Raw genomic sequence first — 144,179 nt, 5'->3', positions numbered from 1 at the left:
GTTGTTACTTTCATCCAGTGCTTTAGAATACAACTTAAAGGATTCTGTTTTGTTTAACTGGCTGCCTCCACCATTCATTCTTTCACAAACCCGCTTTTGTAGAAAGCTTTACATGCCTTGGCTACTTTGAATACCTGCTAAAAACCTTCCAGTTCGACTGGAGTCGCAGTTCTCCTGTAAATTAGCTGTCAACCTCGGAGCAGTCGCCACCTGTTGACAGCTTGCTAGCATAGTTAGCATTCCTCGTGCTAAAGTGACGGCAACCATTTCTTGGCATGTCAGACATGTAGCTACTGTTTGGACTTCAGCGAACAAATTTGCATGCATTTGTGCATAAGGGCTTCATGGGGGGAAAGCAAAGCCGTGAGGCTGGAAAGACACCGTATCGCAACAAACAACGGTCACTGTGTCTGAAGTGCACCATCTGTTGGGGAAACCAGGGCATTGCAGGCAGTGAAGTTGCGGTGTTTTCAAAGTTCTCCACTCTGGAAGCCGTTTTCAGCCTCCTGAAACACGCCGCTGTGTGGACGACAGGCCAGAAAGGCACGGTGACATGATTAGATAAGAATATCCTTTATTCATTTAGCAAATGGGAGAGATTTGCAGTGTTACAGCATCAAAGCAGAAGAAAAACACAGTAACAAATTAAATTAGATAAAAATGTGCACTATCATGCACACAGAGCATATAAGGATGGACGAAGAGGGGAGAGGAAGAGGGAGAGAGAGCTCTCTGACCAGCCCTCCATTCTGGGGCCTGTTCTGTTCTGCAAAGTTCTCCATGAGCAAAAATTGCTAAAAGGACCTTAATCGTATAATATTGCACATTTCAACTGTGGACGTGGTAAAAACAACAAACAGAACAGCACGAACAAATAAAACATCTTGATCCAATTTTGAAAATTGGCTAAAATAGCAAAAAAAATAAAAAATCTTTTAAACTGTTATGAAACATCATAAATACATCAATTGGTTGGAAAAGCAGTTTTTACAGGGATGTCAACAATTAGTAACTTCTCGGTTAATGTGCGTTACTGATAAACTTCAGCAGACTTTCTGCAGAACAGTTCAGGGTCAAAAGTCTCTCAGATCAGCAGTTTGCTTGTTTGAATATCTCAAATGGGGCCTGACAAGAAGGACTTGATTAACTTCTTGTTTTCTGCCCGCAGACTGCCTACATTTACCTGCGGGAGCATCCTCAGGTCCTCGGTAGCAGGATCGCCATGGTGGGACTTTCCTTTGGCACCAGTGTGATCCTCAGAATGGCTGTTTACTCCGAGGTTATAAAGGTAACCGCAGAGGACATCTACTGCCCTCTTCACAGAAAGCAAAATGTTTCCTGTCATTATTGCCACACAACATGTATGTCAGTCACTATCTTAATTGAAACCATGGGCAGATCTACTGGGAAGGCTTCGGCCTGGCACACACTGCAGGATTTTTAAAATCTTCACCGATCAAGAGACCACACACTTGATGATCACGAAAGGCAGATCGCACAAGATCTTCTCCTTCTGCTCTGGTTGTGTGTGGTGTGAACTGCAGAGCTCACTTCTATAAAGCTATATATATATATATATATAGGTCTATGTTCCTCACACTCAATATTCCAAATCTCGTGTAGTCAAATGTGACTTCAGTGTAAAACACGACCTGTAGATGTAAACAAACCTGCTGCTACAAATCAACCTCAGGCCGATATTACGACTCAGGATTTTCTTTTATGGAGGTAACTTCAGGTTTAACCCTGGGATTTCTGTACTGCGAAGCAGATTCACTTCTTACTGGGATAAATCCTCTTGGTAATCTGATGTTTAACTCCGGAGCAGAGATTGAAGGCGCCGCCTACTGACCAATCAGATTTCTTGGAAAATGACCTTCCTATTTTTACAATATCCAGGTTGGTGCGCGGATTGTCCCGCCCACTTGGAGAACTAAAGAGCGACGATTGTCTCTGTTCTCCATGCTCCCTGTTTTAGATTTTGTTCGTTGTAAGAATCTAATGAAACAGATTGTGACCAGGCGTGTGTCACTTGCAGTTAAAATGTGTGTTTCTCCAGCTCAGATGTGCAGTTTGTATCAGTGGGACTCATGTGCAGCCACTGGACCAAGACATTGAAGGCATTCTGAGAGCCATGGACACGTAAGTCAGAGTGTTGATCCTTTTAAGCCCATGTTCTTCTTTTAACCCTCCTGTTATGTTCATTTGAAGCCGATATTCAGATTATTTCACAGTCTCTGGTCATTAAAGTTTACTTGTTGGGGAAGAATAAACAAAGATTTTGACATTTCAAAGGGTTCATATAGTTTTTCTTGTCTTTTGTTAACTGACTTTTTGTAATGTCACCCTACAAAGCATCAGTGCCCATGTCGTGGGACGGAACTGAGGCTCAAGTGCAGACAGCAAAACAGGAGACACAGAATTTGAATTACGGATTTATTTAAACTAAAAGGGCGGGAACAAAAAACCCTACTAAGGCAAAAACTAAAACTAAGAAGAAAACAGAAAACGATCGGGAAACTCCTGACGGAAAAACTACTAGAAAACAAAGTACAAACGATCGCAGCCAAAGAGGACGGGCGGAGGAGTCTGGCACAGGAGTGGGGAGACTCAGCTGCAGAGTGGGAAGGTTAGAGGGGATCGTAGTTCCAGGCAGGCAGGAATCCAGTTACGCATAGGACCAGGCTGAAGTATTTTACGGTTTGGCGTCGGTTCATGTTCAACTGGTGTTTATATAGAGGTGCAGGTGGGGAGGCCACTCCCCGCCGCAGCTGGAAGCAGTTGAGTTTATTGGAGGTGAGGTCATGCCCATGAGGCAGGGAGGCCACCAGATGGTGCCAATGGACCAAATTAGGTTTGAGAAGTGGAGGGCATGACAGCCCATCCTTCTCTAAGCAGAGGTTACAGGCGTGTGATGAGCCCCGTTTTGTCCAACCAGGAAGTTTTTTAAGACCCGGACTGATGAGGAGAACTACACAATCATGCGGGATATGTCATTGCCCATAACCACGGACCCTTTAAACAAGGTGGATGTGAGTATTACCCTCCAGCTGACCCAAACACAAGCATCAACTTCACAATCAGAAACTTACACAAAGGGGCTGTGTCGTCAAACCGAAGGGAAGACTTCAGGGGAGAAAGACTCTCAAGGTCGGGCAGTAGTAATAGAAGAGTACAAATTTTGTTGAGAGCCACATTTGTACTGCTGTAAAGAAACATTTCCTAAAATGGTTCAGCCCCAGCATCAATGTTGTCAATGTCGCTGGAAACAAACGGGCAGGTGAGAGAGCTGCTGGGGTTTTTTTGTCTGCAGGTTGGACGACTGCAGTGTCCTCTGATGCTGATTGTTGGTGAGGACGATCAGAACATACCCGCCCAGGAGTGTGCAAACGATGTAAGTTTGGTGAGAAACACCAACATGCAGGACATAGGCTGGCACAAGTTGACGTAGAATTCACTGATCTGTTCTTTTTTCTTTCTTTTTTTTCTTTCTTTCTTTTTGATTTACATTTTTTTATTATTTTTCCACAAACGATACACAATTATATATACATATCAATGCTTGTATAAAACTCTACAAACACAATCCCCCCCCCCCCCCCCCCCCCACACCCAACAGAAGAAACAGAGGGAGACCACTGACTCATTCTGTTATTGCTTTGGTACAAAAAAAAAAACAGGTTCTGTTTTATAGTTCAATTCAATTCAATTTTATTTGTAAAGCGCTAAATCACATCAACAAACATCTCAAAGCGCTCTTACAATGATAGAGTACAACAGGACCCAACTAAACCCTTCCAAAGCAAGCAGGTGTAACAAGCAACAGTGGCCAGGAAAAACTCCCTCGCATGGAGAGAAGTTCAAGAACTCCCTCTTCAGGAAGAAACCGTGGGGCGGACCCTAGACTCTGGAAGGACGGCCATCCGCCTTGACCGGTTGGGGGGAGAAGTACATGGGATAGGACAGGGAGAGAGAGGAATAGAAGAGGGAGAGAGAGAGTGGCAGACAGGCCAGATAAGTACAAATACTAAGAAAAGTCTATGATGAGCGTTGGTCTGATGATGAGCCAATCTCAGTCTGGAGTTTAAGGGCCGTGCCGTTGCGGTGGGGTCCCGGTGCTGTGGTGGGGTCGGGGAGTAGGACCGTCGTAACTCCACTCTGTGAGTCTTGGGTCTGATCCCCTGGATCCTGCTCCCCTCCTGTCAGGGAGAAAAAAGACGGCGGCAGTATCTGGTGGCTACAGTAATGTTGTTACACAGAGAGAAAGAAAGAAAGACAAGAAACAGAAGCTCCAAATGTAGAGTTCCTCCCTTTAACGGGAGAGAAAAATCCCCTCAGCAGTCTAGGCCTATAGCAGCTCAACTTAGTGGTCCTATTTTATTCCTATTTTATTCCTAAGGATAAGCTTTATCAAATAGGAATGTTTTTAGTCTACTCTTAAATAAACGAATGGTGTCGACCTTTCGGACCGAGGCTGGTAGTTGATTCCAGAGTAAAGGAGCCATATGGCTGAAACTCCTGCCTCCTGTTTTACTTTTATGGACTTTAGGGATTACCAACAGTCCTGCATCCTCAGAGCCAAGGGCTCGTGGAGGGTGATAAACTTCTAGAAGTTTCTCGATATAGGACGGAGCCTTCTGATGAAGAGTTTTATATGTGATCAGAAGGATCTTGAATTCTATTCTAGATTTAATTGGAAGCCAGTGTAAGGATGCTAAGACTGGGGAGATGTGCTCTCTTCTTCCAGTTCTGGTTAGTAAACGTGCAGCAGCGTTCTGCACTAGCTGTAAGGTCCTAACAGAGGAGTTTGGACATCCTGACATTAGGGAGTTACAATAATCTAATCTTGAAGTCACAAAGGCATGAATAATTTTTTCTGCATCTTTGAAGGACAAGAAGTTTCTAATTTTTGCAATATTCCTTAGATGGAAGAAGGCTGTCCTGGAGACATGTTTAACATGGGAAATAAAGGACAGATCCTGATCAAAAATAACACCCAGGTTCCTAATATCACTGTTAGAGGTTAAGGTAATATTATCTAAGGTAATCAGACTATCTGAAAAGTAATCCCTGAGCTTTTTAGGACCTAGGATTAGAACCTCAGTCTTGGATGTGTTGAGCATTAAGAAGTTGATAGACATCCAGGACTTAACGTCCCTGAGGCAGGACTCTAGTTTAACAAGTTGGTCGGCCTGATTGGCTTTAATTGATAAGTATAGCTGAGTATCATCTGCATAACAATGAAAGTTAATGCTGTGTTTCCTAATTATATTTCCGAGTTGTATTTGCTGAAAGCATTCCAGATGACTGTTAGGTTTAACCAGTTCCTCTGTTATGGGGCTAACGGACGGTAGGGTTTGATGGATGTTATCCCTAAGCGTTGTAATTTTATTTTGAAAGAACTTCATGAAGTCCTCACTACATATATTGTTAGGAATGGTGGGCTCAACGCTATTTTGGTTCTTGGTCAGTTTGGCTATAGTACTGAAAAGAAACCGAGGGTTGTTTTTGTTTTCCTCTATTAAGGATGAGTAGTAATTAGTTCTACTTCTACTCAGAGCTTTCTTATAAGTTTTGAAGCTATCCTTCCAGGCTATATAATCTAGCTCTGTTTTTGTTGAACGCCAAGTTCTTTCTAATCTACGGGAGCGTTGTTTAAGCTCGCGGGTTGATGAGTTAAACCATGGGGATGACTTTTCCTGTTTTTTCATTTTCATTTTTTGAGGAGCTATGTCGTCTAGCGTTGTTTTTAGCATATCTGTCAGACTGTTTGTTAGGTATTCAATGTCTGAGCTAGCAACAGTATACGGGTCTATAGCAGAGGGAATTCTTTCCTTGAATTTAGTTACTATGTTATCAGAGAGAGACCTGGTTAACACGGCTTTAGCCGGAGGTTTATAACTATTTAGAACAAAGTCAAAGGTTATTAAGAAGTGATCTGACAGGAAATCATTGTGAGGAGAGATGGTCAGATGCTCTATATTCAAACCATAAGTTAGAATAAGGTCTAAGGTGTGTAGATGTTTATGGGTAGGCCCGTCTACTACCTGAGAGAAACCTAGAGAGTCAAGTGTAGATTTAAAGCTGGCACTGAAACTATCATTTTCTACGTCAACATGAACATTGAAGTCTCCTACCATGATAACCTTATCTTTAGTCAGGGCTAGATCTGACAAAAATTCAGAGAATTCAGTTAGAAAAGTTGAATAAGGTCCAGGAGGACGATAAATGATTACAAATTCTACAGAATTTACTATTTTATTTGACGGGTGTCGCATGGTCATGCTCAGACTCTCAAAAGAACTAAAGTTGGGTTTTGGGTTCATGTTAATTAGTAACTGAGAGTTAAAGATGGCTGCCTCCACCCTCCTCCACCACTTTCACGAGCTATTTGAGTGTTAATATGTCTTGGAGGGGAGGCTTCATTTAGACTAACATACTCATCTTTACGTAGCCAGGTTTCTGTTAATCCAAAGAGATCAATGTTGTGTTCGGTTATCAGATCATTGACTAGAAGAGCTTTGGATGATAAAGATCTAATGTTTAGGAAACCACATTTAATTTTTTTGTCTTGATTTTGTCTAGTTTCACACTTGATACGGATTAAGTTTTTGTAGTCATTAGAAGTTATTTTCCTAGGTTTAGATAGTTTTATACTTGTGGTGGTCCGAGGGATAGACACAGTCTCTATGGGATGTTTAACTAAGTTAGCTATGGTTGGTGACTGCCCAGAGGGAAACTCAGAGAGGCGTGTAGGACTGCGACTCTGTTGCCTGGTCCCCACTCTGGTGCGTCAGGATGGAGGAGCTAAGCTTTTAGCTATGTTTCTAGATAAGAGGTACGCTCCATCCAACGTGGGATGGATGCCGTCCCTCCTGATGAGACCAGGCTTGCCCCAGAAGGACTTCCAATTATTAATGAAGCCTACCGAGTTACTGGGACACCACCCTGACAGCCAGCGGTTAAAAGATGACGTGCGGCTAAACATCTCGTCACTGATGAGGTTTGGGAGGGGGCCAGAGAAAACTACTTCGTCTGAAATGGTCCGCGCGTATGTGCACACTGACTCTACGTTAGCTTTGAGGACCTCAGACTTCTTCAGGCGAACGTCGTTTCCACCGCAGTGGATTACAATCCGTTTAAATCTCCGTTTATTCTTGGCCATTAGCTTTAGCTGGGACTCAATGTCGCCTGCTCTGGCCCCAGGCAGGCAGCTAACTGTGGCCGCTGGTTGTCCTAGGTTAACGTGTCTCACTATTGAGGAGCCAATAACCAGCGTGTCCTTCTCAGCCAGCGTGCTGCTGAGTGGGGCAAACATATTGGAGACACTGACGGAGGCCTGCGGGGTGTAGCGGGGGTGTCCGGTAGACTTCTTGCTGCTACGTTTACCCCTGGCAGTCACCCAACCGCCCTGTTCCCCCGGCTGCTCGGGGGCCACTGAGGGGGGGTTAAAGTTAGCAGCTACCTGCGCTGCTAAGCTAGAACGCTCCCCTCCAGCTAAACCTGGCGGCTGTTTACTAGCTACAGGGCTAGCCCTAAGCTCGACAGAGAGGAGACGTTCCTCAAGCTGACTCAGCCTCGCCTCAAGTGCTACAATAAAGCTACACTTTTCACAGGTCCCTGTGTCAGTAACTGAGGTCGAGGTGTAGCTAAACATCTGACATTTGGAGCAGGAAAAAATAGGAGGAGAGGAGGGGGAAGCCATGGCTAAACAGGTGCTAATAGGAGCTAAAACAGCTAAAACAAAGCAAAGACAGAGAGAAACTGGAAGGCAATCACCTTTTCGGTTTAGGAATCCGGTTCTTTCCGTGCGGTTCTTTTCGTCCAGTAGCTCACCTGCTCTGAGCTCACCTGCTCTGAGCTCACCTGCTCTGAGCTCACCTGCTCTGAGCTCACCTGCTCTGAGCTCACCTGCTCTGAGCTCCTAGTTGTGGACATACCTTCGTCCCTTCCTCATGCGGTCATCATTGCAATGTATCTGCCCCATTTCTGTTTATATTTGTGCACCTTATTTGTGATCCTGTAAGACATGTTTTCATAAGCAGCAACCTTTGACAGTTCCGCAGTCCGTTCATCAAATGGGGGAGTTCCTGAGGATTTCCAGTGTCTGAGCAGAATTTGTTTTCCAATCATGATCACAGTCTGTGTCCAGTCCTTCAGTGCATTAGGCAAGTTCAGCAAAACCTTTGAGTGTCCAAGAACATACAATGATGAACAGAAATCCAAGTGTACACCTGATACATTTTGTAGAAAATTATGTATTCTCATCCAGAACAGTTGAATTTGTGGACAAGACCACAGAACATGTATTAAAGTACCATCACAGTGTTTACATTTCCAACATAATGTTGAATCTAGCAACCCCATTCTAAATAATCTACTTGGTGTCCAATAAAAGCGGTGTAATATTTTAAACTGCATTAGTCTCACTCTTAGGTCTCTGGATAAAGTACCACCATTGGCACATATTTTTGCCCACTCCTGGTCATCAAAAGAAATCCCTAAATCTTTTTCCCATACCCATTTCAGAGAGGCCATGTTTTTATTCTCACTGAGGCTGAACAACAGCTTGTAATATTTTGAAGCCCCCCCCCCCCCCCCCCCCAATATCTTAAAAATTGCATTTACTGGATCTGCAGTCTGTGGGGCCTGATACTGTGAACTAAACACTCCTTTCAAAGCATGACGAATCTGAAAGTACTTCCACATGTGGTTCCTGCCCAGCCCATATTGTTGTGATAGATCCTCGAATGATTTAATTATATTCCCACTGTACAGGTCCCCCATAGTGCCAATCGCTTTCTCCAACCATTCGGTCCATACGAAGGAAACTTTATTAATACAAACTTTTGGATTCAGCCAAATACTCAATGTGCAATTTAAATAAGGGTCAACATCTACAATCTTTAGAATTCTTTTTCCACATCTCCTGAAGATGGGATATAATAGGGTGGAATTTGTCACCCTTCCTAATTTTACTTGACAGACAGTTTATTAGTGGTAAAGGTGCTGCTGCAGATTGCTCTATGGGGTGCCATGGTGGGGCCCTTTCTGGAGGCAATGCCCAATGTGCAAGGTGTCTCAAGCTGTATGCATAGTAATAAAAGAGTAGTCTTGGGAGTCCCAGCCCCCCCCTCTTTCTGTTGAAGTTTCCCAAGATGCATTCGTGGGCGCTTACCATTCCAGAGAAAATCTTTACAAATAATATCAAATTTTTTGAAATAACTTAGAGGGATCTGTAGGGGGAGAGAATGTAGCAGATAGTTGAGTTTGGGTCAAAGTTCACTTTAATAAGATCATCCAGATGAGGAGGAAACGGAATGCCAAGATATTGTAAACCCCGCCTAGGCCAGGAGAAATTACCCTCCTGAAACAATGCTGTGGGACAAAACTTTGTCAATGGCAGGGCGCTGATCTGTTCTGAAGAATAAGTGCGTGAAAGAAGGCAGAGCTGAAGAGGAGGAGGACGGAAGACTTGGTTTTAAAGATACTAGAAAGCATAAAGCTGCACATCCACACTGAAAATCCAGAATGTGACTCATAGACGCCAGTTTGCTTCAGTGTGGGAAAATTCAACAGAGGGAAAATGTGGTGGTAGTGACCCTGTCTGGTAAGATATTAGGTCCTGGTATGATCCCACTGGGAGTATTTTTTTTATTTATTTTTTTCCTCCCAAGAATTCATTCAAACATGTTATTTTTAATGCTGACAAAAATAACACGTTAATTTATTGATTTGAAACGTTTAATTCGTTAAAAAAAAATTAAGGTAATCTTAAAAATGGGAATCTCTATTAAATTTCTTTAATGACTCACTGTTGATCATCATCTTCAGCATCAGAGTCACTTTCAGTCGTGGGGGGGGGGGGTTCTGGTTCTGAATCCTCAGAGGTGGTTTCTTCTCCCTCTGGTGTGGTGTGTTTAAAAGCTGCCACCATATTACTCCCATTGTCTGTTATTACTGTGATGATCTTGTCATGTGATATGCCCCACTCTCGCATACATTCATCCACGCATGCTTTGATTGTTACGTTCGGCCACTTTCACGCCTATATTTAGTTAGGAATCTTGTTCTTTTTGCCATTTCTATATTTAGTTAGGTGAAGGTGAATTACTTTTTTCTGTAACTCATCTTTGTTATCCTCCGTGTGCTGCTGCTCTTTTATTAAGCTGCTGGAACAAAAATTTCCCTGACGGAATCGTCCCAAGGGATAAATAAAGCAAAGTATGGTTTTATTGCAGTGTGTGGATGGGCTAGTTGTCCTAGGGCCAGCAATATGTGTTGTGGTGTTTGGAGTTCAGCATAAAAATAGCCTGAACTTATGGCCAGGAAGGAAGCAGTCGGTCCTTTGTTTGTCCATAGATCAATTCCAATTGATACCTTCCGCACAGCAGCCAAGCTCCTTTTGAACTTTTGTAATTCAGCTTCATAAAGTTTGTCAATCAGATTACTTAATTTTTTTTTTTTTTCTGGAACAGTCAGTTTCTTATCTATTGTCTCCAGTAGGGATGTCCCGATCCGATCGGTAGATATCGGATCGGGGACGATATTGGCAACAGGTAAGAGTACTGATTGAGCTGGAGCCGCCACGCCTCTCCTGGGAAGAGCAGAAAGTAGGAAAAACACAGCAGGCAGACAAACACACAGGCGCCTGCCAGGATCATGACAACTTAGTTTTAATCTCTCCCTCTCCCTCTCTCTCTCTCTCTCTCTCTCTCACCCCTTACTACCTTCACTGACTATTTCCCTGCCAATCAGCAACCTTGTTGATAATACAGATGAAGTGAAGTGGGTGTGGATTATTACAATATTTTGACACGTCTGATATTATATTTTGTTTATTTATTTCAACCATAAATACAGTGAGCAGAAAATATGACAAACAAACCAGCGAGCAGGCTTGCATGCGTGCCTCCACATCTGGAGGGTTGCAGTTCAGCCATGTTTCTGTAAAAACCAGCCCGCCGCAGTCAGTGATGTTGAGCTGAGATCTCATCATCAGTCTGAGCTCACCCAGTTTGTTAGAAAGTGACCGGACAGTCGCCAGGAGAATCGTTGCAAAAGCCTGAAGCAAACAGACTGGGAGCGCCAAGCCTCCATGTTCACGCCGATAATGCCAAAAAACTAATCGGAACAAATGCTGGCATGGTAGGCTATATGAAATGAATTGTCAACCAGAAAATAGAATCCTATTAGAAATTTGATCCCAACGACTGGGATCATGCAACGCAGTGGAGAACATTCCCATGTCCCATCGTCTTTGAAGAGTCGCTTTCAAATGATTTGAACACAGCCGCAACCAAAGGCAGTTTTTTTTTTTTAAGATAAATGTTTTTCCAGTCCTGCTTGATGAATTGATTTCCTGTCTTCCAGGTGAAGGAGATGATGGAGCGAGCGGGGAACAGCCATCTGCTGACCGTCCTGTCGTACCCTGACGCAGGTCACCTGATTGAACCCCCGTACACACCACACGTTCGATTCAGCAACTTCAAGCTGGACAGCAAAGACCACATCAGTAGGTTCTCCTTGAGAATTTTTCTGACTGAGCTGTTGAAAGGCTGATGGTCTTGATTAAAATCTAACACCGTTTCCTCTGTGTGAAGTAATGGTTCTGTGGGGCGGACAGACGGTGGCTCATTCCCGAGCTCAAGAGGACTCCTGGAAGAAGATGCTGGTCTTTCTAAAGGAGATTTTGTATGGTGGACGTACACCTGGTTTAATTCCTTTTTCCAACCTTTAACTGTGATTAAAGTTAATGGTTTGATGAACGTTTGCTGATAATTCTGTGAAAGTGTCATGCCCTCCACTTCTCAACCCTAACTTGGTCCGTTGGCACCATCTGGTGGCCTCCTGTCTCATGGGCATGACCTCGCACTTCCAATAAACTCAACCGCTTCCAGCTGCGGCGGGGAGTGGCCTCACCACCTGCACCTCCTATATAAACACGGCATGACCACGAGCCGACACCAAACTGTAAAGTACTTCAGCCTGGTCCTATGCGTAACTGGATTCCTGTCTGCCTGGAACTACGATCCCCTCTAACCTTCCCGCTCTGCAGCCGAGTCTCCCCACTCCTGTGCCAGACTCCTCCGCCCGTCCTCTTTGGCTGCGATCGTTTGTATTTTGTTTTCTAGTAAGCTTTTCCGTCAGTAGTTTCCCGATCGTTTTCTGTTTTCTTCTTAGTTTTAGTTTTTTGCCTTAGTAGGTTTTTTGTTCTCGCTCTTCCTTTAGTTTAAATAAATCCGCGAATCAAACTCTGTCTCCTGTTTTGCTGTCTGCACTTGAGCCTCAGTTCCGTCCCATGACAGTATGGTTTGGCCATCATGAGCTCAGCAGACCGCAAAACGGAGGCAGGCGCTGCCTCCGCCATTCACCAAGCTGTAGATAGCCACAGGGCAATCTTAGGACAGCATGATGAGCTCCTTAAGGGTCTTGTATCTAGCGTTAATGTACTAATTGGTCAAATGTCACACTTAACTGGTCAGCTGTCCACGTTAGTACCTCCCCTAGCCGCTTCAGGGCTTCAATCGACCGACGCTAACATCCCAGAGACAGCGAGTAGTAGCTCTCCCTCGGTGCACGTTACTGTTGTCCGCGAACCCACGGTTCCGGTTCCAGAGAGCTATGCTGGGGATTTCGGCTCTTGCGAGGCCTTCCTGACGCAGGTTTCACTCGCCTTCGAGTTGCAGCCGACGTCCTACGTGTCTGATAGGGCTAAAATCGCGTACTTGATCAGCCTCCTACGGGGGTCTGCACGGGACTGGGGAGTCGCTGTGTGGAAAAAACAGGGAAGTGTCTGCACCTCCTACTCCCGCTTCACCACAGACATGAGGCGTGTCTTTGATCACCCAGTTCGAGGACGAGATGCTGGGGATCGCCTCACGACCCTGAGCCAGGGGTCCCGCAGTGTCGCCGAATACTCCGTGGAGTTCCAGGCCCTGGCGACTACCAGTGGGTTCAACGATCCGGCCCTCCAGAGGTTATTCTATAGGGGACTGTCCGAGGCTCTGAAGAATGAGCTCGCCACCAAGGAGGAGGGGGGCAGCCTGGAGGCCCTAATCTCTCTCGCCATCCACATTGACAATCGATTGAGAGAGGGACGCAGAGAGCGCTCACTCCAGATGGATCAGGCACGCCCCCACCATCTCGTGTCCACTCCCCAGCCTGCTATGGTCACATCGTCCCCTGAGGCCATGGAGATTGGGAGGATCAGTGGGGCACGGCTTACTCGACAGGAGAGGGAGCAGAGGCGGGCGGCTAATGCCTGTTTCTACTGTGGGGGTTCTGGGCACGTCATTGCTTCCTGTCCCAAGAGACCGGCAAAAGAGAAGGCTCACTCGTGACGGGGAGTCTACGAGTGAGCCGAACTGCGGTTACCTCCCCTCATCTGCTGCAGCTACCAGCGACACTGATCCACCTAACTCACTCACTCTCCGTGCCTGTGCTGGTGGATTCCGGGGCCGAGGAGAACTTTCTGGACTTGGACCTTGCCAGACAGCTCCACATCCCATCTGTTCCACTGTATTCTCCCATGGAGGCCCGCTCGCTTAACGGTCTTCCCCTGGCCACGGTCCGGCGGAGAACAATTCCGGTCGCCCTCCTGTTGGCAGGTAACCACCATGAAACATTAACCTTTCACCTAATTGAAAATTCTCGCCCACAGCTGGTGCTGGGGCACCCCTGGTTGGCAAAACACAATCCTTCCATTGATTGGCGCAGCAGCCAGATTCTGTCCTGGAGTGCAGAGTGCCATGCCAACTGTCTCCGCTCTGCCTCACCCTCTGCTCCGGTAATTCCCAAGCCAGTTCCCCGGCCTCCGGACCCGCTCTGTATCCCTGATGTTTACCGGGACCTAGCTCCGGCCTTCAGCAAGGACGCCTTATCCTTGCCCCCCCACCGACCCTACGACTGTGCCATCGAGCTCCTGCCCGGAGCCACCTTGCCCTCTGGTCGTCTGTACAACCTCACTAAACCCGAGCAGGTCGCGATGGAAGTGTACATTAGGGATGCCCTGGCAGCAGGTATCATTCGGCCCTCCACTGCTCCGGTAGGTGCGGGCTTCTTTTTTGTGGGCAAGAAGGACGGGTCCCTGCGACCCTGTATTGACTTTAGGGGCCTAAATGATATAACTGTGAAGAACAAGTACTCTCTTCCTCTTATAGATTCAGCCTTCACCCTCCTCCATGGGGCCAAGGTATTCTCCAAACTAGACTTGAGGAATGCTTACCACTTAGTGAGAATGAGAGAGGGGGATGAGTGGAAAACAGCCTTTAACACCCACCTAGGACACTTTGAATATTTGGTGATGCCCTTCGGCCTCACAAATGCCCCCGCCGTCTTCCAGAATCTGATTAATGATGTGCTCAGGGATATGATCAACCGCTTTGTGTTTGCGTACATGGACGACATCCTCATCTATTCCAGAAACCAGGAGGAACACGTCCGCCATGTCCGTCTGGTTCTAGAGCGCCTGTTGAAGAACCGCCTGTTTGTTAAAGTGAAGTGTGAGTTTCACGTCACCACTGTGCCATTCTTGGGTTTCGTTATCTCCCCAGGACGAATCAGGATGGATCCGGCCAAGCTCTCGGCTGTCGCGGAGTGGCCCCAGCCAGAGACCCGGAAACAGTTGCAGCGGTTTTTGGGCTTCGCCAACTTTTACCGCCGCTTCATCCGTGATTATAGTAAGGTGGCAGCCCCACTCACAGCCCTGACCTCCACCTCGATCCCATTCCAGTGGACCCCCAAGGCCGAGCAAGCATTCCAGTCCCTCAAGGTACGATTCACCTCTGCTCCAATCCTAGTTCAGCCAGATCCCCACCTTCAGTTCGTGGTCGAGGTGGATGCTTCTGATTCCGGGGCTGTGCTCTCCCAGAGGACCCCAACAGACCAAAAGCTGCACCCATGTGCCTTCTCTCGCCGCCTGACCCCAGCAGAGCAGAATTATGACGTGGGGAACCGAGAGCTGCTGGCGGTCAAGCTTGCCCGAGAGGAGTGGCGTCACTGGTTGGAGGGGGCGGAGCACCCATTCATAGTCTGGACCGATCACAAAAACCTGGAGTACATCCGCTCAGCCAAAAGACTGAACTCTCGGCAGGCCCGCTGGACACTGTTTTTTGGTTGCTTCCAGTTCACCCTCACCTATCGCCCGGGGTCCCGTAACATCAAGCCGGACGCCCTGTCTCGCCAGTTCTCAAGCGATGAGCCCTCCGGTGACCCCGAACCTGTCCTCCCCCCCGCTCGCCTCGTCGCCTCTCTAACCTGGCAAGTGGAGGATCAGGTCCGCCAGGCGCAAATTCAACAGCCAACCCCAGGTAACTGCCCACCTAATGCTCTCTATGTTCCTGAGTCTGTGCGTACCCAGGTGCTCCAGTGGGCCCATGCCTCCCGCTTTGCCTGCCACCCAGGAGGCTTCCGGACCGTGTCCATCCTTCGGCAGAGGTTTTGGTGGCCCTCTCTCGAACGGGACACTCGAGACTTTGTCGCGGCTTGCCCCACCTGTGCCCCGGGCAAGATGCCTTCCCAGCCCAGCTCGGGCCTCCTCCAGCCACTCCCGATGCCCTCTCGGCCGTGGTCCCACATCGCAGTGGATTTCGTCACAGGACTACCCCGCGCTGGAGGTAAAACAGTCATCCTCACCATTGTTGATCGTTTCTCCAAGGCAGCACACTTCGTCGCCCTTCCCAAACTCCCCTCAGCCAAGGAGACAGCATCCCTCTTGATAACTCACGTTTTCCGTTTGCATGGGATACCGACAGACATTGTCTCAGACAGGGGTCCACAGTTTACCTCCGGAGTTTGGAAGGCCTTCTGCACGGCACTAGGGGCCACCCTCAGTCTCACCTCTGGCTTTCACCCCCAGTCTAACGGACAAGCGGAGCGGGCCAATCAGTCCCTGGAGACGTACCTCCGGTGCCTGGTCACCTCCAACCCGACGGCTTGGTGTGAGCATCTGTCCTGGGTGGAGTATGCACACAACTCGCAAATAAACTCTTCGATGGGAATGTCTCCTTTTCAGTGCTCCCTCGGCTACCAGCCGCCGTTGTTCCCCTCCCAGGAACAAGAAATTGCCATTCCCTCCGTGCAAACATTCGTCAGCCGGATCAAGAGGATCTGGGAGAGGGCCAGGTCCACACTCCTACAATCGACCAGGAGGATGGAGCGTCATGCCAACCGTCATCGTCGCCCGGCCCCAACCTACACTGTGGGTCAACAAGTCTGGCTGAGGGCCAAGGACCTCCCTCTAAAGGTTGAATCCAGAAAGCTGGCGCCCCGGTTCATCGGTCCCTTCCCAGTGGAGCGGATCATCAGCCCTACAGCGGTACGTCTCACCCTTCCCCGAACATTGAAAATTCACCCTATGTTCCATGTCTCACAGGTCAGGCCCGCCAGAGACTCCCCCCTAGCTCCCCCAGTTCGCCCCCCCCCAGGATGGTGGATGACTCACCCGCCTACTCGGTTCGGCGCCTACTGGACGTCCGCCGCAGGGGTCGCGGCCTTCAGTTTCTCGTGGACTGGGAGGGATACGGGCCCGAAGAGAGAAGCTGGGTCCCCCGCAGGCAGATCCTCTGCCCTGACCTGATCAGGGACCTCAAACGGCGGCGTCCTGAACGTTTCAGTCGTGCACCTGGAGGCACACGTAGGAGGGGGGGTACTGTCATGCCCTCCACTTCTCAACCCTAACTTGGTCCGTTGGCACCATCTGGTGGCCTCCTGTCTCATGGGCATGACCTCGCACTTCCAATAAACTCAACCGCTTCCAGCTGCGGCGGGGAGTGGCATCACCACCTGCACCTCCTATATAAACACGGCATGACCACGAACCAACGCCAAACCGTAAAGTACTTTAGCCTGGTCCTATGCGTAACTGGATTCCTATCTGCCTCCTGTCTGCCTGGAACTACGATCCCCTCTAACCTTCCCGCTCTGCAGCCGAGTCTCCCCACTCCTGTGCCAGACTCCTCCGCCCGTCCTCTTTGGCTGCGATCGTTTGTACTTTGTTTTCTAGTAAGCTTTTCCGTCAGGAGTTTCCCGATCGTTTTCTGTTTTCGTTTTAGTTTTTTGCCTTAGTAGGTTTTTTGTTCTCGCTCTTCTTTTAGTTTCAATAAATCCGCGAATCAAACTCTGTCTCCTGTTTTGCTGTCTGCACTTGAGCCTCAGTTCCGTCCCATGACAGAAAGCTTGTTCCTCAGTCTCGGACACAAAAATAATGTAGTTGATCATCTCTTGTGTCATCATCTAGAAATCATGAATCCTGTGGCTTGTTCTTCTTGGCCAATAGCTGATAAGCCTAAATTTAATAATGCAATAGATGTGTTTCTGCTGCACCATCTGATTAAAATCACTGCACTTTGAACTGATACCAACCCCCCCAAAAAATTGCAAACGTACTCCTGCAATGTTTCTCAAAGTTTCCCTGGCCTTTATACAGTATGAGGGGTGGTGGTGGTATTGTCTCACAGAAATAGGATGTGGGGACCCTCACAAACCCCCAGATCTCAGCCACACAGCTGGAGTTTGTCCTGGTGGATGACAGTCACTCCTTTGCAGCTTAAGGTGTCTAAAGTGGCTCTGGCTGTTTGTTCTTGAGTATTTGACCTTCTTGGAGCGAGGTCCTGGACAGGGCACCACCAATAAACTCCATAGGCTTATTGGGCAACTTCCACGCAAATGTTGGCACCGACTGGCGGGCCGGGTGGGGGGGTTATTGGGAGGAATGGCCTGCCTGATGTGAACCTTAGCGGTGCCTTTTTATTGGACCTTTGTGCTACTTGTGGACTGTCCATAGCAAACACCATGTTTGAAAACAAGGATGCTCATGAGTGTATGTAGTACCAGAGCTGTCGGGTGGAGGTGGGTACATGGAGTTTGAGTGGATCCTGTTCAAGACTTCCATTATGGAAGTAGATATGGGCAGCTGTGGCCAGAAACGTTTTGGTGCTTGTTATGGCAGTGGCAGCAATCACAGAGCGCACTTCACGTCATGGCCTAACATTTATTAGATTCATGTGTTTCAGTGTGGCTGGCTGTGCTCTCAAAAGATTGTTACAATCTCACAGTGTGTAGGAGCCTTTACAGGAGGCAGGGCTGGAGGCTGATGGGGTGTCTACATCCATTTCCCTGATGAAGGCCAGGCAAGGCCCCAGGAGTGGATGAGATGCGCCTGGAGCTGCTTAAGGCTCTGGATATCTTGATGATACACCTCTACTGTATCACACGGATCTTGGGTGCACTGGCCTCACATTGGCAAACTGGGGTGGTGGTCCCAATTTCCACCAAAGAGTATTTACCAACTCGCGGGTTATCCCCTGGTAGATTTTGTGCTGGGATACTAGAAATTAAACTCCAACCGATAGTTGAACCTCAGATACGGGAGAAACAATGCAGATTCCACCCTGGCCGTGGAACAACGAACCAGCTCTTCACCCTGTCAAAATGAGCTTTTCCACCGGAAAGAACCAGGTTCTAGTTCTGGTCCGGGGCCAGATTTAGCACCAGTTCTTTGTCTTTTCACCACCAAAGCCCCGGCCTATCAGGGGCTAAACGGGCACTTAGCTCGCCCCACATCGTTGCGGGGCTTGACACGTCATCAGCTGGGGGCGGAGTTATTCCTACCTACGAGGCGGAAGACAGGCTGAACCGGGTTTCTGAAAACTACAGCGAACACAGAGCCCCAGAGTGGTTATCATGGCTTTGGCTTCGCGAACGAAGATTCATGAAGGAGGTCCACCCCGTTTTCTCCCACAAGACCTCTCGTGGCTCATAAGTCCAATGCGAGCACGGCAGGCTCGGCTGCAGTGTCGACAGATAAAGGATTGATCATCTGGGTCTGATGGCTGTGCTATCCGGTCTTTCCGTTGTCTCTTTACAGCTAAGTTGCTCCTACGTTCACTCTCAAAGGTTGAGGCGGCTACGTTGATGGTGTGACGCCATCCAACTCGATCCTCTGCTTGTGTTTTCCACTCGCTTGGGTTTAAACCACAGATGTTGAGAGACTTTTTGAAACAGTCCTTATATCGTTTCTACGGAGCACCCCTGTCCCGGTGACCACTCGAAAGCTCGCCGAATATGATGATCTTTGGTAGACGATGATCTTCCATTCTAGCTATATGTCCGGCCCAGCGAAGCTGTGATTTTAGAAGCATGGCTTCGATGCTGCTTACTCCTGCACGTTCCAGGACCTTGGTGTTGGTTACATAGTCCTTCCAGTGGATGTTTAGAATGGTGCGCAGGCATCGCTGATGGAAACGTTCAAGGAGACTGATGTGGCTGCGGTATGGAACCCAGGCTTCTGAACCGTAGAGAAGGGTGGTAAGAACAACTGCTTTGTACACACTGATCTTAGTGTTGGATTTGAGGTGTTTGTTTTTCCAAACTCGGAGTGGTTATGGAGAAACAAATAACGCATGGGAACGATATAAGTTGCTCCCTCGAGTTAATAATACGAGGGAACAAGATCGTTTAATCCGCGATGGCGGAGCCACGGCTCTCGAGAGTGCTGCCGTGCTCCTCCACTGTCAGTCAGCTACGTCAGATGTATAAATTAGAAGCAGTTTTCTGTTGTGGTTTTTTCCCCAGAGTTTTCATGGTGACATCATTGTAACTTACTTCACTTTCAGGTCTTGTATGGCGTTATAACCGCAGGCTGAGGTCTGCAAGAGGCTGCAGGGGGCGCTCCACTACGAGACGCTCCACTATTTTCTACCCACAGAACTTCTTTATAATGAAGCCAGACTTTTGGTTCATCAGTAACTAAAAATCAAACTACATACTACTGTAAATGAAAGCCTAGATTTTTTTTTTGCCTTAAAATTAGCCTTTTAATGGCTTCATGTGAAAGAGAACATTTATCAGCGTGTGTTTACGTAGGTTGCCATGGAAACGGCTCTAGAGCTGCGTTCTATCATTCTACACCTCTATTCCTCCATGTTGAAGCATTTGATTCAGACACACCCAGAAATAAAGTGAAAGGAGCAGAGATTCACAATTTATTGACCAAATGTTGAAAGATAAGCCCCAAACTCATTCATGCGTTGCTTATATTGTTATATTGTTGTAGTAATCCTATATCTTCCTGTGTTCACCTGATAGTAGAGTGAAGCTGCACTGCTGTCGCTCATCACCATCATATCTATTGGAATCTTTACATTTACATTTGCATAATGTGTCTAAAATCAAGAATATATTGATAGAGTGACACTGAACAGCTAATCCATGCAGTTACTTCCAGAGTAACTATTGTAACTCCCTATTATCAGGGGGTCCAAGTCACTGCTTAAAAAGTCTTCAACTAATTCAGAATATCTTAAAGAACTGCTCGTCCCATATCTCCCCAGAAGAACACTTGGTTCTCAGAGTGCTGGCTTACTGGAGGTTCCTAGGTTTTCCTGGACAAACTGCAGAAGACGGGAAGAGGACGACACCACCATCACCTCTAATGGACAACAAGTTCATCGTAAAGCTTAATTATGTGTATGTGTTACACCCAACCACCGAAATTGTGAAAAGAAAAAAAATTAAGAAAACTGTAAAATAAAGGATGAATTTCAGAATCTTAAAAAAAAGAAAGAAAAAAAAAAAAAAAAAGGTTATAGATGAAAAAAGACAATAAGAAAAGACACTCCACCAATGGATTCTCGGTATGAATCCAGCTGCTCTGTGAAAGCCTCCGACTTTACTGGAGGACGTTTGTGAACAAACGGAATCATAAAGACCAAAAACAACACACCAGACAGATCCACATTTTTTTATTATTAAATGAAACATTATCATTATTAAAGATCATTCACGTTGCCCTTTTTCCCCTGCAGTGCCTGCATTTATCGATAGATGGCGCACTTCACACACGAGTAATCCTGATCATGAAGAACAAGGAACCAACGTGTCGGGGAGGAGGCTGTGGAGAAATATTCTGAACGTCACTTCCTGCAGTTCATCGTCCAGAAATGGAAATAGTTCTGGTCAGAGGAGGAGAAAAAAAAAAAAGAGCATTTAGAACTAAATGTAAAAACATTGTGTGCGACTGAAAACTCACACTACTTCATCCCCGCTGTGAAACATGGGAGAGGCAGCATCATGCCGTGGGAGGCTGCTCAGAGTGGATGGAGGGAGACGAACACAGTCTCAGAGGAAAACCTGACGGAGTCGTCTTGTCGATGGTTCCTTCTGGGAATGTGTTGTTTACTTCCTGTGTTTGTTTCTCACACTGTGGTCAGAAAAAGAACGACACACACACACACACACACACACACACACACACACATTCTCTCTCTCTCTCTCTCTCTTTCTCTCACTCTTTTTTTTCAGAGAGAGTTTTTATGATTGCAAGGCTTCTAATTTTAAATGTATTAATAACTTAAAGTTGTTTGAGCCTCACTTTGATTTGAAAGTGAAACAATGAAAATTTGTAGAGGTAAAATAACATTTATAGTTATAAAATTCCTTCCTCGTGTCAATGAAAACGAACCAGATTAGTTTTCTTTCTCGTCGCGGGTGTTAAAGCTTTAAGTGACACTAATCTCCGTTGATAACATCCTGCAAACAAACCTAAACAGTTCATGTTTGAACGCGTTCTGTGTGCTTGAATAAACATATCTGATTTAATTTTAAATGGCCGCGCGTCACCCTGCCTTCTCCCCGCGAACCCACTCACCCTCTGACCTTTGACCCCGGGGAGAATAGGTGGGGGGGGGGGGGGGTGGGGGGGTCCCGACTGAGTGAACAACAACAAAGAAGCGCGGTCTGGCTGTCAGACAGCGGCGCGGCGCCCATCTGTCCCCCGAGGGTCCCGTCGACTGCAGGCTGGCATTCTCCTGCACTGTGGGACTTGCACCTTCACCTCGGTTCACAGCCACTGGCTCAACGGCTGGAAACCGCAGGAAGTGCTGCACAACATGGATGGAAGGATGAATGGACGTGCAGTCAGCGAGTTGGACGTCCTCAGCGAGGTCCTCATGCTCAGTGATCGTACAGCTGCAGGACTTCAGTTGAGAGTGAACATGTAAACGTGTTGTTTGAGGTTTGTGGGTCTGTTTCCAGGACAGTGCTGCTCGGAGACACTGAAAGCGCCACTTTTTGAAAACCCGCTGCCCGTGTTTACACGTCAACGAAAACGAGTGTGACCGCAAAACCTTCCTATGGCATATTGTTGTCTGCACACGTTTGTGTGATTTCATTACAAAAATAAGCAACAGCGCCCTCCCACGGCCCGGCAGACTAACTACATCGTAGTCAGTGTGTCCACTGTCCACACTTTTTCTTTCCTTTTTTTAATGGATTAGGTGTTGTCATACGAAACGCTGTTGTGTAAATGCTGTCTCAGACTGTATCTCCATGGAAACGGAGGAAACACTGTTGCTGGTCATGCGCACCACGGCCATAGCAAATAGTTCTTCTGCACATGCTCAGTAGCTGGACAATCGCAATACTGTTTCCTTCGTGGTGTCATGACTCCCAGTCCAGATTCTCCTGGACTTGGTAGTTTTATTTTGACAGTCGCCGTAATAACAATCCAACTTGGAAGTTTTATTTTGACAGTCACCGTAATAACAATCCAACTTGGTAGTTTTATTTTGACAGTCACCATAATAACAATCCAACTTGGTAGTTTTATTTTGACAGTCACCGTAATATCAATATAACGTGGTAGTTTTATTTTGACAGTCGCCGTAATATCAATATAACGTGGTAGTTTTATTTTGACAGTCACCGTAATAACAATCCAACTTGGTAGTTTTATTTTGACAGTCACCGTAATATCAATATAACGTGGTAGTTTTATTTTGACAGTCACCGTAATAACAATCCAACTTGGAAGTTTTATTTTGACAGTCGCCGTAATAACAATCCAACTTGGAAGTTTTATTTTGACAGTCGCCGTAATAACAATCCAACTTGGAAGTTTTATTTTGACAGTCGCCGTAATAACAATCCAACTTGGAAGTTTTATTTTGACAGTCGCCGTAATAACAATCCAACTTTGTACTCTTATTTTGACAGTCACCGTAATAACAATCCAACTTGGTGTTCTGTCCACTACAATGTTGGTGTTCTCCCAGTGTTCATGTTTAGAGCTCATTGTTCTCTGCTGCATGTGTGTGTGTGTGTGTGTGTGTGTGGCGTCATTACAAAAACAAACAACAGCGCCAACTTGTGGCCCAATATGAAAGCGACATAATTTTGAGCATTTCTGCCACGTCCGTTCAAACGGGCATCGTTTTGAAAACTTTGCTCGTTTGAACGCAAAGGTTTTCTGGAACAAAAACCCAAACAGGATGAGTTTTACACTGGCGGTGTGTGAAGGTGTGACGACTCCGAAGACAAGCAGTCATAAAGGACACTGGCACTTGTCAGCTTAACAAAAGCAGCTCACAACTCTTCTTTAAGTATATATTTTAGCGTCCTCTAGTCTTTTTATTTTGCCATTGTTTTCATTTTATTCATTAAGGTCGTGGGTTCCAATACCACCCAGGGCTTCTCTGTGTGGAGTTTGCACGTTCTCCCCAGGTGTGTGCAGGTTTCCTTAAGGTAAAGGTTTTCTTTGTCGTGACGCAGAGTGGAGATGAAAATGACGACAATTTCAACATGAAGCCAACTTTAATGAAACCTTCTTGAGAAAAAATACAGTGCAATGTTTAAGAAAATATGTTCCTGTGGCTGATGCATTCTGGGTGTTTTTACAAACTCACCCTGACAGCCTGGCTCTCATGGCAGCGTCACCGAGGTCACTGGGGGGGTTGCGTCCGCCGCTCTTAACAAATCTGTCACGGCGTCTTTTGTTGAAGCAGTTTATCCAGTGGCGGCGTGCTGCAGGGATGAAGGCGCCTCGTCTTCCTCCCTGATGATGACGATGATGATGATGATGATTAATGTGCAAACTGCAAACTCCATCAGTACTTCAAAAAACATGGAGAAGAGTTAAGAGGTGAGAGGTCAGCTGTCTTCTGCAGGGTGAAAAATGTAGCTAAGCACACATACACACACACGCGCACGCACACACCCACACACACACACACACACACACACACACACACACACACACACGCTCGTTGTCATGAATCAACTCCAAGGTGCTCCTCAATTCGACTGACTTGATTTTTCAAGCTGAAACGTAAGGAGGAGGTTCCAGAGGAATACTATTAATGGGAAAGATGCTTGTAGGGATGTAGTACTACACACACCTAATAAGTACAACATCTGCCCACTGTTGAGGAGGGCCGACTTTGTCGGCACGACACCTGTGAATGTGAGCGGCGCTGTCTGAGTGAAAGTGAAAAGGCGAAACTTGCGTTGCGTTTTAGGTTTCCACAACGACAACACTCCAAGCCACAGGTAAGACAACTTTTTGAAAATATCCCGACTCCATCGCCATGGAAAGGTGGAAACACTTTTTTGTAAACTCTCTGATTCTATCTTCATGGAAATGCAGGGAAATACAACTTTTCTTAAATGCTGCTACTGGGCATGTGCAAGTAGGTGGCTAATGAAAACCATGTTTCCTCCACCGTGTCATGCCTCCCAGTCCACATTCTCCTGGGACTTGGTGCTTTTATTTTGACACCGTAATAACAATCCATCTTGGTCATCCGCCCACTAGAATGTCGGTGTTCTCCCCACTGTTAATGTTTACAGCGGATTGCTCGCCACACATACGTGTGGTTTCATTACAAAAACAAACAACAGCACCCACTAGTGGTCCGACATGAAAACTACATCATTTCAGATTTCTGTGGAAACAGCAGCGGCGGGCCTCCAGGAAAATGATATACCTTGTTTTCCGACACCTTTCTCTCACCGTCTGCAGCAGGTTGAGCTTCAGTCGCTCCTCTGGTCGACTGTTTTTCATGAATGACTTCTGCTGGACAGAGCAGAGCATCGATATCACAGAGAGAGTTTCCGTCCATAAAGCTTCTAACATGTGCATTTTGGAAGACAAATGTTAGTTTTTCTGTACCTTTACATTCAATGAACTGTTTTCTAAAGAGGAGAGAAACAGTTTCCTCTCCTTCAGTACCCGTTACCGCTCCACTGCCGACTGTAAAATAATGCAGCCAGATGCTCGGGCGTTCACTCCTCCAGCAGTGTAATGGGATCTATGACGGGTACAGATTGTGTGCATATGGGCTGATTTTCACCGATATGGGGAGAGATCGGTGGCTCTGAGAGTGTGGAGGAATCAGCCCGGGGTGATCCAAATGAAATTGTCTCTCTTTGGAGTTCATTTTTATAGTTTCACGCTTCATTTAAATGTCAGTCTGGCTGAGAAAATAAAGAAAGGCTCCAGCCTGATGGTAACAGGTGTCCCCTCCTTTGTGTCGCTGAGTGCTGAATGAGATGAGACACCCCCCTCCCCGACACACACACACACACACACACACACACACACACACACACACACCCCCGACCCTCCCACCAGGAAACAATGAGCTGCCACATCCATGAATATATAATGTCTGCATGTATCTTAAAGCAGCTGAGCTGTTTCCCTTTAACCAGTCCGTATGTGTGTGTGCGTGTGTGTGTGTGCGTGTGTGTGTGTGTGTGTGTGTGTGTGTGTGTGTGTGTGTGTGTGTGTGTGTGTGTGTGTGTGTGTGTGTGTGTGTGTGTGTGTGTGTGTGTGTGTGTGTGTGTAACGACGTAACGTATTCCCGCGGTCCGTTAACCCTCACCATTCACGTTTTAAAACCTTCGTCCTTTCTCCGACCCCAAATCAAACGCGCTTCTACTCTGAAGCGGGTCCTGAATCTTCAGGTCTGCCCTCAAGCAGGGAGGAATCAAAATCTTCTTTTCCTGAATAAAATCCATGCTTCTTCTCATTTTCGTCAGTCAGAAAGGGTCAAATGTATTTTATTTACAGTGGTTGTAATTTATTGTAAGAGTCAACGTGAAGGATAATCGTGAAATATTTGGATCATAAATGGGTTTTAAAACTGTTAAAACATGAGCTCAGTTAACTGAACCATATCAGTTAATTGAAGGAACTGCTATGTACAGATTTTCGCAAGAGCTTTATTTTTTAAATAACATCAGAATAATCTACCGTCACTCTTTAAATCTACGTTAAATACAACTGGGCCCCAGTGAAAACATCATAAATCACACCTGCTGAAACAAAACAAATATCCATTCAGTTTTTTCAGGCAATTAAAGGTAATGTGTGCTTCTATAATATTGTCCCTGAATCTTTAACTGTGTGCTGGTCGTACACAAGCTTCTCAGACTAAAAAGTACAAAGTCATTTTCTGTGGATCTTTTTCACCACAGATGAGCTCACCATTTATGTCACATTGTTTTTGTCATTTTCTTTTCCAAGATATGGAGACTGCAGCTGCTCTGTGGCCACATGTTTTGTTCCCGACCCCTTTCCCCGGGAAAACAAAAGCGTTTCTTGTTTTAGCACATGTGCCCCGGGGGAGAAACGTATTTGCATCCCAATGATATAGAGCACTTGGTGTTGTCGTGCTAGCTTTTGGAAACGAGCAGAAAGACTCATGTGACCTTAATAACTTGAGACGTTTCAAAGCAGCGAGTGAAAGACGACGGCCCGATGTGATCCGGCAAACTTGTGTTGCTTCTGATATGTGTGACGTGAACCCAGAGTCACTAGTCATACTTTCAGTTTCGTACTTTTACTGTTATTCCAAATACATGTTATTTCATGAGCGTCATACTTTGTCATTGATTCACTCTCTTTTTGACCATTTCTGGGCTTTATGCTATGCTAGGCTAAATAGTTGTTTTGTGCTAAGCGAGGCTAACTAGTGGTTTTGTGCTAAGCGAGGTTAACTAGTGGTTTTGTGCTAAGCGAGGCTAACTAGTTGTTTTGTGCTAAGCGAGGCTAAATAGTTGTTTTGTGCTAAGCGAGGCTAACTAGTTGTTTTGCGCTAAGCGAGGTTAACTAGTTGTTTTGTGCTAAGCGAGGCTAACTAGTTGTTTTGTGCTAAGCGAGGCTAACTAGTTGTTTTGCGCTAAGCGAGGTTAACTAGTTGTTTTGTGCTAAGCGAGGTTAACTAGTTGTTTTGTGCTAAGTGAGGCTAAATAGTTGTTTTATGCTCAGCGAGGCTAACTAGTTCTTTTGTGCATAGCAAGGCTAACTAGTTCTTTTGTGCTAAGCAAGGCTAACTAGTTGTTTTGTGCAAAGCGAGGCTAACTAGTTGTTTTGTGCATAGTGAGGCTAACTAGTTGTTTTGAGCTAAGCGAGGCTAACTAGTTGTTTTGAGTCAGAGTTATTAAAACTCTTCCTACTTCGTGCTGATTTGAGCTCACAAAGTCGCCAAGTAACAGTTGGTTTTACAGAAATTAACTCTTAAAGATTTCTGTTGTGTTCAGACAAAACCGGGCTGGTAGTTGATAACGCCCCGTCCTCATGCTAACCTTTGAAGCTTTTTCCGTCTCCCCATTTTTATCAAATAGCTTAAAACAAGTTCAGTTCGAGAGGTTTGATTGATTTTGTTGAGGTTGGAGAGAGTTAGGCTGGCAGTGATATATTTCACATATGTTCAATGTATTCAAGCAAAAAAATGAAAACTTCTGTAGCCTAGACAACAGTAACATAGTAACAGAGTAACGGTACTCTGAGCCACTGAACAGGCAACACTGCTCCAGCTGTAGTAAACAGTTCTTCTACACATGCTCAGTAGATGAACACCAACAATGTTTCCTCCGTGATGTCATGACTCCCAGTCCAGATTCTCCTGGGACTTGGTAGTTTTATGTTGACAGTCACTGTAATACCAATCCAACTTGGTGGTCTGTCCACTAGAATGTGTGTCCTCTCATTGTTGGTGTCAAATCTCCCACTGTAGTCCAATTGTTAAACTAAATAGATAATAATAATAGATTCGATAAATTCATAGAAGAATACAACTTTACTCTCGGGAAGTCAATATGGGTTTAGAACCAACTAGTCGACAACACTAGGGTACGTCCGAATTGTCCCTCCTAATTCCTTAACTATCCACTTTTCCTGAACCCCGGAAGTGTTTAGTGTGGCGGTCATGATAATCACTGTCTGAATTCTCAATAAGCAAAGGAAAGGAGGCTGGTTGCTTCCTTTAGAACCTCCTTTAGTTTAGGAACCACTGATGCTTCCTTTAGAACCTCCTTTAGTTTAGGAACCACTGATGCTTCCTTTAGAACCTCCTTTAGCTTAGGAACCACTGATGCTTCCTTTAGAACCTCCTTTAGTTTAGGAACCACTGATGCTTCCTTTAGAACCTCCTTTAGCTTAGGAACCACTGATGCTTCCTTTATCAAATGAGACCAGCTCATGTTTCCCCACAATTCTTTGCGGCGACAACATTTAAAGGGACCCGCTCATCGGAGCGTTCAGGGAAACTCAGGATGTCAGAAAAACAGAGCAGATCATGTAAGTTACCAAAACAATAATCTGCCTAGAACAACTTTAAAACATCTAAAACCCAAATGTGCTTTTTGTAGTACATTTTCTGAAAGTTGTAGTTATTTTCCCCACCATGGCAGACGTCACTAACTTGCGCCGCCGTCGCATTATTATGACGTCACTAACTGAAAGTGCGGTCTGACTGCCACACCACCGTGATCACCTTTCACTAACTCCTTTAGGAAGCCTCCTAACACCTTTCACTAACTCCTTTAGGAAGCCTCCTAACACCTTTCACGAACTCCTTTAGGAAGCCTCCTAACACCTTTCACTAACTCCTTCAGGAAGCCTCCTAACTCCTTTCACTAACTCCTTTAGGAAGCCTCCTAACACCTTTCACTAACTTCTTCAGGACGCCTCCTAATACCTTTCACTAACTTCTTCAGGAAGCCTCCTAACACCTTTCCTTAACCCCTTTATGAAGCATCCTAACGCCTTTCACTAACTCCTTTAGGAAGCCTCCTAACTCCTTTCCTTAACCCTGCGACATCATAGATGGTGTTAAGATAAAGTCGATCCATAAGGAGTTAGGAGGGACAATTTGGATGTACCCAAGCTCTAACCGAACTCATTGAGGAGATTACAAATTCTATAGACAATAAAAAACTCACAGCTGGAGTTTTCATTGATTTAAAAAAAGCATTTGATACCATAAATCGTGACATATTAATTAATAAACTGGAGAAGTATGGAGTCAGAGGAGCTGTATTGAATTGGGCGAGAAGCTATTTGAAGAACAGGAAACTGTTTGTTAAGAATGGAGACTGTTACTCTGAACATCGGGAAATTGTGTGTGGGGTCCCCCAGGGATCAGTGTTAGGACCAAAACTGTTTATACTGGACATCAACCACATCTGTAAAGTTTCTGAAATGGTGAAATTTGTTATATTTGCTGATGACAGAAGTATTTTAGGAAATGGTGAGGATTTACAGCAACTTTTGGAATTAATCACCTCAGTGTTGAATTTCTTTTTTAATTATGGTTTGATAAAAATAAGTTATCATTAAATCTATGTAAAACGAAAATTATGATTTTTGGAAAATGTAAAATAAAGAATCAGGCTAAAGTACAGAGAGAGGGTGTAGCTATATAAATGGAGTTACTGATTGATGAAACAAATTGCTGGAAACCTCAAATAAAACAAGTTCCAAACAAAATATCCAGAAGCATCTCAGTCCTGGCCAAAGCTAAGTACTTGCTGGACCAGAATTCTCTTTATATTCTGTACAACTCACTGATACTACCTTATCTAACTTACTGTGTGGAAGTATGGGGAAATACTTATGCAAGTTCCTTGAAAAGACTTGTCATACTGCCAAAAAGAGAAATAATATTTGACCCCAATGTTGGCATTCGGGAGCATACTAATCCACTTTCTTCTCAAAAATGTTTACATTTATGGATCTTGTAGAGTTTAAAGTTATTCAAATAATTCATAAAGCAAAGAATTATTTATTCCAAGGAAAAATTCAAAAATTGTTCTGTAAGAGAGAAAACTGTTGTGATTTAAGAGGAGAGTCACAGTTTAAAACTCATAAAGTCCATTTAAGGTTTTTGTGTCGCAAACTGTGGCATAGAATTATGGAATAAACTGTGTGTGGAGACTAAGCGAGTGTCAAATGCGTGCCAATTCAAAAAGAGATGTAAAGAGTTGATCCTGGTGAGGTCCACTGCTTGTTGATGACATGAGGATTGTTTTTTTATACAGTCGTGCTGTTTGAGGGATACGTGTGTCTTAACTGTTGATAGTATAGTATTTTGTAGGATTTAATGCATTGAAAGGGATGAAGACATATTGTAAATTAAGATAACGGCAATGATGTGAAGGGGTAAGATTAAATAGGTACGTCTTCTTCCTACTCTTTTTCGTGCATATGGTGTTTACCCTTTTATATTGCGTATGTAACTGGATGTTCTGGTTTTTGGTTTTGGTTTTTTTACATGTCTGAAATAAAAACTTCAAATCAAATCAAAAATCCAAATCTTAAATTGTTGTTCTATAATCACTGTGTGAAAGGTATAGGCTTCTGAAAATATACAGTTTTTATGTATTATTATTCTCACGGCAGCTAAATATCAATGATATTATATTTCTGGCCGTTTTCTTCCAATCATCATTTTTGCTTTCATGAAAGGAACAATAATGAATGAATGAATGAATGAATGAATGTGTGTGGTTTCATTACAAAAACTAGCAATAGCACCCACTAGTGGTCCCACACACTAACTACATAGTTTTCAGCGTTTCTGCCGTTTCCGTGTCAGCGGACATCGTTTCCTAAATGTTACAATGTAAACGCCAAACTTTTGCAGAAACGATGCGTTTTCACATGAAACGTGTAAAACGGGGCTTCAAATGTGAGTTTTCACAGAGCGAACTCCTGCTGTGCTAAAGTGACAAATCAGTTCTTGTCATGTTTTGTATTTTGTTTTTGTTTAAGGAATCTATATGGAGACAGTAAAAGTTTCACAGTCAGAGCCTGAACTCGGGGTGATGACGAGGACACAACGCTTACATGCACCGACGTCTGTAAAAATCGTGAAACCATGAAATCGTTTTATTTTTTGCTTTACTTGTGTTTGAAAATTGTATTATTTAGATCCGAAAATATAAATTACTTGAAAAAAATTGCGGTTTCTTCTCTTAACATGAGCTAAATATCATGTTTATGGGGGTTCGTTTTGAAGACAGGAGGTATCGTCATATGAAATAATTGAAAAAAAAACTAAGGATTCTTTGCATTTTTCAAAGTAAATAACAATAAACTCCTGTTCTACAGTCTCAGGTTGGGTTCCCGAGGTCTCGGGGTCATGGGGTCAAAGCTGCCGCAGCATCAGTGGCGTTGCCTCCTCAGCCCACCAGCCCCACGCCATGTGCATGTCAGCAAAGGCCGTATTTAGACTGACCTAGTTCCTGCAGCAGCGGCGGTTGGATAACAGCACACACGCATGTGAGCACAGAGATCCGAACGTGCGTCACCTCGATGACCTCAGCCGGCAGCCAAAGCACCATTTTCACTTGTTCTTTATCAGGTCAGCCCAGTGTCATGGAGGGACCACGTCGCCCCAATATGAGCTTCTCTTCACTGGCTTCTTCTTAAATCGAGAATCGAATTTAAAATCCTTCTAACTTATAAAATCCTTACAACCAGGCTCTATTGTATCTTGAAGAACGGTTAATCCCATGTCTCCCCACTTGGTTCTCAGAGTGCTGACCTACTGGAGGTTCCAAGGTTTTCTAAAAATAGAATGGGAGGCAGAGCTTTCAGCTTTCAGCTTTCAGGTTCCTCTCATGTGGAACCGACAGCCAGTATCAGTTCGGGAGGCAGAAACAGTCTGGACTGTTAATGTCAGGCTCAAGACTTTTCTATTCAATACAACTTACAGTTAAGGCTGGTCCAGGACCTTGGACCATTTCTACTGAAGGTGCTGAAGGTTTAGACCTACACTGAGCTGCTCTCCTTTCTCTCTCGCTCTCTCTCTCTCTCTCTCTCTCTCTCTCTCTCTCTCTCTCTTTGTACTTCCATGTAGGATCTCTGACAGTGGATATTGAAGGTTGTGATCCGAGTCTTCAACAAGTCTACAGTGAATGAAGTCGCTGCCTTTTTATGAGAATCTGTTGGTCGTTGCTCTCTGTCTCCATCCATCTTTTTCTCTCTCTATCCTCCTTCTTGCAACCAGAACAGTGGAAAGACTCTACCTCTGAGTCTGGTTCTGCAGGTTTCTTCCTGCTAAAACAGTTTTTCATTTCCTCCACCTCCTGAATTGAATTGAATTGAATCGAATCGAATCGAATCGAATCGAATCGAATCGAATCTCCAGGACTGCTCCTAAAAGTTAACAAAATGCAATAAGATGAAGGAGAAACGATTACTCAGATATTTCCTCACTCAAGAATGTCAAGAATATCAGAGTGTTTGTCAGCCACGAAGCGTATTGAAGCTGTTGTTAGACTGACCCACATGGTGCTGGAAGTTCAGTTTATACCTATCTTTACACATCTTTACTGAGCCGGCAATCAATCAATCCATCCATCCATCCATCCATCCATCCATCCATCCATCCATCAATCCCAGCTAATTATAGGCACAGTCAAGGTACACCAGTTGAAGTTGCCAGTACACCACATATTTATTTGAAATCAAAAATGTAGAAATGCTGCCAATGAACATGAGCATGTATCCCCCCCAATATCAAGGCTCACCACCAAAAATAGTAATACTGATGACTATTTGCAGTACAAGCACGGCGTGTGAGAATAGACTGAGACTAAGTAAAGGCATCATAGTGTAAATACAAGGGTCTGGTCCCACCCCTCTTTCTGAACTTACTACACTATTTCTGCAAAACGGATGCCAGATCTTACCTGCACTTCAACATCAGGGGGCCTCTCACAGGCTTAATGCGAAGACTCTCGGTCAGATCTCAAGCAAAGTCAAAGGTTTTATTATTCTATTGCATTACAAACAAAAATGAATAGCAACACAATGAATACTGAAAGTTGCCATAAACAAGAACTACACATTAAATGTATTGAAACACCAGAGTGTAAAAAATGACATGTCTGAGAGTAAAAACGCGCAAACAACCCAACAAATCTGAAACCAATCAAAGTCAATGTAACATGAGAGCATCCGGGAGTCGGAGCAGAAATGTCCACACAGAGCCACTCCTGGGGAAACCCTTCATCTGTCTCCTGGGCTTCCAGTTCCTCCCATGGACCATGTACTCCAGAGTCATACTCCTGTTCAGCGTAAACACAGAGTCGCCTCTTACCACGGCCGTGAAGAGTGAACCTCTGCTGTTTGCGAAATGTCCCGGCAGAGATGTCCACTGGGCCGTGGTGAGGTTGTAACAGTCCATGAGACATCTCAGGAAGTCATCGGATGGGCCATTTCTCATGATGTACAGGTTGTCCCTGTGCCCGACCAGGCAGTGGCCATAACTCTGGTGTCTGATCAGCGTAGTAACCAGCCGCCACTCGTCGGTTCCAGAAATATACTCGTAAATCTCAGAGGTTTCCATTGGCTTCCATAAACACACAAATATCCTGCTCATGGTTTTGGTGCAGGCTGCTCCTGCCGCCGGCCGGGGCAAGTGAGCGGCAAATGTCCACCTCTCAGATTTTAAATTGTATATTTCCACAGATGACATGACCGTTCGCTCGTACTCTCCTCCGATGGCATAAAGACAACTGTCTACACCCACCAGGCTGAGATTGTAGCGCGGCTGTGTCGGACCGGCACTCCTACGCCAGCTGTTATTTTCAGGGCTGTAGCAGAAACATCCGTCCACCACTTGTTTCTGGACTCCATGAACACCTCCGATGATATAGAGTTTGTTGTCGAGAACGGTCACACCAGCCATGGAGGTGCTGGCCTCCAGAGGGAGATCTGTCAATACTTTCCAGCCTTTGCTGGTTTCGTCCAGGAAGCAGACCGTCCTGGAGGCGGCGTGCACCGTTTCATCCACGCCGCAGGTCACATGTGCCCCTACGGCCACAAATATTTGAGGGGTCAAAGACTCTATGTAAGCAATCAGATCTGACGGTAAGGTATTCCTGACCTCCGCCTCCAGGTCATCGTACATGTCTCGGATGAACAGTGCAGCAGCATGGTGAAGCCGCATCAGGCCGAAGGTTGCCGCAGTGTGGTACATCAGCAAACAGTTATCAGCGTCAATAAAGTCGATAAGATACTTGGTGAGCGGTGTCACCTGCAGAAACGCTGCACATTCAATGGCTTCAACAATGTCGTCCTCATCCAGGATCGGTATCTCACCTCGTAAAACCGCCAAAGCAATGAGGAAGCCTCGAGCGCGCAGACACTTGAGGTGGATCTCTTCCTGCTGACACTCCTTCATTCCTGATCGATACAAAGCTTGGAAGTAGTCACAGCTCTGGACAAGCAGTTTTTTTTCCTCTGAGAAGTGAGTGTTCCCGACCACGATGGTTAATTTGTCTGAGACAGAGAGCGGCAGGAGCCTGTCACTGTCTGCACCGGCACAGCCGCTGCTGTCCTTCGTTTCACCCCCGTGCTCTGACATTACAATTCACTGATCGCCACACTCAGGAACACATTCCCTCTGAAAGCAACACGGGAGGCTGAAGCTTGTCCAAAAAGTCCCGAAGAGGAGTCTGAAGAGAGGAGTGACCAGCTCTTCGGGGAGGATCGGGTCTTTCACAGGTTTGAAAATAGAAGGAGCTAAACATAGGAGAGAACAAATGAACAGAGCTGCATTCATGCTGGAGCCAGGATTGGACCAACTGAATGCAGGGTTAATGCCAGCTCTCAATACAGAGGGGAAGGGTCGGCTCGCCCAATCCCAGAAGCATGGAAAACATTCACATAACATGGTTTACCCTTGAAAAGATTCATTTCAAAGAGACAAATTACTTCAGCTGATTCCAGCTTTTTGTTTACAGCAGCCCTTCCAACTGACTCCTAAGCCTAATTTGTACTCCAAAGGATACTCAAACTCCACAAAGCCTCGGCGTCACCTGAGTCACGAGACACATGGGCGCGACAGAAGGCAAAGAGGCTGCCAGACCACGAGGGCTGTGATTGGTCCAGTCGACCACGTTATTGGAGAAGCTGTTAAATTCCAGAGTGAACAGCTCACACCACCCAGGAGCAAAGCGAAGACATTCTGGTTGCTATGTTGCTGACAACGCTTTAATATGATAATATGAACAACAGCGTGCAGGAAGCCGGCTTGTCTGTGGCTTGAACCCGAAGCTAAACTTCTTCACAGCATCACTTCCAAACTTTGTGCTGAAATGTCTCCTTTGGACCCCCCCCCCAAAAAAACAGTTACATGTAGATTCGTGACCGATCCTTCTACGCCTCATACAAGCTAAACTTCCAGGGGTGAAAGGACTGCACAGACGCTACGCCCTGCCAAATGCATACTGTAGATGCAGTAGTACTGCGTATATTAGCCTGAAGAATCACCATCTCTGTTCCCTGATTTGTCTGAGCATCAGACAGATTGAAGTTCATAGAAAATCACATTTTCACAAAGTCAGAGAGAAGACCTCTCTGTGATCTGTGGTGTCAACCTCAGCAGGTTTTAGGCCGCAGGTCAGGAACTACGATCAACACATCGACACAACACGGGACAAACAAGACGAGTGGCGACGGAGGTGTGTTTATACTGCCGCTAGCATTTCATGTTTTGTCTTTTAGGACCCAAAATTTTAATTAAGATTTAAACTACTGTGACAAAATGTTATTCAGTTTAATAAAAAATGGATGTTGAATTAATAACCAGCAGGAAACTAAATATTTTAGAGTGGACATCCAACCCAACTCCTTTCTTGTGATTAATTATAGTTACATCTTTTAATTACTTCTTTACTGCTGATCACTTAAAACAAACCCATAAATGTGTTCAGACAAAAGTAAAAGACAGAGGTTTAGAATGGGACTTTTTAAATTCATTAATATGGAATTTAAATAAAAATCCGCCATTAACAATACACAGGAAGAAATTACTGGACTCTGAATTTGAAGGTATTGAGTGTGTTGTCAATAGTGTAGCTTGAAAGATTTGGATTATTAAGGTTGAACAAAAACATGAAGAGATATGTGTTTTAAAAAACATGTCAAACCAAACAAAAAGGTTAAAAAATGGTTTCACTGGGTATTAACAACAGCCAACTGGATTTTTATAAAACCATTAAACTATAATATTTGCCGTCAGATTCAAAAGTGGATAATATGATTGTCAGCGTAATTACTAACCTGAAATCTTAAGTTTTATTAAAAACTCATTAATCAAAAATTCATTGAAAAGATGAAGGAAACAAACCAAATCTGTTACCTGCCAGTTTGATTTATTGCAGGTAAGCTAAAGGAACAACCGCACCCACTAGTGGCCCAACATGTTAACTATATCATTTTCAGCATTTCTGCCGTTTACGTGTAAATGGACATTGTTTCCAAAACCCAAAACTTTTCTGGACCAAAAATGCAGAAAGGATGCATTTTCATTTGAAACGTTGTGGTGTAGACGTGGCCTTAGAGGAAACCTGTGTGTTCATCCATTCCTGATTTCAGTACTGAAAAGTTCAAATACTTTCACAGTTTGACTCATTGAGGTCTTTATAACCCTTTTTCACTCAGACAACAATCACATTGAAGCAAGGTCTTCAGTACGGAAGTTTTAGGGCCACCGAAGAAAAAAGAAAATTTGGAGGCTGAAAAAAAACAACCTTCGTGGCCTCAGAAAAAGTCGAAAATCTAAGTCGCGATTTTTTTTTTTCACGGAGAGACGTCTGTCCGTCCCTCATCATTTGCCCGTAGATGTGAATTCACATTAAATCACTTAATTGTGACTATATCGGGTTGCTTACTGCTTATGGACGTGTGATTTTACACAGGATTTCCTTGATTAATAAGAACATTTAAATAAGCAGCCCGGGATCCGTGTCTTTGTCCTTCGTACTCGACCAACTTCCTCGACAGAACCAGGCAGCAGGCTGCTCTGTCTCTTCTGGTCCTGATACTGATGATAACGGCACCGTGTTTATGAGCTAGATTCTGTCCTGAAGCGTCTTTTCATCACTTCATTAAACCGCCTGATACGCATTTTGAGGAAGCAGTCACACCGCTGGCATGTGGATGGACGGACTTTTTTTTTCCACCGTGAAAAAAAAAAATCTCGACTTTGATTTTCGACTTTTTCTGAGGCCACGAAGGTTTTTTCTTTTTTTTTTGCCTCCGAATTTTTTTTTTCTTCAGTGGCCCTAAAACTCTTCCGTACTTCAGGGATCTCTTGAAGTGACAAAACTTGATTTGTGCAGTGTCGTCTCAGACAGTTTGAGCCTTTTTGAAAGTTGCACTGGTTTGAATCCAGCTTCAGTTTTGCTCTCAGATTAGTTGCTTTTTCAAGTGTTCATTCGACAAAGAGATTAAAGGTTAAAGTAGTTTATGTGGTATTTGGCGAAGCAGCTGCCACAGATCACATTTCATGTTAAATTATAGCAAAAAATTGAAGCTCTCTTCATGGATTTTGCTAACCCAGTTTTCTTGCCCCTGCACTTTGACAGCCGAAAGGAAGATAATACAATCACTTCTGTCAATGTCTCTGCGCTTGCGGCTCAGCATTTTCACATTACGACACTCTGATAGTCTTATCCTTCACTATTGATCAGACAGCCACCGTTCTGATCACGTCAGGGACACCATCATGGTGCTGAGTGAGCAGAGTCAGGCCAATGCCTTTTCAATTGGCCAACTGCTGTTGCAGGTCCAATTATTGCCACTGCTTTCTGATTCTGGAGGCTTGTTAACTGAAAGAGGTGTAGTACTAACCTGCTGATCGTTAGCATCAGAATTCTGTGTCAACCATCCTGCTTCCAGGCTGAATTTAATGCAGCGGTTTGACAATGAACACTGTGAAAACCCTGAGATACATGAACTCCTCCACCTGAAGAAGCTCCACCCCCCCCCGCTACCTGGAGAGGGCATGCCATCCTTTTCCCTGAAAGGACCATTGACTCAGATTTGGACTTGCTGATCTGCAACCCAACCGCTTCACACTCAGCTGCAAACTGTTCACTGAACTCTGGAGGACCTCATGTGACGCCGCCAGTAAGACGTCATCCGCAAAGAGCAGAGACGTCAGGGGTGACAAGTCGCGGCCCTGGTGAAGTCCAGCATCCACCATGAACAAGTCCGTCTTAGTGCTGAGTATCCGGACGCGGCCCTCACACCGGGAGTACAAAGACTGGACATCCTACAGCAGGGGTTCCGGTGTTCTTTACTGCCTTAGCTGTAGACCGGACCGGGAAAAGAATGACATAATAATCTTTAAATTTAAACTTTATAGTTTTTCTTTGTTGTGATGCAGAGTATATCTGATTAAAATATCTATATTTTCACAAAACCAAACAATTACTACCAGAAATTACTACAATGTGATTGTGTGCAAATTTTGATGAAACCTTCTGGTGCAAAATCCAGTGAAATGTCTAAAAAAATCTTCTCTCGTTCTGTTCTTGTTCTGTGTTTTTACAAACTCCCCCTGACAGCACGGCTTTGAGGCTAATGCTAGTATGCTAACTTCCATGGTAGCATCACTGATATCTCAGCTCGGGTCTCAGTGTTCAGTTTCCACTCTTAAGAAATTTGTTTGAACATCTATGTTTTCTTTGACATTTTTACAAGCAGTTTGATGGTTTGGCGGCCGGACTGGGTCCGGTTGCGGCCGCTTTTGGCCCAGGGGCTTTATGTTCGACACGCCTGCTCTGAAGTGGAACTACAAGGAGGCTCAAATAAATCTCCAACGTTCTCTTTTTGCTTTGTGAATAGATCTGCCTGAATAAGACTGGTGCGATATGTCTAACATTTTACCATTGATATTAGTGCCAAATATATATAAATATGCAAAGTTTCCAGAGCTTAGCAGCGGGGACGCTAGCTAGTTCAGCTCGCCAAGCATTAGCATTTTGCTTCTTGAGACGTCATTTATCTTTCAAACTGTCATAAAATGTTGTGAAGGTGTTCAGAATAACTTTCTGGAGAGGATATTTAAGCATGATGCAGGATTTTTTTTACCTCAGTTTATTTTATGACTTAAAAAAAAAAAAAAATCTAATTAGCTTGCTTAGTGAGCAGCTACTTTATAGATTATATTTTCTCAAAATGCACATAATTTAACTAAAATGTGTAGTTTGAGAAGTGGCCATGCAGAAAGGCAGTTTTTTTCAGACTTGTTTACAGTCGGCTGGGGTGGAATGTGATGCACGTGGCAAGCACGTGGCACAGGTGTCAATATAATGATTGGATCAATTCTGCCAGCTCAGGTAGACAAAGTCCTATAAAAGAAGCAGAAAGAGCCAGGGGACACTTCTCTCTCCTCACAAAAGCTTTTGGGAGCTATTTTCACTGTTTTCCTTCATGATGGGTAAGTGCATTCTAATGTTTATTGCAGAGTTAAATCATTTTTAGCTTCATCATGTTGGTAAAAAATACACAATTGATGTAATCTGAGTGTTTGCATGATCATGTTTTATGGGATAAACTTGAGAGCAGCTTTCATTGTCGTCTGTGCTGTTTTATTGTTGTCAGGAGGAAACTGATTTAATTATTTTGTTGGTTCATCTTGGCTGAATCAGACCTTCAGAGTTTCGATGAATGGATGATATGTGTGCTATCTGCTGGGTGATATGTAGTGCAGGGCTCTGCAACCTTTATGACAAAAAGAGTCAGGACTTTCCACCAAATATAGTTTTTTTTATCTGAAGGTGCAAAACATGTTAATTGTCTAAAATTACAAAAATAAAAAAGAAATTAAATCTGTAAAAGAAATTAAAAAAAAGAAGGAAAAAGCTATACATCTGAGGTTGCATTCATGAAGTGTCCTGGTACAATTTAGATATATTTGAATAGATTTCTAGCTTTTGTGGCCATATTTAGAGATATTTACTTTTTATCCCATTTACCCTTTTTGTATTTCTCCTTTTTCTTTTCTTCCTTTTTTCTTTCCTGAAGCATTTTTCCTTTTTATCTTATGTTTTCCCTTTTCCTATAACTTTATTTTTCTTTATTTGTTTACTGCAAAAAATAAAGCCATACTAGCAATTTTAATCATTCTCTTAGCAATTTATTAGTATTTTTTTGTATTTTTTCATTTAATTCTTCTGGTTTTTTTTTTTAGCAAATCCATCAATCCTAGATGTTTTAGCTATTTTACCTTATTTAACAGTTTTTATTTTGAAAAAGTGAGACCAGTTTTGAAAATCCCTGTGGAGGCAAATTAAACAAATGTGAAAACAAAATGGTTATTTGCAAATAATATTGTGAAAGCTTCATATGGTGGTGGTGGTGGTGGTGGTGGTGGTGGTGTGAGCTCTTGATGACTTTCACATTTTACCCAATTCGTGTTTTTCTACGTTTTATAGAAGACCTGAGTCATAAATATTCTAAAGTATTCATTTATATACAGTTATATTTACTCAAATTAGAACCTTTCACATTTTTACCCAAACATTATTTTACCCCTTAAATACATAACAGAGGAATATTTTACCGACAGCGTGAGAATTAATATTGCAAATCAGCCACTATTGGAGTTAATCTCTCACATATGACAAATACATAATTCAGTTTTTATCGATCATTTTTGTTTGTTTGATAAATGTGATTGACTTTGAATGCAGAGGATTAGGAGTTATTATATGACCAAGTATTAAAACAATCTGACTGTTAATCATTGACATGTAGGAAAATTGGTAATAAAAGTTGTATGTAGTATATTTGAAAACACTTATATATAAATAAATGTGTTTACATTGAAACGTGGTTAATACAGGGCTGGAAAACTATTATTGGTGTATTTGTTTATCAAGTTGATGACTATGATAATAATAATAATTAGTAGTAGTAGTAGTAGTATTGCCCTGTGAGGCGTCTTGATGAAATCACTGCGCTCGTCATGCCAACAAAGAAACTAGTGCTTGTTTTTGATTGGTCGGGACTCTTTTTTTTTTTTTTTTAGCACCTTAAAGGACCAGTCAGGAAGAATCTCGGACTCTCGAGTTTTGAGTGAGAGAACGCGGTTTTCGTGAGTTGAGCGGAAGGATCGGTTTGATGTGCGGCGCGGCGCGGTGCAGACAGAGCTTGGGTCAGGCGGAGGGATCTGTTTGACGTGCGGGTCAGGATGTTACCGGGACGGGTCACTCCTCTGTCCGCGGTAAAGAGAAAGAAAATAAAGGATTTTAACCCGTGAAAAAGGAAGGATATATATCTTTATATTTATTTTCCTCCGGGGTGTTTTGGTGGTAGAACTGGAGCCATGCTGCTCTCCAAGCTGGGCTCCTTCCCTCACATCTCGCCCGGCGTGGACCTGCCAGCCAAGCTGCAGCAAGGTAACCCCCAGGTGGGGGACCCGGTGTTACGCCTCCTTCCGTGTCCCGGTTCATCTGTCCCCCACAGCTTACCTGTCTCCCGGTGTATCCCGGTCCTCTGACCCGGAATAACCCTGTCCTCTCTCCCTCCCTGTGCCCCGTAGCCAAAGCGGAGAAGCCGCAGTTTGAGACGCTGTACCGGCTCGGTCCGGTGCTTGGCAGGGGAGGATTCGGCACCGTGTACTCGGCGGTTCGCCTGGCCGACGAGCTGCCGGTAAGAACCGAGAGGAGGGGGGAGGGGGGCTTTGTTTTGGTGGGGGGGGCTTTGTTTTGGTGGCGACGGCGGCACGTGGCGGCAACAATACCGGATGGAAACACGTTGAATCTTCTCAGGATGCTAAAATCTCGTCGTTTAAAACACTTTTATGACACAAACTTTACAGATTAATTCACTAAAACTCAATCTGACGAGTTTCTTTGTTTTCCATCGCTTGTTCATACATTTTTTATCCGTTTTAAAGTGGAAAGTCACGCAGTTGTAAGATATATTGGATGTTTTCATGAATCATTTGTTTAAATAACAAATAGATAAAAACTAATGCTTCAAAATAGTTGATTGTAATGAAGCACATATTGTGATAACTTGCAATAATCATGTAATAACTGCTGCCAATATGTAAAAAATAAATCATTGGAAATTAAAAAAATGTCAGGTTTTGTGCAGTTTTTAATTAATAAATAGTGCATTAAATCATACATATATATTGATTGAGGATGCAAACTCTGTAACTGTCTTTAAGATTCAAGATTCACAGTGTTTATTGTCATGTGCACAGTAAAGAAACTGTTTCCCTGGACATTGAGATTCTTACTTTGCTTCCCAGACTGAACGCCACATAATTGAAAAACTATAAAAACTTTAATAATCTTAAGCAATCGAAATATAAACCTATAGATTAAAACTGTGCAAAATACAAGTGATGTATACAAGTGAATATGCACTATACAATTGTGATTGTAAAGATTGTTTCACTATTTTATTTCAATATTGACTTTTATTATTGTTAACTTCAGTTATGTGAAAACAAAAATGTTGAAGAGTCGATGCTTCATCCGTCACTCTCCAGAAGTGTCCTTCAGCAAGACTCTAAAGCAAACATGACCAACAGTGAAAAGGGCTGAAGGAGTGGAATGAAGTGACACTGAGACTAATTCCCTCCATGAAACTGACACTGACACTCCAGAAAACAGTGAGAGAAACACTTTAGTAAAACATGAACTGATCCCAGGAAATGCTTTGGAAGCATTTAATGCAAATCACCTGTAGTGAAGGAATGACTGAGGCGTCTCGGTCCAGCCACCAGTGAAGGTTTAATCAAGGTCTATTTATCCTTTATGTCCTCATTGGTTGTTTCTGTAAACTTCTTTTAGATTTGGTGATAGTTTTATTTTGTTAAATGACCAAACGTCGTAGGAATTGATTACATTTTAAATCCTCGTCTTTAAAACATATCGTTTTATCTTTTTGACTGGGTCAAGTGGGAAACAATGTGTATGAACAAAACAGGGTTATGACTCATTAAATAAATTAAATCAGCCTGCAAGATGAAGTTTTTTCAGCTGTGAGAAATTCTGACGTTTACTGCAATACACCTGTTTGGCCACCAGGGGCGCACTTTAGTCTGTATTATGTGCTGAGTCAGTTTAATAGATCAGGATTCCAACAAAGAAGGATAAATGTGTCTATATTAAAGATTATTTCTAGACTTTGAAGAGTTACCCTCATCATAATATGAACTAGCTGACCATATGTTTGAGATCCAGCTCCATGTGACCAAATATTATCTTCCTTTGAAGATGTAAATAGTGAAATAAAAATCCTCTGTGATCTGTAAATTGTGAAGCAAACGGTGACCTGAGGCGTTGAATTTTCAGTTCTGTTCAAATTTCAGGTTTGTCATGTTTTGTAAAAGGATAGTGAATTAAATATTAACTTCTTAAATGATATTTTAACATTTTGTTGCACTAAAACAAAGACAGAGTTTTAGTTTTCTGATTATATATAGTTTATAATGTAATCATTTACTTGAGCTCACATTGCGCTCTATGTGAAAATAGCTTGACCCTCTTGTTTTAAACAGAGGTGGATCGCATCAACAACAAAATGATTTTTATTTAATCGTTGCAGTTTGTTTGTTTTGCCACGAGAGGGCACCACTGTTAAAAAACTATGAGAAACACAACCTGATGTGTGTCCTTGCCTTTTGGGAAGACTGTTTAAAACTGTATACCAGGTCTGATAAAAGTGATCCCCCTTCAAACTGCTCTAATTTGTGACTGAAGAGCAGTTCCACACGGGGAGCAGTCATCCCTTATTTCATAAAGAAAGCTGATGACTTGTTTGTCTTTTCGCGGCGTTGACTCCATTGTGACTTCAGTTTGCCTTCCACTGACTGGGAGCAGGAAGTTATGTTACATTCAAGGACAAAAAGAGCAAACAAATGGTCTTTAACTCACAAGTCTGCCACCCTTATGCCCCAAAGAAGCATTTGTTTTTTACACTTTTTCCAAAGTATGTTTACGATTTTTTTATCTTTTAAAATAAAGGTAACACTATTTAAAAGCTCATATCGTAGAGAGCTTTTGTGTTTCTCCAAAAACTGTTTTATGAAGTCCAAACCTCCACAAATGACTGTTGATTTACTCTTTTTGATCTTTTTAGCCTTTGAAGCTGTTTCGCTGTCTTAATCGTTTGATTGACGAACTCCTGAAGCATCCTTTTATTCAACGGTCTGACGGGAGACAAAGTGTTGCTTTGATCTCCGGAGCGGCGTGCCGTCGTCTCTGCCGTGTGTTCAATGGTGGCTTGTCCCGCTGAGGCTGTGTGTTTAAAGCTGCTCTGTTTACATGCAGGTGGCGGTGAAGCATGTGAGCAGGGACAGAGTGAATGAGTGGGGCTCTCTGGTGAGACATCCGCCTGTTGTATCGTGAGTCTTCTGTGGAGCCACTGTGGCGTCCAGGTCTGTCCACTGGCTCCGATTTTGTTGTTTCAAATTCTTCTTCTATTACAGACAGACTCCAGATCAGGGGTGTCAAACAAAAGGTCGGTCAGCCAAAAAAATAAAAAAAGAAAGTGATTTAAAGGTTGTTCTGGCTTTATTTCCCGGCCACTCAAATAGAAATTGGGGTGAATGTGGCCTCGGGCCGGGAATCTTCACTCGTCTCAACATTCCATTCCATGATGCATAACTGTGTTGCATCCTCACTTTTCTATATTACTGCTCATGGATAAGTTTTCCCGTTCAGTCACAAACATATGAACTGGCCTTTTACTTCAGAAAATGACAAACATCCAAAATATGACTTGAGTCTGAACACAGCAGACAAGTTTATTTACAACAGCAAATATTAAAATGGCATGGCAAACTTAATTTATACTACACACTCAAACAATATGTAAAGGCTGTGCTTTATCATGAACCACCTCCGTACAGCTTCTGTCGACACTATGCAGACGGACGCTAGGCAGACGGACGCTAGGCAGACAGACGCTATGCAGACGGACGCTATGCAGACGGACGCTATGCAGACGGACGCTATGCAGACGGACGCTATGCAGACAAGCGCTAGGCAGACAGACGCTAGGCAGACAAGCGCTAGGCAGACAGACGCTAGGCAGACAGACGCTATGCAGACAGACGCTAGGCAGACAAGCGCTAGGCAGACAGACGCTATGCAGACAGACGCTAGGCAGACAAGCGCTATGCAGACAGACGCTATGCAGACAGACGCTATGCAGACAGACACTATGCAGACAGACACTATGCAGAGAGACGCTATGCAGAGAGACGCTATGCAGAGAGACGCTATGCAGACAGACACTATGCAGACAAGCGCTATGCAGACAAGCGCTAGGCAGACAGACGCTAGGCAGACGGACACTACACGCTAGCCTGTAGATATTGCAGACTGGAGACTCTGCCGCCACACGATCCAGCCCGCTGTTAATGGGTGTATCAGTCACACTTTAATTATGTTTAGCGTGAAGCATCGCTAATGTGTGAGCCTGAAACTCTTGAGCATGTAGCATGTAGCCCTGAAACTCTTTAGCATGTAGCATGTAGCACGGCTTGGAGTAAAATCGTCCTGATCTACTGAGCAGTTAAACGCGCATCGTTCTCTGCTGGTCCAAATGTCTCTGGTGATGAAGTTGCTGGTGATGAAGTTGCTGGTGTTGTATCAACTATCTTTCTCCTCCTCTTGCTATTTTGTCAGAACATAATTTACAGTTTGTCTTACTTTCGTCATTCTCACTAATATTAAAGAATCCCCAAACCGGGGACGTCGCTCGTCCTCTCGTCTACCTGCCCCTGACGCATGACGCACCATAATGCTCACCTTCCCTTTTTTTTTTCCCAACTTGAGAACTTTATTGTTCCACTACCAGAAAACAACATTTCTACATTATATAAATAATTACGTTTTGTCGATGCAGAATGGTCCACGTCCATAGAAGCGATTCAATTCGTCGCCCGCGGTGTGACGCCTCGGCTGACATGTGATTGACACTCCTGGTCTGGAGTCGCGACGCTGCTGGATGTTCAGCATGAGATGTTTTGCTTTGCAGCCTCACTAAATATCTGGTTGTATTTAAATTCAAGATCAGTCTTTTATCCAGTAACACAGTCAGCGTGATAACAATCCAACTTCGTCGTCTGTCCACTAGAACGACGGTGTTCTCCCATTGTTAATGTTTGCCGTATAAAGGTGGAACTTTTTTCAAAGGAAAACCCAAAAACGATGCGTTTTCACTTGAACCGGCGCCTCATTCCGTCACCACGGTTACTAACACCACAACACAAATACCCTTTGTTACGTAACGATTTAAGTAAGTAGTGAAAATTCTAAGTATTGTTTATTTAAACATGAATTCTTTTGCTTGTTTGCATCAGTGCAGTCCAGCCTGTCGTCTGTTAGTCTAGTTGAGTGGTACAGTCATCAGATGACATGAGAAACAAGGCAGCCGAGGAGGTCGGACGTTTTCACGAGGAACTTTCAAAGTAAAGAAGAAGACATTTTGTCTTTGGGCGTCTGTAGTGGCTCAGTGGTCTCCAGAGGGAATAAGCCTTCTGAAAGCTTCATACTTTGTGAGATTATTGTAGACGTTGATTAAAATGTGTGTTTTGTTTTATTTCTTGAACCTGTCCCTGCAGGGCAGCACCGCGGTTCCCCTGGAAATAGTTCTCTTGAAAAAGGTGAGTGGATCCTTCGGCGGAGTGGTGGCGCTGTTGGACTGGTGGGAGCAGGTGGACGGCTTCCTGCTGGTGCTGGAGCGGCCCGAGCCCGGCCAGGATCTGTTCGACTACATCACCGAGCGGGGCCCGCTGGACGAGGCCGAGGCGCGCGCCTTCTTCCGGCAGGTTCTGGCGGCGGTGCAGCACTGCTACAGCTGCGGAGTGATACACCGCGACATCAAAGACGAAAACCTGCTGGTGGACTTAAAGAGCGGACAGCTCAAACTGATCGACTTCGGATCCGGAGCGCTTCTCAAGGACTCGGCGTACACGGAGTTCGACGGTGAGTCCACTGTGATAACTGTAATAAACACCGTCGTCATAGAGGAAAATAGATCCTTTCATTCAGCCCATTTAACGGCGCCGCCTCACCTGGTGGTTTCTTGTGTGCAGAGTGAAGTTGGAAAAAACTCTAAAACATCTGGAAGAGGCTGAAAAATTGGCTTGAAACACAAAAACAATGAACTTTCACTTGTAACGTGTGAACATGGCCTGAATCTACCCGCCAAGTTAAGTTCATAGTTACTGTGGTTGATGATCGGGACTCTTTGTTTTTCTTATCTGATGAGAAACAATGACTGAGGGACACTTTGGAGTAAAACGTATACAGTTGTTGACTCTGTCGCAGTGCTCTCAAACACATTGTAGTTCAGGGGCCACAAAATGATCTTCTCCTTCAGCTGTTGCATTCTGGGTGTTTTTACAATCTCCCCCTGGCAGCGTGGTTTGTTGTTTTGGTGGTTTGATGTTTTTGATGGTTTGTTGTTTTTGATGGTTTGATGATTTGTTGTTTTTGATGTTTGTTGTTTTTGATGGTTTGTTGTTTTTGATGGTTTGATGATTTGTTGTTTTTGATGGTTTGATGATTTGTTGTTTTTGATGGTTTGTTGTTTTTGATGGTTTGATGATTTGTTGTTTTTGATGGTTTGTTGTTTTTGATGGTTTGTTGTTTTTGATGGTTTGATGATTTTTTGTTTTTGATGTTTGTTGTTTTTGATGTTTGTTGTTTTTGATGTTTGTTGTTTTTGATGGTTTGATGATTTGTTGTTTTTGATGGTTTGTTGTTTTTGATGGTTTGTTGTTTTTGATGGTTTGATGATTTGTTGTTTTTGATGTTTGTTGTTTTTGATGGTTTGTTGTTTTTGATGGTTTGATGATTTGTTGTTTTTGATGGTTTGTTGTTTTTGATGGTTTGATGATTTGTTGTTTTTGATGGTTTGTTGTTTTTGATGGTTTGTTGTTTTTGGTGGTTTGTTGTTTTTGGTGGTTTGGTGGTTTGTTGTTTTTGGTGGTTTGTTGTTTTTGATGGTTTGTTGATTTGGTGGTTTGATGGTTTGGGTTGGAGCCTCTCGCAGGCCTCATGTTTGACTGCCCTGCTTTAAAAGGAAAATCATCCAGAACGGTTAAAAACAGTTCAAACCACTAGCAGCAGTAAGTACGCTGAAAAGTGCAACGTGAATATTCTAATTTAGTAATGGGATTTTTGTGTGAAGCAAAATTCTGAATACAACTCTGAGATCCGTGCGATCTTGATGTTTGCGGTTCTCTGAAGCGTCACTACTTTCTACACGGTGTGTCAGTAGTGTGAGTTGTTGCTCGTTGAGGTTTACTGCAGTGTAACGCCTCTCCCTCCGTCCTGCAGGTACGCGGGTCTACAGCCCTCCGGAGTGGATCCGGTACCACCGGTACTTCGGTCGCTCTGCGACCGTCTGGTCTCTCGGCGTGTTGCTGTACGACATGGTGGCGGGGGACGTGCCTTTCGAACAGGACGAGGACATCCTGAAGGGAAAAGTGAACTTCAGAGGGAAACCTCTCCTCTCCTCGGGTCAGTACCAGCCCCTGAGCCCGTCTGCTGTCATTCAGGATGTTTTCACATGAAAGTACAAAACTTACAACAGCAGTGGTGCTCGGAGCAACTGACAATGCAACTTGTTGAAAACGGCCGTCAAGGTGGAAGTTTCTGAAAATGTTTCGTCTTGACAGAAACGGAGGAAAATGTAACTTTTTAAAAACGCTCCGTCTCTGTCTCCATGGAAATGCCGAAAATACAACTTTTCTGAATTGTTGCTACTACAGTGCCATGTGAAGCACGGCCATAGTGACTAGTTCTTCTGCACATGCTCAGTAGAGCCCAGCAGAACCATGTTTCCTCTGTGGTGTCATGACTCCCAGCACATATCCTCCTGGACTTGGTAGTTCAGGACTTCAGGCTCATCTCCAGAAGTTGTTCTAGGTGCAAAGACATTTTCTGGTGTCTAACAGTATTTTTTCTCTCTTCCTCTTCCTCGGCGACAGACTGCCAGCATCTGATATTGTGGTGTCTATGCCAGAAGCCTTCGAGGCGGCCGAGCCTGGAGCAGATCCTCTGCCACCCCTGGGTGACGTACAACCCCCCCCTGCGCGCCGCCGCCACCGCCGCCGCCGTGGCCCCTCAACCCGGCCAGAAAAATTCAGGAGAAACTATTATTGCATCGCTGTGTTCTTCATCACCATCACCATCGCCATCATCTGTTATCTAATCCTCTCCATCTGGCGCCTCCTGTGATCCAGTCGGGGTCGGGGCTTGTATTCGATTGACACCCGGGCGGAGTCAGCTGCCCGGCCACACCTTCAGTGCCTTAAAACAGCGAGGCGTTACCATGGCGATCAGCATCCCATGTGGTTTGGCTGAGACTCTTGAAACACACACACACACACACACACACACACACACACACACACACACACACACACACACACACACACACACACACTCTCTGGTTGACACTTGACTGAACGAGTGTCTTGCTGCTAGAACAGAGACGGTGGATTCTACGACGACAATGCAAATATTCTTTCACATGTTTTTATTGTGTTTTTTGTGTTTTTATTGTGTCTTCATGTTAAAGCGACATTCCTCCTCTTCTGTGTGTTTACGTTGTCTTCATATCTAAATGTTTTCCCCCTTTTTAACTTGTGGGGCCGAACACACTGGGATTACATCAGATTAGAGTCTTCTTAAAGGATTTGGCTCGTTATTTTTCCACACTTTTTATTACATGTAACATTTTCAATGAAAAATTATTTTGGATTGAAGTTTTTTCATATTAAAACATGTTTGTATGAATCAACAATTTGCTTTAATGTTTTTTTTTTTTTTTTTTCTGGTCTCATTTTTACATCCATTTATATTCAGTTAACCTGACATAATCTGAAACATCCACCAGCAATGAAACACTTAAAGGGTTATAATCCACATTTGATAGTTTTGATCAGGATCACAAATAACTAATCCTATAAATCACAGACAAAGAATACATTAAGTTTTTTTAGTTTCAATGACTTTGGAAATGAGTGTTTTCACAGTCTTCTATTAATGCATGATAAGAAATTTTCATTTCAACTGCAAAATGCACCAAGAGAGACTTAAATCTTTCCCAAGATGCATTTACAAGGAAAATGACACAAATGGAGAAAAACCTGCGGGATGGATCAGGGTTAAATGTGTGTTTGCATTGGACAGCTATGTAATAATCTGTTCTTACTTTCTATAAAGTTAATCCTGTATAGACGTTATCGCTGACGTACATCGCCATCATGTGGCCATTACTGAGAACTTCATCTTTATGTCTTCTACCCTGTTGGTACTAAACTGTTTGCGTCATGTTGATCTAAACACTAAGATCACCCTGAAAATCCAGTTCAGGAGGGCTACCTGATTATCTCCATCATTTATTGATTAATGTTACTTTACAAAACAGAAAGTTTTTATAACAAACTCATACCAACAGGCTGCAGCAGCAGTTTATCCCTAAAATATTCAGAAATAAAACATTAAAAACCTGCAGTTTTTACTAGTTCACTCATACACAGAGCATGCTTGAAGGCTCATAGCTTATTTCCATTTATTTTACATCCGTTTAAAAGTGCTGATCAATCCTAATCCACTATGAATTACTGGGGTTTTTTTTATATTCTTGCTATTGTATCATTTTCTTATTAATTCCCAAGACGTGAATATTGAAACATTCAAACCATAATGATTTATCATTTACTATTCTTTAAACTTCTCCAGATTCACAAAATGCTCATAAACCAATTTTAGTGTTGTCAAATGAAATCCTGAAATTAAAGCTGCAAGCAGCACCGAACGGGTCCTTGCTCATCCACCCGTTGGAACGTGTCACCTGCCGAGGTTTTGTGCCCTGCTGTAAATGAGCTGGTGTCCGATCGCTCAGCGGGGCAGCAGTGTGGGCCTGAGGCTCCCCGCAGGACCTGAGTCTGTCAGACTCCTCAAAGTTCAGAAGGTCGCTGTTGGGTATTAGGGGAAGGTTTTTCCTATTTCTTATTCTTCTACTTCCGTTTGAGACGTGAAGAGGATTGTTTCCTGATTTGGTTTTTTATATATAAAGTAATATTTTTTGCGTGAGGTAAATGTATCTCTATATTCCCTTATTAGTTTTCTTGAGGGGTTATTTCTGTATTTTTGATATTTCTTATTTTGGCGGGCTTCTTTAAAGCCCGCCTCTCCGTGTCTGAGGCGCTGATGGCTTCCCTCTCTCGCTCACTCCAGTTCGGCCAGGCGGCGGCCCTCCTCGACTCTTCAGCCTTCGTCTTGTTTGGGGTTAGGTTAGATCCTTTTCCCCCTGGTGGGACCGGTGGTCCTGTTTTTTGCTTTTTGTTTCTCCCGTCAGAAGTAGTTTGGGGTTTTCTTTTCTTAGATTGGGTGTTGGTACCGGCTCCTACGGCCCTGTACCGGGTTGGCCCGCCACCGCACCTGTTTGTTTTCGTTTTGCCAGCCCACCAGGTACCTTTGTTCTTTTGGTATTTTACTAGTTTAGGACACGGGGTGGTTATGGGTTTTCGTCGGGTTTCAGGTTTTCACTCAACCCGCTTTATTTCCAGGCTCAACAAACTTTTTCTGAATTAAAACCAACGAGCAAATTAAAAGAAAATTCAGTGAATAAAAATGGTACAACTCCAAACCGTTTCCCTGTGTCCTTCATGATATGTTGGGGTGTAACAGTGTAACAGTCGCCATCATACGCCCTTTGACCAAAGGACACCATTTTCAGAGTGAATCATCATCAACATATTTTACACTCACAACACCACATTTAAAGTTAATACTGTCAAGTAGTTAATAATATAACATTAAAACCTGCTGCCAGCCGGTGACACTATATAACGGAAGTGTCCAATTCTTGGACACTTGAATTCATGTAAAAACCTTTTACCTTTTAAAGCAAACATATTCATCTTAATCTTTGTCGGTCTGCTAGAGATGTCGGAATGTTTGCTTTTCGTGTTTTTAGTGCGACTGATATATGTTCTTTTACTTGTTTTTTTAAATCGCACTGTACAGTGACCTTGGGTGCTTTGAAAGGCGCTGAAAGTATAATGAATTTATATCATTGATAGAATATAACATATGGATTGGACCAGGGGAGGTATGGCCCGAATTGTCTCCCAAATGTCTTGGACGTGTTAAACATTTTGCCCGTTACAAATGTGAAAACAATGGAAGGGGCGCTATAAGGAGGCATTTTGTCAGACACATGCCCAATGACCATAAAATTAAAAAAGTTCGCCACTTCTGACGTGTGTGTTATTTTTATTTTTTTTTTACAAAGATTTGAGCGCCGTCAACAATTCAGCATTAAAGTAAAAATAATAATAATAATTCATTGCATGCCAATAAATTCTCATCCGGCTCTGCTCGGGCTTCTGTGGCACGTGTATTTATAATCCAAGATATTGTGACTTTATGATCGAATTCGGCAATGAAAGGGTTAAAAATTACAATATTTTCAATTATCTGTCAGTAATGAGAATCATTAATCTTTAATATATAGAGAGTTGACACAGGAAGATGTAGTGTTTATTCATTTCATTTTTCCGTCGTATTTATTTTTTTTAATTCTCATTTTTCATTCATTTTTAAAATGATGTAAAACATTTTTTAAGACGTTAAACAAAAGTTTAAGATTTTCTTTTATTCAGGAAGTAATTAGGGCAGGCTTTTTCATTTTGAACAGGCGCTGTGGACAGCTCGGGGTCCTCCCATCAACAACACCGGAAAAAAAATAACACGTGAACGTGAGTAAAAATGTTTAAAAAAAATGATATTTTGAATTATTAAAACGAGCTTCTAGACTAATGTGTGTGTGATATACATCCCTCTGATTTTGAGGCAAACAGAAAACTAACTTAACTAACGGGCACTGAAGAGTACGAGTCGCTTTAGCTGAACCAGACTCCGTTTTAAAGACGAATTATTAGATAGAATGGAATAAAAATGCTCTTTGGATTCGGTCTGAATGAGTTTCACTGTAATTTACTTTGCATATCGATGTTGCTCTTTATTTCGGCTCAGGTACAGTAAAGTTAACATTGTTTTGTTCCAGTCGTCACTCATTGTTTTTTTTTTAGAGGGTTAGGGTTAGGGTTAGATGTGATATGACAGGTCTGTTATACCGTGATAACAAAGACTTTCTACTTCTATTTATTCTGCGATCAGAGAAGTAAAGACACATTTCTACGTTAAAAAAAACCCACATCTCGCTATTGCACTGGAGTTTTGAATCCATCCTCACTTTGTTACCTTTGAATGAAGGAAGTTTATATGGGGATGAGTTTTGATGTAGTAATATAGCAATATGGATTGACTGTGTGTGTGTGTGTGTGTGTGTGTGTGTGTGTGTGTGTGTGTGTGTGTGTGTGTGTGTGTGTGTGTGTGTGTGTGTGTGTGTGTGTGTGTGTGTGTGTGTGTGTGTGTGTGTATATCAGAGGTCAGGATGGGTCGATCCTCCAAAGACAAGCGAGATATTTACTACCGTCTGGCCAAAGAGGAGGGCTGGAGGGCGAGGAGCGCCTTCAAGCTGCTGCAGCTGGACCAGGAGTTCAACCTGTTCACAGGTCACACACACACACACACACACACACACACACACACACACACACACACACACACACACACACACACACACACACACACACACACACACACACACACACACACACACACACACACACACACACACACACAACATATTTGATTAAAGTGTTTGTTTTAAGTTGAAAACTGCTTTTAGTATAAAAGAAATGTGATTTTTCATCTCACCGTTAAATTTAGAGTTTCATTTTAGTTTTTATGGTAAAAGTATGTTTAATTTTACAAGCAAACGAAGTGCATAAAATGTAATACTGAAGTCCTATTAAATGAATCTATAATGTTAGCATTTGGTATTTCTTAATTTGAGGATTAAAAGCATACATAATTCAGTGTCTGGAGCAGATTCTGAATCTTGACTGTCTTGGGGATTCTTATCTTAGCCATCCTAACTAACAACACAATAAAGTGTGTAGATGAGTGTCTGTGCCGCTCAGAAAGCCGTGCACATATTTCAGTTATCGGAGTACAGCAGACATTGTTCTCACGATTGAAAAATCTTAGAGTTCAGTACAAATGAAGGTCATTTCTTATCATTGAATCAATGCTTGTCTTTTATTAACGCATCAGTCTCCCTCAAAATGATGCTAACTCAACATGTAGCACGAGTTTTTGGGTTAAATATTAAAACCTAGAACTTTAAGCACGTCCGAGCGAAGTTCGGTTTTAACCACGACACCACTGCAGCAGCACTCTGAGGCCTGGACTTCACAGGTTTGTGGCTCTTATTAACTTGCCAGATGAGTCAGCCAGGATCATTTTGTGTTTTCCCCCTCAGGGGTGAGCAGAGCAGTGGATCTGTGCGCGGCGCCCGGCAGCTGGAGTCAAGTCCTCAGTCGAAAACTCAGGTTGCTTCTTCGAACACCAACACACATCTTAACCTCAAGCCTCCGTAGGGATGCCGTTGATTATATTTTCCATGAGAGAGGTGGATGCTGTAAAGGGCACCGTCAGTGGACTGAATCGTCTCCAGTTACTGGTTCACCCAGGATGGGTTGATAGGACAGAACGGCCTAAACGGAGTGAAATTGTTGAGTTATTTAACTTGTGTCCGAGTTATCACAATCACCATGGTGCGCTCCTGGCTCTATGGTCAATGGTCCACTTGGTTTCACCTGACCGGGCCGCTACTACGAAGTGGGATTAACCCGAAATACACGGACGTGCCGAAGGACCCTACTGAAATTGTAAAGATTATTATTATTACTAACCATGTTTGTTGGAAAAAGTCAAGAACAAGAACAAAATCCTACTTCAAACCTTAGTGACAAGGGTTTTTTTTATATTGTCAACAGGATTGCATCTCTCCCCTAAATACTCTCCCTCTCCAGTGCGACTCTCACAATCTGCACCAATCAGGGTCTAGTAAGAGTAGGCAGGTCATTGTCCAACAGTTCTGATTGGTCGGGAGACACTGCTGTTCTAACGGTTGAGCTCTTATCCAGAACATAACCTGCTCTGGAGCAGGTTAGCGGTTCTGCGTAAGTTACCATGGTGACTCACCCCATTAAGAAGTGAACCAGTTTCGTACAGAAAACCAGAGTTAAACCTGAAGTTACCTGGATAAGAAACTCCAGCCTGGTCAGGCACAGGCCTTCAGGTTCAAGAGAGGAGCAGCGCTGCCACGCAGACTCCATGTGGACTGAACAGAAGTCCAGGTCCTACAAGAAGTTTCTAAATGTTTTTAAAGCATGTGATTCCCTCTGAGCAGAGAGCGGGAGGGGAAGGGCGGTGGGGGTGAGGAGGTGAAGATCGTGGCGGTGGACCTGCAGGCCATGGCTCCTCTGTCTGGAGTCACACAGATCCAGGGAGATATCACCAAGGTGAGGAGGTGGCGGTTCCTCCCTCGGCTCTGTAAAAGAACTAGTTTTGATCCGAACGTCCTCCCCGCAGGTGTCCACAGCTCAAGAGATAATCCGTCACTTCGAGGGTCAGCCGGCTGACCTGGTGGTGTGTGACGGAGCTCCCGACGGTGAGACCCTCGCCTTTGTCCCTCACCTGCACGGTCTCCCTGTTGCTGCTTTCACTCACTGTCCAGTTTCACACCCGCAGTGACTGGCCTCCACGATGTGGACGAGTACATCCAGGCTCAGCTCCTCCTGGCTGTGAGTACATGGCGCCGCAGTGGTTTCACCTTCCAGGTGACGGTAGGCTGACAGCCGTTTGTCTCCTAGGCTCTGAACATCACCACTCATGTCCTGAAACCTGGAGGAACCTTTGTGGCCAAGGTGAGTCCAGTGTTTATCTATCAGTGTTTGCACCAGTGCAGAAGATTTCAAAAGTTTTGTCTTCCTGTAAGAACAAATGAAGTCTGTACAAAGTGATGGTCCAGGTTCTACGACTCCTGATCAACATATCCAGGTTCTCTGTTTCCTGGGTTGACTGATCCAGACACTTTGGATCCTGATCACCGTTACTATGAAGCAGGTTATCAACTCACTAGTTCAACACAGACCTACGTGTGCACGTTCACATGAAAGGGGCGGAGTTTGCAGCATCTGACCAATCAGACACACAGAGAGAAACTCCGCAGAGCAGTTTACAGATTACTGAAGGAGCAGTTAATCTCTGAGATTATGAAGAATTAAAACACATCCAGCAGAATAAAAGCAACACTTCCCATTCCTGACTTGTTAATGCTGACTTAGGTGAGATTATACCAGATTAATCCATCAGTGATATAAACCAACAGCACTGTGATCACTCAGTTTCACTTTATTCCAGCAGAAACGTGTCGGGCTGAACTTCCTCACTGCTCTTCTTTTACTTTACATTCTCCATCACTTGTTTTGAGTTTCTCTTGTGTTTTGTCTTGGAATATTAATTCATCACCATGACGACAGGAGTAGTTCTGGTTCTATAAATCCGTGTTCCTGCAGTTCTGTCAGGTGTGATCATTAAGCTCATTATTCCAGATCAACCCTCGTGGAGATAAACAGACTTAGAACAAGTCAAGAACAAAAACATCCTTCAAAGCCTCAGAGACCAGGATTTATTTTATTATGTCAAAAAGATTGTTCTAAATAAATTTCTCATCTCATCTTAAGAATGGGCGGGGCATTTTCCAAGAGATCTGATTGGTCAGGAGGCGGCGCTCTGACCTCTTATCGAGATCATAAGCTGCTCCGGAGCAGGTTAGACTTTCAGCGTCAGTTACTGCGCTGGTTTATATAGTACAGAAAACCCAGGGTTAATCCTGAAGCTACCTCGATAAGAGAAAATCCAACGTTGTAGTACAGGCCTCCGGCCTGTTTTCACTGTGGTGGCGTGATCCCTGGAGGAGTGGGCATACTCTCAATCAAGTAGTCCAGAAAAACACCCTGTTTTACAAACGGCGACGTATAAGACTAGTCTAATTAGTTTACCCCAAAATCCATCAGTAGTATTTTCTCACTATTATAAAAATGTCATGACTTGATCAGGAGCAGTTTCTAGGTATTACTGGTCACACAAGCCGCTTGCATGACTGTAGAATGTTTTCAACACGAGGCGAACCTGGTGTTTCATTTCTGTTTTGAACATTTATTTGAACACAATACTTTAAATCTGAAGCCGACAACGAATCCTGCTTCATAGTTCACCTCCAGCTAAACACCGACGTACACATGTACAATTCAAATAGCTTGTTTGGTTTTCAATAACTGAACACTATTTTAGCAGACTTCGTTAGATAATATCGCAACAAATATCGATTCTCACTTTTTTAATGAATGTTTAGTTTTGAATATGTTCATTGAAATCAACAAAACAATATTTACTGAACAATGAACAACACCATGTGCGTTTACACATGAACAGTGATACTCCCTCTCAACCCAGTGCCGAGTGTCTAACCTTTGCTCCAGTGTCTTCCAGACAGACTTGTCTTCTGCAGGCGTTTTCACACCGACTGTCCAGAACGCACAGAAGAGGCAGAACCACGGTTTAAAACAGTGACTCATTAGGAAACTACCTTAAACCACTTGGTTTTCTCCTTCTTTACCTTTGGCGTGTCGCAGATCTTTCGAGGAAAGGATGTGACGCTGCTCTACTCTCAGCTGAAGATCTTCTTCAGTGAAGTGACCTGTGCTAAACCTCGGAGCAGCAGGAACTCCAGCATCGGTGAGTCTTCACCTCTCCCAGCCAGACGGCCACGCCAACATGGAGGCAAAACACAGACCTCTGAGCTTTATATTGTCAAACAGCCTGAACCACAATCACAAATGGCTCCAAGGTCTCCTAAAAGCTGAAACTTTCTGTCTCCAGAAGCCTTCGTGGTCTGTCAGAACTACTCTCCTCCAGAAGGATACGTTCCCAACATGTCCAACCCTCTGCTGGATCACTCCTACGGTAACTTTGAACCGGGTTTGGACAAACACTACTAGTCGGGCAGTTGGTAGTTTAATGCTATGAGTTAATTTGTGTTCGGGGGCGGGGCTTCGCTAAAGGTTATTGACTTATTGAGACGTTTCTTGTTGTGGTAAGCCCTCCACTGTTACTGACTTTTGTTTCTATGAATCGTTTGAGATGAGGTTCTACTTAGATGGCTTACATTTTTTAAGTTTTCTATAAATTTCACCTGAAAGCCAAACATCCCGATCTTTTTGAAAGCGATCTGTTTGGGCGTTTTCTCATCTGAACTTTTAACTTTGTGGCATTCAGCTCACATGAAGAATGATGACGATGATCTGTGATATCGAACGAGTTATGCATTTTGTGTTTTAGATGTGGACTTTAACCAGTTAGAGGGTCCAAACCGCACCATCGTTCCCTTTCTGGCATGCGGCGACCTCAGTGCCTTCGACTCAGACAGAACGTACCCTCTCCAGGTGAGGAGGTCTCGGCCAATCAAACAGCAGAAGCCTGCATCACGTTTTCTCATGTCAGCAAACCATTATGATTAAATTCAACCAGTTCAGACTCCACATGCAGCCCAGCTTCTGCTCAGTTTTAGTCCTGTTTATTAAAATGAGTGTCGAATGAGCTATAAATACTGGTAGGTTCAAGGTTCCCAGTTTAAGTGCTTGCAATGTCATGTAAATGTTCACATTTAGTAATCTTCCTCCAAATCTACTGTTGGTTTTCAGACTGTATGATCCCTGTATGTCTTCCCCACTGATCCTGCTCATGAACAAATCAGAAACAGCAGTTAGACTAGGATATTTTCAGACTTTGGAAAACATTACGAGGCCGCTTTTGGTCTCTCGCCAAGTGATTGACACCCCTGTTTTAACGGGTATGTGCCATGGATGATTGAAATCCCAAATTAGAATTTCACTTTGGATAGATGATGTTAAAAGATGTGCGTGGTTAAATTTATCCAAATCTTTCTTGCTGGGACAAACTTTACATCCAGAGCCGTACGGTTACCTGGATACAAGGGGTGGGTCATCTTCCCCACTCTCCCCTACTGGAGACTGAAGGACGAGGCTCGCTGACCATGAGTGTATCAGTCAAACTTCCATCATGTTTAGCATGTAGCATCGCCGGTGTTTGTCTCCTCTGCCTGCTGCTGGCAGATGATGTCACGCAATACTTGCCACGTTGTATCATGGTTCTTGTACGAGTACAAGTATGAGTACTTGTGCAGTATTGGACCCGATACTGGTATCGGTATTGGTATCAGTGCATCCAACTAGGAAAAAAGTGTCTCTGGATTTCTTGAGATTTCCCACAATCCTCCACTAAAAAGACTTATTTAGGATTCACTTACCAGATGCAAGATGATGATATTTATGTTTTCCATGTTAAAGCCCAGTAAATGTTTATCCACATTTGAACCCATCATTTATTGCAGTTTATCATGAACATTGTTAAACTAAATGTATTTTCATGTAAAAATGATCAAATACGGGCACTTTCATAAAATCTGTTAGAATTAGCCACTGTGGTAGAGTGGAGGACGGTTTTGTGTCTCTCACCATGATGATTGTGGAACATCCCAGACTCCAGTACTAAACCACTGTGTTGCAGCGCTGTGCAACCTGAGCAGGTTGTCCTCATTTTCAGGTGACATTGAAATGATTTCATCTCAAACAGGGGTGTCAAACAGGAGGCCAAAGACCAGCAAGAAGCTCCAATATGGCCCGCCAAATGCCAAAGCAAATTGTAAAGATTTCCAAGAAAACCTTTTTTTAAACATTTCTTAAGCATAGCGACGGAGACCCGAGCTGCGATATCGGCGAAAGATAGCAAACTAGTGTTAGCGTCGAAGCCATGCTGTCAGCGGGAGTTTGTAAAAAATTGACATTTGACTGTGTCTTTCCCCAGAAGGAATTAGTAGTCATTTCCTGTCATAATTGCTTGTTTTTGTGAAATTATAGACACTTTCATCACGTATAGCGTATAGCGCCACAACACAAAGAAAAAGTTTAAAGAAAAGGTTATTGTGGTTTATTTTACCAGTCCAGACCACTCGAGGTGAAATTGGGCTGAATGTGGCCCCTGAACTGAACTGTGTTTGATAACACCGGATCTAAAACTCCATCCATTGATTTACTTGTAAAGGGAAAACCTCTTACAAAAGACGAAAACCACTCCCAGTGAGCTGCATTTTAATTTGAACTTGTCTTCCTTCAGCTCGATGCTGGTAAACATTACCAGTACACGCCCCCCACCCAGCCACCGATACGCCCCCCCTACCAAGAGGCCTGCCACCTCCGCAAAAACAACCTGCTGTCCAGGGAGGACGCTCCATCTCTTTGTTCCCGGCAGAACGAGGAGGGGGCAGGGTCACAGAGCCAGGAGGGGGCGGGGTCACACATCAAACCCCCCTGCGACATGAAGACACACACTTGAACCTGACACTATGTTGTTCTGTTCACTGTTTTTTTTTAAAAAAATTTGAAATGATGGATCTTTTTTATCCATATATTATTGATTTGAAACTTGTATAGTCTGCAAATAAATGTGATTTCTTTTTGGCAAACCAAGTACTGCGTTCGTGTTATTTTAAATGTGGACAAAAATAACGGTGGGAGAAGACCAAAGCAAAACAACGTATCTTTCGACCTATAAGTCGCACCGGATTATAAGGCGCATTAAGCAAAACAAACAGATAAGTCGAAGTTTCTTCATTCATTCCTCTTCCACAAATCCATCAAATTCTTCATCTTCAGTGTCTGAGTTTAACAGTTTAGTCGATTTCGGCATCAAGCATGCCCGCATCCCTCTCGTCATTATCAGAGGCAGTCTTGTTGCCGTTACTGAGCTGAACAGTCGGCCGCGTAAAACCCCTGTCGAAAAGCTACCTGGATTAAACGGGCCACGAGCTCACTTAAGGAGAGTTCTAATATAGCTCGATGAATGAAAGAACAATTAGAGTGGAACTAAATACAGAAGAAAAGAAAAAAAAGGAAAGAAAGAAAGAAAAGCGTGTGTGTGTCTGGGGGGGGGGTTGATATAACAACTGCTATAGCAGTCATTATATCAGTATTAATGAGAGAGTATACTCTCAATAATGATACTGCTACTCATTAATACTGATATAACAACTGCTTCTTATTAGTGCAGGCTGATGATTCTACATAGACAAAAAGGCAACCTTAACAGAAAGAAATCCTTGACTCGATGAAGTCAGGCATTAACAAGTCGGGAACTTTCTGTCTTTGGCTGCAGCAGCAGTGTTCCTTTCAGCCTTGTTTACTTTCATACCGGTTCACATGACGTCACACCCCCTGCTGCTCGGCTCCTCTCCAGCAGAACACACTAAAGGATTTCTCCTTGCAAATACTGAACATGTTCATTGTCTACGATCTCTCCTTCCGAGACCTTCAGAGTGGATCGGACCAGGAAAGGTCACTCTTAACACTCCCCACACCACAGGAAAATCACTCTTAGCACACCACCGGGCCGTGCCCCTGCTGGACTCTTTATGGGGGCGGAGTCAGAGGGAAAGTAATTGTGGTTGTGTTTTGTGACGGGAGTGGCTGGAAAATAAAAGCACAACTCACTTCTACTCTGCATGCAGACTCGGAGACAGAGAGTGAAAAATTCAAACCTGTGGTAAGTTGAACACAAACGAGTTACTGATGTGTTTTACATTAACTTGTAGATTTACTCATCATCTTCATCATTTAACATTTTGCTGACCAAAGTTGATATTAGGTAGAAATGTTAATGAAATGTGCTGACGAGACGGTGAAGGAGGTTCCTGCATTAATGTTTATGTGACATGAAAACTTGAAATTGAGAAATTTGTCACAGTTTGCCACTCAGCATGGAAACAGGAGACTCTTGCTTTTGGAATTCATGCAAAATGTCAGGATCTGTAAATACTAACAAAGCTCAATAATAATATTGCGTCACTTTAAGACCGTCCTGTTCTCTTTCTTATAGAAAAGATACCATGACTTTACCTGTATTCTATTTCTGTACATACAGTTCTGCCTTTGGTAACATCAGTGGCTGCACCTCAGTAAGTAAGAATAACTCATTTCATTTTATTGTTAAATGATTAAAGGATACCAGGATTCTATTCCATTTGCTCTGCAAGCAACCAGAGAGCAAAACAGACCAGTAATACAAAACGTCTCTATTTGAAAAGTTTCTGAATGCATTGGCTTTTTTAAGGGACACAAGCAAAGCCTGTTCGTTGAAAGCTCTGCCTGCCATTCCACTATTATTAACCAAGGAACATGCAGCATTCTGATAACAAAGGGTTCTACTTGGTTAATGTGTGTGAGATGGAAACTACAAATCAAAACGGCAGATCACAAGAAACAAAGTTTCAAAATGGTGGGAACTAGAGAAGGCCAATGCCCATATTCATAAAGCATCCTAAGACTAAAAGTAGCTCTTAGTGTCGTCACTCTTAAAAAAAATCTAAGGAAAAATCTTAAATGTTTCCTTACTAAGATAAAAGTGATTCACAAAGCATTTTAAGCCCTAAGACAGTTCTGAAGGTGGAAAACTGCTAAAAGTAGTGAGGAGGACTTTAAAGAGTTTCTTAAACAGACCAGATGACAGAAAGACAGAGAAAGGAAAGATGTTCTCCGTTTGTTTAATCAGTGGTGCCGAGCACTGCGAAAAAAGGACCGCATCATACATAGTGTTGTCCTCAAGACTCCACTGAAATCCTCCAGCAGTTTCTCCCCCCAGAGGAGAAACACCAGGAACAATGAACAGGCCATAAAACCGCAGGGATTAAGGCAGCGACCCCAGGAGGGCCGCAACCCCCAGGTTGGGAACCAATAGAAACTGTGCAGCGAATGCAGAGCGCTAGCTGCCAGCCACTCATTGGTCAAACCGACCCCGGACACCACAAGTGTCCAAAATTCAAACTTGGTGAAACTCCCGTCCAACTAACTGCTCACCGCTTCTCATCCGCGACCTTCGAGAGAGACACACACGTCTCTGCCACCTCGGGACGGAAAGAGAGCACAAAGTGGAACCACAGAACCGAACCTAGGTTCCGCCCGCTGGACGAGCAGGACACAGTTTGGAATACTTCTTCTTTTTTGGATCTCCGGAGCGCAAGCCCGGCGCCTCTCCCCTCCAGCTGCACAGCGTCCCAACTTTTCTGGAAATCGGAACGCCGAATTCAGACCCGTTACCGCTGCCTCACAGAACCGCACAGCACCACCCGGTGCTAAACAACACAGCGCAACGACTAAGTAAGAGAGCTTTGTCTGGGCAGCGTTGGTTAGATTAGCCTGAAGCTAATACATGTCGAAATATTAACTAACTTAAATAAACTTTTTTCCAAAACGACGCTGATATTTTGGTAATTAGCTATATGCAGATTCTCTGGTGGTGCCCCTTTCACTATTAATGAATAATGAACAGATTTTTTCCAATTAATAATTTTTCATTAATGAATTATTGTCAATAATTAATTAATTAATTATTAATTAAGTAATTATTCACTTTAGGAGTTGTTAATGAGTAAATGACAGTTTACTTCCATTAATAATTACAATTTTTCATAAATTACTTCCATTGATATATTACTTTTAGTAATCTATTACATACAGTAATTTAATGCTAATAACCAACCATAAATCCCAATAGCAATGGGGTCAACCACACCTCCTCACTAAGAGGAAAGTTGCTGTCAACTCCTTGCTCAGAGTTGCTCTTAGAAACTTCCTGAATCATTGCTAAGCTACGATTCCTTGCTAAGAAATTTAAGGCTAAGTTAGGAGCTCTGGAAGACTCAGACGCCTCTGGAATAGGAGCACAGGTGATTAGAGCAAGATGGCCGACGTCAGTGTTCTCTTGATCATGTGGTCGAGAGAACAAAGGAGGGTAGAAGTCAGACTTTAACGTCTGTTTACCGAGTGTGACTCTGTTGAAAGCCAACTTTGAAATGAGTTTACGTGAACATAATTCAAAAACGTCTGAACCCGTCAGATGATAATCAGTTACATGTATGATGTCATCTTTCATGTGATTTGTGAAGGATTGCAAGTCAACAGGTTAGTGAAGCAAAGATTTGCATGCAAACCCTGTGTTGGTGTGAGGCACGCTTAATATTGATTTGCAGGTTGGCTCACGACTCCGAATATCATCACCAGTCGAACTCGACCGCAGGTAATCCAGTCAACATCATGAAAGTTAAACAGTTCTGTGCAGAGCCTCCTTGCACCTCTCATAGCCCACTGTGCCAGAGGATCAAAGTGCTTATGACAACAAGAAATGTTAAAAAAACAAAATCTATAGTCATCTGCTAGTAAACAACTATGAAAAACCAGTGAAATTAAGTTGTGATTTTCGAGCGCTGCTGAGCGAGCTTTCTGAACCGCCACCATCTTGGCTGTGACGTCAACAGTGGCCAAGGCGATGTGAATGTCTCCATACCAGCAGACGGTGGGAGGCGGCAGAGTAAAGACTGTAGATTTGATACGCTCTGACAGTACACGTTCCACTCACCGCGTCCTAACTCACCAACTAACTCACCAACAGTGAGTCTCTCACCTCACTGCGAGAAAGTCCTGGTTCAAATACTGGCCGGGTCCTTTCTGTGTGGAGTTTTCATGTTCTCCCTGCGTGTGCATGGGTTTCCTCCCACAGTCCAAAAAACATGTACCGTGGGTCCCACCGGGACTTTTTTTCTAACATATGGCGCTTACCGGAACTTTTCGTAATGTCTGGATTATAAGCCGCTACTTTTTTTAAACACTTCGAACCCAGTGGCTTAAACAATGAGGCTAAATTATGGATTTTTACTGGTAAAGGAGAGGCATGCCGACGATACATGGGTGATGCGTTCAGGTGCATCATGTAACTCTGCTCTCTGTGGCTGCACTCTGGAGCTGACCAGTCTTATTTGAAAACTTATTTATCTTGCCTTTGTCCATCCATCCATCTTCTCCCTCTTATCTGTTTCCGGGTGGTGGGGGTGTCAGTCTGAGCACTGTCACCCAGATCACATTGCACAGATTAAGAATCTTTCCTGCGGGTGGTGAGCCCACGGGAAGGTGGTGCCCGGCGTGGGACATGAACCCTCTACCTTGAGATTGCGAGGCTCATGCTCTACCAACTGAGCTAGCCGGGGGCTGTCACTGGCTGTTCAGTGGTTAATTAAAGTCCAGTTGTGAAAGACTGTTTTACATCTTGTATTGCTTACAATACATTTACATCTAGATAATACATAACCAGTCTTTCATGATCTCAATCATGTGTGGATGCATACTTTATGCATTAATGATTGTGGTGGTTCTTGTCTCCCAATGGGAATGTTGCAGGTCCGACCCCAGTTTGGGGTTCAATGTCTTGCTCACAGACACAGTGTCAGCGCCTTGCATGGTGGCAGCCTCCATTGGTGTGTGAGTGTGTGTGAATGTGATTAACGATGTAAAGCACTTTGGGGCTGCTCACGCAGTACCATTTACCATTTCAGACATTGGATGCTTTTTTGGGCCACTGGAAGGAGTCTGCCTGAAAGAATGTTTTAGGACAGAAGGACATCAAGGGGAGGGTCTGACTTCAACCAATTAAGACTGTGACCAGAGATATTTGACAATGAGTCAACAATATTGAGTAATACTGAATTGCAGTGATGTGAAACAAAAAAGTACAATATCATCTGCATAGAGTAATGATTTTGGGACTGAGCCCCCAATTGTAAATCCAGTAAAAGATCAGATCACAATATTGTACTTTTCTCCAGAAAACTGTGTAAAAAACAATTTGGCAACACCCCTCCCCCAAGAAGTCGATGTAGTTTTATTCCAAAATCTCAAAATCTAAATTTGAATATAGCATTGAGTGAAATAAAATGGAATGAGTTATTTACAGTGAATAACATTGAAATCTGTTTTCAACTATATACAGTAACTCTAAAATCGAAGAAGTGAGGGAACCATTTCCAAAAATGGGGAAAAGGTAAACAAAAATGTAATAATTAATAAAATAAGCTTGGCTTAATGAGGAATGTAAAGCTCTAATGACAGAAAGAGACGTCTCACTTAAAATATCTCTGAAACTTGACCTCACTACAGCCAGATTAAGATTTACATCTTTAAAGAATAAAATTACTCATGCTTTCCGTAAGGCCAAAGCAAATGTGTTTTGTAATGCTTTTTTTGTAAAGCTCTGTTTGAGAGAGGACCAAATAATAGACCGTACCTTTTGTTCGCAAATGACAATACCCTAAACATTTTGTTTTGTATTAGCGAGGCCTTCACATATATTTCTAATTTAATCTGTTGTCCCTTTTATTTTTCACTCAGTTCATAATGGCTGGGAATCAGTGTTGCGTGAAGCTGTCAGTTGAACCCTCCAGAGGACTCATAGATGAGAAGTTTATCATCATGGTCAAGAAGGTCCTCCCTGGTTTCTCACTGACCCTCCATGGCCTCCATCAGGATGAAGATGGACACAGCTGGGAGGCCTTTGCTCACTACATCTCTGATGCCACTGGGACTGTAGATGGTGCGTGGTTCAGTACCTGGAAAAATCTTGTTCAAGGCGGTTTGGTTTGTTAACATTTGTATCTGTACCGTTTCAGTCTCAGAGGACTGCAGTCTGGGTGGGACGTACTCTGGAGTCGAACCAATGGGATTACTGTGGAGTCTCAGGCCAGTTCCAGACAGCACACATGGGCTCGGGTAGGGTGACCAGGCTGCAACTGCGAAGACAATAAACAAGTATTCAGTCAGGTATCAGTAACATGTTGGGTCCTGCCCTTATCCTTTAGGATGAAGAGTAATGCTCAGACTCCCATGGTGGTCTCGATCTCGGTGTACAATGGCCATCAAACTGAGGGCTTTGTGGATCAGGTGCCACTAGCCAGTGTGTTGGTGGAACGCTGGTTCATGGCCCCTGGTGTTCGCAGGATCCCGATCACAGAGGGTGGACTCACTGCGACACTCTTCCTGCCTTCAGGTAGGACTGATGTTTCAAGGACAGTGTGTTATTGGTGGAGCTTACAAGTCACATTCTTGGTGACATAGAAGACACCATTTGTGATGCCCATGGTGTTCATTTCTCTTTTGCCCTACTTTCATGGTTCACATTCCCTCATGGTTTCTGATCTCCTTGTGCTTTATGTTGTTCTGGAGTTCATTCATGCTTTGGTTTCATTTTCTTCCAAACCATGTCTTCCTCACCTCTAGTGTCTTGTGGCTCCACTCACGTTCTTCTCTTTGCTCAATCACCTCCACTGATCACCTATGTTAGTTGTCAGCAGTGCCGTTTTCTCCCTTCCCCCCTTGTGTATATCAGTGCGACCCACAGGATTGTCAGTTATCCAATCATCTACGATCACAACTGAATTCTCCTTTATGTGCCTTGTGTGCCATCTCAGCCTGTTTACTCCCCAATGGATTTGATGTTTCTGTAAAGACTTTGTTTAGATTCTTGTTTGTAAAAAATGTTGTTTCTGGAATAAGATTAAATTAAGATTTTTCCTCAAACTAACTCCATCTTCGGTCCGTCCTACACAAGCCTCAAAATGAATCACTGAAACGACACCAAGATAGAATGTAATTTCTTTGCTAATGGATTCTTTTGTGTGAAGGACCTGGACCATTCCCTGGGCTCCTGGATCTGTGGGGGGGTTTAGGTGGTCTAATTGAGTACCGTGCAGCACTGCTGGCATCCCATGGCATTGCCTCTTTGACTGTTGACTACCTGACTCCTGAAATCACTAAGAAAACTGGAAAAGCTGTGGACAAGCAGTACATTGAGGTGATTGAGATGAGAATACCCAACATTATATTATGTACTGCAAAGACTTGAGCCATTAGGATTACAGATGTAGAAAACAGGTCTTGAATGAGAGAGAGCTCAAAATCTGAATTCATTGTTTAATTTGAAATTCATTCATTTTAGCAGTCGCTGAACTCCGAATTTGAGTCGAATTTTACCCAGATGGACCAGGTTCTCAGAAAACATCCATCCATATCCTTTCCCGCGAAGTCCGTTGGGGGTCACGGTGGCAGAATAGAGAGCAGAGAAGCCCAGACATCCCTGTCCACTTCAACTTCCTCCATCTCTTCTGGGGGGACCCCGAGACGCTCCCAGACCAAGCCAGAGACATAATGTCTGCAGGGAGTCCTGGGCCGACCTCGGGGCCTCCTCCCAGTTGGACGTGCTTGGTAGACCAGAGGGACTGAAGAAGTCGATGTAGTTTTATTGCAAAATCTAAATCTGAATATAGCATCGAGTGAAATAAATTGGAATGAGTCATTTACAGTGAATAATATTGAAATCTGTTCTCAACTCTAAAATCAAAGAAGTGATGGAACCATTTATAAAAAGGGGATAAGGTAAACAAAAATGTAATAATTTAGCTTGGCTTAATGAGGAATGTAAAGCTCTAATGAGACCCAGGGGGCATCCTAATGAGATGTCTGAAGCAGCTCAACTGGATCCTCCCAATGTGGAGGAGCAGCGGCTGGACTTTGGGTCTCTCATCATTCTCTGACTCATCCTGTTGCGTTCAAATGCTGAAGCAGAGAGGAGGAATTTGGGTGAATTTTCTTTCCAAACTACTGAGGAATTCTATCTGCAGAATATCTATGGACCGATGATTGATCAAATTTTTCATTTCCAACATGTTGACACGTTTTGGTAACTGCACATCATTCATGCTTTTCATTGAAGAATAAAATGTTCTTCGCTGTGAAATTGCTGATTTTGATTTAAGTATTGACAATCATGATTGTTCCATCACCTGTGACATTCTAAAGTCTTGGGACTGAACTATAGGAGGCCTGCAGAGAACAAATCAGATCTAATATTCAATTAAAAACTACTAAGAGGATATTTGAAACTATTCCAGAGTTCAAGATTTACAGGTGTACAGCTTAGGGGTGCAGATAGCAGCAATGTGAAAGTACAAGGGGTGAGTCAGGTACAAGTAGTTACAGGTACAGGTACTAGTGAAAACCAGCACCAATGAAAGAAAGGTATTTCCTTAAAAGAAAAAATAGAACTTTTTAACAAAGCAAGAAAGTTTATTGGAGAAAAAGAAATATATTACTTTTAAGAAGCAAAATCTACAAGTCACAATGTAGTATTTAGTAGTCCAGAATGCATTTGGATGCACCATTTAAGGTCTCTCTCTCTCTCTCTCTCTCTCTCTCTCTCTCTCTCTCTCTCTCTCTCTCTCTCTCTCTCTCTCTATATATATGTTTTTATATATTGGTTTTTTTTTTGCCACGTGGCCTCCCGCTCTCCTGCAGTGTGTGAGCAATGCACCGCTCCCACATGTTGGACTTAGCGGGTGGTGGGCTCACGTAGCCTTCTGACCTCGCTTGTTCAGGCTGTGCCCGACCGGGACACGTGGGCTACCCGGTCACCAGGTGCATGCCGTCGAACACCACCTCCGGGCCTCGCTCCAGAGGTGTGTCCTGATAACCCTCGTCTGGGCAGATTACACGATCTTCTGTGTTCCTTGTTCATGGGTGAGTGTGGATGTGTTGGTCTGGGCCTTCACTCCAGACCTGTCCGCCTTGGGTGACCCTACCAGGAGCATGTGCTCCGGACAGCTTAGGTCTGAAGGTCACTAGACCAAGCAAGACCTTCTGCCATGACAAGGTCACAGTCGAGGAAGGGTCTCAAAAAACAAGTTTCGAAAAATATTTGGCCACAAAAACCGCTTTAATTCAATTCAACTCAATTCAACTTTATTTCTATAGCGCCGAATACGAGAAAGTATTTTCAGGGCACTCTTACAGAAACAACCCAAGGAATCCACATGAGCAAGCATAAGCAACTGTGGAGTGGAAAAACTCCAAAGTTCTCTCCTCTGTCCCCTCAACTCAACTGAGATAGTAGAGAGCTGCCACCTCTGGGTCTGGTTCTGCAGGTTTCTTCCTGTGAGGGAGTTTTTCCTTTCCGCCGTCTCTGATGCTTGCTCATGGGGATTTGTTGGGTTTGTCTCTGTTAACAGCACCGATGAATGACTGTGTTCTATTTGGTGCTATTCAAATAAAGTTGAATTGAATTCAATCAAATTCCAGAAAATGCTTGTGAACTCTGAATAAACTGAATTCTAGTGAGTAGAATTTGACCTGGTTGGACCAGGTTCTCAGAAAAACACCTTCATAAAAATGTTTGGCCACAAAAACAGCTTGAGATGAGATATGACTCGGCTCTGAGAAAATGCTTGTGAAGTCCTTTTTATATCACCACAAAGACTAAAGCAGTAAAACATTGAAATGCATAAGGACATCCAGTGAACTCAGGGGTTGAATTGTGATTCGTGCCTTAGTTTTAAGACTTAGTTTTCTGACTACAGATGGCTTACAAGGTCCTGCAGCAGCATCCTCAGGTCCTGGGCAGCAGGATCGCTATGTTGGGTCTTTCCTTTGGAGCCAGCGTCACCCTCAAGATGGCTGTTTATTCAGAGGTTGTGAAGGTAAGATGACGAAAGCTGAGCCTCTAAAGAGACGAATGCTGAGGTTTGATCATCCAGACTTACCTCCATTCAGTGGTGGGAGCTTCTTGATGTGCTGCTCTGAACTCAATATGAACATGACCTGTACTTTGAAACTCACAATTCCTCATCACAAACCTAAAAAGATATTGCTTGATGTTAGTCCTTGACAAACCAGTCTTTACCTTGACAAGTGCCATGAAACATAGACGACACGCAAGTTTCAGAAAAATAACGAAGTACACAGACTGTACTGAGGTCTGACAATCAATGGTTGCTTACTAATCAGTCATAATCTGACCTGGAGTTGAAGTGTTTTTTTACAAAGTGTTACTTTATCCTTTTTATTCTTTATGTTGTTCATGAAACTGAATTACTAATGTCTGACCTGGTCAACATCGAAAGTATGATTGTGTCTTCCAGCTCAGGTGTGCTGTGTCTATCGGTGGTTCTCATGTGCAGCCAGTTGACGGATTTGTAGAAGAACTGATGATTTTCTGTCGAAAGTATGTGGATCCATTTCAAATTGATTGTTTCTAAATCATTCAATTACTGCTGATCAACCTTTCAAAATGGAGCTACCATTCATTTTTATTGCTATTTACCGGATTTTATGGATTACGTGGTATTTCTTATTGACCATGTGGTTGTTCCACCCAGTGGCACCGCCAGGATTCAATTTCATAGTATGGGGTGGGGTGTGTGTGTGTGTGTGTGTGTGGAGGGTGGTGGGGGGGGCATCATGTGCGCAAAGACAGTCGTTCTTGGTGAGCGCAGGTGGGGGAGGCGTACAGAAACAGATGAAAGCAGCCCAGCAAAACTTTATTTTCCGTTGTTCTCTATCCAGTCGCTCTGAAAAGATTCGCTACAGTGAGAAGCAGGAGGAGATTACACGAGATCTGCTGCTGCCCATCCCTACAGACCCTTCACTCAAAGTGGATGTAAGTAACACTGTTCATTTTAAAGAATATCATTTGTGTTTGTAGTTTGCAAGAGAATTTTTTGTGAATTTCCCTGTCATCCCTTTTTACATTTCATGCTGACAAACTCTCACCTGACAGAATGGCTCACTTACACTTAAACCAGTAATGATGGCAACAGAGGATTTTGGACAACTCCATTCATTTTTGTTCTTTATTTTATTGACAAAGAAATACTGAGCGTACTCTTAGTTGAAAACCTTAAACAAAAAGATTGTAGGGACAGTAAAACAAGTCATACTGCATTTTACGCTTTGGGAAAAAGTCTAAACAAACCAATTTCACCACATAATTAAGAAAACAAAAAAAGATGAGGCGCCCCCCAATTTCCATAGATGGAAATGTGAAACTGATGTGTTTTAAAAGAAGAAACAAGAAATAAGAAAATATAAGAAATACAAGATATTGCAATATTGAGAGCTCAAATTGACGTAGTAACTGACGAAGTAATACATAAGCGGATATATAAGCAGACATTACAGTGCTACTATAAGGTGTTTGGTTGATAACAAATCTCCAGTGTGGCTCTCTCTAAGAACGTCTGAACCAATAAAGGCCTCTTCATCCTCCACAAGAACAAGACGAAAGTTCGGCAGTGCGGGGTCCTGCCGAACACAATGACGTCATTTCCTTCTTCCAGCTCCGTCTGGCCGAACAAATTAGTTTCGGCTGTGCCAACCGCCCTGGCCGAACTATGTGGGAGCCGCACTGTCGAAACTTCTGCACTGCCGTGTGCTGCGCATGCGTGTTCTAGTTCGCTCATGACTATCGATAATATTTTAATCATATTTAGCTTGCAACATCGCTACTGTACGAGCCCCGCAGCTCGTTAAAATGTCGGAGTGTAGGCTGACGTGATGCACCTGAACGCATCACGAACAGCTGTCAGCTCCTGTAGTTAAAACTGGACTAACATCGCGCTCCGACAAAAACTTTTTTATAACTGAAAAAGTTCAGAGAAATGTATTTCTGAAAGCACTGGAGGCCAGAAATAAACTGTGCAGTTGAAAAGTTTAAACGCCGCTTCACAGACTTGTGCCTGCTGTGAGGGGGCGTGGCCTGTTGTGGGGGCGTGACCGGTGGTGGGGGCGTGGCCTGCTGTGGGGGCGTGGCCTGCGAGTTCGGCAGCTTCTTATCGGAGTATGAACAGTCCTGCCGAAAAAGCTTTTTTTTTCTGCTGCTGGCTGACGTCACTGCCACATTTTCTTCTTGTTCTTATGGGTTCAAAAGGGAGTATGCAGGGGCCTTAAGTCGACCGAGGCCCTTCTGTGAGTCTGTGCACTCTCTTTACTGATGTTTTTCCTTAAGTCAGTACATCGTTGCTTCCAGGGGAATAACTTCCATTATACCCTGAAACCACTGTGAGACTTTAGGAGGTTTGTCAGAGATCCATTGAAGTAGGATGCCCCGTCTGGCACCTCACAGAAAAACATCAAGCCGTTTCAAAATACAAGGTGTTTTCTATGCAGGATGCAATTCAAGGATACAAGACTGTGAGGGACCGAGGCGGTCACCCTGACTCGGGATGTGTTCGGCCTGGTGGTGGTAGCGAGGATGAGGAAAGGATGAGGTGGCAGTCGGCGTTTCAAAAATGAAATCAGGTTTATTTTAAATGTTCTTGTTCCAAAAGTTGACACAAACATTTGTTTCCAGCCTCACAGCAGGCTGGCTGCCACAGACTTACTCTCTCAGCTGTCAGCCCCCACACACTGAAAGTGTGCCTCCTTAAATAAGGCCCGCCCCACCCTTAATTCAGCCAATCAGGACAGGCCGGAATAAAACAAATGTCCAAGGGGTGTTTAAACCACCCGAAATTAACATGACTGAAAAATTATAATAATAAAGTAGCTGAGCCATCAGAAAACCATTATAACATTACACCTACCTACAATACACTATTTTAACCCGTCACCAATTTCCCACTATACATATTTACACATACATCTACAAACAATGCACTCCTACACCCAGTGGACTGGGCCAGCTGCCGTCTGACGGCTGAAATACAGCTCCTCCAGCAGCGCGCGCTCTGCTGAGGGAAAGTCTGACGGGCATTGCAGGAAGTGCGTGCTGTGAGTTCTAGTCTTTATTTTAAAGGGAGAAGGGAATATCACCTTCTCACAAAGACAGTGAAGAGAAATCTAGGTCTTTACCAGAAATTATGGGAATTTGTTTGCAAACTTTTCAATAAAGGGACAGGCAAAGATGCAATGATAGCATGTTCCCATTGAGATCTTGCATTTATTGCAGCATTTGCAAAGTGTAGTATTACTTTTATTCCAAAGCACTGGTGTAATCTAGAGCCTATAGACTACTTTGAATTGAGATTTTTACTTTAAAGATGAGAGCTCTCCTGGGTATAGCCTTGCTTTTGAAGAGACAAAGCTGCAGATCCCTAACAAATGTCCAGAGGGGAGGTCACATTGTTCAATTAGCTGGATGAATGACTTCACAGTGCACATAGAAATGACTGTGCTGTATGTGGTACTTTAAAAACAAAGTTAAATTGAATTGCATTACTTTCCCGCAAGCTGGTTGTGTTACTAACCTATGGTTTTGTCTTGTGAGACTGTCTCGTAATACCGATTTCTCAAATGAGTATCAGCGGCGACGTCAGTGTAAACAACATACTTGTAGTGATCAACAGGACCTGCAGCGTTTAATGCTCCAAAATACCGACATTAGTTTGAGTTCAACTTGGTAAAAGGTGACAAAAACATTAGTGTCCGCTGTGCACTCTGCGTGGGAAGAAAACTTTAATCGACCTTAAATCTGAACGAGCAGCTAGAAGGCAGCACAGGGAGTAAAACTCAGTGAGAACACCCCAGACGAGCCCCGCCACACGCTACCCGCCACATGCTACCTGCCACCCGCTACCTGCCACCCACTGCCCGCCAGCCGCTACCCGTCAATCGCTACCCGTTACTCACCAGCCGCCACTCGCCACCCGCTACCAGTCACCCGCTACCGACCAGCTGCTACTCCCGAGCTGCTACCCGTCACTCGCTACCGGTCACCCGCTACCCACCAGCCACCACTAGCCACCCGCAACTCGTCACCTGCTACCCGTCACCCGCTACCCGCCAGCTGCTACTCGCGAGCTGCTACCCGTCACTCGCTACCCGTCACCCGCTACCCAACAGCCGCCACTCGCCATCCACTACCAGTCACCCACTACCCCCAGCTGCCAATTGCCACCCGCTACCCATCACCCGCTACCTGCCAGCCGCCACCCATCACCCGCCACATGTTACCCGCCAGCCGCCATGGTGAGGAATTCATATCCCAACACAAAACTTCGTCAAATGGGGGAAACTGGTTTGTCAATCAAAATCCAGGGATGTTGATCTCACTTGGCAGTACGGGCCTCTGGTGACACGTTCAGCCTTTATGTCCTTTCCTCTAATTACTGACATGACTCCAAGACACGACAAGAGAAATTGTACAAAACAAAGGAAAAGCCAATGCGTGTAAAAATTAACTCAACAAGCAAAATTAAATCCAAAGTATCATGTGGGTTGCATATTTGTGCAGTTGGTTGAGTGATACTGATTAGATAGCAACAATATAAGATGTGGGCGAGAAGTCAAGGAGCCTGAACCAAGAGACAATGTGAGACTCAAAACTAAAAGAAAAAACAGACAAGACAGAAAATATACTGTGTGAGTGAGACTTCCTTTACAGCCAAACCACAAGTACTGTGTAGACGTGAACACAGTATGTCAACTTACTGCAGTGGATGGAGAAGCCGCACCATATGTTCTGGGCATAAACAAACAAAGATAGTTTAAAGAATTAGCATCCAAGCTTTTATTTGTGTCTGAACAGGTGGGACGACTGCAGCATCCTTTGTTGCTGGTTGTTGGTGAAGACGATCAGAACTGGGCTGCCCAGGAGTCTACAAAGGATGTAAGTTTATTGAAGTGACACAGTCACTTTATAAAGAGACTCTACCAGAATTAAAAAAAAAAATGAAAACAATGAAAACATTTAAAATACGTTGTCAAAACCTTTCTGAAGGAAATTCCTCATGACGCTCAGACAAACATGTATTTTGAGCATTTATATTTTGCGAAAGATACCCGTTCACAACTGGCGGTCACGGAAACGCCCAAAGATTCCCGAAGCAAAATCCCGTTTGTACATTTGATTTCTTGAGATCTCGCTTTGCCACTGGAAAATCGATCAACGATCAGTTTCACTACATTTCAGACTTTCAACGTGGCTTGAAGCCTGAATTGGTCAAATGTTGATATTCTGGCTGGAGCTGCTGGGACCAGTGTTGCCTTAGTTACCTTGAAAAAGTAATCTGGTTCCTGATTAAGCCTTTAAAAAGTAACTGAGTTACTTACTGATTACTTGTTTTTAAAAGTAACTCAGTCAGATTACAAGTAACTTTTTAGTTACGTCAGCAGCTTCCGACAACACCCCCCACTGTCTCAACATTAAAATGACAAAACCTCAGTTCTGATCCCTGCCTGGCCTCCTGCTGATACATATGTGACCTTTGACCTTCATTCTTTGTTGTATTTATATCTGACTCACTCTCTTATTATCAGATATTTACAATTACTGGTATTTCTTTACCCGGAGATGTAGATGCAGTCTGTTGTTGCACCATTTATCGATTTATTGATTTTCACTGCCTGCTCTGTGCGACCTTTTAATTGCCCCCCTGGGGACAAATAATGTCGTTCATTGATTGGCTGATTGAAAAAAAGGGGCGGGGCTTCTTGCCAATTTATATTTTTACTCAGGAAAATTACAAAAATAGTGTAACATCTCTGCAGTTGTGTTTTCGGTGCAATGACGTGGTTTGCTGGTTTCCATTCTTTTGTGTTTCCTGAACATGGATGGATTTGAGAAAGTTCAGGTTGAAAGGTGGGAATGAGTGATGACGGTCTTGTTTTGGTGTTTGGTTTATTCTCTGTGCAGAAGTGATGCCTTTTATGGGAAGTATATTTTAAAGATTTCTGCTAGAGTAACTTTAATTAGAGAATCACAACGTGTTAAACCAGGTCGAGGTGGCAGAATGAACTCAAAACGTGTCTTCTTCTTTAAGGACTTCATGTGTTTTCATTACTGCCTTGCACACTTTTTAAAACTAAACGGAAATCCAAGTAGTTCATGAAATACATCCACAATGTCAAGTTAAAGTTTGCTTCAAATTATTTGTCTTTCAGTGTGTAGTTTACCTCCTGCCCACCAGTTGGTAGTATTGAGTCTGTGACATATCTTATATATATATATATATATATATATATATATATATATATATATATAAAAGAGCCATTTGGACCCGTTTCCCACTGAACAGATCACACTGGAATATGTATGTATATATATATATATATATATATATATATATATATATATATATTTGGAAACGGGTCCAAATGGCTCTTTTAGTGTTTAAGGTTGCCGACCCATGTTCTAACCACTGATCTAAAATGAAATATCTCAAGGTTTGACTGTAAATTTAAGGAAAAGAGGAACTAAAGTGAAACGGCTGCCAGGTGAATAAAGAACCAATCAAAGTGAGAACAGGCTGCACAAAAACTGGACTTTACTGTGTTGGTTTTACAACATCCAGAACATTCCTAGTTGGGATCTGGGTTCTAGATGATTTAAAGTTGTTCAAGGCAGATTATTGATTTGGTAACTTACATGATCTTCTCCCTTTTCAGTCATCCTGAGTTTCCCTGAACGCTCGGATGAGCGGGGCCCTTTAAATGTCGCCGCAAGGAATTGTGGGGGAACATGAGCTTGTCTCCTTAGGTAAAGGATGCCTCAGCGTTTCCTCGGCTAAAGGAGGTTCTAAAGGAAGCATCAGTGGTTCCAATGCTAAAGGAGGTTCTAAAGGAAGCATCAGTGTTTCCTCGGCTAAAGGAGGTTCTAAAGGAAGCATTGAGCCTCCTTTCCTGAGCTTATAGAGAATTTGATCGTTCTTATCATGGCCGCCACTTAAAGACTTTCGGGGTTTAAGGAAAAGGAGATAGGAGAGGAAATAAGAGGGACTATTGGGATGCACCCTGAGTCTCGTCATCACCAGCAGGGAACTTTACTGCAGGATCAACTGGAGCGGGCGGAATGCAGACGTGGAGCAGCGAGATGATAGTAGACTAGGATCCAGCGTCTGGTTATGGCTTCAGCCTTGCTTCAGTAGTGAGTGAAGCCAGGCTGAGTCTCTCCCTGATGGTGGTGAGTCTAATGAACTTATTACTGTGAGCTTCACACTGAAGCTGGCCCTCCTGCAGCTCTGCAGGGCAGGAGGTGCAGACGAGACACTGGAAACCTGAAACCTGGCTTGTGGCGGCCAAGCGTTCATGGCGACGTCGCTTTTTGATCCTTCGATGTCGGCTCTTCCTATCACTGTGAAGCAGAATTCACCAAGCGTTGGATTGTTCACCCACTAATAGGGAACGTGAGCTGGGTTTAGACCGTCGTGGGACAGGTTAGTTTTACCCTGCTGATGATGTGTTGTTGCAATCGTAATTCTGCTTGAGATCAAGAAAAAAAGACAAAACCTATGAAATGGAAATACATGAACGATGGACTGCAGGTGCCACAAACCAGAGGTATAAAGGCGATATAGACGAGGGCCGGATGAAGTTTTGACCTTTTTGTTTTGTAGATGCAGCAGATGATGGAACGTGCAGGAAACAGCCACCTGTTGACCGTCCTGTGGTACCCAAAAGCAGGTCACCTGATCAAACCACCATACATACCACACACCCGAGTCAGCAAATCTCAAACGGTTAATTCTCATGGCCCACGTGCGTTCTTTTTCAGGCTATACCTCTTTGGTAGAACGTTCATGTGTTAAAAATGTCACTTTTCACCTTCAATTGGTTGTTTCTTATGATTGCAGGTCTGACACTGTGGGGTGGAGAGACAGTGGCTCACTGTCACGCTCAGGAAGACTCATGGAAGAAGATCCTGCTTTTTCTGACTGAGAATCTCTTTGGTTGTGACAAGTAATGATTTTACAATCCAAACTTCAGAGGATTTGAATCAGTCTGGATGTTAAAACAGTTTTATCTCAGGGCCCCTTCATACAACGTTTCAAGTGAAAATGTTTTTGTCTTTCTTTCTGAAAACGTTCATTTTCAAAACAATGTCAGTTTCCATGGAAACGGCAGAAACACTGGCAACAGTGGACTTTTCATCTTGGGCCACTCGATTATGCGCTTGTGTTTTTTGTAATAAAACCACACACGCATGCATGCAGAAAAAACAATGTTATAAATTTTAAGTATACGGACATTCCAGTGGACAGACGACCAAGTTGGATTGTTATTATGGCTCCTGTCGAAATAAGACTACCAAGTCCCAGGAGAATATGGACTTGGACTCATGACACCACGGAGGCCGCTGTCCATCCATTTGCACATGTGCAGAAGAACTTCGGCCGTGGTGCTCATGCGCAGCAGCAGTCATTAACAAGGCGACTGGCCCCGAGTGTTTGTCGGAAGTTCCACCTTGTGAGTGACTCCAAGTACTGTAATTGTGTAAACAGACACTCAAAATTCAACAGAGTACAACAGAGTATTGCGTTTTCACTTCAATTGTTCGTCTCGTTGAGACGAACAATTGAATTTTGGTTTGATCTCGCTACGACATTCCTACGGGCCGTGGTCCAGTGTTTTTGGTAGCCTTTGTAGTGTTTGTAGGAGGCGCTAGAGAGCACATTTTGGCACTCTGGGGGTTAATTTTTACATTTTCTTATGGTTATATTATCCAGTGTTATTGAGCGTGCCAAATTTGGTGAGCATGTGAGCATGTTTAGGGGGTCAAATGTATTCTCCTTCAGAGGTTGAGGGCCTTTTTTGGGTGAAAATCGTACTTTGAAAGGCAAACTGCGGACTTCCTGTCAGATTAAGGTCTGGGGTACCAGTGCGTGATTTTTAGGTCTCAATGAGACGAACAATTGAGTTTTGGTTTGATCTCTCTACGACATTCCTACGAGCTGTGGTGGCCGTTTTGGTTTTTCTAGGTGACGCTAGAGAGACATTTTAGCACTCTGGGGGTTAGTTTTTATATTTCCTTAAATCTCTCGGCAGTCTTTATGAGCGTGCCAAATTTGGTGAGTTTATGTGCAAGCTTGCTGCAAAAAAAAGAATAATATTAAGAAACATTGCAAAAACAATGGTGCCCTGGCCTCCAGGCCCAGGCCTTTGGAGGCCTCGGCCTTTCTGCAGGAATTCTCAAGGAATTTTTTAGTTACTCGCACATACCTTGAAAGTCTAGCTGGGTTCAATGTGCTGTCTCAGGTTTGATGTTGAAGTTGTTGAGTTGCTTCTTGAAACCCAGCGGGCAAAGTTTATAAAAAAATAGTACGATTTTTCCCACCTGGATCGTCACTCTTTTAAGTACAGTGATTTCCGGACTATTGAGCGCACTGGAATATAAGCTGCACCCAGTGTTGGGAAATTTGAAGTTTCTACACGAACGAGCTCTAAGTTCAGTTCACAAATTTTAAAACGAACTAGTTCAGTTCATAGTTCCAAAAATTAACTAGTTCATAGTTCTTTTTTTTTTCTAATATGTTGCTGCGAGCTATTACCCTCGGAATACTGGCATTTCCCCATTGTTGCCACCCATTCAGTCCACACTAGTAGCAGCTGCAGCTTCACACCCCGACAGTATATTCTCAAAAACATGAGGGAAAACTTGCTGCTTGAATGATCTTTATGAATGAGGAATTATTAAAACAAAAACAAAACGGACAATAGTCCTTAAGGTGCAAAGGGAAATATACCAGGCAGGTTCTATAAACAAATTACAACTTAAAATAGTAAAACCCTTAAGGAATAGTTTAGTTACTTGCACTTACCTTGAAAGGCCAGCCGGGTTCAATGTGCTGTCTCAGGTTTGTTTTACGGAGTTGCTTCTTGAAACCCAGCGGGCAAACTTTACACAAAAAGGTAAGATTTTTTCCACCTGGATCATCACTGACTTTTTCATAAACTTCTTATAAATACCAGGATTTCCTGACTATTGAGTGCACCGGAATAAAAGCTGCAGCCACCAAATTTAAAAAGCATAAAAAGAAAAAGATAAATTGAGTTACGTGATGCACCTGAACGCATCATCCACGTATCAGCGGCATGAAGCTCGTTAACCCTTAAAAAGCCGAGTCAGCAAAACAGGGTTCAAAGCATGTAAAAAAAAAAAAAAAAGCGACTTATCATCCGGAAAGTACGGTAACCATACGAAGATGAAGTATTAATCGTGGAGGCAGAGTCTGAGGTAGTGCTGCTGTCTTCCGTTTGTTTTTGCCGCGATGCTTCGCATTTTGATGATGCGACTCTTTGTTGGCTGCTGTTGCCAGATTGGCTGTTTCACTCCGACGTGTTAAAGCACGTTTACGGTGAGCTTTAGCCGGGTTTTCGACTGGAAGGCTCGGAAATCTGGAAACTCTCTTAAACAACGTTGAACTGCCCCTTGAAGGGGCTTTTCCACCAGAAAGAACCAGGTGCTAGTTCGGAGCCAGGGCCCGACTTAGCACCAGTTCTTTGTCTTTCCACTGCCAAAGCCCCGGCCTAACAGGGGCTAAACTGGTGCTACGCTGGCCCCACTTCGTTGCTGGGCCAGAGAGGAGCTAGAGTGGGAACCGATGCGTCATCAGCTGGGGGCGGAGTTATCTCTGGAGTTATCTCTGGAGTTATCGCTACCTAAAAGGCGGAAGCGAGGCTGTACCGGCTTTCTGAAAACTGCAGCGAACACGGAGCCCCAGAGTGGTTATAGAGAAAAAAATAAAAAATACGCGTGGGAATGATATAATAAGTCATTCCCTGAAGTTGATAATACGAGGGTACGGGATTATTTAATTTGCATTCGCGGAGCCGCGGCTCTCGAGAGCGCTGCTGTCAGTCAGCTACGTCAGATATAATTTAGAAGCAGTTTTCCATTGTTGTTTATTTTCCACAGTTTTCATGGTGACATTATTATAACCAACGTCACGTCCAGGTCTTGTTTCGCGTTCTGACCGCCGGCTGAGGCGCTGGAGCCGCTGAGCAAGGCAGTGTGAGACAGCAGGGGGCGCTCCGCTCCGAGACGCGCCAATATTATTTTCTAACCCACAGAACTTCTTTATAATGAATACCTTTGGTTCATCAGCAACTAAAAAACAAACTACATGCTAATGTAAATGAAGACTTGGATTTTATAGGCATAAAATGAGCCTTTTAACGGCTTCATGTGAAAGAACTTTAATCAGTGTGTTTACGGAGGTTACCATTGGAAACAGTTTCTAGAGCTTCGTTCTCTCATTCTACACCTCCATTCTTCTCCGATGTCGAAGCATTTGATTCAGACACGCCCAGAAATAAAGTGAAAGGAGAAGAAATTCACTATGTAATGCCCAAATGTTGAAAAATAAGCCCCAAACTCATACACGCTTTATTTTTTCCCCTCTATGTCCACTCCGGGGCTCTGGACTAAAGCAAGACGAACGCGACAAAACACCAATAGAGACAAGAAGAGACGTAATGTCTTCTTTCTCTTTGGTGCGTCTGAGGTTCAGGCCAAACTAGATGGAGCGACGCGGACTAAACCGATGAATACAGTCCGTCTCCTGGTTCCTGGATGAGTGCTGTCAGCGCGAAATTGTTGAAATCAGTCACGTATCACGTTTTGGAGAGACGCAATGACGTGGCTCTCACTTGGCTCCGGGAACGGTGGAAAAAGAACCGGTTCTTTGGTGGTGCTTTGGCTCTGACACCGGCCCCGAACTAGCTCCTGGTTCATTTTGGTGGAAAAGCCCTATGAGCGCCGTTCACAAACACCAGAATGAGCGCCGCTCAGTGACGTTCATCAGGCAGAAATATGATACGTTCAGTTCACGTGAGCCCAAAATATGAACGAGTGCTCATTGAACACGTTCAGGCACAACTGACTCTGGGGTTCTTCTGGCATCGAAGGATTGGCATGAAAAGCCAGCAGTGATCGGCGGGGGTGCTGTTTCTCAACCATCTTGTATTCAGAGAAATTTAACTTGCAGTTCCAACTGATCACTGAGATCACTCCACAAACGAGTAGGGCAGCACGGAGAACTCTACAGGCTGATCTGCTAAGCCATCATAGAAACCATTGCATTTAAGAGAAAAGTACTTTTTAGTTAGTGTCCACTCGAGAGACCGCTATATGCATCAGAGAGTTAATTGATCTGTTAGATATTAAATTTGCAGTTTGTTTCAAACATCCAGTTAAAAGAATTGCCCAAGCCTCTGAATTTGAAAACATTGTGTTTATATGTCCCAGACGCGAGGCCCTGAAAATGTTGGTATTTTAAAACGGGGGACTGGTGGAAAAGTTTAAGAACCGATCAATGTAATTTGTTTCCATCTATTCAGTCCAGTTGTCCAGAAAATCTCCCAACCTGGCAACACCGCTGTTGACGCTATATTTAATGCCTCAGTTTAAGCTTTTTTTTTTTTTTAAAGGAATACCGCCAGTGAGATAGTATTTGTTTTTATTTTCCTGGACCCGGAGCAAGAGAGTGAGTCATTTCCATCCTTACCGCCTTGAGAGTTTTATTCACTTTTTCTGAACGATTTATTGGATAAAGGATCATATTTGTGACCAAACACAAACATGACTCCACGAGGCTGAGAAAGAGAGGGTGCTGCTCCCAAAAAGTAAATATGATGAATGGATTTTGATGGTCTTGTTGTGTGAGTTGCGTGAGCAGGCTGATCAGTGACTGACTTGAATTACGCAATCCTGCATTTTGGCCCAATAAAGTGACCGACACAGTAATAAAATAATTCCCAGCAGATGCAGAGGGCAGGAATTCACACATCATTTAATGGTTTTCACTTCCCCACAATGGACGAGATCAAATGGATAGGGACAGGATAATATATAACAACTCAGAAAGGCCTTACTTTGTATACCACTATGCTCTTCTCCTGTGAAGTAGAGGAAAAGTCGACTAGTGCACTAAATTCTACAGGTGGGATGAAAAAAACGTTCACGTCTAAACATCACACCAGCAGCAGCCTTAAATACAACCGTAAATTATCATTTGTTTCATGCTCGTGTCAAAATAACAACACATAAGAGTTTATTTGGCCCAAAGAGGAGAGAAGAGGAAAGGAGAGGTTTTGATTTTCAAAATCTCTTTATTAAAACATTGCATTTACTGTACAACAGTCACAATCAAACCCACAAAATGAGTTTCCTTAATCAAAAACTTACATTCAAATCATCATCATCCCCCACAGACCACAACAGGTCTGCTGTCCGCTGTTCAACCGGCAGCTGGTACAGGGACCTCCAGCTGGTACAGGGACCTCCAGCTGGTACAGGGACCTCCAGCTGGTACAGGGACCTCCAGCTGGTACAGGGACATCCAGCTGGTACAGGGACCTCCAGCTGGTACAGGGACCTCCAGCTACCTTCCTGGGAAGCGTCCATGTGAAGAAGCTCAGGCCACCTCGACTCCTTCGACCCTGCCAGGGACTGTCGGTTGAGAACCTTCACACAGGGGTGGTACAAGGGTTTTCTCACTGCATCCCTGAAAGTGTCCAGATGAGGGAATGTAAAACACAGCAGCTGACCTCCTCCCTCCTGCCACCCCCCCACCCCCCCACTGCTGGGTGAGGAAGTTGTATTTACCTCCTTCATCCCAGGAGAGATGAAGGATCAGTTGTCCTGATGACAACTGGCTGACAGCAACTGTCGCGGTAATTTGTTGCTAAAGAAGATTTGAACCCTCCTGCCTGGCGAGCTGACCAAGTCTATGGTGAGGAAGTGGTGATCAGTGAAGCCAACTGGACTGATGCTAGTGTGAATCCGTCTGGAGCTGAGACTCTGGGAGGTGGACACCCCATCCAGTCTGGCTGCACTGACCCTGTTGTTACCTGCCCTCACCAGGTCTGGATTGTGGATCCTTGACCCTCCATGTGTCTAACAGATCCAGGTGTGTGATGGTATCTTTAAAGGGTTTGGGATGACTGTGGGTGGGGCTCCTCACCTGTTCCTGTCCATAGGAAAACCCACCGGGCAATTAAAATCCCCACCGATAATTAGTTGCTCATGACGCCAGTTCACCAGTTCATTTTTCAGCAGTTTAAAGAAAGCTCCTCTTTCTGGACCTTGGTTGGGGGCGTAGACATTAACAAAACAAAACACAGAGCTCTGTATTTCCACCCTGACCACTAGAAGCCGGCCCTTCACCACTTCGGTGGAAGATAAAACTGTTGCGTGAGCAGATGGTCGAAACAGAACAGCTCCCCCTGCAGTGAGATTGGTGCCATGGCTGGAAGAGTATGAGAGCCCCCCCCCCCCCCCCCCCCCCCCCCCCTTTGTATGTTACATCCAGGAGGTTGTTAATTACGGAAGAGTTTTAAGGGCCACTGAAGAAACACAAGACAACCTTGGTGATGACATCATCATTAGATTCAGGTATGCTGAACCAGGGAGAGAACTAGAACATGCAGGACAGGGGCCCTCGAGGACCGAGGTTGGAGACCTCTGGTCTAGGGAATAGAGATCATCTCTATTTCTGTTGCTTTCACACACAGACACAGTGTCTGATCCTGAGTCGTACTCCATTTCACCCTCACATGGTGCCTGCTTATCGAGCATTTCGCAGATAGAGACGTTCCCCCAGCCTGCAGAGCCTGTTGAGGCTTCAGCCTCTGCAGCCGGAGGCTTGGATGTCAGTGTGAGCGGACCGAGAGCTGCTCAGGTTCTCTGCCTCCACAGAAGCCTGAAGCTTTGGATGAACACACTCTTCATCCGTATCATTAGATTGAGCGGTTGCTCGCTTCACACCGCGCTCCTCGGACACGGTGTCGACACACGCAACCTCTGGTGCATCCCCAGGCTCAGTGCCGGGGACGTGTCCGGCGCAGCGTCCCCGGCAGCACAGGCAGCGTCCACACCCCCCGCAGCGCCGCGCGCGGCATCAGCGGCGACCGCCCCCTGCTTCTTATGCGGACAAGCAAGTCGTTTGTGTCCCACATCGCCACACCGGAGGCACTTGAACTGTCCTGAGCAGCGTGAACCATGTAGGAACCGTCACCGTTCTTCACCCTGAAAGAAACTTCCAGAGCTTGAGAGGGTGAATCCAGAAACATGAACACCTGCAGTCTCAGTGACGTCTCTGTGCTTCAGCTTCTGATTCTTACACCATAAATTCACCATTTTAAATCGCTGGCAAACTTACCAAACCTACGGACTTGATCTCGGGTGACTCATTGGAAATAAATGGCGGCAAACGGGACTCGGTGACCCACGTTGACGGGACTGACAGCGGCAAAACTTGAACAAAGTTCTCCTCAATAAACACTGGGCTCTCTCCCAACTGGAGCACCTGAGCCTCTTCGCTCAGGAAAACAACCACAGCCTCATTCCTTCGCCATGCGGAGATGATATTGTCATGTCCTGCCTGGTCACCGACGGCCAGCAGAACGTCCTCAACCGTCACACTACTATCCAGCGCTACTATCCATTACTCCCTGCCGGATAGATGGAAGTGGCGTCTCGGAGGACGCCATTCCTCCCGAAACCCACCCGGGGAAAACCCCTGATTATTCAGCAACAGGAGAGGAGAGGAGGGGAGGGGAGGGGAGGGGAGGGGAGGGGAGGGGAGAGGAGAGGAGAGGAGAGGAGAGGAGAGGAGAGGAGAGGAGAGGAGAGGAGAGGAGAGGATGTTTAATGTTTAAATGTTCACACGTGAAAATACACACATAATGTATGATGCATCTCCATGTGCAATTACAAAAGTTAGACAACAGTCATCGAGGCATGTATATACAGCATTAACAGGAATCATTCATTTCACCCCCTCAGCCTACACAAATGCGCAGGGACCGTCTGCACATTACAAACCGCTGCGAAGGCAAAGACAGAAACCACCAAAATACCCGATAACGTGACTGGTGCTCAGTGATGGCCAAATGAAGCGTCTCAATCATTGGCTTTTTTTTCCTGAAGCCACTAGATGGCGCTGTCTGTTCAACAAACGTTTGACAGCACACTTCAGCCTTCCATCCTCGAACCAAGAGCGCCATCTGGTGGTCAGAAAATAAAGCGAGTGGTTGATGAAGCTTCATCTGGCCATCACTATAATGGTATTCACTGCAGTGTCACCAGAATCACTGCAGCCTTCACTTGATCAAACTACAACACTTGGTTTGATAGTGATATGTGTGGTTTGTAGTATCCGACTTCACTGTTGTAGTGGTTTTGCAAAGTTTTGCAGACGGTTGCTGAACATTTGTGTGGGCTGAGCGGGTGAAATGATTCCTGTTAATGCTGTAAATCCACACCTTGCCGACTGCTGTCTAACTTTTGTAATTCCATATGGAGATGAAATCATACATTATGTATGTATTTTCACTTCATGTCATTTCATGCCTGTGTGAGAGAAGGAGTTTATTTATAAACCTAATTTGTCTGATGTGGCTCTTTGTAGTACCACCGTCATTTACTGTCCTTTTTGTGGGTCTTGGCCCCTGACTGGTTGGCCACCCCTGTCCTAAAGTATTTTTCAGGTATTTTTTTACCCAGATTTTGTCAGCAATCTGTTCATCCATCCATCCATCCATCCATCAAGGTTGGTGATGGTTTCACTTTTATCAGCATTAGTGTTCCAAGGTTGAAGAAAATGTTTTTGCACCTCAGAAAAAGTGATGCAGGTTACATGCAATCTCAGGTTGTTTTTTTTTTTTCTTTTTTTGTTTCTACAAGAATAAACAAAAAATCCTCAATGGCTAAATTTTATTAAAAAGAGCAAATAATCAACAACAAAACACAGGAGGAGACTCGGAAAGGGGGAGCAAAAGAAAGTAAAAATTAAAATTACATACAGCAAAAAATGCAAACTAAGTGTTACTACTCGGATGTAACCGATGAATGCAATACCAACAATACAAATATAAAGAATGTATCTGTATGTATTATAATTGTAATATAAAATGATAGAAAACATATAGTAGATTCATGGGTACAACATTTCAAAAAAGTTAACGTTCCTAATATTATAGATTTGTCACACAAAAACTAATAGTTTTAAATACTGAAGCCTTTTCTGTTCTTTTCTTTATAAATTATCTTATAACTCGTGAAAATCAAGCCCAGATGTCAAAATTTGACAACGTTTGAAAAAGAGCTGATATTCTTACTATTTTCATTGAACCAGAGGTCATAATTATCATGATTCAAATGACTATTATATTATATTATATTATATCATATTATATTATATTATATTATATTATATTACAGACAAACATTTACAGTAGATTTGTATGTGACCTGTGTGAAGGGTCTCACACCGGGTTGTGACTGGTTGTTTGTTTTTTCAGCATCCTTTTAACAAATGAATGAAAAAAACTTCCTGGTTTTCGCTCGTGCGCGGTGACGTCACGACGCTACGCCTCACACCACCGCATTGTTGTGGGGGAAGAGAAGCTCGGCCATCCACCGTGACTCCACTCTGAAACTGCTTGTTGTAGTCTGTAACCCGTTTACCCGTTCTTCCCCCGCGTACCCCGTCCCGTCGCCCTGGATCCCTGCCGCACCCTCTCAGCTTTGACTCGGTTCGGAGCGAGCCGCGGCCGCCGGTGGAGGAGCAGACTGAATGTGGATTTAACTACCGCTTCGCTCCGCAGGCCGCGCCGCCATTGCTGCTGTTTTTATAAGCTGAATTCGTAAGAATACCCCGGTGAGTTCCGCCACGCTCTCTCCGCGACACTTTAACACTCACGCCCCGCGCCCCGGAAGGTTTGGAACTCTCCAACAGCCCGAGTTGCTCTGGGGAAAAGATAACTTTTCTGCTGGAGGTAGTTTCTTGTTGTGCTGGTCGCCATATTTCCTCCCCCTCTGTGCAGTGCAGGGCTAGCAGGCTAAAGGTAGCCGGTTTGTGGACGGAGTGTCCTAATGCGTTTAGCGGGCCACCACAAGGCCGCCGCCGGTCTCTGGGGGTCCCTGCGGGTCGTGTCCGCTCGCAGCAGCCTGCCCGCGTGGTCCCGGACTCTGAAGCAGGCCTCAGAGGAAGATTCTAATTCGGTTAGTTTGAGCTAACATGTAGGGGTTGAGGACCGAGGAGCTGCAGCCGCTGTTAGTTGTCAGTATGCGACAAGAAGCGACTTCAGCCGGGCTGGCTGCACCGAGAGGGGGGGCCTCTGGAACCGGCTCAGTGTCCGGGAGGTCTCTGGGCATTTCCTTCATTCATCCCGTGACGTTTCCGCCCCTTAACACTGTTACCAACAGACTGACAGCACATTGAAGGTACACAAACACACAGGAGTCCCGGAAGACAGATGTGGTTGGAAGGGAGAGAGGAAGTCTGTCCCACACGGCACAGATTCATTAATATAACAGACACACACAGAACTGAAACACTCATCAGTATTCTGTTTAAGGAATGTGTTGACTTGACTGCTTTCTCAAATAATCTTTGGAACTGTTCTCGTATCACAGATGTTCCCAGGCGAACGTGCAAGGAATACTCATTTAACTAATTGAGTGGAAGACATCTTTGATCCAAACGAACATACTGAGGGACAGGTATTTGGACTGTAGGATAGACCATTCAGACCTGGTGTTTACATGGATTTCGGGTGATCCAATCACAAGTGGCGAGTCCTGTGGACAAGTGTGCACAGGCCCCCAATCCCTTTCACGCAAACCACTTTCTGAGGTGGTCAGCGACGCATATGACCACCTTTGGATCACAGGCTTTGTGGTCAGCATGTGTGCTGATGTCGCAGGAAAATACTTTTAACTTCATGAGGGCGCGCCATGATTTTAATTTAGAGAATGCCACAATCTGAGTAATACAGTCTTTACAACTTCTCAAAGAAACTATGGTATAGAACATGGACGTCAGAGTCTAGGGGTCTGCAGAGACACAGCGCCTTATCGCGGTCAGGGCAGAGAATACCATCCAGCGCAAGCTGGGTGACTTATAACGGCCACCTTGTTTGAGTTGCGTGGATCTTGAATGTTTATCTTGCTCCAATGTTGAACACCCCTGGTGAAAATGGCCGAAGAGGTGAGCACATTCCCATCCGGACAGCAAACAATCAACATGATCATTGTCAGATGTCTGCAACAGAGGGTCAGACATGCACATCACAACGCTTCTTAACTGAGGCCCTGTTTACACGAAAATGGCAGAAATGCTGAAAACAATGTCGTTTTCATGTTGGGTCATTAGTGTGTGCTGTTTGTTTTTATACTGACACAACACACGCATTCAGAGAACAAAAAACATTAACAGTGGGAGTACACTGACATTCTGGTGGACAGACTACCAAGTTGGATCGTTATTATGGTGACTGTCAAAATAAAAGTACCAAGTCCAGGAGAATATGGACTGGGAGTCATGACACCACGGAGGAAACATTGTTCTGATTGTCAGTCTATTGATCATGTGAAGAAGAACTATTTGCTACAGCCATGGTGCACATGCGCCGTTGCATAGTTTCAGAAAGTCGTGTTTTCCGCTGTTTCCACTGGGACAGTCGGATTGTTTTCAAAAAGCTGCTTTTTCAGTGGCTCCAATCACCGTTGTCATGCAAACAGACCCACAAAATGCAAGGAAAGTTTTGCGTTGTCACATGAAAACGTTGTCAGGTAAAAGGCGCCTTACATGGATAGAAGCAGTGCTCTCCATTTCTATATCTTCAGTATTCTACTTCAGTTTTCCTTAAATAACTTTTAGCACGGGGAAGAATCTAGTTAAGCTTGGCTTGGCTATTCTGGCGGTCTGTCTTTAAAGAAATGGTGTGTCATTCTTACCAATTTTGTTGTCCATCATTGTACTTTGACGCATAAATAAGACTGCTTAGAAGATGCAGACCCTTGTAGGAGTCTTAAACACCTCGCACTTCTCCATGAAGATGGTCAAGATTCAGGTCTAATCCGTGTTCTCATTTTACCAATCGGTCTTCATCAATAGAGCACCTTTCATACTTTAACCCCTTAGGGTCTGCAGGACAGTTTTCTGTTCTGCCTACTTTTGATTTTACCTTTTATCTTTCACTATATAAAGCTGGTTAACTTGAATATTTGGTGTCTTTTTTGTCACCACAACCTCTCCTGTGTGGTTCTACAGTTATTTATTATTTTTGAGAGACTGGATGAACACAATGGACCTAAAAGTGAAGTTGCTTCTTCCTACTACGTAATGATGAATAAAGTCTACGCACATTGACCGACAAACTTATAGGGTTAAATGCAGCACAGTGTGTTCGACATGTTCTAACCAAAGGCTCACTCTTCACCCACAGACATAGAGTCCCCATCCTCTCCCGCTCCATGAATGTGATTAAAAAAACAAAAATCAAAAACAGATTCTGCTGAACACGAAGAACCAAAGAGGAAACCCCTTGTTCATGAAGTTACTGTATGTGGTTATTTTTCTCTTACTGACATTCCTGCATGAAAACCTTGGTTGTCCTGTAGTGCACCACTGGCAGCTATCCATCATAATATTCCGGGACAGTAACAAAGGTGAAAATGTGAAACATTTGCTAGCAATAACTCGTTTCATTCAATTTAACGTACACGGGTTGCCTAATGTCAAACTACAGTTAGGGTAGAGTCCTCCAGCTTGTTTTTCTGAAGTCTGTGTCCCCAATTTGAAAATAGTCCATTTATTCACCATCCAGCACAAGCTACTAAGCGAGCAACAAAGACGCAAGTGGGCATGATCATCGTCAACCAACATATATCGTCTTCTAAAATTCTGTATATTATTCTGAAATTAAGATTGCTAATTTGTGGATTTCAAATGAAGCCGACAGTGATCCTATACTCTGTTTGCACGGTTCACATTGGCTTCATAAAGTCAGCGTAAAGCTTTCAGTATAATAAATTCTCAGAAAAATATTGACCAAGGTTTGATCTCTCTCACCCTCCTGCGCTTTTAGCACAACCCCGGTGAAAGAAAAACCATCCTTCAACTGCAGACATACGGTTGACAATCACAGCCTAGAAGCGAGTTGATTGATGAGCTGCAGCTCCTCCTCAGGCAGTAATATCCTGCTCCGTTGACATCTTTGCTTAAAAACATGTTCTTATGACATAAAGATGTCTGGTTAATTGTATTAACTGACAAATACTGTCCAGAAACTTTGAAATATCTTGGGAAAAACCCCCAACATATGCTTTATTTGGCTGATAATTATCTGAGATCTGTGTTGTTTCTATTTTGTTGGCAGTGTTAGCATGAAGAAGAAAGGCCGAAATCACCGTCCTGCAGCCCTAAAGAGGGAGTCCTCGCCCATAAAGCCGTCGCCCAACCGGGAGACGCTCACATACGCGCAGGCTCAGCGAATGGTGGAGCTGGAGGTGGACGGCAGGGTGCACCGGCTCAGCATCTACGACAAGCTGGACGTCATCATGGACGACGACCCCACGGCTCAGGAGATTCTGGAGTGTAACAGCAACAAAGAGAACAATGAGAAGCCCCAGCAGGTCCTGGTGCGCTCAGTGCGCCTCAAAATCAACCAGCAGAAGAAGAACGCAGCCCTCACCACTTCCCACGGTGGTAGTACCGCCCATGGTGGCGCCAGCACAGGTGGCCTTTTAGAGCCCAAGGTTAGGACGGTTGAATACAACCTCCCGGTTGTGCCCAAGAGGCCAGTGGCTTATTACAAGTACACTGAGAGGACAGCGGAGGAGCTGGACGAGGAGGTGGAGTATGACATGGACGAGGAGGACTTTGCATGGCTGGAGCTCATTAATGAGAAAAGGAAAAGTGAGGGCATCAGCCAAGTGTCGCACAATCTGTTTGAGTTTCTCATGGACCGCTTCGAGAAAGAGTCGTACTTGGCCACACAGGGTCAAAATGACTTGCAGTCGATGGTGGATGAGGACGCCGTGTGCTGCATCTGCATGGACGGAGACGGCGCAGACAGCAACGTCATCCTTTTCTGTGACTCCTGCAACATTGCTGTGCACCAGGAGTGCTACGGCGTGCCGTACATCCCCGAGGGCCAGTGGCTCTGTCGCCATTGCCTGCAGTGCCCGTCGCGGCCGGCCGAGTGCGTCTTCTGTCCCAACCGGGGTGGAGCCCTGAAGAAGACTGACGATGACCGCTGGGGCCACGTGGCGTGCGCCCTGTGGGTGCCTGAAGTCGGCTTCTCCGACACGGTGTTCATCGAGCCCATAGATGGTGTCCGCAACATCCCGCCAGCACGCTGGAAGCTGACCTGCTATCTGTGCAAAGCGAAAGGCGCTGGGGCGTGCATCCAGTGCGACAAGATCAACTGTTACACCGCCTTCCATGTCAGCTGCGCCCAGAAAGCTGGCCTCTTCATGAAGATGGAACCCGTGAAGGAGGTGACCTCTTCAGGTGTCACCACCTTCTCTGTGAAAAAAACTTCCTTCTGCTGCAGTCACACACCTGAAGGCTGCGACCGGCGGCCGCTGAACATCTACGAGGATCCACACCCCAAGAATGGAGCCTGCCACAAAAGTAGGGAGAAGAGGGGGAAATCCCGGGCCAAGGGCTGGCAAAAGAGGAAGAACAAGAGAGCGGAGCCTGAGTCCGAACCACAGCCTGAGACGCCGACCAACTCCGGGCCAAGTATCACCGCGTCAAGGTGAGCACGCAAAACAGACATGGTACAGATTGAGTCAATCCAGTACCTTGGTGTCAATGTCTTCTCCTCCTTCCTTGTGTTTCAGTTTTAACACCATCCTGAACCAGGTGGCAGTCCAGAGGAAGCGGCTGTTTGTTGAGCGAGTGCTGAGTTACTGGGTGCTGAAGAGGCAGTCAAGGAACAATGTTCCGCTGATCCGCCGGCTACAGGCCAACCCTCAGCCGACCAAAGCCAAGCAGCTGGTCAGTGCGTCCGACACCGTCTCTCACTCTCTCAGTCTCGCTCTTGTAATTTAATGTGGATGTTGATATATTGTTTTCTACTCCAGCAGGACCGTAAGGAGACAAACAAAGCACTGAAGGAGCAGCTGAAAGAGTGGCACCGCCTCCGCCACGACCTGGAGCGAGCACGCCTCCTGTTGGAGCTCATCAGGAAAAGAGAAAAGCTTAAAAGAGAGGAGGTATATATGGAAGTATATCTGTTCCATCAAATTACAGCGCTATTACAGGTGACTCAACTATTAAACTACCAAATCCCAAGAGCATATGGGCTGGGTGTCATGACACGACGGAGGCACATGTAATTTTCCATCGACTCGCACATGTGAAAAAGAACCGTTTGCTACAGCCGTGGTGTGCATGAGCACTAGCAGTGTTTTTGAAAAGTTGCGTTTCCACAGAGACGGAGTCGAAGCGTTTTCGAAGAGCTCCACCGTAGGGACTGTTTTTCAAAAAGTTGTGTTTTCCTTGGCTGCGGGCACCGTTGTCATGTAAACGGACACCAAATTAATTGAGAACGTTCCCTAAAATGGGACATAAATGGAGAACGCAGATCCCGTTTGTTCAGCGCTGTGCTTGTGTATTGATCTTGTCTGATGTTTACCCATCAGATGAAGCTGCAGCAGTCCGTGTTGGAGGTTCAGCTGACCCCCTTTAACATCCTGCTCAGAGCGGTGCTCAAGCAGCTGCAGGAGAAGGACCACTACAACATCTTCGCGCAGCCCGTCAACGCTAAGGAGGTCGGAGTCATTTTTTTAGTATTAACATGAGTTTAAAATTTTCAGTGACGTTCCTTCTGAAACCGAGCAGTGTGCAGCGTCTCACGTGTCTCGTTTGGAACCCTCCCGCTCTCTGCAGGTACCCGATTACCTGGACCACATCAAGAACCCCATGGACTTCTCCACCATGAGGAAACGCATCGACGCCCATGAATATAGAAACCTGGAAGGCTTCGAGGCCGACTTCAACCTCATAATCTCCAACTGCATGACGTACAACACCAAGGAGACGTTCTTCTTCAAAGTGGCTCAGAGGATGCAGGACAACGGAGGAACCATCCTGCGCCGCGCCCGCAGAGAGGCCGAGAGGATCGGCTTCGACTTCCCCAGCGGGCTGCACCTGCCTGAATCCCCCAAACTGGAGGCGCCAAAGCCCTTCACCTGGGACGAAGGTGAGTGGATAAAAGCATTCCTCAATAAACAATACGCACCGAATCATGTGGTTAGCGTAAAACCGATCCCACCATGTTTCTGATTGACCTCAGGAGAACTTTTATGTGATGATTGTTCTGCATTCATTGTTTGCTTTTAATGTCTATTGAGTGGAGCCATAAATCGTGTTCATGTCACACGTGCTAATATTTGCTCACACACACAAGTTTATTTGCGACAAAAAGATAAAACGAAGATTATTATGCAGCAGTAGTAAGAAAGGTACGATTTCACAGTTTACAATGAGTTTCTTCATCATAACCTGGATTGCTTTTGCTTTGGGAAAAAAAAAATGTTGTTGTATCTTGTTGGCTTTGAAGCAGTCGCTCCTCTGTGGAGAAGATCATTTTACGGTTTCTGTTTTGAGATGTTTTCCTTTTTCATGTTGCCTTATAATGAATATCATTCTTTGACGTACCGGCATCACACATGAATTACATATTTCTCCATGAGCGTCCATGTTGGAGATCTCCTGGTCCTCTACCTTCTACCTACCGAAGGAGCTCTTTTGGACTGACAGAGTCTGTGTGAGCTGCCGTGTTGTCCGTCAGACAGCGGTACACTGTGGTCATAAAACATTGACAGCTCAACCGATGGATCCAGGCTTTCGTGGTGTTGACGCTAACTTCTGCAAAAATGGAGACTCCTCTGACTGTCTCTAGTCCAGTGTGAGCTGTAGCCCCAGTTTCCTGTTGTTGGCTGACAGCAGGGACTCCCGGTGTGGTCTTCATCAGCTTAGGCTTCAACCTCTTGGAAAAGCTCACAGATGCTCCTCTGCAGACCTTTCTATCATCTCCAACCAGTCGGTCCATTCTCCTCTGAACACTGGCTTCAACAATACATTTTGCTCCAGATAATTGTTGCTCGCAGGATGTTTTGTTTTCTTCACACCGTTCTCTGTAAACCCTGGATATGGCTGTGTGTGAAAATCCCAGCAGATCAGCAGTTTTTGAATGTGACCTGGTTGGGGCGTTTCACTTGAATCACATTTCTTCATCCATCTCGTGTTGGTTTTGAACTTCAGCAGCTCATCTTCACCTTGTCTAAAAACATTCAGTTCCTTTTGCTCGTGGGCAGATTAATTATGTGCATTAACCAGTTAACACCCAATTAGGTGGCTGGCCAGTTGAAACCTTTATTATGTGTGTAATCGTAGTAAAAAAGTAAATCTGAAAGTAATGTAGAGACGGTGTCATTTGTTTTGTTTTTGTTTTCAGTGGACCGGCTGCTGACCCCGACTTACCGCCAGCTGACTCCTCTGGAGGACCAGCTGAAGGAGCTCCTGGAGAAGCTGGACCTGAGCGTGGCGATGAAGCACAGCCCGTCCCGCAGCAAGAGACTCAAACTCCTCAAGAAGACCATCATGGAGGTTCGCAATGAGATCAGCCTCAAGAAGTCCCTCCCACCACCGCCGCCGCCACCGCCGCCGCCGCCATCATCGGAGTCAGACCTTCCCGCAGAGTCGGACCAGAATCCTGTCCCTGAGCCTCCAGCAAGTCTCCGCACACCCACCGACGACAAGTCTTTACCTCCACCATCGTTACAGCCCTTCACCTCACTGTTGGACTTGGAGCCACCACCTCTCAAACTCCTTTCAGACCAGGTACCCATGGAGATGGACGGCGACACCAACACATCTACCTCAGAGCTGCCGGGCACCCCCAACGGCCACGTCCCCGAGCTGCAGCTCCCCAACGGCGACCTCCATGTGGAAGCCTCTGTCAACTGCAATCGACGCAACAGCCTTCTCTTCCGCAAGTCCAAGAGTGCCAGCCCGCAGAAACCGGGAAAGAACGCAGACCCCCCTGCCGGTGCCCCGCAGTCACCGCTGGGCACCAAAACCTTCCTGTCGGTGGTCATCCCGAGACTGGAGACGCTGCTCCTGCCCAAGAAAAGAACTCGCAGCAGCAGCGCCGACAGTGAGGAGGACAAGGAGTTGCCCATCAAACGCCTCGGGACAGGTGATTGGCTGTTACGGTGTAAGATTGTAAATGGAACCCCCCCCCCCCCCCAGTAGAATATGGAACCCTCTTAATTTGCACTGAAATGTTAATACATTTTAACCACATAAATAAAGTTAACATAGATTAGATGACAAAATACAATAGTTAGTGAATAAATCTTTCATTAGCGATACACTACTGTAGAGTAAAGGCAAGGGAAATTTATTTCTAGAGCACCATTCAAACATGGTAATTCACAGTGCTTTACAAAGAAATTAAAGAAATACAGAAAAACTTTACTAAGAAATTTATTAATGAAAGAAATACATTAAAGTTTTAAAAGAAATACATTAAAAGAAATAATGAAGGTTTAACATTAGCATAAACTAGCCAGAGGACTATCAGGAGGTGAACCTCCTGTGCTATGACCTTTACCCTTTCTGGGACTCCAGTCAAAGTCTTTGCTCCCATTCCTTCATAGGCGTACAAGGAAAATTAAAGCTGCAAGCAGCGTTGGTCAGGACCTTGGACCCTGGCCCGTCGGGGTCTGCCCAATCACGGCCTCTGTCCCAATCCTATCCTCTGGCCCCTTTTAAATATTGATCCAATTTAAATTTTAAAGGTTTTAACAAAAAAGGACTTTTATTTTGAAAAATTTGGGGGGGGGGGCTTTTATTTTGAAATACTACTAAATTCTTATGTGGCATGTAGGCCACCACCTAACCCCAACCCTATCCCTACTTTTTCTTGTTTCGAGAGATAAGGATCTACTATAGTGGGCGCGGATGGTGGGGGCTGGTGTTTAAATAAAGCAAAGCAAACCACTTTCAGCTCGGGTTAGTTCTGTAACCCTAACCCTAGGGTGGGGTGAAAAGTGGGGGGGACTTGGCTAATTAGCGAGTGATCCCAATCACTATCCCCCCCTTTAGGCCATCCCCAAATATCAGCTCAATTGAACAAACTTTGTTAGCATGCGAACTAGCATGCTAAGCTAATACCTGTTATCTTCCTGAAAATCACACAGGTTACTCCCCAGGTGTCCCTGACCTGGAATCTGATCTTATCTCACATGCTAATCTGCTAAGCTAACTAACCTAGCTTTAGCATTAAAAAACATTGAAAGCATTATGTCACAGTGCACATTAGCATGTTAGCTCGTCCGAAAAGCACACATTAGCCTGTAAGCTTGTTAATGTCACAGTGCATATTAGCATGTTAGCTCGTCCACAAACTACATGTTAACTCTTCCACAATGCACACATTAGCATGGTAGCTTGTTTATGTAGCACATGATAGCAGGTTAGCTCATGAACAAGGACTCTGATGGCATTGCGCAGTCCTGGGTGTGAATTACGCAGCAGTTTTATGACCACCTGCAGTTAGTGATTTCATCAGAGTGGGGGAGAGGACGGATTTGAATCCACAGTTTTCGGGAAAATATTTTGATAAAAGTTTCATTTCTTGAGAGGGAAATGTGTTGTGTTTCAGTCTGTTTGGGTTTGGAAGCAGTCAGACGTAAACTTTAGACACCAGGAGGCGCAGTTTGACGCAGACGCACAATTTTACTCCATCTGACCTACTTGAAATCGTGGGGGGGGGGGGGTGACAGCATCGTCCTCTCTCGTCAAAAAGGGGATGTTTTATGGAATTTTCCCCACATGTGTGACATCGTCTTGTTCGGCAGGTTCTTGTCGCACTTCTGATCTGCTTGTTTTGTCGATCAGAGTCACGGTTTAGCCACAGTCGCTGTTTGCTCGAGGTGTTCTGTCTCGACTGTTTTTGAAGAGACATTTTGGTTTTCCCATGTATTTCAATGAGAGGAGGGAGGCGGAGGGAGGCGGCGGGATTCAGCGTTCCGAACTTTGACGGCGAATAAAAACTAAACCGCTCGACTAGTCAAAACGTTGAAGAGAATTATTGAGCAGGAGCGTCTCCTCCATCATTTAATAGTGTTTTGAAGCCGATTCAATTTTCGCCCTCAGGAGATATCGTTTGCAAATCGTATTTTGAAAGACAAATTGCGGACTTCCTGTTGGATTTAGGTCTGGGGTATGAGTGTGTGATATGTCAAACTCGATAAGACGAACATTTTAGTTTCGGTTCGATCTCTCTACGACATTCCTACGGGCCGTGGTCGCCGTTTTAGTGTTTTTAGGTCGCCGTTGTAGTGTATGTAGGTGGCGCTGGGGAGCACATTTTGGCACTCTGGGGGTTAATTTTTCCATGTCCTTAATTCTTTCGCCAGTCTTGATGAGCGTGCCAAATCCTTTCAACATTTTTGTGTGTTTAGTGGGTCGAATTTGGCCTCAAAGCCGCTGCTTCAGGAGTGAAAGAAAAAACAATATAAGGAACAGACGAAATACAACCGGGCCTGCAGTAATTAATACTTGGAATTTAGTTTCTTTCGTTAAGTACAAAGGTTAAAATAATTCTAATTCTTTTAAAAACAGGTTCAAATTCTCACACATTTATTTCAACAACATGGTTTTACCCTTGGAGTCAATTAGCCTCCAGAAAATGATTTCCATGACATTGTTGACCAAGTTTTTGTGTCAAGCACTGTGTTTATATGTCGAATACATAAATAACCCCTCGAAAATTAAAGCTATGAGTGAGTTGACCTGTCCTCTAGCGCCACCATCAGGTCAAACCTTTTCATTAGAATTGATGTATCTTGAAAAGGTTTCATCCAAATGAAGCGACACCGGGTCTCTAATTATCAGGCGAGACACCGTGAGGACTAACGCCTCGGCTGCACGACGACTCCCAAGTCATCACCATTGTCTGTATTTTGTTGTTTTGTTTCCCAGGAATGGCGAACGGCTTCGTGGTGGAGGAGGAGGAGGAGGAGGAGGAAGAGGTGGTCACACAGCCCCCCCGCCCCCTGGAGCCGCGCCGCCGCTGTGCATCAGAGTCCAGCATCTCTTCCAGTGGGAGCATCCTCTGCAGCACAAGGTGACCACAAGAGGAAACATGACGAACGTGAAAAGTCTTTTTTTTTACTGTGTTTTAGAAACCGTTTACACAAACGTTTTCACGTGACAATAGAGAACCTTTGTTGGGTTTTGGGGTCCGATTACATAACAACAGTGGTCAGAGCCTCTTAAAACAACGGTGAAAACGCTCCACTCTGTGGAAACGGGGGGGGGGAAACGTCACTTTTCTGAAACGTTGCTGTTTGAGTGGGATTATTTGTGTTGTTTTACTCTGAAGGAGGAAGTAAAAAGGTCCGACCTTCTATTCCGTTCTAATCAGTTCAGGTTGGTGACGGAGCCGATATGAAAGTCGGGTGGATGTTTCGCATATTATTTAGTTGTGGACGTGTGGCTCAGGCTACTTTTACCCGACAACGTTTTCAAGTGAAAATCCAAAGCTTTTGCAGCGTCTTGGGGTGTCTGTTTACACAACAACGATGCTCTGTGCCACTGATGACGCAACGTTTTGCAGACAGCTCCCAAGTTGGAACCTTTTGAAAAGGCTCCGATTCCGTCGCCACGGAAACGAGGAAGACGCAACTCCTCTGAAATGCTCCTACTGCTCATGCGCACCACGGCCACAGTAACTACGCGTGCACATGCTCAGTAGAGATTATCGGAACAATGTTTCCTCCGTGGTGTCATGACTCCCAGTCCAAATTCTTCTGGACTTGGTACTTTTATTTTGACAGTCGCCGTAACAACAATCCAACCTGGTGTTCTCTCCACTAGAATGTCTGCGTTCTCCCTTTGTTAATGTTTAGAGCAGATGGTTTTCTGCTGCATGTGTGTGTGTGTGGTTTCATTACCAAACCAAAGTGCTCCCTCTACTGGCCAAACATGAAAACTACATCATTTTCAAAACATTGTCATGTAAATGCAAAACTTTTCTCAAACGAAAACGCTAAAACGATGTGTTTTCACTAGAAACGTAGCAAACGGGGCCTAAATAAATCACTTACAAGTACATTTACAGATAAAAGAATCCACAGACTGCGACTGGATGTCATATGAAGATATTTGTCCAGCTCCATATTGCCAGACTTTCCTGTTCAAGCGTTCCCTTCTGTCTCCGTCAGCACCGTCATTGTGTCTAAAAGCACAAAAGGGCGACCGGCGGCGGCTCGGCGGAGCACCGTGGACGACAAAAGCACTCTGATGACCTGCATCGAGAACGGCAAAGCGGCCAAGATCTCCTCCGGTGAGCAGAGCAGTGTGACTCCACCTTCTCCAGATGAGTCTGTGTGTTTGTATGTGTGTTTCCAGGCCGAGCCTGGGTTTGGACTCCTACCTCGTTACAGTGTCCCTCCTTCGTTCTGTACACGTCTCCTCATGTATTTGTTTGGACCTGGCCCAGAGAGGGTAGAAATGTCAAGAGGGAACTATTTTCTTTGTGGCCTCAGAGTGAATGGGTGGCTCCTCTTCAAGGCCACAAACAATATCCATTCAGTCACACTGTCTTTCATGGTTCAGTGTAAAGTTGTACGACGCCAATCTGGAGACTGCAGGTATTTTGTGTGTGTCTGTGTGTGTGCGTGCGTGTGTTTGTGTGTGTGTGTGTGTGTGTGTGTGTGTGTGTGTGTGTGTGTGTGTGTGTGTGTCTGTCCTTTCCTCTGTACACAAACTAGGTCTCCATGATACATCACAGCTTTGTTCTCATTGTGAGATCGTCACACCCCAAAACAACTACAAACAATGTTGCATGTATTGTAAATTAGTTTCAAGATGAGATCAGTTATTCAAGACATCAACTTCACATGTTCAAGTGTTTATTTAGTGTCGGAGGCCGCCTCTCAGGAAAGCCCCCGACCCCACCTGATCGAACCGAGTTCACAAACTCTGAATGAAATGAAAGCAGTGCCGCTGGGGCCGACGCTACCACCCATGATAAACACATCCAGGACATCGCTCTATTGTCTGGGTTATCTTACCCAGACATCAAATCGCTAGTTCAACCCCTCGTTTTCCTTCAGGATCAGTGCGCGTTCACCTGTAAAGGGAGGAGTTTGCAGCATCTGACTAATCACACACACAGAGGAACTATGCAGAGCTGCTTACGTAACCATACAGGAACTGTTATTTTCTGAAAATATGAAGAATTAAAACACACCGACCGGGTTAAAAGACAGAAAATTGCTGAAATATTAATGCTTGACTTCGTTAGATTATACGATATTAATTCATTGGACAATATAAACGGACGGCACGGCACTGTCTGCAATTATCCTATATTATCAACACGCACCATCGAGTTCGTGTAATTTCACACCAGGCTCATAATTGTTTAGAATATTCTAGAACTGATTTTGCATTGCCAAGAGCCAGCATCACAGGCTTGTAATTTAACCCCAGCCTCCTCACCGTGGCCACAGCTTTTTGAAAGTTTGTTACTTGTATGTAATTTAACACCGGCCTCATTGTCCAGCTGGCTTCCACTTTATGGAGCCAAGTCATATTGTTCACCCTTCGCTAACAGAATGCCAAACAAGGTGCTTGTAATTTGACTCCAGCCTCATCGTCTTGTTTATTTGTGCAGAGCTGCATTAGAATAGCTTGTAATTTGACATCATCCTCATCGTCTTTACAGCTGCAAGAGGAGCATGAAAGGACCTTGTGTGTGTGTTTGCATGTGTGTGTGTGTGTGTGTGTGTGTGTGTGTCCTTCTCTCTCTGGATCCCCGCTCAGAAGCTCCTCCCCTTCCTGCCTCAGTCTGACTCCTCCTCCTCAGAGGTTTAAGTGGACCAATCGGTGGCTGTATTTCCAGCCCTGGGCATTGTGCAATGTGGGACTGTTCTTTCACTGAATGAGATGAATGATTGTTTTTTTAATTTATTTTTTTCTTCTTTTTTAATTTGATGTCCGTTTGACATAAATGTGAACTGAAACAATCCAATAAAAGTGTTAATTAAAAAAAAAAAAAAAAAAGAAAAAGTCCCGGAGCTTTGCAGTATGGAAACACCAGGATTAATTCCTTCAGTTATCTTGAAAAGAGGGAATCCAGAGTCATACAGGACCGAGGTCTGATTTAGCTTCTGTTTATTTGATTCTTAGTCCAAACATGAAATATTTACATCCTCAACCCTTTTCTAGGGAAAACACTTCGAAGTGGGACTACAGGGCTTCTTTGTAAAAAAACTACTTCCACATTTTAGATCCATCAGAAGTGACACAAGTAACAAATTACCACCACAATGTGACACTTATTGAGAGTAAAATCTGTGTAGAATTTACCTAAATCTTACACTTTTTATGATTTGTTGCTGGAAATTGTGTCTGGAAATATTTCTCATTAGATATGAGTCAGAAGTAATAAAATTCTAATTGGGGAAAAAAAAACATTTTTATTTAAAATGAAAATCTGCTAAGTCACAATTTATCATTTTGTAACAAATAAATGTTTTTTTTTTAATGTTTGTATGTTGGAAATAAAGTAATACTAACACATTCACACTACCGGCCAAGATCTGTTTGTAGTGTTTTATATCATTGTCGTGAACTCATCAGCAATAGGAAAACTCTTCACTCGCACAAACTGCTCAACCTCAAACAGTGAAGCTGAGCGCTTGAGGTGTGACTCAACACTGCCCCCCACTGCACAGGAGCAGCACTACAGGGCAGCGCTGAAATACTGCACCTTCGATAATAAATTCAACAGACTAGTTCTTAAAGTGTGTGTGTGTGTGTGTGTGTGTGTGTGTGTGTGTGTGTGTGTGTGTGTGTGTGTGTGTGTGTGTGTGTGTGTGTGTGTGTGTGTGTGTGTGTGTGTGTGTGTGTGTGTGTGTGTGTGTGTGTGTGTGTGTGTGTGTGTGTGTGTGTGTGTGTGTGTGTGTGTGTGTGTGTGTGTGTGTGTGTGTGTGTGTGTGTTTTCTCCTGTGCGAGCATCGTGTGTGTTCAGACCAGTTGTGCTCTCTGTTGCAGTGAACCCTTCATAACTTGCTTGTCGTTGTTCCTGTAGAGGTGTGGAAGCCCACGGCTGCTTCTCCATTTGTTCTGGAGCCTCTTAAACTAGTTTGGGCTAAATGTAGTGGATATCCCTCCTTCCCCGCCCTGGTGAGTGAGTGTCAATCATCCAGCCATCCCACCCCACCTCTCCATTGTCCGTGCCGTAGCTCGTGATTTGTGCCTCCATAGCCATGCGGGAGCTTCCGGCTGGCCGATCACTCGGACTGGTTGGCGTGTGTGAAGAGTCGAGCGTTTGGGGGCTCGACTCGGCCTCGTGCATGCGTGTGTCTCTGAATGAGGGCTTCTCCGTGCAGCTGGTGCCGCCAGGATACACCCCCACCCCCCCAAAACACCTCAGAAAATAGCCTCACTCTATGTCCCGTCCCCTCTCTCTCTCTCTCTCTCTCTCTCTCTCTCTCTCTCTCTCTCTCTCTCTCTCTCTCTCTCTCTCTCTCTCTCTCTCTCTCTCTCTCTTTCTCTCTCCCCCCCCCCGTCTCGTCCTTTTCCCCCCCAGATCATGGAGCCCCGACCTCGGAGGACAGCGTGTCGACACCGCGGCGTGGAGCTTCCCCAACCGCCGCTGGACGTTCTCAGGCTCGGAGAGCGGATGCAGTTCCGGTCCGCAGAGAAACTCTTCCTCGTCCACTTCTTCGACAGCAGGCGCAGCTGGTGAGCAACTCCTCGCCCTTCTACAACCTGATCGCATATAATCTAGATAATCCAGGTGGCCCCCCAATTATGTTCTGACTAAATATCAAGAGGAGGAGAAAGACGGTTGGTACAACACCAGAAACTGAATGGACCAGCAGAGCTGGAACGATGTCGCTCAGGAGTTTTAAGGCCCCTTCATCCTCCCTCTTTGAACCCATAAGAACAAGAAGAAAATTCGGCAGTGACGTCAGCCAGCCGCCGAAAAAACCCCAACCCGAATTTGTAGGCCACGCCCCCTCGCAGCAGGCCACGCCCCCTTTTACAGCAGCCACACGTCTGTGATGCGGCGTTTAAACTTTTCAACAGCACAGTTTATCTCTGGCCTCCAGTGCTTTCAGAAATACATTTCTCTGAACTTTTTCAGTAATTAAAGAGTTTTTGTCCGAGCGCCATGTTGGTCCGGTTTTAACTTCAGGAGCTGACAGCTGTTCGCGATGCGTTCAGGTGCATCATGTAAAAGCCTACACTCCAACATTTTAACGAGCTGCGGCGCTCGTCCAGTAGCGATGTTACAAGCTAAATATGATTAAAATATGACTGATAGTCATGAGCGAATTGGAACGCATGCGCAGCACACGGCAGTGCAGAAGTTTTGGCAGTGCGGCTCCCACACAGTTCGGCCAGGGTGGTTGGAACAGCCCAAACTAATTTCTTTGGCCAGAGGGAGCTGGAAGAAGGAAATGACGTCATTTTGTTCGGCAGGACCCCGCACTGCCGAACCTTCGTCTTGTTCTTATGGAGGATGAAGAGACCTTAACTGCTCAGTGGATCAGGAGGATTTTACTCTGAGCGTTGCTACATGGCCGCATACTTTTTGAAAAGTGAATGCCAATAAACAGGATTGAACCTCAAGAACACATTGATCTCTGTGATACAAACAGATTGATAAAAGTGGAGAACATTGGGATGACTGACATTGTAGAGCCAATCAGTAATTCAGGGACTAAAATGAGTAAATGTTTTAATGTTTAGTTCATTATGAATAAAAGCTATGATTAATTTTTACTGTAACTCCAGGCTGTGTTTATAAAGTGTTGATAAACTAATGCACACACACGTTTGCGTGCGCTTGTGTGTTTTGGTCGTCGAAATTTGGCGACTAATTTCTCTGGGGATTAAATATAATTTTTAATTAGGACTCGATAGATTTACTTTATTGTCATTCTGACAATTTACATCAAAGATGAACCGCGATAAAAACACACATTGAAAACCCGACTAGACTTCTAGTTTCAAAAAGAACATCTGTTTAGTACTTGAATAAAACCCAAAGCGACTGATTCACTTCAGCTATTTACCTTTTGTTTGTTACTTACTTTAGTCTCCAGACATGTTTTTCTATTTATTGAACTCAACTGTCCACAGTTAGACAAACTTTGTATAAATAAGGAAGATTAAAACGTTTCTGTTTTGCCCTCCTGAGAAGTACGGGCGTGATGAGAAGAGCTGCCCGGCAGCGTCAAACAGCCACTCACCTGAGGCGTCCTCTCTCTGTCTCCCTGAAGGCAATGGCTTCCTAAATCCAAGATGGCGCCGTTCGGGGTGGACGCCCTGCTGGACAGAAACAAGCTGAGGGAGGCTCGCGGCTCTTCGCTGCGTAAAACTGTGCGGCTCGCCTTCGACCGAGCCATGAGCCACCTGAGCCTCATCAGCAGAGAGGCGGAGCCACGGAGCGGCGGCCCGGTGGCCACGGGCTGAGGCCCCTCCCACCACATCTGTCAACGCAGGCTTCATACGCACAACAAACACACACATCTTCATGTTTACCTTTGTTTTTTGTTTTTTTTACTTTTACGTTTTCCTGCAAACTGGACAAGCCCCCATCTGAGAATACTGTAGCTCGCGACGGCCGCCTTGTTTTATCCAAGAAGCTATGCAATGACTCGGCTAGCGAGTGTGGAGGAAAAACAGACGGGATGAAAATGAGGAACAAAAGTAGTTCCGCCTGTTGAATGTGTCAGAGCGCCTGACCTCTGACCTCTGACCCTCTTACATGTACTGCAACGCTGCTGCAACCAGGTAGCTGGTGTGTGTGTGTGTGTGTGTCTGTCTGTGTCTGTGTCTGTGTGTGTGTGTGGTTTCATTACAAAAAACCAACAGCACCAACTCGAGCCCTGACATGCTGATGACATCATTCTCAGCGTTTCTGTGTAAACAGAAGTAAAAGTGAAAATTTCCTGAAAGAAAAATGCAAAAGCGATGCAGTTTCACTTGAAACGTTTTGTAAACGGGACCTGAAAGGTCTTGAGGAAGACGAGCGTTCCTGTAGCTGGGATCTTGGGAAACTACTACTTGGAAAGTCCCATTTCCTAGTTTGGAGCAACTCCCACTTCAAGATAGAGCCAACAAGTCAGACCCATAAAAACAATGTTATGAAAGCCTGAAATTCTATGGAAAATGGATCTACTGGTGCACATCTGGCCCAGAACTCGACTCTATGCATTTCCACCATGCCTGCTGAGCTTTCTGAGTTCTTTGGAGGGATTTTCAAGAAGGACACACGTTGATCCTAGAGGCCCTGGTTGGGCCGGCCAGAACGTGGTTTCTGCTGCTGCGCCTAAAGTCCAGGAGAGGTCTTCTGTCCCAGTTCCGGGGGGGGATTCTGCACCCCGATCCCGAGCACCTTCAGCTGTGAGCGTAGCTGCTGCGGGGCCAGGGAGTACTCCCTCAGATGGGGACGAAGCGCCCCTGCACCGTCTACAAGGAGGCTGTATGCAAACTGGTGGAAACTGTTCAACTGCTGATGCCAAGGGTTGTGGGTCGAACGCTGCGCACTGTCCTGCCTCCTCCATCCTGCAGTTCCTCCAGGAGCTTCTTAACCAAGGACGGTTTCCATCCACACGAAAGGTGGATGTTGCTGACATTTCATGCTCTCATGTGGGCATTAATGGTGCTTCGGTTGGCCGTGACAGAAGTGTTTCCTGAAAGGTGCTTAGGTTTCGCTCTCCGAGCTGACCAATGGCTCCAACATGGGACATGTCCATGGTACTGGAGGTTCTTCGGGTTTCTGCTTTTGAGCCCTTGAACCAGGTGGACCTGAAGTGTCTCTCCCTTAAGACAGCATTTCTTTTGGCCATGTCCTCGGGTAGACTTGTAGGTGAACTGCAAGCCCTATCCCTTCATGAGTCCTGCCTTAGGTGGGCAGCAGATGTCTCTGGAGGGATCTTGTGGACTGACGCTTCCTTTGTCCACAAGCTGTTTTCCTCCATGACCGATACTCAACCGCTCGGTTGGCTCGGTTTGGTACACGTGCCTCTGCTGATCCCCTGTGTCCTGTCCGTACACTAGAGGTGTACACATCGACGGATGAAATAGAACGAAAGTTACGAATGGAACTACGGTTCTATGAGTCCCGGGTGGCCGCCATAGCGTTCAAGTCTTAAGGAATCCTTGTGCGCTCACACTGAGCTTCTGGTGTGACGTGACTTTATGGACTCACGTGAGCCAGTGGGAGGTCACATGTGACTTTGTTGTCATGACATTCTCAACCTGCGAACGCCTTGCGATGATCATCCAGTGGTTAAAGCCACCGCCTCTGGCGGTCATCCAGTGGTTAAAGCACCGCCTCTAGCGATCATCCAGTGGTTAAAGCACCGCCTCTGGCCGTCATCTAGTGGTTAAAGCACCGCCTCTGGTAGTCATCCAGTGGTTAAAGCCACCGCCTCTGGCCGTCATCCAGTGGTTAAAGCACCGCCTCTGGTAGTCATCCAGTGGTTAAAGCACCGCCTCTGGCCGTCATCCAGTGGTTAAAGCACCACCCCTGGTGGTCATCCAGAGCATCGCCTCTGGCGGTCATCTAGGATTCATATAACCATAGTTACATGCGTAACTTTCATTTTACTTCAGGATCACAAGTACAGTTTACACCGCCGTGGACTAACGCAGCAACAACCCAGAAAGAAACACACGTTTACAATATTTAGTTTCCTGTTGACGTCCTCCGAGTGGCTCGTCTTCATCAGGACAGACGTCTCTGTACTTCAAGGTCATTGGCTGGAGTGTGTGTGTGTGTGTGTGTGTGTGTGTGTGTGTGTGTGTGTGTGTGTGTGTGTGTGTGTGTGTGTGTGTGTGTGTGTGTGTGTGTGTGTGTGTGTGTGTGTGTGTGTGTGTGTGTGTGTGTGTGTGTGTGTGTGTGTGTGTGTGTGTGTGTGTGTGTGTGTGTGTGTGTGTGTGTGTGTGATGCAGCAGCAGCAGCAGCCCCTCTGTCCACTCTGACACTACCTTCCTCCCTCCAGCTGGTTTGTGCTTCGTGGGTTTGTTGTTTATGTTTTTTGACTGGTGCTATCTCCACAGAGAGACAACAAACAAACTGTACTGAACATTTTCACTTCAACTTCTTTTCTACATTGTTTTCTAAGTTATTGAGTTCTCAAGCTTCTGGCATTAACTTGTTTCTGTGCGCGTGTGCATCTTTTTTTTTTTTTTACCTGAATGTTTTTACTGGACTTCTTTCTGTTAGTTTGTACATATTTATATTAAATCTATATAGAAGCTGTCAGAGTTTAAAAAGCCCGAAGTGCATCATTCAACACCAAAACCAAAAAAAAAAAAAAGAGAGGAAAAAAAAAAACAGAAAAAACGGCGGCCCACAGGTTTCCCACTAAAGTCTCTTGTTTTGTTTTTTGGCCTTTTTTGTTTTTGCGCTGTGATGTGTGGACTGTCACAGAATCCTCTGTGCCTGTACTAATTTATTGTCAAGCTGAAGCTGTTTATGCATCACTTTATAGAGAGACAGAGTTTTGTGATGAGAAGCTGGAGCTCCTCCTGGGGGGGTGGGGGGGGGGGGGGGGGGGGGGTTCGGTGCTTGGTGGTGCGGCAGGGTGACTTTACTGGGTTTGTGTTGGGGTTTTAAAAAAAAACCCAATATTTTTATTTGTTTTGTTTAGTTCATTTCTGTTTTGGGCCCTCTGGATGTGGATGTTGTGTGTAAATAGTTTTGGTACTTTTAGCTGATTCTCTGGGAATTAAAAAAACAAACTGTTATAGCCAACGGGAGTGGAAACTGGCCCACGACAGGCCGGTCTGATTTTTATACTAAAACACTGAAAGATTAAAATATGTTATTGAATCACTGACTCCATCGTGTCCTGGGTGGTTTTTAAGACTGGTTTTCTTTTTTAAGTTCTCAATATATTAATAATAAACGAAATTATACATAGTTGGAGCATATTTATAAAGAAATTCTTAAAACTATGTCTTTAAACGCTTCAAGATGTAAAAAAAATGTAAAGCAGTCCAGGTTGATGGAACCACTTCACGTTCAATTTATTGAAACGATCACTTCAAGTAAGTTGACAAACACTTTTACACTGCTCCAAATAAAAAATAAAGGGAACCCCCTGAACAACACAATAAATCACACTGGTGTGAACTCAACCTGTCCTGTTAGGAAGCAACACTAACTGTGAATCAATTTCTCCTGTTGTGCAAATGAATGAGAGGCAATTAGCAAGACGGCTCCTATAAAGGAGCGGTTCTGCAGGTGGTGACCACAAACCATGACGCGGTTCTCCTGGTTTCTGGCTGATGTTCTGCTCACTTTTGAATTTTGTTAGTGTCCTAGAGGCAGCATGAGGCGAGTCTACAACCAGCTCAGGTTGAGCAGCTCATCCAAGATGGTGCATCAATGTGAGCTGTGTCTCCCAGCACAGTGTCCAGAGCATGGAGGACATACCAGGAGACAGGCCAGGACACCAGGAGACGTGGAAGGGGGGGGGGGGGGGGGGGTAGGAGGGCAACAAGCCAGCAGCAGGACTGCTACCTCCTCCTTTGTGCAAGAAGGAACAGGAGGAGCACTGCAGGAGTCCTGCAAGAAGACCTCCAGCAGGCCACTAATGTGATGTTTCTGCTCAAACTATCAGAAACAGACTTCACCAGGGTGCTATGAGGGCCCACGTCCACAAGGGGGGGCTGTTCTTACAGCCCAACACCGTGCAGGGCCATTGGCTTTTGCCAGGAAACACCAATATTGTCAGATTGGCCATTGGCGCCCTGTGATCATCACAGACAACGAAGTGTAATATGACATTCAGTTATATTTCTATAATTACATTGTTTTTTGGTTGTTTTCTGCTTGAATCTCTTTACAAAGACTTTAGTCCTGCACAAAACTACCAAGCGTCCAATAATTTGTTTTCACTGTTTTATTTTGTTTAAAAAGTGTTTTCCGCAGAACAAATCAAAGCATTTGGGGGATTTTTCAAAATAAAACAATTAGTCCTGGACATGTCGGAGAATTTTAAGTCTTCATTGTGTATTTTGCTACAAAACAACACTATGGCAGCGTAATGAAGTATCACAGGTACAATCTAGATATACTGCATAACACTTTTAACTGTTGAGGCCAAAAAGAAGAAGCTTTAGTCATTTTTAATACATTTGGCTTATTTTATTTTAGTCTCTTTCTGTGTGTCTCTTAGTTTGAACAGTTTTGGCATGTTGCCAATTCTTTTTATTTATTTATTTATTTTATTTTAATTAGTCTTCCTTTTGTTTCTCTCATTTCCTCTTTTTTTAATTTGTCTTTTTTTTTTTCAAAATCTTTGTCTTTTCCCCTTTTTTCTTCTCATTTCCTTTTTTCTTTTTCCCCTCATCTTTTCAATGTTTCCTTTTGAATCCCTCCTTTCTCTCTTTTTTAAACCCTTTTTTTCTTTTCCTCAAATCTTTGTCTGACTTCCTGTAGTTGTTTCACTTCGACTGTTTTTATCCTCCAGATTAGACCTTTTTTTTTTTTTTTTGAAAATTGGTGTGAAATTCAAATAAAATGGATGAAAGATGAAAACAAACGTTTCTTTACACATTCCTAAAGCTTCATGGAGCATCTGCAGAGCAGAGGTCTACTGAACTCTACGACCTGTGATAAACAGCCAGGATGTGTCTCCGTCACCTGCTTGATTTACTCCAGCAGATGATCAACGCTGTTATCAGGGTTGGTGGCGCAGCAGCTCCACCTGGGAAAGGGTTCGGGTAAGAAATGTCATTTTGGATAAATATCTTGTGTATTGTGTTGCATAATGTTGTACCTGGTGGAGCTTTCACTCTATGTGCGTGACTGTTAGGTGCGCAGTGCGGCGTGCACATATAGACCCCTAAATAAAGATGGAGCTCCTCCATCCTCCATAGCGCCAGCAGGGAATAATCCCTGGCGCCACCACTGACTGTTAGTCGTTAACCTCATTAATGCAGATTAACTTGGAACAAGTCAAGAACAAGAACATCCTTCAAAGCCTCAGTGACCAAACGAAGCTTCATGAACCAGTCTTTATCTTCCGGAGCCACTAGATGGCGCTGTCTGCTCAGCAAACGTTTGAAAGCGCACTTCATTACGAGTCCTTCAGCCTCCATCTTTAAACCAAGCGCGCCATCAGGTGGTCAGAAAATAAAGAAAGTGGTTCATGAAGCTTCATCTGTCCCATCACTGAGGCTTTAACTCTATATGTTGTGGCAGATTAGTCTCAGACTCTTTGTCCTCTCTGCGCCGCTGGGTCAGTGGCCACGGTCAGTCAGAAGTGAACCAGTTCATAAAAGTCTGGATTCATCTGTGAAGTGACTCCAGAGGAGGAACTGCAGAGTCGCGGGGCCCCCGAGGAGCCGCAGACCCCCGCTGGAGAACCAACTTTGATCGTTGCATGTCGTGAAGCGACCAGCAGGTGGAGCTGTTGGTGTGTGTGTGAAACAGGACGCGGTCAGTCCAGCTGGGGACTGAAAACTGTCTCACATGGAGACTGTCAATATGCGTCTAAAAAAAGAAAAGAAGTAATTTAAAGAGATAACTGCTTGTATTGTTACTGTACTGTTGAATTCTTGTATTCATGGATAATTACTGACGGCAGGAAGAATTATTTTATTGGTAAAAAGATAAATGGAGCAACGGCTGAGAGATAATTAATATTCCTATATTATTACTTTTTATATCAGAATCAGCTTTACTGGCCAGGTATGTTTAACGTAAAAGGGATGAAACATCGGTAGACTGTGCTCTCTTTGTAAAAACATTGAATAATAACAATAAACAAAAAATTTAAAGAAGCAATTTAAGAATAATATGTACAAGACTAAATAAGATAATAGTGCAGTTATGAATAGTGCAACAGGATGATGAAGTAAACATAAGGTAGTTAACTTTCAGTATTTACACGATAGAGTACATAGATCATCATTTGAATTAAATATGTACATTCCGAGTTCTGCTCCAGGATTATTCCACAGCTGCATATATTTTAGTTTCCCTTCAGGTAATCTTACTGTTGCTGATATTATCAATCTAATCACACTTTAGTTGTTAAGCACTTTTAACAGAAAACATGCAGCATGAAGGGATTTACAGGGAAAAGACAAACCAAAAATAATTGAAGCTGTAAGCAGCGGTCTGGGTCCTCGCTGCTCGCCAGGACCAGGACCAGGACCAGGACCAGGATCAGGACCCTGGAACCTGGGAGGATGAAGACAGAACCAGTGGAAGAAAACTCTTAGTTCTTCTTTTGTTTTTTAATTGTTTTTCCTTTGACAGACAAGTGGAGCTCGATGCAGCGTTATTTTTCTCTAATAAAACACAAAACTTGCATCTATATGAAGTTTCTATACGAAGCAGAATATCAGAGATGATTCAGCCTTAATAGACTAAATAATTATCAACCTGCTGTAACTTTCACTTCTGTCCAACGGACAAAAAGAAATAGAAAACAAGAACATTTCAGAGTTTACTCCCACACTGTGTGTGTGTGTGTGTGTGTGTGTGTGTGTGTGTGTGTGTGTGTGTGTGTGTGTGTGTGTGTGTGTGTGTGTGTGTGTGTGTGTGTGTGTGTGTGTGTGTGTGTGTGTGTGGAGCCTAATGTGTGCGTGCGTGCGTGCGTGTGTGTGTATGGAGCCCATTGTGTGTGTGTGTGTGTGTGTGTGTGTGTGTGTGTGTGTGTGTGTGTGTGTGTGTGCGTGCGTGCGTGCGTGCGTGCGTGCGTGCGTGCGTGCGTGCGTGCGTGCGTGCGTGCGTGTGTGACTTTACAACCTTGTATTCAATAATCTGCATGTCAGAGGATTTCTTCAGTGTCAAACATGAACCGAGACACGAAAGGTTGAAAATGTCTGTCCTGAGCCAAAGAGACTAAATCTTTCGTCCTCTTGTCTTTTGAAGCCATAAATTGTTCACATCTTGACTCCTTGTCCAGTAAAGCGCCAATAAAGTTCAATAAGTTTGAATTTACGACAAGCAAGCAACTCAGTTTTTAACTTGTCAGTGAACTTTTATAAAACACCTGCTGTTCTATGTTATTCTCTCTTCCCTGTTGTCCTGCTCCTGTCCCTCCTGTCCCTCCTGTCCCTCCCTCACTTTGACTCACTGCCTCCAGCCCCTGATGTCCCTGCATGACATTCATGTATTTACAATAGACAACATTACATGTTTTAAGGTACAGTAACAGCATTTGACTTACAAATGCTAAAACAAAGTCAGTCAAGGTTGTTGTCATACAGAATAAAGGTCTGGACGAGTCCCCCTGAACAGAGAGACCCCCCCCCCCCCCCCACAGTCCTCGCTGATTTGCTTTGTATTGCTTTTGTCTTTTCCAGACGGCGTGACTCATCCAGTAAATGTAAAGACAAAAAGCAAATGTGAAAGACAAAACAGGAGAAGCATTGACAAAATGGAATAAGCAAAGGCGAGATAGAAAAAGAATATGACGACCTTTGTATATTTTTTGTATTATTGATTCTCTTTATATTTCCACATTTATTACATTTTCATTTTGGCACTCCTGTGATTCCAGACTGCTCTGAGTCAATCTAGCCCTCAATAACCTTTTTATGGCTCCAAAAACCATGTTACCGTGCAGAAATGCAGTATAAAAAACCTTTGCATTACAGATAGATACTCGTTCAGCCAGAATAAATACCTTCATGAATGAAAAAAATTCAAGTTCAGTCTCACCTTCAGCTGCAGCTGCATAAAATAGCGGCTGCTTTTCCCAAAACTTGTGAGGGTCGAGGAGGGTGACAAACTTCAGCTTTTCGTGCTCATGAGAATAATATAATGGCAAATAATAACATCCTGAATCCTGTCATTGTGTTTAAAGTGAGCGCAAGAAAATTGCACCGGACCGCCGCGCTCTAGTGCCGCGGTGCGTTCAATGACCTCTTGGAAAAGTCCGTCTTGAAAATGGTTTTGACAATAAACCTGCAACCAAAAGGTTTTATCTTCTCCTTCAGTCATTGTAGGTTGACAAAACCACTGTTAAATAAACAAAACTATACTTTTGTTCATGCAGCTGCTCCAGATGCAGTCAGCTCGCTCTGGAGAGTGAACTCTGACCATCCAATCAGAGGGCTTGAATATATTCTGACGTCACCCTCGGCCTTCTAGAAGGACCTGGGTACGTCTGAATTGTCCCTCCTAATTCCTTAACTATCGACTTTTCCTGAAACCCGGAAGTGTTTTGTGTGGCGGCCATGATAAGGACTGTCTGAATTCTAAAAGAAAGGAGGCTCGTTGCTTCCTTTAGAACCTCCTTTTGCCTAGGAACCACTGATGCTTCCTTTAGAACCTCCTTTAGCCTAGGAACCACTGATGCTTCTTTTAGAACCTCGTTTAGCCTCGGAACCACTGATGCTTCCTTTAGAACCTCCTTTAGCCTAGGAACCACTGATGCTTCCTTTAGAACCTCGTTTAGCCTCGGAACCACTGATGCTTCTTTTAGAACCTCGTTTAGCCTCGGAACCACTGATGCTTCCTTTAGAACCTCGTTTAGCCTCGGAACCACTGATGCTTCTTTCACTAAAGGAGACCAGCTCATGCTGCCCCACAATTCCTTGCGGCGACAACATTTAAAGGGACCCGCTCATCCGAGCGTTCAGGGAAACTAAAAAGTAACTTAAGCCCCGTTTCCACCGTACAAAAAGGTATGGTCCGGTACGGTTCGGGTTTCTACGGCAACAATTTCTGATTTTATGGAATTAACCGCTCCAAAGGTGGACTGTTTAAAGTCACCCTTCCGTCGGGGTCCTCAGGTGAACTGAACGGGTCTGATGTTGAGGAGCCGTCTGCTGATTGGTCAGTGATTTACTACACGCCATCAATGTTTTAATATGTATGAATCCTCCGTTGTTAACATATTCAGCTTTGCACTGGTTGTTTTTCTTTGCTGCGCAACTTTCATGTTGATCCCGAAAGAGCAGACGAGAGGCGGGGACGGAGACCGGGACTAGGGAGCAGACGCAAGGCAGGGACAGAGACCGGGACTAGGGAGCAGACGAGAGGCGGGGACGGAGACTGGGACTAGGGAGCAGACGAGAGGCAGGGACAGAGACTGGGACAAGGGGGCAGACGAGAGGCGGGGACGGAGACCGGGACTCGGGAGCAGACGAGAGGCAGGGACAGAGACCGGGACTAGGGAGCAGACGAGAGGCAGGGACAGAGACTGGGACAAGGGGGCAGACGAGAGGCGGGGACGGAGACCGGGACTTGGGAGCAGACGCGAGGCAAGGATGGAGACCGAGACTTGGGAGCAGACGCTACGGCCGACTACCGAGTCCAATCATCGCGTCACGCATCGTGACGATCGGACTCGGACCACGTCCACACACGGTGCGCCGGGACACCGGAGCCGCCCCGAGCCCCGGTGTCTGTCCTCACATCGTATCTGCGATGTCTGCCCCAACGCGGAAGCTGCTGCTGTCACATCCAGCGGCGCCGACCAGCTTTCTGCCACCAAGTTTGGCAGGAATTGAGATTGAGGTGTGGGATGAGGATTAAACCCGAGGTACATGCCATCTATGACCACTGGGTGTCACTGTTTGACAACAGAAAGCTGCTACAGAAAAACCTCCATCACTACTTTTCTTACTTTTTCATCAAAGAGAAAAATCTACATAAAGATATATACAACGAGTGAGAAAGGGTTCAGAGTGTGTGAGAAAGAAAAGCAGAAACAGCTGGACCAGGATGAGCAACACATCTGGACAAATACATGCTTTTATACACCGTTATGACTTAAATACGCTGTTTCCCCTCTTCCAACACGTTTTTTGAGACGTGACTTCCAGTCCAGAAATTCCGGTAACATGACTATTGACATTGATGGTAATATTGGAGAGTCTTATACTATCATATTACTGCTTTTACATCAACTGATATCAAACTGCTTGTGGCCCTGAGACTGAAATAACGTTTATCCTGGAGACAAGATGTAACTGAGTTTTAAAGCGTCAACTCTCAGCTGTCTTCCAGCAATTAGTGGCTGCAGGTCTTCAGATCCTATCTAGCCTCAGAGAATCGCTCGCTGTTTGTGTTCCATTTCCTCTGCCGCTGCAGTTTTGTCTCCTGTGGATATTTGTGAAAATCTGGCCGCCGACTCATCTTCTAATTAGCCGCGGGTGTTTTGAGCGTCATGATCACGCCGTCCGGCGCCACCGCAGAAGTCAAAACTCTCTGGATCTCCAGGGGTTAAAGTGTCTTTGAAGTGGGAGGTAATTATCCAGAGGGGTAATTATCACTGTCCGGCTCATGAAGAAACACATTTCCTGTGTCGCTCACGGCATCAGTGCAGCTGACAGGAGGAGCTTTTCCACCATAAAGAACCAGGTACTAGTTCTGGTCCAGGGCCAGATTTAGCACCAGTTCTGTGTCTTTCCACCACCAAAGCCCCGGCCTATCAGGGGCTAATGGGTGCTAAGCCGGCCCCACATGGTCGCTGGTCCAGAGCGGCGTCACGACCCACAAGGCGGTAGAGACGCTGAAGCGGCTTTCCTAAAATCTACGGCGAACACGGAGCTCCGGAGAGGTTATATAACCAGATAATAAGTTGTTCCCTGACGTTAATAACACGAGGGAACAAGATCATTTAATCCGTGATGGAGCTCCTCCGCTGTCAGTCCGCTGCGCCGGATATATAATTCAGAAGCAGTTTTTCAATGAGGTTGTTTTTTCTTCAGGCTTTTCATGGTAACGTCGTTGATAAAGATCCTTTGCTCTTCACAGACTTCTCATACTTTTTAATCCAGACCTGGAGTCTTAGAAGTAGACAGTAGCACACCTGGATGCTTAAAACGAAACTTTTTTAAAAGAGACCCAGACTTTCTACGAGACTTAAACAACACTTTCCTTTCTTCTCATCCTGACCAGGACTCCTTAAAACAGAATTCTTCAAAGTAAAGGTTCCAAAGTTTTAGTAAAGAAAGCAACAGGAAACGGTCCAGGGGACAATTCGTCCACAAAACTGCAACCCTGGACAACTCGTCCATGCGGCTCCTGACGTCTCGTCCACCACTCATTTTTTCAGCATTACAGATTTGACACATTTGGACGGGTTATTAAGTATATTTGAGAGAAAAAAAACTGAAGATATATATTTTATAATGAAGCAGCAATTCTCAAGAGAAACAAAGCCATATGATACTATCCTAAATATACATGGACATATACTAGATACATGAAAAATACATATAAAATATCAATTCGATATACCAATATGTAAAAGTCCCCTGTACAGGATTTATTTTCTAAACAATAATTCTGAACTCTCATCCACTGAGGGTGTGTTGTCCTGGGTTTGCAGTTTTGTGGACGAGTCGTCCTACAACCACAGAAAACTGTCTTTACATCACGTAACTTGAAACTGAGCGATCCAGATGTGCTTAAAGCAGAAAACTAGAAACTGGATTACAACACATGATAAATGTGTCCTTCAATTAATGTATTATTATTTTGTAAGGTGGGACTCAAAACCTTTTTTTTTTTGACTTGGTTCCCTGTACGGCACTCTCCAGACCCGATTGTTTGCAGTAAAGAAAATCTCTTCACGCGTCGATCGAGACAAAATCCCGTCCAAACCAGAGGCGTGACTCGGAAACCCGTGGAGGTTTCTCTCAATCCGGATGCACAGCGGCACAATGGAGGTGGAACTATACAGCAATCGTGTCTTTGTGAGGAGAAGCAAACCAGGGTTCTCATCAGAAGGTTCTCCGCTGCTGGGAATGGTTTAGTGTGAAAACAAAGAAACTGAAAGTTTCCACAGGGAGTGAAGAGATTGACCTGCAAACATTCCTAAACACTTCCTGGTTCCAGCTACAAACTCCAACCTACTGCTGTATTACTCTGATGCTTTTACTTAGAGTATTACAAATTTAACCAAAATGCACATTTCCTCTCCCCAGGACGCTCCTGAGAACATCCTAACGGAACGATGAATTAAGGTTCTAATGCTTTTTGGTCGGCATCCATAAAACTGGGTTCTATATCCTGCGATACTGAATATAACGGCAGCTCTCACTCTCGGTTGAAGCACAAATCCCCCGTTTATGAGCAGAATTCAGCCCAAAAGGTTTGTTCATTTGGAAAATAATGTGATTCAACAATTTTTATGTGAAACTGAATATTCGAGGTTTGATCTTGAATTTTGAAAAAGTAAAAACACGGTATTCAAAATGAAAATATGTGTATGAAAAGGTTTTTTTTCTAAATAGAATTTAGATTCTGCTCTGGATTTCTTTCGATAAAATGGTTCATTTGAATCTTTTTTCAGTTGCAGGATGAATATTTTCAGATTAGGATCTTATTTTTTTCACTATCAAATCCTGTTTTCAGGTTTGGGATTTAAATTTTTTCACCTTCAAAACTTTCATTCATTTTCAGGTTATATTTTTCCAGGTTGAAACTTTTGGCCATGTTCTGGCGCGGGGGGGGGGGGGCTTCCACTGAGAAGGGCGGGGATTGTGAGTGACAGCATCTGTAGTACAGAGAGTGTTGAGTTCTATCTTACAAAGTACCGCTCCTGAAGGCAACATAATCACGGACGGTCTTTGCAATGCTGCTCGGCATCACTGAAAACACAACTTTATGAAAACATCCCCAATTCCACCTCCACGGCCGTAGTAAATCCTTCTTCTGTTTTATCTTAAAGCATGCCACAACTGGCCGGCCAGAGAACTGAATCCAACCCGCAAGATGAAATTTACCAGCTGTGAGAAATTATGACATTAACTGCAATATATTTATGTGACCACCAGGGGCGCACCTTTGTATTAAGTGGTGAGTCAGTTCAGGTGATCAAATAATGTTGAAATCGGTGTTCTTTGATTGAAAATTCAGGTTTTTCATATGTTGTAAAATGATATTCATTTTAATGGGAACTTCTTAATGATTCCTAAAACAAAGACCCAGATTTACAGCTCCAGTTATTTATACGCGACCCATCAAAAGTTTATTTATTTACATTGGAGAGTCTCACTGACGGCATGAGAAAGTGACGTCACTGTGAGCGCCCGGCTGCCACGAGCCACTTATCTCTGCGTTCACTTTTCTGACACCTCTTGGTTTAAACCCCAAAGGCCTTAAATAGCGAATACATAGTCGTGAGGATTGTTCTGGGTTAGTGAAGGAAAAGCAGCGTCACTATTCGAAGCCACAGGGACAGAAACAGTTCTACGCCTGGTGAAGATACTGTGACACTGACTCAGGATGGGAGATTGTTTTTAATTAGATCTCAGAGTCAACTGGATTTGATTAAACACGGAAACATTGGAATCAGTTTTGCGGAAAAAAAAAACCTTGAAGAAAATCCAGTTTCCTTTATGACAGAATCGGTTATAACATGAATTTACAATCCAGATCCAAACTTACAGAATACGTGGCGCCATCCCCAACTTCAATCATCCAACACAGAACCCAAAATGTTGGCATTGGTTTCTAATAATGTAACTTCTGATATTTTTTATATATTTATACAAGTGAGGGGAGGTGTGTCTGTTGACTGGATGGGAGTCCGGTGACAGCAGCAGCAGCAGCCGATGAGCGAGATGAACATAGCGGACGGAGGTAAGGGTGGCGGACGGAGGTACGGTGGCTGACGTCGGAACGAAGGACTGAGGAGAAGAAAAGCAGAATGACAGAATATCGACAGTCGATGGACAAAGAAGTGATCGGCTCTGGATACAAGGGCAGGACCGTCAATCGGCAGAGATATTGACAGGAAACCTGATAATCAGGTGATTTTGTCCGAGTGGGAAGGACTGAGGTGTAAAACAGCGAGGCAGGTTGTGCTCACGCAGGCCTACCGGACCACGGAAAGGCTTCACTAACGGATAAAAGTCTGAGTCTGATGCCAGTGAGGGACGATACCGATGCCACGCCTTCAGAGAATGAGTACTAACTTTCAGCTACTTGTCCATACTGTGTACTGGCAGGAGTGCTTATTAAAAGACTAATTTATGCTCCATATGCAAATGACAAATAAACCTCCGGACAGCGTCCGCATCGACGCTACGCAGCCGTACAGCCTACAGGACACCGGGAGCATCGATAGGCCGGAGACTGTGGGGGACAAGCCTGTATTACTCTAATTACTTTAATCAGGTTTAGCATGTTTGTTTTCTATTCTTCTCTTCTTTTAAAAACCACCAGCTCCCCCGAGCTGTGTGGCTGCTACCGGTGGGTCAGCTCAGTAAACGGAGTTTACCCAAAGGGATTCATTTAGTCTGATAACATTTAAGTAGCATCGCTGGTACGTGAACCCTGAAACTGTGTAGCATGTAGCATTTAGCATGTAGCACAGCTCAGAGTAAAATCCTCCTGAACCACATCGCTCAAACTCTGCTGGTCCAAATGTCTCTGGTGATGAAGTTGCTGGTGATGAAGTTGCTGGTGATGAAGTTGCAGGTGATGAAGTTGCTGGTGTTGTACCAACTCTCCTTCTCCTCCTCTTGATATTTCGTCAGAACATAATTTACAGTCTGTCTTACTTTTGTCCTTCTCTCTAATATTAAAGAATCTCCAAACGTCACTCCTCCTCTCGTCTGCCTGCTGCTGTTGTACCAGGGCTCTTTTACCAGTACGAGTATGAGTACTCCCTGCAGTATCCGACGTAATATGCGATACCGGTATTGGTATCGATGTGTCCCTAATGCTAATAGCATAATTGGAAAAGTGTGTAGAACTGGTGGGAACGTGTTGGTGAGGTTTTCCTGGAGTCGTCTGAGCAGCTCGGTCCTGGTTTTACTTTAATTTGAACAAGCTGGGAAAGAGGAAGTTTCAGGCTTCATTAGAAAAACACTCTCACCGTTTAAGTCGAGTGAGAGCGAGGAGCCGGCGGGGGGGGGGGGGGGGGGGGGGGGGGGGCTGATTGACAAGGCACTAATTAACCAATCAAGGGGCGCCGGGTGAGCAGGCACCTGTGTGCTCGCCGCCGGGGCAATTACCTTCTGCCTGCTCCCGTTTCCTGTTCAGCCGGTCGCCCGCCGCAGAGCCTAATGACGCTCTAACAAGGCCGGGGCTCCGAGTCCGTCTGAATGGAAATCAGCTGTCCTCTGGATGTGGCCATCGATCGCCAGGCCGGTCCTCCACCTCTCGTCACCGCGGCGGGCGGAGAAGCCACGTGGCATGAAGAGCGAGGCTGGAGGTGGTCTGGGGGGATTCTTATAAAGAGGTCAGTGAAGGGAGGCGCACAGAACGAAGAAAACAAGCCCCTTGTTTTCCCAGAAAAAGGTTGGTGTGATTTTTAGGTGTTTGTTGAGGTGAAATTCAATTCAATTCCACTTTATTGATATAATACCAAATACAACCCAATTATCTTACAGAGAAAACCCAACAATTCTACATGAGTAAGTATAAACAACTGTGGAAAGGAAGTAACCTGCAGAACCAGACCCAGAGGTGAGACTTCCTGCAGAACTAGACTCAGAGGAGGGACTTCCTGCAGAACCAGATCCAGAGGAGAGACTTCCTGCAGAACCAGACTCAGAGGAGGAGACTTCCTGCAGAACTAGACCCAGAGGTGAGACTTCCTGTAGAACCAGACCCAGAGGAGGAGACTTCCTGTAGAACCCAGAAGAATACGGACTGGGAGTCATGACACCACGGAGCCGCCATGTTTGTTATCATCCATCTATTTGTGCTTCTGCATTAGAACTAAGTTCTCCAGCCGTGGTGCTCATGTGCAATAGAACCGTTTCACAGTGTCAGAGCGTTTTCAAAAAGTTCCACCTTGAGGACTATTAAAAAAAAAAAGGCTCCGAGCACCGTTATCATGTAAACGGACACCCAAAACGTAAAAAAGTTTTGGTGGCCTCAGGGGAACGTGTTAAAAAACATCAGTCCTGGTGATGCAGGTTCTGTTCTGACAGATTGTTTCACAGGGAGAATCTGAACGGTCAAGAACTCGTGTTCTTTAACGGAACCTGCAGGACGAGGACCACGATGCCCTGTCCAAAAGCTGCGGTGGGAAAAGTTTTCCCCGAAACAGCCGACAAGAAACTGAACGACATCTGGAGCACGACGGGTAACTAATTTCCCTTATTTCAGCGAGTCGCACACGCCGACGCACAGCAGGGGGGAGGCGGGGCTTTCGGGTGACAGTGATCAACGGGCTGTTAGGCTGCTACAACCTGCCATCGTGGGTAATGGGAGGCTGGACTGGTGTGTGTGTGTGTGTGTGTGTGTGTGTGTGTGTGTGTGTGTGTGTGTGTGTGTGTGTGTGTGTGTGTGTGTGTGTGTGTGTGTGTGTGTGTGTGTGTGTGTGTGTGTGTGTGTGTGTGTGTGTTGCAGAGAAAGTGACAGTATATTTTGTAGAGGTATGAATATTTTATGGAGTGAACTCATTAGACACTCGGCCTCTCGGGAGCTCAGAGGAGAGTTTGTTTTGTTCCAGATTATTTGTGTGATGAATTATACATCTCTGGGACGCAACAATATGAAAACAACACAGCTACAATTAGAGGGAGGGAGGGCGGTGGAGGGAGGGAGGTGGAGGGCTATATTTACACCCAGCACATCAAAAAGAAGCCTGGCCCACTTTAGTGTCCACGACGCTCGGCGCCCAAACACTTCAGATCTCCTCTGGAACATTCGCTCTCACCGTGAAGATCATCCGAGGGCTTCAGATTGATTTCAACAGGTTGGCGATTCTGCACGACGTCAGTGACGTGTTATCATCACTCCAGTCTGCATCCAACTTCTGTTAAAGGCACATTTCAACAGGTTTTAGGGGAAACAAGCTTCTTTGTTTAGTTTTCATAGGGAACCTGTTATGTCTCCGTTACAGTGCGATTCTAACAGTCGTATCAGTTCACAGTTCAATATATTTATTTTATAGATCTTATTTTGATCTGGAACACCGCCAACATTTAATGGGTCCTTCCTCTGATCAAAATGCACCCCTGGACCAATTTTCATGAAGAGCCGCTCATTCGTCTTTGAGATTCCTTGTTAACAGACAGACAAAAGAAAAAACAGGTATTAAACTTTGGGCCACGACGTGAAGTTTGCAGAGTGCAGGATGAAAAGACGCTGAGTGTCGGCCTACGATGACGTGATCCTGCAACAACAACACGTCCTGAACATAAACATGAACGGAGCCTCGCCATGGTGGCAAGTGTGTGTTTGGGGATGAATCTCGGGGAAAAAAAAAAAAAGGAGAATACAGAAGCGGTCGTGGCTCGGGAGCTAGTAGCATGTGCTAGCGTTTCACGTTAGCGTTTCCTGTTCTGGTCTTTCATTTTCCAACCAAACACAACAGGTGAAAACGTAACCTGCAGGTGGCGCAGCAGCTAAAAATCACCCCAAATATCTGACCTCGTCTGAGTTTTTTAGCAGGTTCAATATGTTCAAAAGACCGCGACGTCGGCCATCTTTGAAACCGGGCTCGCAGTGCGGTGTAGGAAGAACCAAGACCAGAGGTTTAGCTAAGATTCCCCAGCGGTTGTTATCGCTCGTCTGCGGCGGCTGGAGTTCGCAGGGTGAAGCAACTTCTACAGGAGTCTCACAGCTCACAGGGTCTCCACTGCCGGCCTCTGACTTCATGTAAGAATAAGTCAGACGACAGGCGGCGGCGGCAGTACCATGCAGGATGGCGTCGAGGTGGAGGTGCCGTCTGCCCTCTGCCCTCCAGGCCTCCTCCTTTCCCTTGCACCACCTTTTATACCTCACGCTCCAGTGAGAAAGAGGAGGGAAGGAATTCTCTGAAGCATTATTTCTCTCGAATACGCAACTCTTCCGAACACGCCTCCTACTTTGTGGAAACAGGAAAATAGCACATTTAGAAAATGCTGTTACTGCGCATGTGCACCATGGTCTTAGTACATAGTAGTTCTGCACATGTGCCAGTAAATGTCCCATAATAACAATGGTGACTGTCAGGAAAATCCCTAAACCTCAGTGAGAAAAATACAAAGGAATTAGACTGAAAGCGTTTGAGAAATTTAAGAGAAATTAATTCAGAATCAATTCACATCACAACCTGATATAAAGGCTGTCCTGGTGTCTGATTATTTGTTTTTTTTTACTTTTTATAGGGTAAAACAAGATTTCAGCTGCCGTCATCCTGGATAAGTGGAACAATTTCACTACATTAAATGTCCTTTAGTTGACGGTCAGAAGGACTTGGCAACACACAATGTGAAGATTACACGACTTCACTTTGATCAAATAGTTTTAGCTGAGAGTCAGAATGTCTCGACCACACAGGATTACACCATTTCACTTTATGAGTTACAACATCAGACACTATTTTTCTAACAGTTTCCTCCATGGTGTCATGACTCCCAGTCCATATTCTCCTGGACTTGGTACTTTTATTTTGACAGTCACCGTCAACAATCACAATCCAGCTTGTTGGTCCGTCCATTAGAACGTCGGGGGTTCTCCCATTGTTGGTGTTTAGAGCTCATTGTTCTCTGCTGCACGAGTGTGCGGCTTCATTACAGCAACAACCAACAGCGCCAACTACATTGTTTTCAGTATTTCTACCATTTCTTTGTTTTTCAAAACGTTGCCGTGTAAATGGGAAACTTTTCCGAAACAAAGATGGAAAAAACGATGCGTTTTCACTTGAACCGTTGTCGCGTGAACGAGCCCGAGTGAAGCTGCAGCCAGAGGACGGGCCTGAGGTCGGTTCACTGATGAATTTCAATCAAATAGAATCACTAAATTGAAATATAGCCTTAACCGCCAGCAGGAGCGTCAAGAGAAAGTGAAAGTCCGAGCGTTTTCCTGTGTTTTAAGGTGGATTTTCCCTTTAACACTGCGAAGGTGGTGGCAGCGAGGGTAGAGCGGTAACCGCCGGGTCGTCTCCAATCTCCCCCGGCTCTATTAGCGAGCTGACAAGGCTGTGAATGTGCCGGAGGCCTCCCCGGCCTCGGAGCAATCACCACAGCCATTTCACACCCTGCTGAACCCCTCATCTGCTGCACAGATGAGAGAGGGGGCTCCGAGGGCCTCCGAGGCCCCTGATGAAGTCCTGACCTCACTCTGGAGAACTGACCGGATTTAAAAAGAGACGAGGGCGAAAAAAAAAAAAAAAGAAGAAAAATACTCGGCCGCTCGCGTTACGATGACGGACAAATTGGAAAGTTTCATACCGAGATGAAAAAAGGCGTCTGAAGTTACAGGACTGAGCAGAAAGTCAATTTGTGGACAGTTTTTCAGTTTGGGTCAGGAGCCGGGGTTTTACAGTGTGACTGGACGGAGGCTGGAGGAGGAGGTCGGGCAAACTTATTCATACAGAACTTCAGCTCAGCTTCACAGGAAGACTCTTCCAGAGATAACAGCACAACACAAGCACAAAGAGCCGGGAGCCCAGCTAAGAATGGAGAAAGAAAAAAACATTTTAAAAGGTAAATAAGGAGTAATTACTGGAAGTAAGAGAAATCTCACCGAGAGCTCAGCGAGAGGGAAATGTGTAACTGAAGTGAAGGGGAAAAACAAAGGAGATAAAAGAATACCTTCCAGAAAACTTTCAGATAAAATAATAAAATGATAAAAAAATGATGAAAGGTAAGAACAAGTAAAATACACAAATTAAAGCAATCAGCGTGAACAGACACTAAAATATTGGAAAAATCACATAATATAATGATAGAATAAAAAGTTGCAGTCAAATAAGTGAGTTTTAATAAAAAAAAAACAAAAAAAAAACCCTGAGGAAAGCTGGAAAGATTTGGCTCAAGTTTTCTTTACTTCCGGTTTCCTTCAGATCTCAAACATGAGCATCGTTCAGAGCGAAGGAAAACAGGCTGATGGAGGTTACAGAGCCTGTTACTGCACATCTCTCCCCCTCCCTCCTGCTCATCCAGTTGTAAACAAACATGGCGGCCGCGTATTGGTACGACCCGTATTGGTACGACCCGTAGTGGTACGACCCGCGGTCCATATTCTAGTTTTATCATCCAGATCAGTAGTTTAATAGTTGAGACTCTCCCTGATAGCATCTGATGTGTCATCAGTCCATGCGGATGTCAGGTTCTCTCCATTTTCTTCACGTTTATAGTGTTTTGTTCTCTGCACACGTCTGTGTAGTTTCATTACAAAATCAAGCAACAGCGCCCTCCAGTGGCCCGGCATACTAACTACATCATTGTCTCTGTGTCCGCTGCTGCAGTGGAAACACACTACATTTATTTAGCGGATTAGGTGTTGTCACGTGAAACGTTGTCGTGTAAACAGGGCCTAAGACAATGAAAAACCCGCTGGAACTATAACCCTTTTCATTTCATGTGTCATTTAGCGCAACACTTTATCACTTGAGTCGCTAGAAAGCAGCACCAATACGCTGGTCCGTTACTTATGGAAGGAAAATGTCTGACGCAAACAACCTGATGAGAAGCAAGTACTTTTGCCACGGTTCATGTTGTGTTCAGTGTTCTTTTGGAGATTTTGACCCTGTCTCTCATTTCAGGCTCCTTGACTTTCCCTCCTCGCGTATGATTGTTGTTTCTCCTGTGCCTGAGTGAGTGATTGTCTTCACCTGGTGACAGCGGTGTGCGCGTAGATGCCGAGTTCCGCTTCTTGTTGTCGGTCTGTCAGTGTTTCTGGGTTCCCGTGTGGGCTGCGTCTCAGCGTGTGTCCTGTGTTTGGACTCTCCAGCTTCTCTTTGTGATTCTCTTCATAATTCTGTTGTGGTCTTGCGGACTTTGGGTTTTTGGACATTTTGATTTGGTTTTTTGTTGTTGAGAATAGAGATGAGCTTCTGCGCCACGTACGGCGATGTCGGGCCTCTTCAGTCCTCTGAGCCGCAACAACTGTGGTTAGCTGTGAAATTGCTGAAGTGTCTTTCATTGGTATAAGAGACAGGAGGGTCACGGTTCTTTTCTTTTGGATATACGTTTCACTCATGTTGGGGACATCGGATAACAATTGTACTCTTTCTGGCCATAGACTCCCTGCCATCTTTAATAAATTGCTAAATGTCCCACATTTCAAAATGAAAAAGAAAAAGAGGAACCACTTTGAAACCTACGTAGGTAATGGACATTACCATGAACAAACTTTTCAGTGATGCATGGGGGCGGTATCATCATGCCGTGGTAATGCTTCACAGCACTGGAAGGTTTATGAATGTAGAAATTTAAACAAATCCAATGGGGGGCTTAAACATTTAGAAGAAACCACCAGGTAAAAATAACAAGGGAAAGGCTTTGGATCAGTCATAACAGGTCTTTATTTTTCTTAGTTGGTTGGACACGCACACGCACACACAGATATCTGAGCTCTATTTTTTATATAGAGCCATAACCAGCAGGCCATTTGGGCAGAAACAGGGAAAGAGCAAAGAAAAAAACAACAACACAGTATTAGGCCATAAATGACAATCTGCTGCCCGACACCCAAATGAGCTGACAATAGAGGGGAAAACAGAAGGAATGCCACATTCAGGGTCCACCGTTGTCCCACTGCTGTAATGATCTTGAATCAGAGGCCAATAAGTGGGCATGTTTCCTCCTCAGGATTTAATGTGTGATACTCATCAGCCTCTTTGCCTCAAATAGAAGCTGATGTTCCGGCTCTGCGCCTCGTTTGTTGGGGAATGTGAGAATTTCAATTACCTTGCCTCGGCGCCAGCCAATCTTCATAACTTTGTTCCTAATTTGTACTCGCGTCAGCGTCGAGTCCCTCCCCCCCCACACACTCCCCCCGAATACCAGACGGGCACCACTTTGCTCCATCAGGACCCCCCCCCCCACCCCCTCCTTCACCTCCCTCCACATTGTCGCCACAATTGCTGCCCGCCTCCCTGCTAACTGCACACCTCCTGTGGAATAAAGGTCAAGTAATCAGGCATCTGGAAGGACAGCTCATTTGTCATCCCTTGATAAATGCATCAGTGGCTAATCTGTGGAGCAGGACCCCGCCGCGACGCCCCGAACAGGAAGGTTAACCGATTCAAAACAAGAAGCGATGGAGAACAGCGGAGCTGGAGGAGGAGAGGACAGGAATAAAACTTCATTTTGATTCACTTATTCCGCCGGTTATTTCGGGAGTGGCCCAATTGTGGGGAGCCACCAACAATAACCTCCACCCCCACCGCTAAATGACAGCAGACCGCAGTGAACATTAACTGTGACAAGACATTACCAGCAATGAGGGCGATGCAATTCGCGGAGGAAAAGGGGAAACCGATGGCTCCGTCCTCTTCCTCCTGTCCACTTTTATTTCAGGTTGTCGCCTCATCTGCCGGAAGTCAAAGCAACACCAGGAAAAGGTGTCTTCTAGCAGTTACCTCGAGAGAAAGACCACCACCACCTGGCGGCCTTCAGCTCTTTAGTAGCACCACAGAATGGATAATATAGGCGTGAACACAGATGCTGGATGATTCTAACAACACACTGGATCCAAGAAACCTTTCAAATGATGGATAAACCTCCACCTATCAGAGTAACGCTCACAAACTGTGTGAGGAGCATCGGGTGGAATTAATCTGAGTTCATTCAAGGGCAGTTTGGGAGATAGAGTAGAAATCCAACAAACCCAAGTTCACGTATCCTGAGGAGAACATCAAGACACAAAACCAGAAACAATCCAAGATTTATTAAAGCTGGAATGAAGGCTTAACGACACAGCATCACAAGTATGAAATGCTTTCAGACCCATGTGGTGTCGTGGTCAGGACTCCTGGTTTTCACCCAGGCAGGGGTGGGAACGTTCCCTTTAAGACTCTATAACTTCTCTTTGTGAACGTTAGTGTGTGATGGGAAATATTATTCATACCCGTTTTGCTCTTTACCTCACCTCACCTTGGGTCCTCGCACAGCTGCACAAGTGTCCTCACCGTCTCTCACCACATGGGTAGACCGCAGCAGTAGAAGTTCACAATTCCTCAACTCCGTACTCTGCGCTGTCGCGGCGCGTTGGATCTTGACTTCCTCTTTCTTTCTACACAAGAAAAACAATAATAAACTTCTTTCCAGCTTGCAGATCACAGGCTCACTGCATTTTGTTGTATGACTCTGCAATGCAATTTCATTATTCTATGTTAATATCAGTCACTGCCGTGCCCTCTATTCTATTCTATTCTATTCTATTCTATTCTATTCTATTCTATTCTATTCTACAAAAGTTTTCTGCTTTAACTTGAACGTGATAACCCTTAAAGTTCAGATAAACAGTAGAATAATGATAAATATTCATCCATTTCGCAATTAATCTTAGATCTATGTTTTTGCACTGTGGGATTAAATCCCGGAGAAAACCGATGCAAAGCGCTCACCATCCCCTTCATCTCCATACAGAACAGGTAACTATTACAAACCTCTCGATTGTGACAAAAGGACAAACGTTTACATGCTGGAAACATTCGGACCTGAACCTGCAAGCAGTTCCTCCTTCATCCTGAAAACAGTCGTTTGTCTTAGTTTCCTCACTTCGGATTGCTTTTTGAAGACGGTTTGGCCTCCAAAACTTTCTCAAGTTTGTGGTTGAGTCGAGCATAAATGAAGGTATTTCTGTCTCCAAACCGAATTAGCTGGGAGCCCCTCACCCCGGTGATTTATGAGGTGAGATTTTCATCCTCGGAGGGACCTGATTTCTGGACCAACACCAGCCGTATCACGCCCATAACAATCAACCCGCAGCTCATTTCGGGTGACAAAACACAGCCGCGTAATTGAATTAGTCCTTATTAAATTCTGATTGCATTGGAATTATTTTTCTTCTTCCAGTGAATCTCAGTTACGCCGTGTGACAAATATCCTCAGCCTGAACCGACCACGCACTAGATTTATTAGGGCTGTTTTCAGGCATTTTTCTCCTCTGGGTCGTTGCTGGTGATAAAGGCAGATGGAGGGAGAAATTATTCAGAGATGACGTGCTGAAAAGAGAAATTAATCTCCCGACTGAAGCTGTGGAAACACAAATGTACAGTCTGACCTCTGGAATCTGTAAAACTGTAATGTGTTCAAGAAATCTGAAGCCTGAAGAGGAGGGGGGGGGGGGGGGGGGGGGGGGGGGCGCAACGCTTCCTCCCCATTCGCAGTTGGATTAGTGGAGAATGGGATCTCGCAGTGGCCTGGTGGGGGCCCGGCTGGCGGGAGGCACACACACACACACACACACACACACACACACACACACACACACACACACACACACACACACACACACACACACACACACACACACACACACACACACACACACACACTTCTTCAATGAGATATGTTACTGACGTCACTTGTTTTCTACCATCATTCGTTCAACTATCAAAATCATGTTTTTCTTTTGTTGTTGCTTCTTTGTTAATTCATGTTCCTGCTTCATTTTACTGTCTAGATAGAGCTGCTCAGGCTGGTTAATCTAGACAATCATGTTACTGTCTAGATAGAGCTGCTCAGGCTGGTTTAATCTAGAAAATTATGTTACTGTCTCGATAGAGCTGCTCAGGCTGGTTTAATCTAGAAAATCATGTTACTGTCTAGATAGAGCTGCTCAGACTGGTTTTATCTAGAAAATCATGTTACTGTCTCGATAGAGCTGCTCATGCTGGTTTAATCTAGAAAATCATGTTACTGTCTCGATAGAGCTGCTCAGGCTGGTTTAATCTAGAAAATCATGTTACTGTCTAGATAGAGTGGCTCAGGCTGGTTTAATCTAGAAAATCATGTGACTGTATCGATAGAGCTGCTCAGGCTGGTTTAATATAGAAAATTATGTTACTGTCTCAATAGAGCTGCTCAGGCTGGTTAATCTAGAAAATCATGTTACTGTCTCGATAGAGCTGCTCAGGCTGGTTTAATCTAGAAAATCATGTTACTGTCTAGATAGAGCTGCTCAGGCTGGTTAATCTAGAAACTCATGTTACTGTCTCGATAGAGCTGCCCAGGCTGGTTTAATCTAGAAAATCATGTCACGGTCTAGATAGAGCTGCTCAGGCTGGTTTAATCTAGACAATCATGTCACTGTCCAGATAGAGCTGCTCAGGCTGGTTTAATCTAGAAATTCATCTTACTGTCTAGATAGAGCTGCTCAGGCTGGTTTAATCTAGAAAATCATCTTACTGTCTAGATAGAGCTGCTCAGGCTGGTTAATCTAGAAACTCATGTTACTGTCTCGATAGAGCTGCTCAGGCTGGTTTAATCTAGAAAATCATGTCACTGTCTAGATAGAGCTGCTCAGGCTGGTTTAATCTAGAAAATGATGTTACTGTCTCGATAGAGCTGCTCAGGCTGGTTTAATCTATAAACTCATGTTACTGTCTCGATGGAGCTGCTCAGACTGGTTTAATCTAGAAAATTATGTTACTGTCTCGATAGAGCTGCTCAGACTGGTTTAATCTAGAAAATCACGTTACTGTCTAGATAGAGCTGCTCAGGCTGGTTTAATCTAATAACAGTTGGAAAGTATTTGGATCAGTGTGATAACTGTAAATAATATATGTAGCACTAACAAGGGTATTGTATGTTGCCCCCCCCCCGGTCAAATAATTAATAATAGTCCTGAATCCATATCGACTGAATATGGATTTATCTAATCTTTCATTGAAGAGTTTTTCAAGGATTTCTGAAAATTGTGGGAGAGGAGAAGCAGGTGTGTAATTTGTGAAGAGGTTTCTGTCGCTGTTCTTGTATAATGGAAAAACTTTAGCGGTTTTCATTTTAGTAGGAAATTGTCCTGTTTGAAATGACCAGTTAAAGATGTAAGCTACCGGTTTGGAAATAGTAAGAGTGACCTTTTCTTTAGTCAAAAGATGTTTTGTTTTTACATTTAATAACAGTTTCTATTATTTCTTTTTCCTCATTTCCATTGAGAAACATTGAATTTAGTTTAACTTCTATTAAAACTTGATCACTTTGAACTATTGACAGAGGAGAAATTCTATCTGCCAAGTTTGGACCAACAATAACAAAAAGTCATTAAAGTTATCCACCAACTGATCCAAGTGATCGATATTGACATCGTTCTCAGTAAAATATTTTATACCAATACCAATACTATTTTTATACTAATCATGAATCCACAGAATAATAGTAGCTCTAAACGAATACTGCTGCCTGATATGAACGTATGTTTGAAATGTGTAGAGTTGATAAAAATCATTAAAATGTTTCACGTGTTCTTACCAATTCATTTTAATTAAGGCGGGTCTGTGCAGCTGGGCTCCTCACCTCATCCATCTTCGCCCCGCCTGTGAGTGAGGGCGATCGGTGCTGATATGGCTGAAAACACCGAGCTCTTAATAAGCACTTGTGTTGATGGAATCAGCTGCTGGGGGGTCAATAGATGGATTAGACAGCAGAGAGTGAGGCTGGAGGAGATGGACGAGGTCATCCACGTCATAGCGAGTGGAAACACTGACGACTGGGAAAACGATAGACATACTCTCTTGGTGTACAGTACTCTGTTGATCTCAGCGCAAAGCTGTGTAAAAATAGCAAAAAAATGAATTAATCGCTGGGCTGTGCAGTAGCGCAGTGGTTAGCATTCTCACTGGTCTGAGTCCTGGTCGTGTCTTTCTCTGGGGCGTTCTCCTGAAAATGTAAAAAAAAAAAAAAAAAAAAGTAAAAAATCGACCGTTCCACATTGTAGTTGTGAAACTGAATAAATGCAACCAGTTTTTTTTATTTATGTTACAAAACTTCCTGCAAGCTGGCGGATAAGTAGGTCGGCTAGTTTCCAGCCCTCCAGAGTCGGTAACGACAAGCGGACTGAAGCAGAGGAACTGGAAAGTTGAGATGTAGGAGATGAGTGGGCAAAGTTCACAGAGGAAAGCCGAAGATCTGGAGGAGGTACAGGGTCCCGACGAAGAGAAGGCCTGGCACCATGGAGCTCGCTGGAACCAGAAGGCTCATGCTGACACTGGAAGCAGCGTAAACGACCTCACACAGGAACTCCCAAACCAATTTCAAACGTTTCAAGATGAAAAGTGAGACGAGGGAATAATTTGTCGTCCTCGGACAAGAAATAGACCGTAAGCTGACAGAAAGCCAAAAAGAGAAGGTGGCGCAGAAGAACGGAGCCCAGCTACTTACTCCTGAGAGTAGGGATGCAACAATACCACTTTTTTAAAGGACGAGTACGAGTACTGTCCTTTAGCTACTTGCCCGAAACCGAGTACCGATACAAGCACTCAGAGCCGGTCCAAGCCTCCGTGGAGCCCTAAGCAAAATTAGATTTTGGGGCCTTCTATTTCTGCCAATAATATTGATTGTTGATCAGTCACACCGCATCAGAAACCACTAGATTTAAGCTTTGGGATTCACAAGACACATAAAAAGCATGTGTTTTTTTTGTTTTTGAAAGCCTTGCCTGAACACCTTTATGTGCACCTTTCATGTTTGCACCGTTGTCATAAGATTGCCCCCGACAGTCCTTAAAGGGGATGTTCAACTCTTCAAGCCTCTGAAGAATTAGTTCAGACAAGCATCGACCGGTAGATTCAGGAGCTGGGGGAAACCCCAAGAAGTGCTCCTTTACCTCTGGTGTTTTGTCAGGATTTACAGTGCACACGGCAACACACATCTGTTCTTCATGACTTACATCTGGGGTGCAGTCCAGGATTACAGCATAGTGTTTTGAATCTTTGATACCAGACACCATTGTCTCCACTGTTCCATCACTTACACAGGTTATCAACTCACTTTGAATCATTTTACCCAAGTATGTGTTAAGCTCTGCTCCACTGTCAATGCGTCTCACATCATCTCTCAACACAGGATCAAATTTAGCCATCACTTCCACTTCTTTTAGAAACTTCCCATTGTTGGCCCCTCAGTGCCAGGTTCCTTTCTGCTGGTGACTTGATAACACTGACTAACACTTCTTCTTGGATAAGTCAGCCAGCTCTCCTTATTGGCCAGTGGCCGTCTGATCACCTGCTCAGTCCTGCCTGAAACTGAGAGGAATGAAGGCCGCTCAGCTGGCTCAACTGGCGGAGCTCATGATGCGCCATGGTGTCAAGGGGATGTTGTGCTGAGGAAGTGACCAAAGAAAGACAATGACTAAAAAAGAAGGACCTATAAGGAGAACAAATTGCACTTTTGGACATAATTATTAATCTCTGAATGCTCTGCAGTAAAATGAGCGATTATAAAGGATGATTTGAGGTTAACTTACCAGATGAAACAGCTGAGGCGACAGTGGTGACAGAGGATGGGGGTGTGAGAGAGCTCTGTCGAGGATGGAGATGGACCTAGGATGAAATACGTACATACATATGTACACATGTTAATGAGATACTTTGACTAAATTAATACCCTTTCAGGTGTAAGTCTAATGCTTAGAAATTAAATGTACACACACACACACACACACACACACACACACACACACACACACACACACACACACACACACACACACACACACACACACACACACACACACACACACACACACACACACACACACACGCAGTATACAGGAGAGCCAGGGAAAGAGACAAAGAGGAGAAATGAATATTTTACCTCTAGTATTTCCTCCAGCTTTAGTAGTTTGGTGGCTACTGGTCAGCCAACATGGCAACCTGCTGTTTTGCTGCAGAATTACTTCTGTGGTCGTTAAATTCAGCTTTACAAAGTGTGATAAAGACTTTTACTTTCTCAATCAGCCGTCAGGTAACTTTTGAAAGTGAAACTATCTGCCTTATTATTATTCCAGTCAGTATTGTGCTGCTCTGTAGTCACTGTGCTGCGACCAGAGACGCTGGACATGCTGCTCCGGTAAAGGGAGTAAAAAACAAAATTGTAAGTAAACAAAACTGCGTTAATTAGGTTTAAACATTTGAACGATTAAAACATTTCAAATCAATTAATTAAACGAATACGTTATTTTTGACAGCACTAACATATACAGTAAAACTTCTGATGTAATGTATGTATGGGACGCCCTTAAATCCAAGAGCAAGTGTCCCCTGAAGACAGGTGTCCCCTCTTCAGAGAGACAGGTCATGATGAAAAACTCTATGACCGGAATGAACCAAACACCAAATATGTTATAGAAGAAACGCTTTGCTTTAATGCAAGAGAACATAACTGAATATATATAAAGATATATATACAAAATAATTACTGTACAAAATTTAAGAAAATATGAATACAGGTAATGTGTATTTATTTACTATAATGTCTAAAATAAATATATAAAATAAATATAAAATTTGAAATAGAATAAGTATGTACAGTACAGTACACAATAAAGGTCCCAAAATGCTGAAAAAAAATCTAAACCATGAGAAAATGTAATGTATAAAAATATTCACAGTTGAAAACAAAACGATATAATACAACAATATATATAACTACTATAAAGAAAGGTACCAGTATCCTGCAAAAAAAAAAATTAAAATGATGCAAAACAAAGCATTTGAAATATTCTGTAATGAGAACCATTGTCATAGAAAACATAAAATAAAAACAGAAACATCATCACACTCAACTTAATGCCAGAACTGATTTACACAGCAATTATTACAGTAACATAGATTAACCTGAAAAAAACCACCCTTACATGATGTTGCACCACCTACAAAGAAGTCAGTGGTAGATAAATTACAGCACATGTACATTTATAAATATGGAAAATCATACCATCTCCAGAGAGTGCAACACTACCAAAACCAGTCTATTTGGGGTAGATCTCAGCTGCAGAACTTCAAAATAAAATGGGTAAAAGCTCTTTGCAATTTATGCAAGAAAAAAATCCAAATTAAAAAAAGACTCAACGGGTCATTTAATTTGACACTTTTAACATATGTCTGAGATACCACTGAGAGGGAGGTTCCTGGTCCGGGCAGCGAGAGACCAGTCGTACTCCCGCCGATTAAGGTTTTCATAGACGGTCTTGCGGCGCTGGACTTGTGATTGTCCCTGGCCGTCCCTCCGTCCCCTCAGACATGATGGCCTCACGCTGCTGGCTGATTCTATTGATCTGGGTTCTCCCACTTCCCATGCGACAGTCCGACAGGTCTTCTCGTTGTCCAGCGTCTGGATGACCTGGACCCGTTGCTCCATCGTTGGGATGTTTCTTTTGTTGTTGGTACTGTTGTAACTTGGAGCGGCCATGATGAGCTGATAACACAGGAGTCAGACATTCACAGAGTCACTCAGCATACCGAGCAGAACATAGATCATTATAAATCGTTTCACTTTGAAAGCAAAAGGCCAGAGATCGTGAATTCATCAGCAACTAATAAAACATGCCTAAACCCCAGGAGCTGAACATAGTGATCAATCCTACACACCATTCACACAGAAACGCAGTAAAACAGTCTTTCACCCCCGATTTATGATGAATTGGCACACAACTTATCCTATTAGTGGTTTATAGTTACTGTATTTACATTTGATGAATCACGGAGGTGGAATCTACAGTCGTCACCTCGATGCCGTACGAATGGCGTACGGATTCGGCACTTTCCGTCAGCACTCGGTCACTTTCGTCCGATCACTCCCCGCATGCACCTGCCGGCCGTTTCTAGTTTAAAGCAAAAATAATGTGATGTTAAATTGATGAAAAGTCGACTTTGCAGTTTAGCACCGTCCTCAAGATTTCAAACTCAGGAGGTGCTAGCCTTACTTAGCGTGGGTCAGCTTGTTTTTGTGCTGGAGCCAAAGTCATCTTACAACAGAGCTGCCAGTCAACGGCGCCCATGCATCATCGAGTCAAATAAGGTATCGATCGGCTGATTCATAAACACGGCCGGAGAATATTCAGCCGCACCACATTTGCATGATGGAATGGAGATTGAATATCTGTCACCCTCCACGCACGCTGATTAGCATATTTTCACAGCCTTAATTAGCTCTGACACGATTGGCTACTGAGCTTGCAAAAAAAAGCCCAAACCTTTGAGCAAGGTGACTGGCCGTGCGGCGCGGCTGTCTTTCCCTAAAATGCAGGCGAAGCAGGTGACAAACAAAACAGCTGATTGGAGGAGAAAACGCCAGCATCAAAAGTGAGCGGAATTTTGCTGAGTAACCAACGTATGTAACTCGGGAGTAACAGCGGCGGAGAAAGAGTACATTGACACGGTTTGAGTGATCATGACCACGATATGAACAAAACGGTTGCGGCTCCCCGGCGTGCAGCTGGATCGGTTCCTCCGCTGATTCAGGAGCGATGGCAGAGATATTCATCCTCGCTGCTGCAGCTAATGGAGCTGCCGACTGAGTCGAGCCAGCATGAGAAGTGAGAAACCAGTCCACCCCCACCCGCCCCCGCCCCCGCCCACGGTCCCTTAATATGCCTCCACACCTGGATGACATGTGACTGCTGGAAGCATAATAGCATCTCCAGCGAGGAGGAGGACGAGGGAGGAAGGTGTTGCTGGGCTGGATGATACTGTGGCTGCTCATCAGAGGTACAAGACGAAATTAAGAGCCACATCCAGACCGGGCTCTCCACACACACACACACACACACACACACACACACACACACACACACACACACACACACACACACACACACACACACACACACACACACACACACACACACACACACACACCGGGGCCCATGCTGACGAAAATTCCTCACCAACACTAAACTGCCCAGAAAAAATAAATACTCCGTCATAAAGGAGGAACAGGTTTTGGAGACCCGTCACCAGCAGACACCCTCTACTGAGCACCAATCATCGTGCACCGACATTTTTTAACTCTCAACCAACCTAAATGAGCAGAGAACGCAGACAATGGACGGGTTTTGCGGCAAATTTCAAGTCAAGCGACACTAAAACAACCAAAATACCACAAGTTGCAAAGTCTGTCTTCTCAATGTTCACCGTCTTGGGAAAGCAACCGAATGCATACGAAAAGGGGTGAAGCCGTCCTCAGCAGGCCAGGACATCAGCGGGGCAGCAACACCGTCTCAGCAGTTTATGAAATGGTCAGGAAACTTAATCCTTTGATTAGAGTCCGGAGACACATATCTTCTATCACAGACTCCTTCGGTCCACGGTGGGTGGAGTAAAATGTGGTGTCAAGATGTTGGTGGGTGGAGCAACATGGTGTCAGATTGTTGGTGGGTGGAGCAGCATGGTGTCAGATTGTTGGTGGGTGGAGCAGCCTGGTGTCGGGACGTTGGTGGGTGGAGCAACATGGTGTCAGAATGTTGGTGGGTGGAGCAACATGGTGTCAGGATGTTGGTGGTTGGAGCAACATGGTGTCAGATTGTTGGTGGTTGGAGCAACATGGTGTCAGATTGTTGGTGGGTGGAGCAGCATGGTGTCAGATTGTTGGTGGGTGGAGCAGCATGGTGTCGGGACATTGGTGGGTGGAGCAACATGGTGTCAGAATGTTGGTGGGTGGAGCAACATGGTGTCAGATTGTTGGTGGGTGGAGCAGCATGGTGTCGGGACGTTGGTGGGTGGAGCAACATGGTGTCAGGATGTTGGTGGGTGGAGCAACATGGTGTCAGGGTGTTGGTGGGTGGTGCTCTACATATTGTATTATGCTTTTGAATAAATGTATGTTTCTTCCATAACACATTTGGTGTTTGGTTCATTGAATATCAACTGGTCCTACAATGTTTCTTCAAGACCTCTGAACCATTGTTACTTTTGACAACAAATTCTGATTTAGTCTTTTGAGTAACAAGCCATTTCGTTTTCATCTTATTTTAGTCATCTGAAGCCTTTTTAGGTTCAGTTTTAGTCGACTAAATCCTCAGTGGACTTCGTCGTCTAAATGTTTCTCTAGAGTTTCCAGTCATTGGAAATATCCATCAGTCTGTTATTTGATGGTATTCAGGTTTCAATATGCAATACAGACACTTTATTTTATTCCTAATGCCAAAAACATGACGATGCATTTTCACAAAAGACAATCTCACATAAATTACAGCACTTTAAAACTACGCCTTATTTCCACTTGGCCGGTTTATCTGATAAAATAACCTCACCATCGCAGGTTTTACTGTATATAAATTCTTAGCCCTGGTGTGTATTGGGTAGGCGCTGACTCACATTCACTCCTACAAGACAATTAAAATCACAACATAAGATCAAACATTTGTGAGGACATCAGAGTACTTCAAGCAACCCAGTAAGAAGATTAAAACTCCATACAGACTCCTGGGAGGCGCTAACCACTGCACTGACGCCTACATGACATGATGGTGTGCTCCTCATCCATGGAAGACAGAAGGAAACAAAATGTTGATGCTGTATAAGGAAGTTGACGCCCATTGAGAACATATAGGCTGATTAAATGCAAACTATGTGTTGCGTTGGAGCTTTGTGGTTTGGACTTTCCATCTCCCCATGTATCAGTGGGGAACAATTTCTCTAATACTTTTTTAGACTTTATTTTGTCTGCCAATGAATAAAAAGTAGAAGGAAATGCAGCAACTCTCACTATGTTCACCCAGACTGGTTAAAACTGGACAAATAGTTTATTATAGGGAAGGGACTTCAAAACATCAAATTCGATTAATTGATTTAAAGTAAAATTCAAGTTTTAGATAAAACTTATAGCGCTGTATTTTTTTTTTTTTTACACTTTAACACAGAACGTTCCTCGGGGCTGCTTATAAGAGAGAGACGCAAACAGTCTTCATGGACGACGAGAGCGGTGGGAAACAATGCATATAGATAGAACCAGCAGATGCTGTAACCCCAAAAGAATAATAATAATAATAAGAAGAAGAAGAAGAAGAACGTTCCTCGGTGCACCTGGGGAAATTGCTTTAGGTTCCCAACTTACGGCTCATACTTCATAACGTTCAATGTGTTCAGCATTGTATCCTGTAACTCAGTCAAATGAAATGTCTAATGTTGTTTGCATTGATCTGCTAGAGGGAGTGGAGGTTCTAGAAGGTGTAGAGGGTCTAGGGGGAGTTCTGGAGGGAGCTGGAGTGTTTAGAGAGCTGAGCTCAGTGAGAGAGCAGAACTGGAGAACCTGCTAGGAGTTAGCGGCTAGTTAGCTGCAGCCTTGTTGTTGTATTGGTTATGGCTGACAGTAACCGCTTGTTTCCTTTAATAAACTGTCACTTTGAAGACATTTCCTTGTCCTTCTCTCAGCTACGATCCCGATGCAGCAAAGAGGGAAGACAATGGAACTCGGTGTGGAAAGAAGCTAAGCTATGTAGCAGCTAAAGTGAGAGCAAATCGCTGAGCCCGCTGGGTGGAAGGTTTCAGTTCAACTGTTTGATGGAAGCACGGATAAGACCACAGCTGTGTGCAAAACATCAGGGATACACGATATTTCTCTTTTGAAGGACAAGTACAATTACGAGTGGCTGCTTGCCAATACTGAGTATTGATAGGAGCACTGATTAAATGCCATTAAGTCCAACTTATACTCCATTAACAAGCGATAATTCCGCTCAGCCTCCATGGCGTCTACAGTACCATAGCGCAGTGCGTGGCGTCCACCGGCGGCTGGTGATAAATATTTTAGGTGGGGCTCAACATTATGATTTGATTTCAGCCAGTGTTAACTTCATTTAAATACAGTGTGTTTATAAACCATTTTACAACAATCTTGCCCTTTTTAGATTGAGAGAGACCCCCAGTGATGAAACATTAAAGTTCTTTTAAACAGCTAGTGAACAGAGAGCACTTATTAATATGACTCTTTTATTACCAACCTTGTAAACAAATACAAGCAGAAGCTTCATTAGTCCCTTTTAGAAAATGAAGGTGTTTTGGGGTTAGTTTACTTGAAATGACAGTCTCAGTTTAGGAAAAAACAAAGGGTATATCAGGTAGTAATCCAATTATTTATTTATAAAGCACTATTAAAAACAACTCAGTTGACCAAAGTGCTGTACAACAATATAAAAATACAATTATAAATACAACAATACAGTGGCAGCACAGAATACACTTAGAGCAGTCAAAGTCAACTTCAACACTGGTTAAAAGCCAAAGAGAACATGCGTGTTTTGAGATGTGATTTAAAAACATGAAGGGAGTCAGCCTGGTAGTATACTATCAAACAATACATTGATCCACCTTTCAGAGCGTTTACTGTACGAACAGGCAGTATTGGCAGGAATAATTTTATCGCTACTGCAGCATTATGTGACGTCTACCAGGTGTAATCGCTGAGCTTTTAGTCAAATACACACGCAAACCCAACATTACCTTGATCTTGGTGTAACAAGGGTTATGTGTTATTTAATTCCACTTGCTATGAATTGGGTTCACACATTATTTCAATGGCTCTATAGCGCCTCCCTTAGGAAGTGTGTGTATATGCTGCTGCCAAGAGGCCAGCATTGTCAGTTCACCGGAGGCGTGCACGAGGTGGGTTGTTGCGCACGGCACAGCATAGAAATACTTTATATTCATGTTCATTCTTGTTCATGATGTAATCGTGTGTGTGTTGTATATTACCGGAGTGTTGCTTTTCATTTGTTTGATGCGTGTCTCACGAGTTTAAATGTGTATCTGTGTTTAATACACCCTGTGGGCTAGCTTGTTAGCCTCCGGTGATGAATGTGTATTTCTGTTGTAGCGTGCTGCGTGTCAACGTCCATAGCGAGCCGTGAACCTGACCAGCACTTGTTGTTTCATATCCAGGTACATATGTTCATTATTATTTGTGTGGAAGTGTGTGTATATGCTGCTGCCAAGAGGCCAGCATTGTCAGTTCACCGGAGGCGTGCACGAGCGTGCCGTGTGTCAACGTCCATAGCGAGCCGTGAACCTGACCAGCACTTGTTGTTTCATATCCAGGGAATAAACGACGACACTAAGACAGTTCCAGCCTCCCGTCTCATTTAATAAAAAAACACAACGCAGAGTCGAGGAGCACTTGAGCCAGCCAGCCACCGGCAGTGAAGTGTGGTTGTGCATGGTTACATTGGCATTAGACACATGCACGTGCTACTTGCACGTACTGCTTCTCGGAAGAAGCCAGAGCTCCTGCGTCAAACCAAGTGTTGTAGTTTCATCAGCAGGGGACAAGTGAAGGCTGCAGTGACTTTGGTGATGCTGCAGTGCGCACCAGTGACTTTACTGGGTATTTTTTACCAGATTATTATTGAAGTATTTGTCTCCGCTGTTGCAGCGTTTCCACCGCTCTTGTAGAAATGTATTTATTTCTACATGGATGTGTAGAGCGAGTCTGTTGTTTGCGAAGGCACGAGAGGACGTAATATTTGTGTGTTTATTTCGAACGCCAAGTACCAATATGGGAAAAGCGCAAGCTGATCCATTGAAAAGGACGAGTGTAAGAGAGAGAATGAAAGAGGTTAAAATGGAATGAATATTGAGTATTGAAAATAGAAAACAACACAGATTATGATTGCTCACACACCCGACTAGTCCAGTTGCCACAGATGACATTTTTAATGACCACAAGTAATAATGCAATTCTTTTTTCTTTTTTTTTTAATGGATTTATTTTTGTTTGTTTGTTTTTATTGGGGGGGTATCATGGCTTAAACCAAAAGGGAGCTCTTGCTTTGGCACATCCCCTGCAGCCATTTGTCCATATTATGTGGGCCGGCAGGAGCAGCTGGATCTGTTGAGACTCTCCCTGCACGCTCTGCTCTCTCTGCACTCCAAAGTCTCAGAATGTGCCTGGAACACAACCACACAGTGAGAAAATGACTTTTTAAAAGCCAAATACTGAACAGCTCTTCAACCATTTCACACAGGTTGACAGAGGTCCAACAACATTGCAGGTCGTCAAAGTGCCTTTCCCCCAAATCCAGCTTCGGTCCTGAGTTTGAGCCTAAAAGTCTCTAGATTCAACTGTTGTGTGTCTTAGCATGTTACTTAGTTTGGACGTATGTCTTGTTACAGTTACTACCAAGTATTTCTAGCTAGGTAGTCTGCCTGTACGCAGGCTTCCTGAGACACTTAGGTTGTGCCGATGTCATTCTGGATGATAAATCTTAAAGAGGATTTCGGCTGTGGGCTTCACCTGTCTGTCTCTTGATGTTTCTGGAGATCAGTCCCAGCTACTCAGGCAGCTGGGATCCCTCCTACTCTTTTGTCGTCTCCTGCCCCTTCGGCTGGGCTTTGGCTCCTCCAGCTGCTGATTCTCGACCAGGACCTCGTTCTTCTGAGAATCCTCCGGCTTCTCAGACTCCTCCAGCAACTGGAAGAGCTTCAGCAACTGGTTCTGCCTCCCTCCTTGTCCCCCGGCTGAGCTTCGGCTCCTCCAGCTCCTGATACTCCTCCAGATGTTGACATTCCTCCATCGTCACCGGCTCCTGATACTTCTCCGGCAGCTGAGGCTCTTCCTGCCCCTGAAGCTCCTCCGGAACCTGAGGCCCCACCTGCTTCTGTGGCCTCCGTCTTCTCCGGCTCCTTCGGCTGGGCTTCGGCTTCACCAGGACCTCCAGCTGCTGAGGCACCTCCATTTCCTCCGGCGTCTGAGACTCGTGCAACTCCCTAGACTCTTCCAGATGCTGCGGTCCCTCAGTCTTCTCTGGCTCCCAAGACCCCTCCGGCTGCTGAGACTCTCCCAGCTTCTGAGGCTCCTCTGTCCTCTGAGGCCCCTCCAACTCCTTAGAGTCCTCCACTTGATGTGGCTCTTCTGGGCTCAAGGGTTCCTCCGGCTCCTGAGGCATCTCTGGCACCTCTGGTTGCTGAGGTTCCTCTGGCCTCTCCAGCTGCTGAGGCTTCAGCTCCTCAAGCTGCTGATACACCACCGGCTCCTCTGACCCCTGAGGCGCCAGGTCCTGAGGCTCCTCCAGCTGCTGAAGCCCCTCCAGCTGCTGAGGCTCCTCCGGCTGCTGAGGCTCCTCCAGCTGCTGAAGCCCCTCCAGCTACTGAGGCTCCTCCAGCTGCTGATTCTTGACCAGGACCTCGTTCTTCTGAGAATCCTCCGGCTTCTCAGACTCCTCCAGCAACTGGAAGAGCTTCAGCAACTGGTTCTGCCTCCCTCCTTGTCCCCCGGCTGAGCTTCGGCTCCTCCAGCTCCTGATACTCCTCCAGATGTTGACATTCCTCCATCGTCACCGGCTCCTGATACTTCTCCGGCAGCTGAGGCTCTTCCTGCCCCTGAAGCTCCTCCGGAACCTGAGGCCCCACCTGCTTCTGTGGCCTCCGTCTTCTCCGGCTCCTTCGGCTGGGCTTCGGCTTCACCAGGACCTCCAGCTGCTGAGGCACCTCCATTTCCTCCGGCGTCTGAGACTCGT

General features: G+C 44.5%; 5 protein-coding genes across 7 annotated transcripts; 4 read left to right on the top strand and 1 right to left on the bottom strand.

The window, feature by feature from the left end:
- Positions 1–32,505: 32,505 nt before the first annotated feature.
- Positions 32,506–34,477, bottom strand: kbtbd13b (kelch repeat and BTB domain containing 13b). 2 transcript variants are annotated; one of them, XM_080474510.1, is made up of 2 exons: positions 34,178–34,466; positions 32,506–33,889 (listed from the first exon to the last, which is right to left on the bottom strand). In XM_080474510.1, the coding sequence occupies exons 1-2, from the start codon at positions 34,440–34,442 to the stop codon at positions 33,012–33,014; spliced, it is 1,143 nt and encodes a 380-aa protein (XP_080330636.1). In that variant the 5' UTR covers positions 34,443–34,466; the 3' UTR covers positions 32,506–33,011. The 2 variants fall into 2 exon arrangements, with proteins under 2 accessions (XP_080330636.1, XP_080330635.1); XM_080474509.1 differs by having other exon boundaries at positions 32,512–34,477.
- Positions 34,478–40,932: 6,455 nt separating this feature from the next.
- On the top strand, positions 40,933–49,652 carry LOC308116880 (serine/threonine-protein kinase pim-3-like). Its single transcript, XM_080475342.1, has 6 exons — positions 40,933–41,271; positions 41,415–41,524; positions 44,164–44,214; positions 46,464–46,827; positions 48,187–48,369; positions 48,840–49,652. The coding sequence occupies exons 1-6, from the start codon at positions 41,199–41,201 to the stop codon at positions 49,061–49,063; spliced, it is 1,005 nt and encodes a 334-aa protein (XP_080331468.1). The 5' UTR covers positions 40,933–41,198; the 3' UTR covers positions 49,064–49,652.
- A 2,920-nt stretch (positions 49,653–52,572) lies between these two features.
- ftsj1 (FtsJ RNA 2'-O-methyltransferase 1) lies at positions 52,573–60,385 on the top strand. 2 transcript variants are annotated; one of them, XM_080474920.1, is made up of 11 exons: positions 52,573–52,622; positions 53,313–53,441; positions 54,254–54,323; positions 55,187–55,298; positions 55,369–55,447; positions 55,528–55,580; positions 55,650–55,703; positions 57,474–57,576; positions 57,721–57,804; positions 58,180–58,283; positions 60,034–60,385. In XM_080474920.1, exons 2-11 carry the CDS (start codon positions 53,321–53,323, stop codon positions 60,250–60,252), a joined length of 999 nt encoding a protein of 332 aa, XP_080331046.1. In that variant the 5' UTR covers positions 52,573–52,622; positions 53,313–53,320; the 3' UTR covers positions 60,253–60,385. The 2 variants fall into 2 exon arrangements, with proteins under 2 accessions (XP_080331046.1, XP_080331047.1); XM_080474921.1 differs by having other exon boundaries at positions 52,619–52,899.
- Positions 60,386–61,380: 995 nt separating this feature from the next.
- On the top strand, positions 61,381–78,334 carry LOC308117326 (peroxisomal succinyl-coenzyme A thioesterase-like). Its single transcript, XM_080476129.1, has 12 exons — positions 61,381–61,458; positions 61,837–61,870; positions 66,129–66,330; positions 66,407–66,506; positions 66,596–66,783; positions 67,418–67,587; positions 70,145–70,264; positions 70,706–70,788; positions 71,130–71,223; positions 75,091–75,171; positions 77,897–78,038; positions 78,134–78,334. The coding sequence occupies exons 1-12, from the start codon at positions 61,418–61,420 to the stop codon at positions 78,241–78,243; spliced, it is 1,365 nt and encodes a 454-aa protein (XP_080332255.1). The 5' UTR covers positions 61,381–61,417; the 3' UTR covers positions 78,244–78,334.
- Positions 78,335–87,664: 9,330 nt separating this feature from the next.
- On the top strand, positions 87,665–108,427 carry LOC308116811 (bromodomain-containing protein 1-like). The gene is given in 12 exon segments (XM_080475217.1): positions 87,665–87,943; positions 91,449–92,834; positions 92,920–93,094; positions 93,097–93,294; positions 93,724–93,852; positions 93,971–94,283; positions 95,541–96,284; positions 99,077–99,221; positions 100,321–100,442; positions 103,197–103,291; positions 103,698–103,852; positions 105,400–108,427. Coding segments are annotated over 11 exon segments (3,648 nt in total). The 5' UTR covers positions 87,665–87,943; positions 91,449–91,455; the 3' UTR covers positions 105,593–108,427.
- Positions 108,428–144,179: the final 35,752 nt, after the last annotated feature.

Source organism: Lipophrys pholis, assembly GCF_963383615.2.
Source record: "Lipophrys pholis genome assembly, chromosome: 11".
NCBI lineage: Eukaryota > Metazoa > Chordata > Actinopteri > Blenniiformes > Blenniidae > Lipophrys > Lipophrys pholis.
The sequence above is the reverse complement of the archived record's forward strand: the minus strand, read 5'-3'. Positions and strand labels throughout refer to the sequence as shown.

Coding starts and splice junctions, on each gene's coding strand:
- kbtbd13b (XM_080474509.1), bottom strand. CDS start 34,442: ATGTCAGAGCACGGGGGTGAAACGAAGGACAGCAGCGGCTGTGCCGGT.
- LOC308116880 (XM_080475342.1), top strand. CDS start 41,199: ATGCTGCTCTCCAAGCTGGGCTCCTTCCCTCACATCTCGCCCGGCGTG. Junction 41,525..44,163: donor GCCTGGCCGACGAGCTGCCG/GTAAGAACCGAG, acceptor GTTTACATGCAG/GTGGCGGTGAAGCATGTGAG. Junction 46,828..48,186: donor GGCGTACACGGAGTTCGACG/GTGAGTCCACTG, acceptor TCCGTCCTGCAG/GTACGCGGGTCTACAGCCCT.
- ftsj1 (XM_080474920.1), top strand. CDS start 53,321: ATGGGTCGATCCTCCAAAGACAAGCGAGATATTTACTACCGTCTGGCC. Junction 55,581..55,649: donor AGGCTCAGCTCCTCCTGGCT/GTGAGTACATGG, acceptor TTTGTCTCCTAG/GCTCTGAACATCACCACTCA. Junction 57,805..58,179: donor TCTGCTGGATCACTCCTACG/GTAACTTTGAAC, acceptor TTTGTGTTTTAG/ATGTGGACTTTAACCAGTTA.
- LOC308117326 (XM_080476129.1), top strand. CDS start 61,418: ATGCAGACTCGGAGACAGAGAGTGAAAAATTCAAACCTGTG. Junction 66,331..66,406: donor TGCCACTGGGACTGTAGATG/GTGCGTGGTTCA, acceptor GTACCGTTTCAG/TCTCAGAGGACTGCAGTCTG. Junction 66,507..66,595: donor GACAGCACACATGGGCTCGG/GTAGGGTGACCA, acceptor CTTATCCTTTAG/GATGAAGAGTAATGCTCAGA.